The sequence below is a fragment of the Neovison vison genome, chromosome 3, assembly GCF_020171115.1.
Source record: "Neovison vison isolate M4711 chromosome 3, ASM_NN_V1, whole genome shotgun sequence".
Classification (NCBI taxonomy): Eukaryota; Metazoa; Chordata; class Mammalia; order Carnivora; family Mustelidae; genus Neogale; species Neogale vison.
The window spans coordinates 223,639,087-223,764,803 of record NC_058093.1 but is presented as its reverse complement, the minus strand read 5'-3'; the positions used below and the strand labels follow the sequence as shown (position 1 = coordinate 223,764,803).

General features: G+C 53.4%; 2 protein-coding genes across 3 annotated transcripts; one reads left to right on the top strand and one right to left on the bottom strand.

The window, feature by feature from the left end:
- Positions 1–28,238: 28,238 nt before the first annotated feature.
- Positions 28,239–81,405, top strand: FAM222A (family with sequence similarity 222 member A). The gene is made up of 3 exons (XM_044244082.1): positions 28,239–28,517; positions 57,543–57,670; positions 78,854–81,405. The coding sequence occupies exons 2-3, from the start codon at positions 57,589–57,591 to the stop codon at positions 80,131–80,133; spliced, it is 1,362 nt and encodes a 453-aa protein (XP_044100017.1). The 5' UTR covers positions 28,239–28,517; positions 57,543–57,588; the 3' UTR covers positions 80,134–81,405.
- Positions 81,406–89,651: 8,246 nt separating this feature from the next.
- TRPV4 (transient receptor potential cation channel subfamily V member 4) lies at positions 89,652–123,371 on the bottom strand. Of its 2 annotated transcripts, none has more exons than XM_044244081.1 (16): positions 123,333–123,371; positions 109,246–109,662; positions 106,552–106,724; positions 102,439–102,591; positions 101,607–101,747; positions 100,767–101,065; positions 99,204–99,383; positions 97,805–97,963; positions 97,457–97,549; positions 96,938–97,011; positions 96,048–96,213; positions 95,727–95,793; positions 93,354–93,670; positions 92,245–92,372; positions 90,852–90,973; positions 89,652–90,380 (listed from the first exon to the last, which is right to left on the bottom strand). In XM_044244081.1, the coding sequence occupies exons 2-16, from the start codon at positions 109,629–109,631 to the stop codon at positions 90,223–90,225; spliced, it is 2,616 nt and encodes an 871-aa protein (XP_044100016.1). In that variant the 5' UTR covers positions 109,632–109,662; positions 123,333–123,371; the 3' UTR covers positions 89,652–90,222. The 2 variants fall into 2 exon arrangements, with proteins under 2 accessions (XP_044100016.1, XP_044100015.1); XM_044244080.1 differs by lacking the exon at positions 123,333–123,371 and adding an exon at positions 122,709–122,780.
- Positions 123,372–125,717: the final 2,346 nt, after the last annotated feature.

Genomic DNA, 125,717 nt, shown 5'->3' with positions numbered 1-125,717 from the left:
CTTTGTGTTTAACTCGGGCGCCATCGCATCCCTGTCATTACTCCAGCCTGGTTGTCATGACGATTAATCATTCAATCCCTCATCAGCAACTTTTGCCAAATGTCACCCCGCTCTTGATCAAAATCCATCCTGCAGCCCAACACTGGGGGACTAATGACTTGGAAATAGGCTTCTCCATTCCTGAGAGCTTTTCCTCAAGACTCCTTCTCGGCTCCCTCCAGAAAGGAAGAGGAGGGTCGGTGGCCAGGCCAGGGGAGGGGACGTGATGGGAGCAGAAGAACTGGCGGGTGTTGGGTGCTTATTCTGCACTACGCACCTGAGGGGCACAGATGCATTTAGCCCTCATGATAAACCACTCCCTAGAAGGGAGAACGGAAGCTAGGGGAAGCTGGTCATTTGAGAGCAAGGAAGCATAGGAGAGACTCTAACTCAGATCTGTTTGACTCCAAAGCTGAGCTCTTTTTAACAAGCCTCAAGTGTTATACACATCACCTACTAGCAAGATCCTAGAATGTCGGTTTGGGCCACATTGTAGAAATTAGCTGGCCCATTAAATTCAAGGCAGAAGGCCTTAAGAGACAACTCTGAGTGTTTTATGATAAGGAACCCAATCTAGAGCAAGCAGCTGACTCTCATGAATACCTACGTCTCGAACAATACGCAGCAACATCCGGCAGATAGTGACCTCACAACCCAGAGAGAGAAATAGCCTGAAACACATCCGTAGTGGGTCCATGAGATGATTTAGGCCGAGAGTCTTGGCCTGGTGTCATGGGTGCCTTATAAGGGACTTCAGTGGCCCACGAGACTCCTGAAAATGCAGGATACTTTGGGATTGGATAGGAGTATGTGCATTTTTCTAGAGAGATGCTACCAAAAAAATGTTAAGAACTACTGCTCTGATACATTTCTCTTATCTCTCTCCACATCCTTATTTCAGGGAAGGTGATCCTGAGGCCCAGAGAGGAACCAAGACTTGCCCGAAGTTCCACAGCAGTTCAGGGTGGGAACCCCTGGTGTCAGTGTGAACTCTTTCTCAGGTGCCCAGGGCAGCCAAGTAGGTCTGTAAAAGGGGAGGAACTCCTCCCCCTTCAGAGTGACTTCCAACGCCCTAGCCCCCACCTCCTAAGAAAGCCTAACCCCCCATCCTGCTAAAGGAATCTTTCCTTTTCCTTTTCCTTTCCTTTTCCAAGGCCCCTCCCAGGGAATGTTCCTGCTGGCTGGGCCGCCAGCATGTGTGAGACATAATTACAGCACGTTGTAAATGGCATTAACAGACTGTCACAGCAGCCACATAGTATTAGCAAACGGCTCTGTCTTCATCATGCAGTCCCCGTAGCCTCTGGGCCGGAGCCACTTCCCAAGGGGTCTTCCAGGTCCAAGTTGCAGAAGTCTCCTGGCAGGGGACTGGGGGCAGGGGCAGCGATTTAACTCACAGAGGCCTGGAGAGTCCCCCAAGACTTTCTGAGGTCTCGGCAAAGAGCTGAGTAGAAAGTTAGGAAATCTGATTTGTAAACCTGGTTCAGCCTTGAAGAACTAGCCTTTATCAGGCAGCTGCTTATGAGTCAGGCACTGTGGAATGTAATCTCATTTATACCTCATAAACCGCAACCGAAAAGATAGTATTCTTCACTCTGCTCTCTAGATCAGTTAACTGAGGATCAGAAGGAAAGGTTACTGACTGGCCCGCATCCCTTCAGTTAATAAGCAGCAGCTGTAGGATTCAAACCGAGCTCTGATGTCTCTGGCCCTTCTGCTTTTCCCGACATCCTGTTGTTTCCTTAGAAAAGTCTCTGGGGACGCCTGGGTGGCTCAGTTGGTTAAGCAGCTGCCTACGGCTCAGGTCATGATCCCAGTGTCCTGGGATCGAGTCCCACATCGGGCTCCTTGCTCGAGGGGGGAGCCTGCTTCTCCCTCTGCCTCTGCCTGCCACTCTGTCTGCCTGTGCTCGCTCTCTCCCTCTCTCTCTCTCTCTGATAAATAAATAAAATCTTAAAAAAAAAAAAAAGTCTCTGATCAGTTTTCTGCCAACAGATACTATAGCCTTGAAGGTAATTTCCTAAAACTACCAGCCCACCAGAAACTTAGCTCCTGAGCTCTGCTCATGGGGGTTTCCACAACAGCAACATAGTAACAACACAGTAATAATCAAGATTATAACAAATTTTGTGAATTTCCATACAGTTTCTTCTCTTTTTTGTAGCAAATCCATGAGGGAAAGAGCCCTTCTTATTTGAGAGAGTTGAGAACTAAAGCCCAGAGGGGCAAAGTCACTTGCTCAAGGCTGCACAGCAAGTATGTAGTGGAGCTAGAATGAACTCCCCTTGTCTCCTGCTTTCTGGTCCTGGTTCTTTTCCAAGCCACTGAGAAAGTATTCATTGGGCTACGGCTGGCCGAGAACTGAGCAGGGGCATTTGCTCTTCCTGGTGCCTCCTGACCTCCCACCTGCCCTGTGGCCACCGATGATTTATGCTTTATCCAGGAGGCCTCCAGGCTGTAGGCAGCAGGATGGGCTGCCTCCCTACTGGTAAGCAAATCCCCCGCTGAGCAGGTCATATTTTATCCTGGCCGCCACCTGCCAGCTCATTTGCTTACAGATACAGGTGCTTCATCAGGGAGGAATTAGCGATTACTTAGCCCAGAGACCCTGGCAGACGGAAGGGCAAGCCAGGGCCATCGCTGGGGTTGGAAGCTGGGAGCCTGTCTGGGAGGTCTCTATCTCCCCCCTTAGACTGACTCTGGAACCAAGGGGTGAGAGTTAGGGACAGAAGAGAACACTTCTCTGCTTGGAGGGAAAATGACCTCCTACTGCCAACCCCATCCATATTTTACCTGTTCTTCAAGGGTGGGTGTCAGTATTCCCCATTTCCTGCAGCCTTCCCAGATCCTCCACTTACCTGCCCAAATGACACAATAGTAAATTTAACAGTCCCACAGTGTTTATTGGTGCCTGGTACTTTAGGGACATTGCCTCCTTTAATCCAAATCAACTAATAGTTGTCATTTTAAAATCACCATTTTACAGACGAAGAAACAAGCTCAGAAAGATAAGGTCGTTTGCTCAAGGTCACACAGTAGGTGAGCTACAGAACTCAGCCTTCTCTGATTTCAGACCTCCTCTCCTAACCAGTGTCTTCCTAGGCTGTTCCCCAAACCCTGTACTTGGCTTGTTAAATGTTATTTACTCGTTTCTCTATTATTTTTTAATTAATTTTTTAAAGATTTTACTTGTTTATTTTAGAGAGAGGGAGAGTGACAGAGGGGGAGGCAGAGGGGCAAGCAGACTCTGCACCCAGCGCCAAGCCTAACACAGGGCTCAGTCCCAGGACCCTGAGATCACGACCTGCATCAAAACCAAGTGTCAGGGGTGCCTGGGTGGCTCAGTGGGTTAAGCCTCTGCCTTCAGCTCAGGTCATGATCTCAGGGTCCTGGGATCAAGCCCCCCATCGGGCTCTCTGCTCAGTGCTAAACCTGCTTCCCTCTGCCCGCCCCCCCCCTCGCTTGCCTTTCTGCCTACTTGTGATCTCTCTCTGTCAAATAAATAAATAAAATCTTAAAAAACAAAACAAAACAAGTGTCAGCTGACCAACCACCTGAGCCACCCAGGCGCCCCCAAAATAATTTTTAATAATTTTTAATCTCGGAACAATTTGAGACTTACAGAAAAATTACACAGATAATACAGAGATTTCCCCATACCCCCCACCCAGTTTCCTTTATTAACATCCTACATTTGTCCCAATTAACGAATTAATATCGGTACATTATTATTACCTAAAGTCCATTCTTTATTCCGATTTCTTTGGTTTCTACCTAACGCCCTTTTTCTTTTCCAGAATCCCACCCAGGTTACCACAGTGCGTTCATTTGTCGTTTCTTCCCAGGGTCCTCTTGGCTGCGACAGTTTCTTGGATTTTCTTTGTTTTTGATGATTTTGACAATGTTGAGGAGTGCTGTTCAGGTCTTTTGTGCCACAACTGGGCTTTGTCTGACATTTTTCTCATAATTCGACTGAGGTTAATGTGTTTTAGCAAGACCACAGAGGTAAAGTGCCGCTCTCATCACGTCAGGGTACCAGGGACCTAGAGGGCCTGGTCTGGACTCTTGTCGCATGCTATCGAGTTCCAGACTCCAGGCCCTGTCCTCAGGCTGTTTACCAGCCTCCCCACTCTTGATCTTAATCCTGATCATGTGGCCAGAGTAGCATTTGTCTGTCTTCATGGAAAAGTGACTTTTCTCCTTCTATGCATACTGTTTTCTTTAGACTTAAGGACTGGGGAGCTATGCTCCCACTCCTGGACGACAGAGTATCTACATAAATTATTGGGAATTCTTGGGGGTGCCTGGGTGGCTCAGTGGGTTAAAGCCTCTGCCTTCAGCTCGGGTCATGGCCCCAGGGTCCTGGGATCGAGCCCCGCATCGGGCTTTCTGCTCTGTGGAGAGCCTGCTCTCTTTCTACCTGCCTCTCTGCCTGCTAGTGATCTCTGTCTGTCAAATAAATAAAAATCTTAAAAAAAAAAATTATTGGGAATTCTTCTGCACAGGGGATTTGTATATTCTCCCTTTTGTTTATTGATTTAGTCATTTATTTATATCAGTTTGGACTCATGGATATTTATTTTATACTTTGGGTTATAATCCAATACTACTCTGTGGTTTTTAAGTGACATTTGGTTCTTTCTTCCTTGGTTTATCAGCATTTCCCAAAATCTATTCTGAGACAATCTCATTCCATGGGATTTTTAACAGGCAATCCTCTTAAAATAGCTTCTAGAGACAAGTCATTTGGGGTAATAGTGGTTGAAAAGAGATCTTGACTGTAGGACTTGTCAGATCTTTTAATGTGCTAATAATGTGAGTAGTGAATCACCCAGAGGGGTATCTAATAGGCAACATTTCCCACATTTCTTTTCCTGACACCCTGGGGTAGGGTGGGGAAGACACATTTGAGAAAATAATCTAGTTATGTATCTCATCTTCCCCTGGAGACCAGAAGTTCTTAAAAGCAAAGATGATGCTTTCTTCTTGACTTTATCTCTAGAAATTTACACTGAGGAGGTGCTAAGGGAACATAGTTGGATAATGCAAGGATGGATGATGAACGGATGGATGGATGGACGGTTGGATGGTTGGATGGTTGAGATGGATACATGGATAGATGAAGAGACAAAGGATTCATAGTTGATGGATGGGCGAGCAGGTTGGTAGGTGGATTTGTAGTGGGTGGATGGATGGATAGATGGATGAGCAGGTTGGTGGATGGATGGATGGATGGATGGATGCAGAGGTGAGATGGATACGTAGATAGATGAACAGACAGAAGAAGCAGAAAAAACAAGCCTTTGACTCCCTCCTTTCTCCCTGCAAAGTCATAACCAGGTCATTTGACCAGCAGGAAAAAGCCTCCAACTTGACTAGATCATCTTTGTTACCAGACAACTAAGATGTGGGTCCTGGCCCCATCACCGGCTGTGTGAGCTTGGACAAGTCTCTTAGTTGCTGGGGCAGGCTCTTCATCTGTCCTAAGGGACTAGTTGCTATACCTTAGGGCTGCTGACAGCCTTCGATGACCTAATAAAACACGTAAAGTCAGCTCATCAGATGCCAATTTTCTTCCTTTCTTCTTCTCATCCGGCCCTGGGGAGAATCCACTGCCCTGATGGCCTCTCTGGGAACAGAACCTGCTTCTTGTAGGGTGGAAATTCTTTGGGGTCCATGGATAGGTTCATGAGCATGAGCCCCTAGAATAATATGAAAAACTGTGTGTGTGCAGTTGCCTTTTTCTGGGTAGAGAATCTATAGCTTCTATCAAATGCCCAAAGGGGTCCATGACCACCTTCCCAAAAAAGCCAGGGACCTAGAGGGCCTGGTCTGGACTCTTGTCGCATGCTATCGAGTTCCAGACTCCAGGCCCTGTCCTCAGGCTGTTTACCAGCCTCCCCAGTTATCAGACCCCAGCCCGGTTCTACACCTGCCACAGACAGAGAGAGAGAGACAGGCCGACCCTGTTCTCAGGGGCATGGGGTGGGGGTGCAGGCCAACATCTGGGCTGATGTCGGGCATTCAGGCCCAAAGATGTATGGAGCGCTCTCAATGGGTCCCACGCGTCATCTCCTTCAATCATCCTTAAGCCCTGGGATGGAAGAGCTGTGAGCATCCCATTTTAGAGATGAAGAAATCAAGGTCAGGGGAAAGGAGTGGGAGGGCACACAAAGCTAGAGGCAGTGCTGGACTCAGGTCTAGTGCTAATTGATTCTGGAGCCCATGCTCTCTCCGTGGTGTCAGAGGGGCCCAAGGCAATCCCTGGAGTTCCCTAAGGTGGGAACAGGGCTGCAAGATATACCTGTTCAGTTGTTCTGTACCTAGGAACTGACTGAGGCACTGGAATTGGAGGGGAAATGTATCTGAAATTCAGCTCTACATCCATGAGCTGAGGCTTGTAACAGGAACCTTCAGGAGCCTAGAGAAAATGCAGCCTTTTGGTAATTATTGTACCCAGAAGGGTGATTTTTCCTAATCGGTCTGCCTAGACAGGATGCTTTTTCCTAATGCTAGCAAAGCCCTCACACGGGCTCCCAGAACTGCTGGAAACACATCGGCAGGCGCTGAGAACCCTTGCCCAGCTTCTAAAGTGACAATTTTGAGTGGAGTCCCAGTGGGTCTCCATGTCAGGAACAGCCAGCCCAGCCTTAGCAGGTGGGAGACAGTTCCTGACATTCTCCCAGGGAAACTGGGGCCAACGAGGAGGGGGTATAGGACTTAGTTCACTCTGCTCAGCTGCCCTAGATCATTCCCTCCTATCCCACTTAGCCCCCTTCTTCCACCCTCCACCCTCCAGGCACGGAAGGCAGGACCCCATCTGCGGCCATTTCCTGAGCCACCTGTATCTAAAACTCAGTACCATCTTTCTAGGGAAGGGCAGGCAGGCCCTCCTGATTCCCCAGAATACCCCTCCTCCCACAGCATCTCCCAGAAGCTTCAGCTGCTTCCCACCAAGCAGGCCAGATCTAAGGAATGATCACTTGGGTCCTCCAGCACTCAGCACCCATGGCCCCCTTTCCTCTCACCTTCCCATGCCCCCCACCCCCTTCCCTGCCACCACCTCTGGCCTGATTAATTCTCCCAAATCCGTCATGCTGCAGGGACTAATCAGGCTCTTGCCCCACTAATAGGCATTCTGAGATCTGACAAATGGCTCTGTTTATGGGATTCCCAGGCTGGGCTGGATTAATTTTGCATACCCAGACCACTCCAGGTTTGCCCCTGAAATGTGAGCTGGAGCCCTGGGTGGGAAGGGAAGCAGAGGACTCAGGACCGAGGGAGGGGTCCCTGCTACTAACCCTTAACTCAGCTCTGCCACTTCCTGGCTGTGTGACTTCAATCTAGGTTGTCTCTCTCTCGGAGTCTGGTATTCAGGCTTCTGCACTGTCTGAACCGGACCTTACCCCTCCAGCCTCAGTTCTCAGGCATGCCATCCCTTCCACTCCAGCCAACCTGCTGGATCACAATGGCTTAATCCCAGCTCTCTGGGGAAAAATAGTATCTCTGTGATGCCTGTATGTGCATAAATATGACTTCTACTGATAATTGATATTGACATGTGTCACACAATCTTAAAATAATAGCAAAATATACAATTGTCTTTATTATAAATTCCTAGAACCAGCTGATTCTCCTAAAATGCTTTCATTGATTTTTGCCAAACTCTGATATCGATAGTCATCCTATGGTGGGAAGTGATGAAACAAATGTGGCTCAGACTTCAATTTGGGTTGATACTTTCATTTCATTGTTAATGGGCAGACTGTCAGTGGGACAGGGAAAGGTGGGCGTCAAAACTTCACTTGCTTGTCGGTGATGTGAGCAAGTCCTTTGCAGAACTGCAGAGTGATTTCTGAATAGTGGAAGAACATTTCATCAGTTTCCTGTGCTATCCCTAGGTAATGGCTAGAAACATAGCACATTTTCAGACTTCCTCCATGTTAAGAGTTTCTCCATTGTTAAGTGTAGACGATCAACGCGGAGTTAAGCCCAGATTCATAACACTTGCCAGTGACCAACGATCAATCATCAGATGCTCAGATTTCAAACTTAACAACAGGATGGTGAGCATGAGCCTGGGGAGAGATGCACGATCTCACCATGTAGTATTTCCACCATGGAGAGGCAATAGGTAAAACTAACTTCAAGGGCACAGATAGTAGCAAAATGGAATAAAACATTAAGAGATGATGAGTTTTGAGTATTTACTGTCTATAAAATAATTGAGTTAGCTGTAAGTTTGTGTAATTTAAACATCAGTAATTACTGTGTGTTGTGTATGAAGAGTGTGGCTGGCCTATGTCCCTGGTTCCCAGGAAGAAGACTTGATCCTCGGACTTTCTGAAGTGATAGGGCCATATGTAATTTGTAAGCCGCTTGGATCACCCCTGAGTTTATGCTAAGAGATGGAGTGACTCAGGATGGGACTAATCACCAGAAAGACTGACCATGTGATCAGGTTAGGGCTTTCAAGGAGAGGGGAGGCCTGGAGACTGAGTTCAAGCACGTGGCCAAGGATTCGATCAACCATGCCTAGGTAATGCAACCCCAATAAAAACTCCAAACCCCAAAGCTCAGTACTGCTTCCTGGAGGGTAAACACACGGCTGTGTCAGGAGGGTGAGACACTAAATTCCACCGAAAGAGGGCATGGAAGCTCTGAGTTTGGGACCTCCAAGTCCGCACACTTCGTTTGGCTGGTCCAAATTTCATCCTTTATAACAAAACTATAATCCTTTATAACAAAACTATAGTACATCTTAGTATAGCACTTCCCTGAGTTCTCTGATCTGTTCCAGCAACGTTTCAGATGTGAAGGGAATTCTGGGGTTCCCCTGAAATTACACCTATTTGGTCATGAAAGTAGCGATTGTTGAACTTGCCATCTTGTTGGGATACATGTTCACCGGTACAGTGGAGTCTGGGGCTAACTCCAGGTGGTTAAGCATCAGAACTGGATTGAATTATAATGTGGCAGAATTACCATGTGGCAGAATTACTGTGTTTCACAACGGGCTCACACAACTCCGAACAATGTAACAGTTGGTTCTCATTGGACTGATACAGGCGTCACTGTCCAGTTCCACTTCTGAGCCTTAGCTGATGCTATTCCTTCTGAATGAACTCATGTGTATTCTTGTGTGCATTCACTTACTGACCAAGTCTTTCTCGATTGCACGCTCTGTGCCAAGCACTATATGAGGTGCTTGGGATAGTGAAGAAAATAGATGTCACCTGCAGTGGGTATAATTAGTGCCCTGCTCAGGTCACCTAGGGTCCTTTTGGCCATTTCTGTGTGTGCCAGTGTCCAACCTAAGACCTGCTCTGTGAGACTCATAGTCTAGTGGGGAGACAGGTATTACTCAGAGTCTTAGAAAAACAAATTTCTGGGGTGCCTTGGTGGCTCAGTTGGTTAAGCATCTGACTTCTGCTCAGATCATGATCCCAGGATCCTGGGATCAAATCCCTCATGGGGCTCTGTGGGGAGCTTGCTTCTCCCCTCTGCTCGTGCTCTCTGCCCCCTGTTCTCTCTCTTAAGTAAATAAATAAAATCTTTAGATTTTAGGCCTGAATTGAAACCAATAGTCAGACATTTAACCAACTGAGCCACCCAGGTGCCCCCAAAACAAATTTCTTTATAATGAATATATATATACAATATATGTTACATATAATATATATAATATAAATGAATATATATCAGTGCTTTGAAAGGAAGCAACAGAGTCAGGAACAGAGTTTCTGAGAGCTATAATGGAGACATGTTCTGTCAGAGCAATGAGGGAAGGCTCCCTGGTGGAAGTAGTACTTCCTTCCTGTAGGAAGGTCAGGGGGATAAGAGGGAGGGAGCAAGTTTTACAGGCAGATGGCAGAGCAGGTGCAAAGACCCAGTGGTAGGAAAGAGAAATCAGCATGGCTGGAGCACAGAGAGAGATGAAGCTGAAGGAATTGATAGGGGCAGGACCCTGCAGCTTGCTGGCATGAGTGGGGATTTGGGTTCATTTTCTAAGGAGGTGGAAACATGCCTAAATGTCAAGTAGAGGGCTGGCTTGAGAGATTTAAATTTTGGATTTTTTCAAGATTTGAAATGTAAAAATTCTTTGACCTTCCCCCCAACCAGGAGTTTGCTCTGTGAATAAAGCCACCTTCTTGTACAAGGATGTCCACCACAGTGTTGTATATGAAACAGTGCTGAAACACAGAACCTATTGAATTGTCAAGAAAAAAACAGGTCTAGAGGCACCTGGCTGGCTCCGTCGGTAGAACATGCGACTCTTGATAGTGGGGTTGTGAGTTCGAGCCCCACACTGGATATAAAATAACTCAAAAATAAAATCTTTTTAAAAAGAGAACAGGTTTAATAAACCTGGTTCATACATTCAATGGACCCACACACAGCCTTGAAAAAGCATGAGGGAGATATGAATATGTTCATGCAGAACTAGATCTCTCTAGACTGGGCTGTTGGATGAACAAAATGTGGAAAATAGACTCTGGTCTGTTCACATTCACCTGAAAGCAAAGTTATATCCAGAAAGTGTTTCCAGAAAGTCACACACACACACACACACACACACACACACACCTACGGTTATTAAGAGTGATGACCACAGTGCTTAGCACGTAGTAGATAGATAGGCAATCAGAATTAGTTCGGTGGCTTAATGAATGAATGCATTGTTGCTTCTGGGGGGAAGAGTTGAAGGTGGGAGAGAGTTGTACTTGTTTACTTTTTCATCTTATAGTCTTCTGAGACAAGTAGTTTTCTTATTTGCTTGCAGGTTTTTCTACTTTAATCATTTAACTTCAGTGGACATGTAATTTACACACAACAAAATTTGCTGATGGTAAGCGAGCAACTGGATGAGTTTATAAATTTATATAAATGCATACAATTTGTACACAAATGAATACAGTCCTGTAAACAACACCATGATCAAGGTATAGGACATTTCCATCACTGCCAGAATTACCCTGTTGCCGGTTTGTGGTGTATTCTTACCCCTATGCTTTGCCGCTTATTCCCTTCTACCTCCAACATGGGTCACCCTCAATCTCCTTTCTGTCACTATTCTTTTGCCTTTTCAGGAATTCTGTACACATGGAATCATACAGTACCTGGGCTTTTGAGTCTGACTCTAAAGGTTGAGGGAGGAGTTTAGCCACGTAAAGGGGAAGAGGGTGGGGTGGTGGGTAAGGGAAGCAGCTCTGCAGCTGGCTGGCTTAGCAGGTGCAAATGTATGGTGGTTTGGGTTGGTTTGGTGTCTGAGATCAAGGTACGTTGCTGCTTACATCGGGAGTTCGTTCCTTTGCATCCCTGAGTCGTGCTCCGGGTATGAGTGGACCACAGTCTCTCTATTTGCTCACCAATTCATTCTCCTCACATACCTGTTCACTTCCCTGCCCACGTGGCCCCGCCTTCAGTGCTCTGGTTTCCCACAGCCCCTCTGCCAGCTCCCTCACCGTACGCACTTGACCCCCTGCCCTGCACTTACCCACAGCCACGGTGTTGCCTTTCCCTCACAGATGGAAGAACCATATTCCTCCTCTATGAGCTTTAAAAGCTATTAAGTCAAGGTGATGGCAGTGAGGCCAGCCCCATGGAGGGTCATGGCCAGCCACCTCCTCCACCAGCTGAGGCCGGACCTTGGGTCTGGGAGAAAGCTGTGCAGAGAGCCAGACAGAGGGCCTTCGCTGAGGATTCTCTTCATTGGGGCCCCAGCTTTGCCTTCTCTGAGTCTGGAGAAGGAAGCCAGGGCCGGTTCCTTCCAGGGCTACCAAGCATCCCCCATGCTCCTGCAAATGACCTTGTTTAATCCCCATACTCTCTTATCTGGTATGAGGCTCCCCACTTTGGAAATAGGGCAAGGGCAGCTCAGAGAGGACGAGGGCGTGGCTGAGATCACACAGCTCAGAGCAGGGACAGGCTGGGATTTCACCTCCTTGCCAGCTCACTACCAAGGTGCTTGGAGGTCCTAAAAGATCCAGAGAGAGAAGGAGAGAGAAATGTCCTAAACACACTCAGGCCACTGGGAATGTTTGAATGGACCCAGGCCAGGTCATCTGGTTCCTCCTTTTGGGAACCAGGCAGGGAGCAGGGAAAAACACTGCTTCTTCTCTAGACTGGCTACTTGGGTCCCTCTCTCCATCGCCCCCCTACCGTGAACTAGCCTAAACCATTCCAGCTGTCACCTGACTAAAGAGAAGGGAAGAAAGAAATGAGGGGCCCCTCTCGAGCAGGCGGGGAGAAGGTCCCACCCCAGGGCTAGGAGGCCTCATTGAGAGTTGTTCTTTCTACCCCACCTGCCTATTAACATTCCCTGTACCCCTCCCTCCTAATAAGCCAGTAGTAATAATCCATTTTTTTAACCCCCCACAGTCCCTACTTCTGGGCTCAAGAATGCAAGATAGCAGCCTCTGACTGTCCATAAACGTGAGAGACAGATGTTGCCAACATCTGGAGATCAGGAAGGCTCAGTCCTGACTGGAACTGGGAACAGTGCCCAGTTGGGTGGAGTGCTCTGGGGGGAGGGGACCTCCTACCTGTCAGTCATCCAGACATGGGGGCCACTTCCACCCCAAAGGAGGGCCCCCAGGCCCTGGCCAGGGCTCCCAGGCTGAGAGACCCTTTGGAGGGAAAGCTGGGCGGGTGCTGCCTGCAGGGAGGGGACTTCAAAGGCTCCCTAATCCCTGGTGACATTTGCAGACACAGGAGTTTGCTTTTTTTATGCTGCGGATCAAAGCCCAGAGCTTTATAAATAACCCTCATAAAAGCCAAGGAGCTTGTAAAGTTAAACAGTAAGTCACAAACAGTGTGAGCATTCAGGGGCAAGATGGAGGCTGCAGGAGTTGGGCCCCTACCCTTGCCTTGCCACCGGCTGGCCACCCACCTCTGCCCTGTAGGAGGCAAGGCCCCACTCAAGGTCAGGAGGGGCTTGGGTTGGATTTGGAGTTTCTGCCCCAGCCTCTGCCAGTGCCCCCAGTTGGCATCCTAGAGCTGGCCAGTCAGTCATTAAATCATTCCTTCCTTCAGTCCATCAGTCAGTCAATCAACAAATGTTTCCTGATCATTTCCAGACAAGGCTCCTGGCCAAGCTTGGACATTCCTGGGATTCTAATCATGGCACTGTTACTTCCAAGCTGGGTGCCTTCCCAAAACACCACCTCGACTTCTTGAGCCTCACTTTCCCTATCTATAAAATGGAGGTACATTTTGAACCCATCCTAAGAGTTGGGAGGCCTTGATGGGCTCAAAACCTCTCCTGGGCGATTATTATTGTTAATCAGACTGCAATAATCCTAGTCAGTGGTCTCTACAAGGAGCTGCTTTGCTTTGTCTGGTTCCCACTCCCCCCAAATTAACCCCCCTTCTGCTCTCTTACCCCAGTTGGGATGGGGGTTTTGATATATGTTTTCTCTGATATCAGAGGGGCCACAGAACCATCACTCAAAGCAAGGCTGTTTCCAGAGGTGGGGTGGGGTGTAAGTTCAAGTCCAGGGTCCAGTACTTCTCAGCTGTATGTTTGGGGGCCTCTGTTCTCCCTCCCTGAGTCTCCATTTCCTGATTTGTCAAACAGGGTGGGGTGGGGCAGTGGGAAGGATCCCATGAGGGCAGGAAGAGCCAGTGCCCGGCACATAGTAGGTGTTCAGGAAATGAACGTGGATAGTTGCAGCTCTTCTCCCAGTGGCAATTTCCATGTGGAGAGCAGAGCCTCCGTGTGGAAGAGGAAGGAGGGATGGGATTGGCAAATGGTCAGGGTCCTTTGAGCTGATGCCTGGGCGCTCCCTCGGGTGAGGAGGTACAGCTGTGGAACAGAATATGCCTGCAGGCATCCCCCTGCCCGATCCCAGTGTCGTCTCTAAGTATGAACCGCAGCTTCAGGATGCCAAGTCCATTTCCTAGATGAGGACCTTTTGGCCCCGGGAGGTGAAAGCATTTGCCTGGGGTCCCCAGCTCAGTTGTGCCAAGACTGGAATTTGAACCCAGACCCTGCATGATTCCAGTCTTGTCTTTGCTCCCATAGGTACCCAAGCGGAACAGCCCAAAGCTGGCTTCCCTCTAGCAGCATCTAGCCAGCCCGGCCATTCTGGAGAAAACCAGTGAACTCCCAGAGCAGAAAACCTGGCTTTACACCCATGTGGCCTCTGAGACAGGGATCCACACTAAACTGTGGCCACCCCAGCTGCCGGCTTCCTGATTCGCTGCGAAGAGGAATGAAGGTTGACCCAGAAGAGGTGGGCATGTGTTTTACTCTGTTCAGGCTTCTGTTAGCCAAATACCCAGAGTTTCAGGGGCTTATAAACGACAGAAACTTGTTTCTCACAGTTTTGGAGTCTTGATGTCCCACATCAGGGAACCAGCACAGTTGGGCAACAGCCCTCTTTCAGGTTGCAGACTTCCTCGTTATGTCCTCCTGTGGCTAAAGGGATTAGGGGAGCTCTTGGGCCTTTTTTCTAAGGGCACAGATCTCATTCCTGAGAGCTCTCTCCTCAGGACTTTGTCACCTCCCAAAGGCCCCACCTCCCATTACTACCATGACCTTGGGCAGCAGGTTTTCAATGTATGAATTTTAGGGGGACACATTCAAGACCACAGAGGCATACCAGTGAATCCTATTAATTGGTTCCATCATTCACTCATTTAGAGAGTGAGTCAGTCGCTAAACAAATGTTTACTGGCACCCAGCGGGTGCCAGGACCCATGCTGGGCACCAGGGCTGCAGTGTAAACCAGATAATCGGGGTCCCTGCCTTCACCCCAGAACCGACTGCAAGGAAGCAGGTGACACAGTTTGATGTGATCAAGGGGAGACCAGGGAATACAGACGTGAAACTCATCCCTTATGTGGAGGAAGAGCAGTAAGAGAGATTCCTGGTGGAGGTGACAGTTGGGCTGGGATGCCAAACAATGAAAAGTTAGAGAAGAGCATTTTAAGAACAGCCTGAAAAAAAGTAAGAAGGAATAGGGTATAGACACAGAAGTGACCACCCCCCAAAACTCCTTTGTTCTGTTTCAAGATCAGAATCCTTGGAGCAGCAGGGTGCTGCTCACACCCATCATGCCCCCATGCCGCTCCCCAGGTAGGTAGTATTCCTTTTATGGTGCCTGAGGCCAGGGAGGCTCAGAGATGTTGAGTAACTTGCCCAAGGCCACACAGCAAAGATGCTTTGGCTCTGGAGCAAAATGGATGGATGTGGCCATCAGGGAACCTTGTATCAGGAGCCCTCCCACAGCCTTCGGGGTTTACAGCCTGTGCCCCACCCAGCAAGTCACCAGTCTGCTGAGTCTTAATTTCCTCATCTACAAAACAAGACCCAGGTGCACGCTCCCCTCCCCCCACACCTGTACAGCCACATCTCTCACTGACCTCGTTAAGGCAGTTGGCCTGAAAGCAGCTGTCCCTGGCGGAAGCTCGGCCACAAAACCCGTCCCAACTAGGCCAGTCACAACGGGATCCCCCTGTGGGCATTTGGCCTAATTGGCATCGCCCCCCCCACCCCACCCCCGGGAGGTGTGCCAGCTTCGCTGTGATCATTTTACACACCCAGGAAACACTTGCCTGGAGCACTTCTGAGCCAGCCCCAGGACTCAGCTCATCTGTGGCTGGAATACGAGCTACACACCCCCGACAAGGCTTCTCTCCTTGCCAGGCCCACACTGGGTGCCCCCCGCAGATGCCTTCACTTGATTCCCAAAACACCCAGCAAGGTCAGTACCTCTGTCCCCACCTTCTGGAAGAGTCCAGGGCAAAGCAGGGGTGGGGACCATCCACAGAGCCCTCACCATCCTGGATGCAGACCTTGGGGGGTCCCTGGTGTTCCAGACCCTGCCCACCCCCAACCCTGCTGAAAAATGAGGATGACGAGAGCCATCTCGTGGGTCAGGCACTGGCTACTGGCCTCGGTTTTCTCATCTGTAAAATGGTGTGAACCTGGCTTGTCAGGTTAGTGTAATAATTAATCACCAGGTAATAACAAGAGTGAACAATAACTGAGCACATACTGTGTGTTGGATACTTCTTAAGGGCTTTGAGTGTATTAACTCTTAACCTTCACAGCAATCACAGGAAGTAGCTCCAACTGTTATCCCCATTTTATGGTTGAGCAAACACAGGCATCAAGAGGTTAAGAAACTCACCCAAACACACATAAAGACCTTAACACAGGAGGCCAAATCAATAAAGGCAAGCTTTTATTTCTGTTCCACTCCCTTGAGCACCCAAAGAACCCCTGCCCACACTCCCTATCCTTTCTCTATCTTCTGCCTCCTTCTAGATAGCAACAGAGGGGGGCATTTATGAGATCATCTAGGGGACCAAGTTGCAGATTCTTTTACCTTGACTCAAGTTAGACAGCAGAAGGAATTTCTGAGTCCTGGGGGCTGCAAGGAGAAGAGTGTGTTCCTCTGTCAAGGCCAAGAGATGCCAAGGTAAAAATGGGAACCAAGACAACAATAGGGACAGGTGGCTCTTCCAATTTCCTTCCAGCCCTGGGACCCCAGAAGCAGGACAGTGGTGGGGCATGCATGGTGTTGTCTCTCTTGGCTGTTTCTTTCTGAGGATGGGGATGCCAGGTTATTGTCTGGCACTGGGGGTGGAGAAGGTCCTCGGTGACAGGATCCTGGGACTGGTGAGAACACCCCTTCCTCCCCGACGCACGCCACCCCCCAGAGCAGCTGGGCAACATTGTGGCTGTCTGTGGGCTCATTTATCATTTCGAGGGGGGCATTGCTGCCGTGAGGTCCCCCAGGACCGCTCTGCCATGGCCCCATCTGATTGAAATCCAGGCCCAGTGCACACTGGGACCAGGGAAGTGGCTGCCTAGAAGCTGAAATAAATAATACCACAGGCAGGAGGCACAAATCTGCCGCTAATTACGGCATATCCTGATTAAATGGGGTGCATGAATAAATATTCCAGCTTGAAAGATGAATCAGCCAGGATGACCGCCATACCAGCCCTATTCTGAGCCTCTCTTGTTCTGCTGATTACCCACAGGGGCAGATGAAGACGGAGTCTTGGCCGCACTTGCCATGTGGCTCAGGATCCATTACCACCTGCCCCCAACTTGGCCTCGATTTCCTTATCCATCCAGTGGCGTGTCAATGATCACCCCTCAACCAAGCCCATGGGTCTGGAGGGAGAATCTGAAAGGGCATTTAGGGTGACTGAGTTTCGACAGAGCCAAGGAGTCAGTGATTAGAGAGAGGAGAGAACAAAGAATTCGGGGCTAGGCAGTCTTCGGTTTGAATCCCAGTTCTGGGACCATCCCGGTGCCTCCATTCCCCCGTCTGTAAATTAGGCAGATGTGACCAGCCACGTACTCTGAGCCACACCTAGCACAAAGCATAAGCAGGAGCTGGTTGAGGAAAAAGAACACCACATACTCGGGTCCTGGCAGTTACTGTCATTAACTCTGGAGGTCCCCAGAAGACCCAGCTTCAGGCAAGGTCCACACTCTTCACACCCACTTAGAGGCCCTGCCTAGAGACTTTTGTGCCTGTCCTCACAGATGCCACCTACTCATTTCCGAGAGGCAGAGCGGTAATAGAATTGGGGGCCCAGGGGAGGGGTGGAGGAGGGAGAATCATCCTGGAAAAGTTTAAATCAATTAACTCCCTTCCAGAAAACAGGCTGAGAAATGTAATGGAGAAATAATGACTTTTCTCCACAGGATTAAATGACATAGACCAGGGCCCAGTGAGGAATCAGGAAGGCGGGCACAGGAACCATGTCTGTGATTGTTTGTGTGGCCCCGAGCAAGTTTTATTTTCTTCTCTGAGTCTTAGTTTCCCCATCTGTACAAGGGGAGGGCTTGGGAATGGCTAATAGAAGGCATGCCTCTCATCAGTCTCCCCATCCTTGCCCATGGCAGGCATTGCTAATCTATTGTGGTACTGTTCTCACTGATCCTGGAGAGGCTAGTAAAGCCAGTCCAAACCAGAGTTCTAGGCATTCCCCCAGATGGGTCAGAGTAGGCATTTGGACACCAGGCTAGGTTTAGACTGTCAGCAAGGTCTCCCCTAGCACTAGGCTGATATTCACCAATAGTCCAATAGTGTTATTATTGCTGTAATAGACCAGAGTCTCTCTCTTCTTTCTCTCTCTGTATATATATATATGTTTATATGTATATAACATATATTACATATATTATATAAAATATAAATTTATATAAATATATAATAAATACAAATATATTTTATATAAATATATCTTACATTTTATATATATAAAGAGCGTGGTTGAACTCACGACCACAGGATCAAGAGGCGCACATTCTGCTGACTGAGCCAGCCAGGTGACCCTATGCTTTCATATGCTAACTCACTGAAACCTCACAACCATCAGGTAAAGAAGTTACTGTTAGTACTATGCTTCTTTTACACAGGAGAAAACCAAGGTCCAGAGAAGGGAAGCGATTTGGCCCAAGGTCACACAGCTACTATGTGGAGTTAAGTTTTGAATCCATGGGCACCTGGGTGGCTCAGTGGGTTAAAGCCTCTGCCTTCAGCTCAGGTCATGATCCCAGGGTCTTGGGATCGAGCCCTGCATTGGGCTCTCTGCTCCTCAAGAGCCTGCTTCCTCCTCTCTCTCTGCCTGCCTCTCTGCCTACTTGTAATTTCTGTCTGTCAAATAAATAAATAAAATCTTAAAAAAAAAAAAGATTTGAATCCATGCCCATGATTCCTGGAAATAGTCCATATGGGCAAGGTTGACACTTCTCTTCTGATCGGCAGCCTGGGGAGGAGGGTCACCATTTCTCTGCACCGAGCTCTGTACCCCCTGCATCACAGGCTCTCTGTTTGGACTTACAACTATCCTCGTTCTCTAGAGGGGGAACTGATGCTCTGAGGGCTGATGGGACCTGCCCCGGGACATGTGACTGATCATTCGCTAGGGCAGGGTGAGGTTGTACTGTTCATTGCCTTGCTGCCCTTCTCCCTGCAGGAATGGTGCCCAAATTTTCCTGGAATTCCAGTGCCCCGCCTAAGCCTGGCATGCTGTAATAGTAGAATGAATGAATGAATGAATGAATGAATGAATGAATGAATGAATACGACAGCTGGTACTAGAAGAGTTCCGGGATTAGGGTATACCCCACTCCTTCCATTATTAGCCCTCAAACCCCCAAGCTGACTCCCTGGCCCTCACTGACCCACCTGCCCCTGGCTGGCTGAACTCTCACCTCTGCCCATGGCCCCAGATGACCCTGGGAGCTTCTGGTCAGGGCCCAAATCCATCATTCCTGAGTGGTCTGTCCCAGCCCTGACTCTCCCCATCCATCTCACCACAGCTAGAGAGAAGGGGGTGGTGCAGGGATCGAAGGGGAGGATTCCAATCCAGGAAACTCTTGGCCCCACTGAAGTCTTCTTCAGTGTCCCCCTCCATTACCTCCCAAGCGGTCACTCCCCACCTGCAGAACACTTAGGTCAAATACCTAGGACCCCAACATAGAACATAGCCAAAGGCAGAGGGCTCTAGTGGGAGGGTACAGGATATGAAGGAGTCCTGTCCAGAGTGCCACACCTGCCCTCTTTGCCTCCAAGCAGTCCCCAGGGTTGGAACCCCCATAGAACCTCCAGAAAGCCTTGGAGAATGATGTCCTGGGGACCAGAAGACCTGGGTGTGAATTTCTACACAGCCACTGGCTAACTGTGCAATCTGGTGTAAGTCTCTTCCCGCTCTGAACCTGATTTCCCCATCAATCACCCCAGAGGATTGAACTCAGTGGCTTTCAGGCTTCTATTGTCGGAACAGTGGAAACCTTTCCTTGAATGAAAATCACATGCAGAACTCCAATATGAAAAAGAGAAGAAATGGACCGAGCTCTAGTTGAAGTGAGTGAGGCAGAGGATGATAGACCCTGGGGCTCTCCCTTTTCCAGCTTCCTCTGCCCTCCCCCACCATAACCAGTGGTCCCTGACACGTCTTCCTAAAGCCCTAAGGTTCCCAGGAAAATTTTGAAACTATCGGAATAGATATTTTTTCAATCATTTTATGATGAAACATTTCAAACATACAGCAAAGTTGAAAGACGTTTACCACAAACACTTCAATATCCACTACCTGGATTCTTCCATTCATGCACTTGCTTTATTAAATAAGGGTCCCCCTCTCAGCTCTGTAACATTTCATGGCTTGGAGAGGACTGTGCTGGTGTGTGTGTGTTGGGGGCGGCAGGGAGAGGGGGGCAGTGTTCCTAGTCCCTTTTGGGAAGTCCTGTGAGTTTGTAACAGCAACACTACCGCTGTAACAAACAAGCCCCTGACATCTTACTGGTATAAATGAACAGATGTTTGTGCTATACCCAGTGTGGCAAGAAGCACTCCAAACCCATCCTAAACCATCCTAGCCATCCTGCTGTCTCTATGCTATCCCATGCCAGATAGAGAAGGCCTAGTCAGCTCTTGGGACAAGCTTAACTTTGTTCAACAAACATGCACAGATATCTTACTATAGACCTGGGCTTTGCACCGAGCACTGACCATGGAAAGATGAACAAGGATTGGCTCCTGCCCTTAAGAACATTCCAGTAAATGGGATAGATAACTCTTTCCTCTGGAACCCTCCCATTCCTGAGAGAAATTTCCATGAGAGCTTCCATTCTCTAAGGGTGGGTAGATCTGACACTGGAATACTGGAGGAAGGACCTGATTTGATGACGCTTTACTGGTCACCTCTGCCTGCCCAGAACAGTGAGCTTATTTTGTTCTTCACTCTTGCAAAGGCACCTTTGCCATACTACATAAGGGAATGAATGTCCAGGCTCAGAGTGTTCAAGTGACTTGCCTAAGGTCACACAGCTAGCAGAGGAGCTGGGATTGGAGCTCAAATATTACTTCCTAGTTCCCTGTTTCTTTCTACCCTATTTAGGTACCTGCTGGAATGCATAGTAGAAGAGAGACACAGCGGGTTAGCTTCCTGACACGGGCCCTAAGCGAGGGGCTTCACACGTGTCCCCTCATTTCTTCCTCCCTACCCCCATGAAGTTGGTGCTGTTACTCTTAGAAAACAGGAAGCCAAGGCTCAGAGAGGTCAAGTGACTTATCCCAGGTCACCCAGCCAGTTTGGTTTCATATCCTGATCTATTTGACCTGATTGGGGCACATCTTGACATGTGGCTGGTTTTTTACGGCTAAACACAGGGACAATGGGGTTGTCCTTTGTCTCAAGGAGGGCTCAAAAGGCAGAGATGCTTTTCCTATTAACAATGGGGTGAACTTATTTTAAGGCAACGGAATGGCATCTTTGAGCCATAGAATAGTTTATGAAACAGCTGCAGACAGCTTAACAGATCCCCTCCCTGCTGGATCCCAGCCAGAAAGGGGCTCTGGGGCCAGGGCGGAGGCACCTTTCTGGAGCTCTCTGGTCCTGAGCCAGGGGCTGGGGCCTCAGGAGAGAGCCCAAAGCGACTGGGCAGGAAGCAGAGACCTGGCGCATCGACAGCGACAGCGTAGGGCCCAATCAATGCTATCTCCCCAGGCCATGCCTGGCCAGACATTGATTTCTGCGGCTGTTGTTAACTCCCTGTTTATGTAACGCCTGAACTTTGCACAACTGAACCGTTTCATGTGCAGAAGAGAGCCTGTTGCCATGAAAACCAGGCCGCGCGTGACAGCCGGGATGCGGCCGTATCCCTGTTTTATTGGCCTGCGCTGAATGTATTTTAACCTTGATAAGTCAATAACTTTTTGTACAAAAGGAGAGCTGCTGGGCAGGCTTGGGAGGGCCTATTGGCCTTTCCAGGCTGAGGTGGGGTGGGGAGGCAGGATAGGCTGGGTTTAATCCTCTGGAAATCTCCCTGCCACTTAGAGCCTGGGAGAACCCAGCCCAGCGGGGCCATAAGAGCAGAGATCGACCTTGTGGGGGGATGTGGGGACCACCCCCACCTCCCGTCACTGTTTCTTGCGTGTGAAGGCCTCCAACTAAGTCAGAAAGCTATCTCAAAGACCATCAGGGTTCAGATCCTGGTGCCGCCCACCCAGGAGCTCCATGCCACCTTGAGCAAGGCCACTGATGCCAGCCTCAAGGTCCACATCTGTAACATGGGCCAGTGGTTCACCTTCATGGGCTTGCTACAAGGTTTACAGATCCCAGATGAGAAGCACCTGGGGTGGTGCCTGGTCCGTAGCGGGGCCTCACTAGATGCATATCCCTGTTACTGTGGCCTCTTTTTTTTTTACACTAATCATCACTAATGACCTTTTGCAGACCTCATACGATGCTTCTGGTCCTTCCTTGAAATAAGCAGGGTTAAGTAGTCCCAACTTTCAGTTGAGAAAACTGAGGCCCAGGGAAGCTGCCTGGCTTGTCCAGAGGGGTCCCATGACAAGCTGGTGGTGCTGATTGAAGGAAAGAAATCCTGGACTCCCAGTCCAGTGCTCTTTCCAACCCCCCCGACAGCCAACCCCAGACTCCGCTGACATCACTAACTGATGGCAGCACAGCACTCATTCCCTTCTGGGCCTGGTAAGGCCTCAGAATTCCCTTCGACTTGAGACTCAGATGAAACTGGATGCCCCAAGAGGACTCTGGGCTCCAGGCCCACCTCTGGTCCAAACTTACCGCATGATTTTGTGCAACTTCCTTCCCCTCTCTGGGCTTCCTGATCCCCAGGGGTGAAATAAGAGGGATTTAACAATTCCTAGATTCTCTTGGGTTTTCCTAGTGGAAGGGACCCCACCACCTTCTGGTGGCTATCCCAACTCCCCAGGCATCTTGAACCTTCTCCAATTCCATCCACAAATATCGACCCAGAACCTAGTGTGTGCAAGGTAGTGGCAGTATAGCACCAAAGATGACGCCCAGCAGTCCTCCCCACCCCCTGCAGAGCTGACCATGGAGACCAGGAGACAGAAAATAAACAAGTCAACCCACAAGTGCCCAGGGAGTTGCCAACAATAATAAACACTGCAGAGGGAAAGCAAAGGAAGGGACTCTGGGGAGAATAACTGTAGATGGGGTGGTCAGGAAGGGCTTCTCAGAGGAGGTGACATTTGACCTGAGACTAGGGTCGTGCAAAGAGCAGAAGGAAGAGTATTCCTGGTAGAGTTTAGGCAAAGGCCTCAGGGAAAGAGTTTGGCACCTGCCAGCGATCAAGAGGGGGTCAAATTGGCTAGAGGTAAGTGTGGCAGGGGCTGGTCCCTGAGGCTCTGTGGGCCTCCTCATCCCCCATCTCCTGGGCTTCTGGCACCATCTCCCTGGGCCTGCCCTAGGGAGAGGTTCCAGGTACTGGGGGGCAGGGCTGGGTGAATAACAAGGTTACACGTGCTTCTTTCCCCTTTTCTCCAGAAGGAGCATAAAACGCTCTTTCTTTTCTGCTTATTAATAGCTCTGATTAAATTATCTCTGAAAAACCTACGTGGTATGCACCAATGGGGGCTCGGCTCCCTCCAGGATCTGGCCTAGATAATGGCAACAAGGGCAGGTGAGGCAGGTGGGGGCTGGAGAGGGAGGCTAGGGCAGTCCTGCTCCCCCAACCAGGACAAAAATCAGTCTCTGCCTCCCCACCTTCCTCCCCAGGCCAGCTCAGACTCTGACCATCTCCACTCTTGGGGCATTCATATCCCCCTCACTTGGGACACTAGGCCTTTGCGTTGGTGATTCTCTCTGCCAGGACCACTCTTCCCCTCATCCTTCCCCTTGGCTACCTTCTATTCATTTCTCACAGGGCTACTGATCAGCGTTTCCACCATCCCCAACCCACCAGCTGGGGCAGGTGGCTGCTCCAGGCTTTTCCCCCTCCTGTTACCTGAGATGATAACTGCTAGTTGTCTTATCTGTCCCCCCATGAAACTTGAGTCCCACAAGGTCAAGGACTGTGTTTGGATCACTGCTGAATCCCTAGTGGCTAGCATGGAGCAGGCACTTAGGAAATGCTGAAAGAATGAATGAATGAATGAATGAGCAGAGTTAAAGAGGGAATGGGCATGACTAACCTTACGTACATGGGAGGGTGGGAGCAAAAGTTTCAGGTTCCAGACCCCTTGAGGGTCTTGCCTATGTGACAATTAACCCCATTTCACAGATGGGGAAAATCAAGGCACAGAACAAATGAGTCACATGGCTGGAGTCAGGATTCAAACCCAGTTGGTCTGATTCCACCCCCTCCTCCTCTCCCTGCTTCTCCACTACAAAGAAAACCTGAACCATATTTATTCACTGATTCAGAGATTAATTCAACAAAACTTAATATCGAGTGCTGACTGTATACCAGGCTTGTGGTAGGGCTAACACAGTTCAAATGCAGCCCCTGCCCTCTCAGAGTCCTCAGATTGGTGAGGAAGACTGTCCAATAAGTGGACCCTTATATGAAGGGGGAAGTGCCCCGGTCTGGAGGGCAGTAGTCAGGGAAAGCTTCTCGGAGGAAGTGGCACCCTAGCTAAAATCTGGAGGAGGAGCAAGAGTTGACTACCTGGGGGGAGTCAACTAGTTGAAATGGACAGAATGGGTAAAGGACTGGAAGTCAGAGAGACACCTGGGAAGATGTGCAGGCATTTCAGCAAGACGGGAACATAGGAGGTATACAGGGACAGTGAGGACTGAGGTGCTCTCTGTCATCCAACCCCCTCAGGGCCTCTTGAACCCCTGGCCGGAGCCAACATTCAAGCGCTGGCCCGCCTAGTGGTTCCGTGGACCGTGGCAAATCTATCTTGACACTGTCTCCATTCACATAATGCAGAATTATTGCACATGACCACAGCAAGGGGAGGCTGGATCAAGGCTGGGAACTGGGTGGCCAGGGGGCATGGACAGGAAGGCCTGAACTCAGGGAGATGGGCACTGTATGAGTGTGGGATGCTATATGTGAAGGCCTGCAGCTGAGCATCTCTGAGACCCTTCACCTGCCTGGACGGGTGTGAGAGGCACCTGTAAGATGGAGCTGTCCACCTGCGGAGCTACGTTCCAGCCTGCTCCTGCCTGAAATCCCACCACTAGCTCATCATGGCCTCCCAGACCTTTGGAGGTGGAGGGGCCTTTGAGATCTTCTAAACCCCTGGCTGGACATTGGAACCACAGTTGAATCTTTGGAAGCCACTAAGTCAGGGAGGGGTGCCAGCTCACAACAGCCTGATTGGTAGGGCTGGGTCGTAAGTCCCACACTCCATTTTACAACAGAGGAAACTGAGGTCCAAAGAGGAGAGGAATCCTGCCTTCAAGGCCACACCCTGTCAATTAGTGGCTGGCACAGGGTGCAATAAATCAAGATCAGGGGCTCAGGCATTTGGGACCTGGTTCTGTCATTGTGTGACCTTGTGCAAGTCACATGACCTTCCTTGGCTGTAAGATGTGGACAGTAATTGAATAGACCTTCCAGGGGTGCTGTGAAGGTAAAAGGAGGTAGAAATACGTGATATAAACAGCACTGAGCATGTGCCCTGCACATAGTAGGTGTCCAAGCCAACTTATGATGGAAAAAAGCCCAAACTTAGGAAAATAGGTGGTTTGGCCCCACAGTCTTCTTCTCCACTTCCCGCCCTTTCTTCACAGGGTTTTGGTTGTTAACCGTGTTGTCCCTGGCTTGAGTCCTGCCCCATATTCTCTCCACCAGTCCACACCCTGGGTCCACCCAGTGTGTTGCCCTGGCAACTTGCCCTGACGTCACTAACAGGTCTGGTGGCTGGCCCCTGGAGTGGTGAGAGAGGAAGCAGCCGGGGACGGGATCAAGTTCACAGGTAAATCCCCATCCCAACCCCAACTCCAAGAGAGTTGGGTGGGACAGCCCAGGAGAACTAGAGCAGGACCCTAAAGCCAGGAGCTGCTGGGAATGGCACTTGTGGCAGCCGCTCGAGGGCCTGAAACAGGGTCAGCTCCTGCCCTAGATAAGACAGGGGGTGGCCTACTTGGTCAGCCCTGGAGCTCCCCAACGGGCGCCTCTTAGGCTGTGGATAGGGGCAGGTTGGCTGGCCTAAAAGTAGGCTAGCCAACCCGCGTCCCCCGCCCCCTCCCCACCAGCCCGTATAAGCAGCCCATCTCACTGGGTACACTCACAAGGGTCTTCAAAGCCTTCCAGGTCTAGATGACTACAGTTGGCATTTACTGTGCACTTACTGTGTTCTGAATCCTTTCCAGCAATAACTTTTTGTCCACACAACAACCCCCTCCGATAGGCATTATGATACACAGACACGAGACGAGGCACAAAGCCATGAAGGTACATGTCCAAAGCCAATAGCCAGCAAGGACAAGGATGGAATCCCACCCAAGTTCCATGGGATTTCATGGGGTCACATGGACATAGCTTGACCGTGCTCAGAGGAATTCTGGCTGTGGCTTTGCATTACTGTAGGGATCCTGAAGTCTCTCCTGGAAAGCTGGCTCCCCAACTTGCTGTGGAATGGACACATGGCAACTGAGAGAACTATCCCTCCCAGGGTTCAGTTTCTCCAGCTATAAAATGGGACTGCTAAGCAAGCCACCCATTGGCTGTCAGACAGACCTGTTGAGAACCTATGAAACTGCTTAGAAAGTAAAAGGCAAAAAAGAAAAAAAGAAGAAAGAAAGAAAGAAAGAAAAAGGCCAGGTGCAGTACAGTTTGATGGAGTCAAAATTTGGGTACCAGGTGATACTGTGCCTCAGTTTCCCTGTTTGTTAAGTGGAGGAGAATACCAGGACCTGCCGTCCATATCTGTGGCGTGGATACCATGCGGTGGACTTTGTGAAGAGCTCAGCACAGCGCCGGGGTATATAGTTCGTGGTCCATGATCTCAACTGTGATGCCAAAAATCGTTCAATGCCAAAAATATGCCTTGGGGCAAAGCGCTCCGGACAGAGTGTCACTTCATATATCTTAGCCTCAATTTCCTCTATAAGCTGGGAGAATAGTACCTACCATATCGGTTTTCTCATCTGTAAAATAGGGGTGATAATACCTATCTTACCAGCTTGTTGTGAACATTAGAGTACTTTGTTACATAAGTTCTAGTTTATTATCTTTAACAAATTCCTCATAGGATTTTTTCAAAATTAAAAGAAACAATGCAAATAATGCTCTTAGCAGAGTGTCTTGCCTCAAATATGTGCACAATAAAAAATACCGGTTTTTCCAACTCGGGGTCCCGACAAAGGGAATACAAATACCAGCATGCTCTGCGCCCCAAGTCGGGGCCCCTCCGCCCGGCGTCTGTGCGCCGCATGCCGGGAGTTGCAGTCCTCGAGAGGCAGGTCCCGCCTCGCCCCAGCCTGGGGAAGGAGGTTGGAGAGCCGCCCTGCCGGCCTTTGAATTTTGCCGCGAAAAGCGCGCGTGGCGGCCCCCGGCCCCGCCCCCCGCAGGACGCGGCGCCGCGTCACCCTGGTAACCGCCTCTCGGCCGCCGCTGATTGGGCCGGACCTCAGGGGGCGGGCGGGGGGCGAGTCGCTGCGGCCGCTGCCGGCGCTCGCGCCTGTCAGTCGGGCCGGAGCGGAGCAACGGGCAGCACTGCTGAGCCGGCGGCTCTGCGGAGAGGCTGCGTGCTCTAGCCGAGGGAGGTGAAGAGCCGAGCCCGCTACCTGCGGTCCGGCGTGCGGCACCTGGGCCTGAGGCGAGGCGAGGCAAGGCAAGGCGAGGCTAGGCGAAGCGAAGCGCCGGCGCGCGTCAGGCGGCGCGAGGCTGAGCCCCGGGAGCCCCTGCGCGCCGCCAGGGGCCATGGGCGCGTGAGAGCCCGGCGCGCGCCGCCCCTGCTGCAGCTCGCGAGCTCGCACGCCCGGTGTACCGTGCTCTGGGCCGTTCCTACGACCGCCCTGCGCCACCCGGACCGGTTATTTCGCGGCGCCGAGGCCCCCTGGGCTGCCATCCGAGCCTCCGCCGCCCGCTGCCGCCGCCGCCACTCTCCAGCTTCCCCTCCCCCCACACCCAGGGCTCGGAGTAGGAGGAGGAGGGGCCAGTACGTTCTCGTCGCCGCTCTTTGCAACCTGCGGGGGTCGGTGCATTGCCCGGCGAGGAACCGGGGCCGCTGCAGGTGCGTGCAACCCCGGAGGAGACGACCCCCCTCACACCCCCCAGGCGGACCGGGGCACTGCGAGCCTCTGGCGGGCGGTCGAGCGAGAGGAAGCAACAAAGACAGGCTGCAGCTGGGGCCGGCGAGAGGGGCCGTGGCCGCCGGGCTCCTGGCGCGAGCAGAGAGGGCGCCCCGGGGAGCGGCGCGGGCAGAGCTGCAGCCCTGAGCGGGACCCCGAGGGGAGGCGCAGCGCCGCCCGCCGGACGTGGTGAGCACAGGCCCCGGCGAGGATGCGCCACCTGAGCGTCCGAACGGCCCAGGTCCTGGGCGGGTACGACCCACGCTGAGCGGAGAGACCGGCCACCCCTGACTTCGGACGGCGCGAGTCGGTGCCTGGATCACCCTCACGGACAGCGTCCCTTTGCTCCCGGAGAAAGGTATCGGCCCCCAAGGGGGTCTCCCTCAGGCAGTCTCTGCCGCCTCTGCATGGCTGCGACCCGGCGAGCGAAGAGTCGTCGCCGCTGAGACCTGGTGCCCTTCAACGGCCTGGCTGATCTGGTGAGTTCCGCGGGGCGGGGTTCCGGGCTGGAGCCGGGGGCACTCCCTGGCGTCGGGGCGGCCGGATCAGAAATAAAGGGGCCCTGAGCTGTTGGTAATCCTGAAGCAGCGATGCTCCTTCTCTCCCCCCCGCCCTTTCCCGCTCACACACAACTTGTCTAGACCGGCCAAGCGGCCGGCATGGAGCTTGGGAGCCTGTTGGGGGACTCCACGGAGCCTCGGGTGAGGCGTATGCCAGAGAGGAAAGGTCACCCCACCCCTAAAGCCAACAGACAAAGGTAGTAGCTCCATCTTGCGAAAATTCCCAGGGAACTCCCGCGTCTTGGAGGGCCAAGGAGGAGGGTATCCAGGATGGAACCCTTGGGGTGCTCCCGAGCAGCCTCTTAGGTCCTCAGGGGACATCCGCTTAGCGGTGGTTGTGGAGTCCCAGCCATGCAGGTGGTTGCGTTTGAGGATTGTGCCCTCCAATGCTAGATCATAGCAGGGTCTCCCGTACAGCCCTCATTCCTCCAAAAATCTCACAGGGATGGTGGGTTTCCCAGTGGGGCCACAGCCTGACGTCACTGCCAGGCATCTGACGTCACTGGGGTTGCCGTGGCGACAAGACTTGCATTGACCCAGGGTCGGAGGGGCGGGGTCATGGTAACCAGGGGCAGACTGGATGCCTTTGGCTAATGGGGGGTGAAGGCAGATCCTACCCCAGCCCCCAGCCTCAACTGCGGTCCTCTGACCTAAATCCCCAGCTCTTCATGAGGTGGGGGAGGGAAGCAGTGCCAGCTGTCCCTGCTGATGCTCCTCCCCCCAAGGACAGGTGTTCAGTTTTGCCCATATAGCCTGGCACTGCCTGGGGGCTCAGGACTGCCAAATAGAGCAACTTTGTGCTTTCAAAAGGGATGCTACAGAGAAGACTTCCTCGAACCCCATTATAAACCCAGCCAGCAGGTTGAAGTTCCCAGGGTCCCTAGAGAGACGTGCCCCCCCCCAAAGAGGCCACTTCCGCTCAGGAAAAAGGTGCAGGGAAGGTGCAGAGGAGCTGCTGCCTGCTACCCCTCCAGTCCAGGGGTTCCCCCTGCTGCACAACACCAAGGTGAAGGGCCTTGGCCAAGCCTGGACTCCTGTCTTCCCCGCTCTCCTTTTGCTGTTTAAGATGATTCTGACAAGCACAGTATGGTGCTCATTAAATGAATGGAGGGCAAGTCAGTCCCGTCAATGCCAAGGTCTGAAAAAAGTGTGTCCCTGCCAGGGGCTAGCTTTGATGGGAGTCAGGCACTGGCCCTCTCTGCCGCACACTCCCCCGCTCTCACAATGCCCTAGCCCTGGCCCTGTGCCTTGTGAAGGCCCAGAGAACCCCCAGCCAGTATCCTGCTGCTGGGTTCTTGGATTCGTCTTGAGTTCCTTCCAGCAATTGCTATTATTGTCGGATGTGGGTGAAAGTGGTGTGATCGCATTTGGAGGTAAAGGTTAGAGAACCGTGGTACTGCTTCGTTGTGGGGCGGGGTGAGAGCAGAGGGAAGTGTGTGTGGGGTCATTATGAGAGCCAGGCCCCAGTCTGGATGCAGGTAGCATTTTTTCTCTTCTACTCCCAGGCTCTCTAGCTAGATTAACAGGTCAATAAATATCAGTGGAGCTGCTTTGAGGGGCTTGGCAGGGAGATGATATTTCCAGCTGAAATGGTGTCGTTAAACACACAGGCTTCCAAGGACAGAGCAACAGCAGATGGGGGCGGGGGGAGAAGTGGGAGAGGTGGGCAGAAGGGCTGTTTGCGCTGCCTCTCGAAGCTTCCCAGTTTAGAAACAAACCCGGAGTGTGCGCCAGAGCTCCACAAACACAGGCGGTTGGAGGTCCTCCTCGGAGTATTTACACTTCCGCAGCCAAAGCGGAGGGAAAGGCTGTCAGAATTGGGCAATTCCTTCTGTTCCCTTCCCTGGGCTTGGCAGTAGTACCCGGCGACGAGCAGGAGGGGATGCCAGCTTATCCGGCGTCTCCCTGCTTGCCAGGCACTGCATAGGGGGAGCTCAGTTACCGCTCAGAGTGGCTCACACGTGGTGGCCCATTTTACAGATGAGGAAAACAGTCTCAGGTGCACAGCCCCGCAGTTCTGAAGTGCCTCGGCACCAGCACCAAAGTCCCCAGGTCTTCCCACCCTTCCCCGTGGGGAGAGGAAGCCTTACACCACTTGTTGGACAGGGTCCCCACAAGAGTGGTGAGCTATCAGCTATAGAGGGAGTCTGGCCACGAAGAGGCCTTCCCACACTGAAACCTGAGTTTGAATCCTTGCTTACAGGATACTCTCGAGCTGAGTAGTAACTTGTGTGCTGGCCTTGCGGACAGCCTGCTCTCCTCACCCCTGGCACCCCCTTTCTCCTGCACTGGGGGAAGTAAGGTGGGCCATGAAACCTGCCCATGGTTTCATGGGGAGGCATTGAGAGAGATGCCCCTTCTAGCTCCCCACCAGGAGGGTTGAGACTGCACTCTGTCACCTCAGGGACCCTCCAGGTACACACTCCCCTGTTAGAGAAGTCAAGGATGTCGATGGGTCAACAGCAACATTGGTAGATGTGGCTCCTGACCAGTCTGAAGGTTGGCAAGGGCCCTCTGGGAGGGGTGCACTGGGACTCTTGGGACCAAACAGAATCCACCAGACAGAGTGCAGAGCATGTACTGGGCATTGGGTGTGGTGGTCTATGAGTGCTGGGGTGTGCTGGATGAGGGGAAGCAGGGACCCTGGAGACTTAGGTGGGATGGGAGAGATTGAAGCAGGGGACAGGATCCAGTTAGGGCTCTTTAACAGGGATGGTAACCCTGACCAGTCTCCTCTTTCAAGGTTAGCTCCCACTCACCCCAGTAATCCTTATCTCACTTGTCTAATTCCGCCTAAGCTCGTAAGCTCCCCCATCCCTTGTCTCTTCTGAGCCTCACAGTTGTTCTGGCCAGGGCCTGGGCTGGGTTGCTTAAACCCCATTGGTGGGCAGTGGCTCATGGTTAAGAGCCACGCGATGGAATGGGTCCACCCTTGTTGGCTGTGTGACCTTGGGTGAGCAGCTTTGCCTCTCTGAGCCTCATCCTCAGAACAATGCCTCGAATGACTTAGCCCAGTCCCTCCGGAGCCAAAGATCAAAGATTGCAGGGTAGGCAGAGACCCTTACAGCCACCCTCCACTTGGTCTCCCACCCACCTACCCAGGGCACCCCACGTGGTGAGCACACGTGGCTCCCTCCTACCTGAGTTCCTACAGGGCTGGGCCCTGGCCAGCGCCCTCCTGCCGCCCCCCAAAACCTCTCCCGTCCCCCTCCACCTTCTAGTCCTTCACAAACCGGAGGAAGCAATAGGAGCAGCTCATATTCATGAACCGTAATTCAATCAGGCGGCGATTCCTCTGGGCTCGGGGCGGGGGTGAGAACGAGGAGGCGCGCACAAAAGGGCCGCTTTATTACCTCCCGCGGGCCGGGAATTGCTGCTCTCCCCCAGCAGCGGCCGGAGCCGCCTTTATTGTGTTAACCCATTTGCGTGTCAAGAGCTATTGTGCGCTTTCTCCTCCTGCGCCCGGCGAACTGCGGGCGGAGGGCTGCGCGCCGGCCGGTCACCTCCGCGGGCGCCGCCCACCGCCCTGATTGGTTGCTAAGTGATTTGCATCCAAGGTAATCACTTTTATCTCAGAAGGATGTCGACTATAATTATAAGCTACTGACATCTTTTGAAATCTGCCTAATGACTATTTTAGTCTGCACGGGCTGGGGGTGGGGAAGGGAATTCTGGAGGCTAGGGTGGGCGGGGAGGAGGCTGGTAGGGGGATGGATTCCTTACACCTGGACCACTGATTCGTTACTTGAGAAATACCGGAGTGCCTCCTGCGTGCCTCGAACAAAAGAGAGGTTCCGATCGGGCTTGCGGTTGCTCGTGTGGGCGGAGTTAGTACCATTTCAGAGATGGGGAAATAGAGGCCTGAAGGAATGAGCCACCAGCTCAGAGTCATATATGCAATAAGTGGTTGGAACTGCAGGTCTCTCTGCCCCCCAAATTCATGTGCTGGTCCCCGGATGAGGTGTAGACAGAAATAATAGCGGTGAGCCTTCCTGGGTTGGAGGTCACCTGTCTGGTACCTCCTGGGATGTATGTCATCGCCTTAAGGAATGCAGGCGCTGTTACTACATTTTACTGGGAAGGAAACAAGCACAGGGAGGTTAACTTCCTTGCCCAAGGTCACAGAGCCAGGAAGGAGCACAAGCAAGAAACCCGTTGGTGGCCAGAAGTGGGAGTGCGGAAGGCAACATGGCCAGTGAGAAGCTGATGAAAGAGTGAGCCTGGGGCCCCAGCTACCCCCCCCCCCACACACACACTCCTGGGTCCGCTTGGGATCAGGCATTGCGCTGGGCAAGGGCACCCTGCTGGCCACTGTCTGTGTGGCAGAGCTCTAAGCCATCAGATGGCCCACAGCCTCCATGGGGAGGAAGAGGAGCCTGCAGCTAACTCGAATTCTGGTCAGAGCCAGAGGAAGGGTTGGTGGAGGGAAAAACTGCAGCTGGTCATGGAGGGCTTCCTTACAGAGGGGGCTTTTGCTCTTGGGCTTGAGGACTGGGTGGATCTGCCCCATGTGGAGTAAATGATGATGATGTTGGCAGAGGGACTTTGAGATTCCAGGACATGACCAGGAAGGGCAGGGGGAGCTTATAATAGGGAAGAGGTAAAGGGAGAAAAACTAAAAGAGTGTGCTGGGCCTCAAGTGCTGAGCTAAGTACTTGATGTGTCTAGGGAAGAGCAACCTGAAGCCAGCAAATCTGGGTGCAGAGAGGTCAGTCTGGCAACCTTTGCAGGGCCTTAGGAGTTGCGCCTGAGCCCTGGGCTCCTGCACTCTCACGGCTCTGTGCCTTCAGACAAGTCACTTTGCCTCTCTGGGCCTCACTTTTCTCATTCGTTCAAGGAAGTACTGGCAGTTTGCCCCCAGGCTTGTGGGTGGGATGCGTCGGAGCCCTTCAAAAGTGGGTGGGATGCGTCGGAGCCCTTCAAAAGTGGGTGGGCTCAGGCACAGGCCCCAACCAGTCATCCCAGCCCCACAGCAAACCAGCATCCCAGCCACAGCAGCTGTCTGGGGCCCTGGGAAGCCCCTGCCATTGTGCAGAGGGCACAGGGGACAAAGGCCGGGAGGTCAGGGAGTAAGGCCGAGGCTGGCTTTGAACAGGCTCCTGGGGATGGGGACTTAATGATGCAGAACTTAATGACCCGGAGTCTGTGGGGAGGAGGGGCCTCCCTTAGAGGAAGAGGAGGAGGAGGGCAGTCCAGCAGCCAGCTGTCTGCTCCAGGATCCCTTGCCAAGGCAGGGGCAGCTTCCCCACAGGGGCCAGGTCTGAGCTTGGCATTGCGAGAGGTGGAGGGGCATAGCCTTCCAGCCTGCAGTCCCTGGGCCCTGAACTGGGACCCTGGCCCTGTCCCTCAGCGTCGGTGTGACCTCCCTCTCCTCATCTGTCACATGGGCCAGGGGTCCCTGTCGGAGGGCAGCTGTGAGGCTTGGCAGGAGCCCATAGCAAGCGGGCAGTAAACAGGACCTGCTATTTTTACTCTCTATTCACCCGTTCATTCAGAGAGCTCACTGCTCTGTGCCAGGCTCTCTGCCAGGTGCTGGGGACGCAGAAGTGAGCATGCCCAGTTGCCTTAAAAGGTGGTGAGGCCTCAGACCCCCCATCACAGTGCAGCGGGTCGGTCACCACAGTACAAGAATTCACAGTCTGCAGGCACCATGCCAGGGGTAGGGGGACTGCAGTGGACAGGCTTCATATGGCCCCTGCCCTTTGGGACTCCAGTTTCTCAAAGCAGGCTAGGAAATCAGAGGCAGAAGCCATTACTACCAGCTGGGAGAACCAGGGAGGGCTCCCTGGAGGAGGAGAAGGAGGAAGAGGAGGGATTTTCAATGGCCAGCCTTGGAGATTTCTGTCTAAACCCTTTTTGCCTATTATGGGGCTCACAGGACACTGCCAGCCTCTGCTGTGCCCCAGACTAAGTTTCCTGCTTTGACACTTTGTTCTCTCATTTAATCCTCCTATGATTGTGGGAAGGGTATTTTTATCCCTGTTGTGTAAATGAAGAAACTGAGGCTTAGCAAGGTAAAATGACAGCCCGGGGCACCCTGGCAGATCAGCAGAATCCCCTTGGCTATCCGTGCTAGCTTCTGCCTGTCTTCCTCCTGGGAAGGAAGGCAGGCGGAGAGAGTCCTAGGATCCTAGGGCAGGGGCCTAGGGGACTGAGTTCTAGGCCAGCTGTTTTCCTTATGAGATGCATGACCTTGAGCTCAAGTTACCTCCCACCCCAGCCCAGCCTCAGCTGTGTCCTCTGTAAAATGTCAAGGATGGCAAATCTGTGGCAGGCCTGGCTTGCCTTCCACCGCTGTGCCCTTGGCAGACATCGCCAATCAATTGCTGCCCTCTTCCCCTGCTGAGTTCTTCCCCTGACCTTGGGTTCTTTCCAGGGCTCTGGGCAGGCAGCTCCAATCAATCAGTGGGGCCTGTGAGCTGAAGCCTGCTTGCCTGCCTGGCCTTGATGAGCTCAGAGGTCTCTCCCGGCCCATTTCCATATGGTAGCAGAATGAGGGACACTGGGGGGTCTTCTCCGTGGATGTAGGTGGTTCTGCGGTCGAAGAAGCTGTTGAAGTGTAAGAGTCCCTTTACCTTCCTCCAGCTCCTGGAGAGACCTGTGTCTAAGTGGCCCAGTGCATGCTCGTTTCAAGTGCTCTGGGTGGATTCCAAAAGCATTCCGCCTGCATAATAATAACAGCCTTTACTGAGCTCTTCCTGGGAGCTTGGTCCTTCACCGATACTCTCTGATTCATCATTCTGCAGAGCACTGCCTTGTGCCTCTTGGCTCCTCTAGGAAGACATCTTAACCCATTTTAGAGATGAGGAAATTGAGGCTCAGAGCCATTAAACAGAATAGGGTAATGTACTTTGATGAGCAGCTATGCTGACATTCACACTCAGATCTCAAGGTCCACAGCCTAAAGCTGGCTCAAGTGTGGCAGGCAGCCAAGGCAGGCTTCCTGGAGGAGGTGTCGTTAAAGCACTGGTGGGCTTCTGACAGGCAGAGTTGGTCCTTTTAAGAAAGAGGTGGGGCCCCTTCTGGGTGAAGCGAACAGCGTGAGAAGCAGCTCAGAGACAGGCAGGCAGGAGTGACCTAGTGTGGGTTGAGGGTCCTATAATGTGGCTGGACATGGCTGGAATATGGAGACATGGGGGCTATGACAGGAGCCAGGGCTGGTCTTGGCTTCTGGACTACATGGTAGGGAACTGTGGCAGCTCTTTTTTTTTTTTAAAGATTTTATTTATTTATTTGACAGAGCGAGATCACAAGTAGGCAGAGAGGCAGGCAGAGAGAGAGAGAGGAGGAAGCAGGCTCCCTGCAGAGCAGAGAGTCTGATGTGGGGCTCGATCCCAGGACCCTGGGATCATGACCTGAGCCGAAGGCAGAGGCCTTAACCCACTGAGCCACCCAGGTGCCCCCTGTGGCAGCTCTTTAAGCAGAGGAACGCTCGATGGTATATTCATTCATTGTTTCCTCAAACCCAGGACGCGTTAGCTGGTGTTTGGGGCTACCTCTGGTCTACCGGAAGCTTTAGCCCGAAGCAGTGTTGAATGAATAAGCGAATGGATGCTCCCTGGGCTGACATGCTCCCGACTTCCCAGGAGGTGCAGCTGCGTGGAGGAGAGAGACCAGAGGCCTGGGGTGGTGGCGGAGTGAGGCAGCCAGCCAGGCCGATACCGGGGCCCTGGCTTCGCTGTCGACACTCCACACCTTGCCACCCATCCCCACAGCCCCACCTCAGCCTTCCCCCCACCCCCGGGCTGTCCACGCCTGGCGGGCAGCCTGGACCCGGTGCTTGGGGGGATAAAAGATGAGGGTTCGTGACCATTTTTTAACTCCGTAAAGGGAGAGACGAGCAGCGGGCTGCAGGCCGGAGATATAATTAGTGCGCAGCGGTGGCGCTTTCTTGATTTAGCTTCTGAGAGAACAAGACAAGGATGTTATACCCAATTAGCAGTAACATCCAGTCGGAGCCTCAATAGGTGAGATAACAAGCTATTTTTATGACTTTTCTTTCCCAGCTTGGAAGGGGCGGGGGGAAGGGGGTATCGGGGCCTTATTGCTTTTCATCGGGGAACAATTATTAGCGATCTCAGGATTTCCCAAAGCCAAATGATTCATTTTTGAACCCAAACAAGCAAGCATCCCTGGGCGGCAGCTGGGGGGGTAGGAAGGGGCAGGGTAGGCTGGCATTTTGAGGCCAAGAGTAGTAGAAGGGGTGCATGCCCCTTGCCCCCATTCTAGAAGCTTTCCGAAAAAGCTCCCAAAAGCAGAGCCTATTGGTTCAGCAAGGGCAGCCTGGGCCCCTGAGATATTCTCAGTGTCTCCCTTGATTTCCCTGCCTGCTTCCCAGAGGCCTAGGGAGACTGGACCAGTTCCCCTGGGGACGAGGAAGGAGCCAGTTCTGCTGGCTCCTGGCAGTTCTTCCTGGCACCATCCTAGACATTTCTGCCAACTGGGCCAGTGGTTCTGGCTTCTCAGCCTCAAACCTGCCATTGTACTCTGCTTGCTGGACGCCCCCGTGATGGCTCATATTGCCCCGACCACCCTCCTGCCTGTCCTCGTCCCAGACCCATGCTCTGGCAGGGCTGAGGGGTGATTAGCTCCTCTCTCTCCCCCTTCATTACCCCCACAGCCGGGGCACCCAGTACCGGCCAAGTCTCCACCGGGCTGGGAAACCCTGCCAAGCCCCACCCCAGATGCCTGGCCACACTCCGAGTCCTGGCGAGGGCTGGGGGATGCCCAGAGAGGGAGCTGGCGGGGCTGTCATGATACCCCATCAGCTTGGGCCCCACGCCCAGAGCAGGTTCCTGGGCCTCCGCCCATCCTGCAGAATCCAGCCCCACCCTGCCCTGAATCCCATCTCCCCGTCTGTGTGGAACCCCACACTCGAGGTTCAAACAACTGACAAATCCAGCCATGCAAAGTGGGAGTTTAATTGCAAACAGTTTTTATGGATCATGGGCCCATCTGTGCCACCATATGCAAAAGGGAAAAAAAAAATTCCCATTAAAAAAAAAAATTCTCCCTGCTCCACACCCCAAACTGACTCCAAATGGAGTGGTTGCCAAGGTTTTGGTGGCTGGAGCCAAGCACAGATCAGGGACGCATCCGGGGGGCTTCCTGCTGAGTGGGCCTGGCAAAGTCAGGGGGCTGGTGGGGGGACAAGGGGGACTGCTGATCATCACTCAGTTTGCCTCTGCAAACTGCCAGCGTTTTGAACCCCCAGGAGTCTTCCACAGCTCTGGGCCTTTGCACATGCCTTGTAGCTATCCAAGGACCTGCTGTCTTTTCACAGCCACCTCATTGATGTTCTTTGGCTGGTCTCTACAGCAGGACTTGTCATAGGGTGCGGCTCTGCCCCACATTGATGGAGATGTGGGAAAGAATGGTGTTGTGGGGCCCACAGATGAGGGATACCCCCTTCTATTTCCAGCCCATCAGGATGGGGCTGTCCAGGCCCTACAGATTCCCTTCCTCTGGGTGGTCTGGGCCTCCTGCCAGCCTGGCTGGGACTTGAGCCCCCCACTTGTGGGGTCAGCCCTACTCTGGCCCTCAGAAGGGGGGTGCTTCCACACAGGGCCCAAGTGGGCTGGTCATCAGGCAGGTCTGAGAGGACTCACCTCTGAGGCAGCTTGCCAGGGTTCGATGGCTGGGCCACCTCATCCCATCTGGGAGACTTCATTTCTCCCTCACTGTGCCTCAGTTGCTCCCTCTGTAGAATGGGGAGAAGTCAGTAGGATAATGCATCCCAAGTGCATCCAAAACTGTCATAACTTGTCCTCAGGGTAGGGTCTTTGCATTTATTAGTGATGTCCTCCCAGGTTCTCTCTCTCTCTCTCTTTTTTTTTAAGATTTTATTTATTTGTCAGAGAGGGAATGAGCACGGGGGTAGGAGTGGGCAGAGGGAGAAGCAGGCTCCCCGCTGAGCAAGGATCCCAATGTGGGACTCAATTTCAGGACCCTGGGATCATGACCTGAGCCGAAGGTAGAGACGCTAAACTGACTGAACCACCCAGGTGACTTTTTCTTTTATTTTCTTAAGATTTTATTCATTTGTGTAGAGAGAGAGAGCGCACATGTGCTTGAGTTGGGGGAGAGGCAGAGGGAGCGGGAGCGGGGAAATAGAGAATCTTGAACAGACTTTGCGCTGAGCACAGAGCCCGTTGTAGGGCTCGATCTCACAATCCTGAGATCATGACGTGAGTGGAAATCGTGAGTCAGTTGATCAACCAACAGAGCTACCCAGGCGCCCCTCCTCCCAGGTTCCTAAGCAGGACACTTGAGGTCTACTGAGTGGACATGTGAGCGGATGAGGTATTGGGAGGACTCTCCAGGAGGAAATGGGCCACAGGCTCTTGGCTGGCCAGAGATTCAGGGTTTTTGCACCCTTTCTGCTAGAGTCCAGGAACCAGTCTGTAGCCTGTGGGCATTCTGAACTCTGTTCTGCAGTTGAGGAAAATGGGCTCAGACCAAGGGGCTCCCCCAAGTTTATGGAGCTGGGACCAGAACATGGAGGTGTGACTGGCTGACCAAGTCCCTGATGGTCATGTCGTAGGTGAAGGAGGATAGGCCTGGAGTGGGGGTGGGATTGGGCCAAGGTCATGTGGCAAAGACATAGCTGCCAGTGTCTGTGGGGTCCTTCCTACCCCATGTCATGAGATGAGGCACCTGAGGCCCCCCAGCCTCAGAGCCAGGTCAGCCAAATCCCATGGCTCTTCCTCCTTCCCCTGCCCTCCCTCTGCCTCGGGTCTGTACCCAGGATCACCATGCCTGGGGGTTCCCCCATCAGCTTCTGAGCTGGGGGCTCAGGGTGTGCCTGCACCCAGGCCCCACACAGGGGACCTGGTGCCCCAGGCCTGGTACTTGGCACAGCCCTCCCACAACAGGTAGCAGGGGAAAGTGGGACCCCTGGGCCCTGGGCAAGTACAGCCTGGTGAGACCTCTGGCAGGAGCCCAGGCCAGGCACCAGGCAGCCCATTCCCCGCCCGGCAGTGATCACCAGCTCCCGTTGTAATCATTAAAACTATTAGAAGGAAATGTTCGCTTGAAGCAAATGTCAGGCGCCGAGTTGTGCTTTGTAAACGCTCACAATTAATGCCAATCAGGCCCGGAAAAAAGCCGGCCCGGAATCCTGTCTGTTTCGTCTCATTTGTCAGCTGGTGCCGCTCCATGTTGCACATTTTCATACAATTGCTATAAACATAAAAGGGAAACTCCACAGTGTTCCTGGGCGCCCGGATGGTGTACGCTGACTTAATTACTTGGTATTCCGCTGCTCACTTGGCCGCCCCGCACGGGTCGGGGAAAGAAAAGGGGGACTTGGTGAGGCAGGGTGAGGGCTCCTGGGGGTCAGCCAGGGGGATGGGTCAGGCTCTAGGCTCTGCGCTCCTGTCCCACCCTCCACTGGTCTTGCAGCCCACCGGCCCACTGAGCCGAGGACGGCTATAAGATGGGGCAAAACTGCCAAAATGTGTTTGCAGCATTCTCTAGCAGAAAAGGGGAAGTCAGAGTCCAGCAGCCTTAGCCTTGCACCCTGAGTCCTGCTCCTGGAATGATCCGTTGGGGTTATTGCCTCCTGCGCACCAGGCATGTTTGGCTCTCCAGCTGGGCCTCAGTTTCCCCATCTGTGAATTAGGACTTATAGCTTGGTGATGAGGAATTCAGGCTTGCTGGGACTGTGCCCCAGGCTGAGGATGCTGGGCATTCCACTGGGTTGTTGCTTGGGCCCTGCCCTTGTCCCCAGCGGGGCCAGAGGAGTCTCACCGCCAGAAGTGGTGTGGGGATTTGGACCGGGCTCTCTGGCTCCAGAGCCTGTCGCCATTATGCCACCTGGCTGCACCCTGTCATCATGCCAGTAGGGTTGAAAGGAGGTGATGGATCTGAAAGTCCTAGTACACAACCGGTGTTTTCATCAGGAGTAACTGTTGTCATCCACCCCCTGCAGCGGGGCTCAGGCAGGCAGGGGTGCACCCGGCCTGAGAGTCAGCACCAAAATATGTGGGTCTTGAGGATGGAGGGGCCTACCACGGGTGCTGTGCCCCCTCCCACCCTGGGGGTTGGGCCCACCAGGCTCCCCACCTCCTCCTGTTGCCTCTAATCTGGCCCTGAGGTGCTGACTGTGTTAGGCCGTATATCACCTAACTGAGCCCTCAGTAGCCCTGAAAGTTGGTCATTGTCTCCATTGTACAGATGAGAAAATCAAGGTCCAGACCAATCTGAGATTACACAGCTATAGGCAGCTGGAGCCACGTTCAGGTTCTTCTCTCCAAAATCTTTTTCCCCTGCCTTCCTAGCTGCCTCCCCATCGTGGCCTGGATGTGAGGCCTTGCCACACACTAGGCACCCGCCCCAGGACCATTTTGAGCTCTCTCACTCCCTGCAGACGAGGTCTTCTAAGGCCAGGCTGGCTTGGCGGGGACACACCGGCCTTTGTATAGGCCCGGGTAGGCCGGGGCCAGGCAGGGCTGCCAGCAGAGTGGGGAGAGGGCGGTGCGGCCCAGCCGGCCAAGGATAAATGCTCAGAGCAGGGGAATAGAGGCCCCTTTGTGTGGTGCTCAGTGGGGGAGGGGATGCTGCCAGCTGCCACCCTGTGTGACCGGGGAGGCCTGAGCCCTCTACAGAGGTCTGCCGCCACCCCCAAGGGACTGGCCAGGGATCCTGTCATCTCCCCAGCTGCCACCTTCCCCCATAATTTGCCTGCTCTTGTGTTCTAGAACCTCTGGCTGCCAGAGGAGCCAAGGGCAGTTGTTAACCTGGTTGCTGTAGGCCTACTGTGTGCACTCCAGCAACCCTGTGGGTAAAGGGCAGTAGTCCCATCACAGATGAAGACAGAGACTCAGAGAGGACAGGGGACTCACCATAGTCCCAGCTGCTCTCAGGGCCAGTATTTGGCCCATTTTAATGCCTTTTCTTTCTGTGGAGTTGCCCTTTGTGCCCCACTGGTCTTGGGTCCCGGACCTAGGGCTTTGACTTGAGGTGCCCGTCTCTGTTGCCTAGGTGGCTTTAGGAAGGCTGCCGGGTGCCTTTGTTCCCTGGGCAGGCACCAGGGCATCCATTCTGTCCCTCCGTCCTGGCCAGGCTCCACGCTAACAGCTGTCATATTAGTGGGATCGATGACAGGACCTTTTTTGAGGGCTGCCCTACCTGTTAAATTTTCTCTGAGTCTCAGTGTCCTTAGCTTAAAAAATGGGAATGGAATAGAACCCCTGCGGAGGGCACTGGGAGACGTGCCAGGACACGGGTGAAGGGTTGAGCTCAGAGCCTGTACCTGCTCAGGCTGCACGACCATGGCCTGGGCCCTCTGTCACCCCTGCCCCCTCCTGGGAGAGACAAGAGGAGAGGCTGAGGCAGTGTGCAGGGGCAGGCAGGTGGCGTAAGTCTTAGGAACATAAACACACTGCAGGGACTGTCTCATGGCGGGGAGGAGGTCCCTGCTGCAGTCCCATTTACAGAAAAGCAGACTGAGGCTTGGATAACTGAAGCGATTTGTCAAGGGTCCTGGGAACACAGGGAGGGTAGTTTCCCAGAAGGCCTAGCTCTTCGTCTCTTCTTGACCTCCACCCAGCCCACTGGGTAGCTATCCGCTATAGACACTGACCAAGTCCCCTCCGTGCTGTGGGAGGCCCAGAGCACTGACAGGCAGCCCCAAAGGCCATGTGGCTTCCCACGGCTTATCACAGCAACCTGGGACCTTTCGCACCCACCAGGCCATTCCCTCTTCTGTGCCTTTGTCAGCCCAAAGCTTCCACGGAGACTGCCTTCATTGTTCCCCATCCCAGCACACACACACACACACACACACCCCAACCCCCATCCCCCCTCAAGAAACATCAAACATGCCTCCCTTCTCTGTAGAACAAGTCCAGCTCTGCTCTCCCCTAGTAGTCTTCCATCCCGGTGGGGCTTGGAGTCCCTGCACCCTGGGTCCCACACCCTGCCTCCTGCCACTGGCTCCCACGCCTTTTCATCTCTCCCAGCTCTTCTGCCATAGTGTGGCACATAGTAGGCTGTCAGTGAAGTCCAAGATAGAGACACAGCCCTGGCCTCAGACCCCTGGTCCCCGCCCAGTGGAAGAAAGGGATACGAAACAGACCAGAGACCAGGCTGCGTGTCCCGGGGTGGGATCAAGTACAAGATACCCAGGGAGCAAGAAGCTCCCACCCCAGCCAACCCATCTCTCCAGAAGGGAGCCAACCAACCCTTCCACACCCTGACTCTGCTCCTGAAATCCCCGCAATCTTATCTCAGTCCTCCCAAGGCCAAGGCCAGGCAGGGGTTTCTCGGATGGAAAAGGAGCCTCGGGAAGGCAGATACTGGCTGAGACCACATAGCTCCTGAGGGCAGAGCCTTGGTCTCAGCGTCAGACAATGCGACCCCAAAGCCTGTGCCCTTCTCCAGGGTGGAACACTCAGGAGCCCACAAGGGCTGGCCAGGTGACGTGAAGAACAAAGCAGCTGCTGCAGGGCCTTATGGGAGTGTGGGCTCGGAGGCCCCAGAGCTGCCAGTTTTAGTTTATTTGTTTTCAAGACCTGCCAGACAATGAGAATTTGGGGTGAAATTTTTGTTTTTCTTTCCTTTTTAATATTGGCAACTATGTCATAATTTTTTTTTTTTTTAACGACAGCAAACAGGGCAAAGAAAAGATTTGTGGGTGGGATTTTGCACCCTTTGGGGATATGGTATTTTCTGGGCAGGGAGCATGCAGCGGGCCCCAGGATGTCATGCCTTCTCCATCCCCAGCTAGCTAGAGCCCCCAGAACCCAGCCACAGCCCCATGCACCCCTCCAGACACCCCCAGATACCGCCTTCACTGCCAGAGGCAGGAGGCAGGGCCTAGAGCCCCGCGAGGGCACCACCCAAATAGCTATAATCAGCAGCCTCGCCAAGACTTCAAACTCACCCAATTATCCTGCGAGGGAAAAAAAACACAAAATGAAAACAAATTAACATGTTTGCATAGAAGCTGCTGCGGCAACAGACACAGCCGTGTGCGTGCACACGCCGGCGCGTGTCCCAGCAAGGCCCTGAGCTGCTGCCGCCCCCTCCCCTGGGCCAGCACCCCTGCTCAAGCTGGGCCGGGCTGGGCCGGGTCAGTCTGTGGCCACTGCCCTGAGCCAAAATATGCCCTAGGCCCAGCAACCAGATTGTCCCCAAACCTGATGAGGCACTGTCTCGGTCCGCCAGCCTTCAGGTTTTTTTCTTTTTCTTTCTTTTTTGTCCTCCCAATTTAATAAACACGTGAAATTCACTGTGTGCCCAAATTCAACCTCATTGTCCTGTGCCCTTTCCTTCAAATGGGGAAATAAGCCCAGAGAGGTTAGTTGACCTGCCCGAGGATGCATAGTCACTTGAGTGGAAGAGCTGGGGTTTGAATCCAAACAGGCCACCTCCAGAGTCCTCACCATAATCACCACACCTCCTCTGTAGCTCCCTGTGGTCTGCGGGTGATGAGCTGAGCCCTCAGCCTGGCTGTCAAGACCACCACCCCTGCCCCGTGTTCTCTTAGATGGAGGGGCCATGGGTGGGGTGGTCATGATTGTGGAGCCAGATGGGTATGGGTTCCGATCCCTGTTCACCAGTCCTTTATTGGATGGCTTTGGGCAAGTGACTCCACCTTGCTCTCTGCCTCAGTTTACCCTCCCAGAAGATGGGAAAATAAGAGTCTCTACCTCAGGGGGTTTAGGAAGATTCACTGGGTGAACAACTATCTCTGGCATCTGCCTGCAGGGTGGGGATCCCCCACCGGCTCATCTGGCTCTCTAAGCCCATTGGGTGCCTCTGTGCTCTATGTGGCTCCCGAAGGTGGGGCTCGGGCAAGGTTTTATTTTTTTATTTTTTAAAGTATTTTATTTATTTATTTGACAGACAGAGATCACAAGTAGGCAGAGAAGCAGGCAGAGAGAGAGAGAGGAGGAAGCATGCTCCCTGCTGAGCAGAGAGCCCGATGTGGGGCTCCATCCCAAGACCCTGGGATCATGACCTCAGCCGAAGGCAGAGGCTTGAGCTCACTGGGCGCATGTGGGGCTTGTCCCTGGAAGTTGAGGATAAATTGTGCTGGAGTTGGGGTTTAGGTCTTGGAGGCCAAGGGTCCCCAGGCCAAGGCCACACGTACCTCCGTGGTCCTGTCGCCCTGCTCTGTATGGCCATGGACAAATCCCTTCACCTCTTTGAAGCCACTTGCTGTCATTTCTGGCCCTTGACGGTGAAAGCTGAGGGCGGACGTTGCCAGCGCCATGGGCTGCCGAGGAGTGCGGGATTTCAAGGAGCTAGGAGGGCACCACGGAGGAAGTGACCACACTGAATGCAGACGTCATCCAGCTTAGTCCTCACCATGGCCAGGTGACAGAGCTGCTATTTCTAGCCCTGTTTTTCACATGGCGAAACTGAGGCCCTCAGGGGACCTGGCCACTTCCTCCAGCAGGGCCTGCTGGAAGTGCCAGAGTCCGGGTTCTGGGTTTGTGCCTTGACCTTCCCGGATACTGCTGATAAGGGGCTAAAGCAGGCAGCACCTTCCAGCCTGGAGGAAGAGGCCCAGTAGGATGCCATCGTGGTGGTGGTGGTGGAAGGTACTCAGGGCGGCCCCTTTGGAATCAGCCTCTCAACCTGCAGTCATGCCCACTACTCAGGCCCAGGGTGGCGGCCAGGGGAGGTGACGCAGAGCCCCTTGCAGAAGTGGCCCATGGGACACTGGGTGCCCACTTAGAATCCCAGCCTTCTCTTGGCATGGCTCTGCCACAGGCTTCAGGGTACAGCAGATGTGCCTTCACGTCCACATCTGACTGGTTGGCATGGGCCTCTCTGAGCCTCTACTTGCCTCTGGAGAATGGGAGGCATGGCTCTGCCTATACTTCAGGATGGGCTCCAGGCTGGGTGAAGCAGCCCCCTGCCCAGACCTCATGAGGAAGGAGGCCTTCCCCACCCCCTTTCCAGAAACTTCCCAGCCCTGGAACCTTCTTGACATCCCCAAGGGCGGAGCTCCTGTTGCCATAGCCCACATCCCACTCACCCACCTGCATTGTCAAACACCCACACTTGGTTCTCCAGGGTCCCCTGTGTTCCAGATGTGCGGAGGGGTTGATAGGACTGAAGAGGTTAGGTATGCTGTGCGGTGAAATGAGGGAAAAGTGCCAGGGGCCAGGGCAGGTGACTGGAGGGGGAGCTGTGAGAGCATGTGAGCCCTGGGCCACACAGTGGTCGAGGAGGAGAGGCCCAATGCGTCCCTCGTTCAAAGGGATGTACTGAGCATCTCCTGTGTTCCTGGCTTTGGTGTAACAAGAGCCTAGAGATGGGTTCCCGAGGCCCCAGGCTCCACCGTTTCCCAGCTGTGCATCTCTGGGCAAGCCACGGTCTCTCCCAGGACTCAGTCTTCTTGACAGGGCAGCGTAGAGTGTCACCGAAGTTGACATTCAGTACTACTAAGTGGTTGAGAGCCTAGGGGCTCTCGCGCACGGGGGGTTCATCCCCCCCAACTCTTGTGGGGAGGGTAAGAACTGGTTCCTGTGGCTGTCGGGGACCTATGTATGGCTGGGGGCTAGGGGGGTATAAGAAGGAGGAAGAAGGTGAAAGGCATCTTTTGGTATCTGGAAACAAGTCCAATGAAGAAAAATTCAGCCAGCATCCAGCTGCCCAGAGCTCAACACTTGGTCTCATGCTGAGGACTTTGTTCCCAGGTGTTGGGTATTTGGGCAATGTCTGATTTCGCCTTGTAGAAGTGATCGTCCTGTCAGGTGGGACCTGTGTGAGTACCTAGGTGGACAAGGACAAGGCCAGGCCTGGCCCAGAGGAGAGGCCCACTCTGTGCTAAGCCTGTCATGGGCCCCACACCAATGGGCACATTCCAGCCTCAGCTTCTGGGAGCCACCTGTCCGCCTGCCTGCCTGCCCGGCAGCCCGTTGTCTGGCATGTAGGGGCTTGGAGCAGCCGTTGTTCCGCACACATCTGATCCTGTCTTCTCCACATCAGATCATTTGTAACCGTCACCAGGCAATCGGGGCCGTTGCTGATTCAATCTCGGCTTTGTGCTGTCACAGCTGTTTTTCCGCGCCAGGCTGATTTTGAAAGGAGGCCCATCTTCTAGGCCTGCTCTTTAGAAGCAGGAGGAGGGGGTGGTGGTCTTTATGTGTGTGTCTGTGGGTGTGTGTGTGTTTGTGCATATCCGCCCCCCTCCCAGCACCCCCCCACACACACATGCAGGCCTCTGCCTTTCCTCACTGAGAGTAGAATTTGGAATGAGGTGCACAGACAAGGGCCCTGGGGCCCCACCCCCAACCCCTACCACCTGTGCGCCCCAGTGGGCACACACAGCAGAGTCTGTGTTCTGGTAGAGGAGACAGATGCTAAACTATTCATCAATAAGATCATTTTGGAGTGGTAGTGACAAGGAAGGAACTACAGCCCGTGATGGGATAGTGGCTGGAGCAGTCAAGGAGGACCTCTTGGAGGAGGTGATGTTTGAGTTGAAGTGTGAATGAGGAGTTAGAGCTGGCATGGAGAGTGCCACCCCTTCTGAACTAAGATGTCCTGGAAGAGCAAAATCTACCCCAGCTTTCAAAGACTTAGTGTGGAAAAAAAAATATCTCACGAGTCACTTTTAAATATTGACAATATGCTGAAGTGATACTATTTTGGATATATTAGACTACATAAGATATGTCAGTAGACGTGATTTCCCAAGGTGCCTGGTTGGCTTAGTCAGGAGAGCCTTTGTCTCTTGACCTCGGTGCTATGAGTTCAAGCCCCAGGTTGGGCTTTAAAAAAAACAAACAGAAGAGTAATTTCTCTTGTGGATACTAGAAAACTCATAATTCATTATATTTCTACCTGAGAGCCCTGGGGCAGAATATTTAGGTGCAAAGGTCCTGAGATGAGACCAAGGTTGATCTGCTGGAAGGTCAGGGTAAGCAAAGGCAGAGGGACAGTGTGGGCACCAAGTGGAGAGGGGGTTCACACACAGCCATAGAGGATATTGTTAGAAATATCCTCTGTGGGAGCCAGTGGGGGAGTTTTGAGTGGAGAAGGAAGTGAGTTCCATTTCCTTCCACAGGCTGGGTGGAAGCCCAGCCTGGCCCCTGCAGGGTAGAGAATAGCATGAAGTGGCCCCAGGACCTTGGGATGTGATGAGGCACGTGATCAGAGCAGCAGTCTGTTTTGGAAGAGTTGCAGGAAGGACCTGCTGGAGGCTGCCTGGACCACACTTGCTTTCTTTGCTGCTAGATTTCAAAGCTTCTGGGCTTTCTCCTGTCCCTGCCTCTCCCTCTACCTATCCCCACCTTCCCGGGCCACTGTCTCTTCACTGTCTCTTCCTGCTCCCTGTCATAGCCAAGAATTTAGAGTATGTCCAGCTCCTTGCCTCCAGGAGACCTGTGGTTGAAATCCCTTTCCAAAAAGTTACCTAAACACACACACACACAGAAGGGATGCACGATTACTGTAGAAAAACTAGAATTACGGGCGCCTGGATGGCTTAGTGGGTTAAAGCCTCTGCCTTCGGCTCAGGTCATGATCTCAGGGTCTTGGGATTGAGCCCCGCATCGGGTTCTCTGCTCATCAGGGAGCCTGCTTCCTCTCTCTCTCTCTCTCTCTGTCTGCCTCTCTGCCTACTTGTGATCTCTGTCTGTCAAATAAATAAATAAAATCTTTTAAAAAGAAAAGAAAAATTAGAAGTAGAAACACAAAGAAGAGTCAGTCTCCCTAGAGATAAACACAGCCCCGCTGCCAACCTGGGGCAGAGCTGGGATTTGAATCCAGGTGGTCTGACCCCAGCATCCCACTGCTAGGATCATGGTACTCTGCGGAGAGATGATGGGGGCTTAGAGACGCTCTGCCACCACCCCCAGCCCAGCTCACAGGAAAGGACACCTGGCCCACAAACAAGCAGGGCTTGGCTTTGGGGAGTTAACATGTATATAAATACGTTCATAGTATTGTTCCCTGTCCTGTTTTCCCACCCTGTCCCAAAGGCTCTACTCCTTTCTCTTCTAGCCTGATCCTCTGAAGCATCTGTTGATCCTTGGCTCCTGGCTCAGACCAGTCCTCCCCTCAGCCCATCCCCCAACCTGGGCTTCTCTCTCCTGGTGTCTTAAGCCTGCCTTCCTGCCCTGGGCCCAGTTTTCTTCCATTCCTCTCTGCCCTTGGGGTCTAAGTCTGGCCCAGGCTCACCTCTTCTGCTGGGCTTCCCTGCCGCCTCCACCAACTACCTGCCTGTCCTGCGGCCCTGGACAGCCCCCGTCCCCGGCCACTGTTTCCTCATGGGTGCACAGGCCAGTGATCCTCTCTTTCTCTGTGTTGTGGGGTGGGTTAAATGAGGTGATGTCTGGAAAGTGCTGAACTCATGGGAACACTAAAAATAAAAACCAGCTCCTATTACTGCTCTGATTATTAGATTTTCTCATTCCCTGTTGCTGGGTTAACCCTGAACTGTAGGGTGTAAGGACCTGGGGGGTGCAGCGGGGGGATAGGTGGAGAGGATGGGTGGGAGCACCCAGTATCATTTTGGTCTCCACTTGTATGTTTCTCCTCCACAAAGGTTCTATGACCTCCAGCAAAAAAACTGGGTTGGGACATTTCTGCTGATCATCAGTATATTGATGCCCAGCTTCACCCCTTGGCTGGAAGGTGACAAGGGAGATCTGGCTGTCACTTAAACCCAGGCCAGAACTAGGGGAAGAATGAATGACTTATACAATCGAACCATTCCGCCCACACTTCCTGTTTTGGGATCTGGCTCTCACGGAGGGGAAGCTGGATGGGAGTGTCTGAGATTGGACTGCTGGGCTTCCCAAAGGCTTGCTTTCTTGAGCACGAGCCCTACCCCTAGTGCTCACCCCTCTCACTCCCTAGGTGCTTCTGGGTGGCCCTTAGTTCTGGGAGAGGGCTCACCAGGTCTGATGCCAGTGGCAGCTGCCACCTCACCCCATCGTGAGAGAGAGCAGTTTTCAACCTTCCTATGAGCCCTCCATCCACCTAGCACCTTCTCTCATCTCTTCCCTGCCTTGAGCCAGCACTTGTCCTTAGCAGGTGGATCTTGCCGCCCTGAACTTGGGCTCTCTGCCCCAATTCCCTCTGCCCTGGTGACCCTGCTTGGCCTTAACCCTGCTCTTGGTAATTCATCAATAGGGCTTCTTCTCCCTCCTGGAGCTGCTTTAAGTTCTTCACACTCCCTGATTTTTTTCCACATCTTCGTAGACTTGAGTGTGCCATCCTGTGCTTCAGACCCCTTCTCCCCCCAACTTTACCTGGCTGTTTACCACCTACCTGCTCGTGGTAATCGTAAACTGTACTAATAACAGCTACCAATTGGGCAGGTACTTCGATGACCCTGGCACTTTATTAGTACAATTCGTGGTACAACCCCTTGTACAGTCTGTGGAATTAACCCCCTCTTTTTGAAGAGGAAACTGAGTCTCAGAGCGACGTGCCCTGCGCATCACAGTTAAGAGATAAAAAAAGCTCAGACATGGGATCCAAAGACTGGAAGCTATTGTTAATCCTCATTATGAGGGCAGGGGTCTGTCCCTTGACCGTGACACCCCTAGGCTAGGTAGGCTGGCCCCACCTTGGCTATGACTTGTCTTTTTGTCTTGTAATCGCCCCTGATGCCCCCTCCCTGCTGTCAGGGTCTGTCACTGTCTCAGCCTCTCACACACAGTAGGTGCTTAATTTATCACATCTCCAGAGGCTGGAGTGCTGCTCAGGTAAGGTCCCCTAGCCACTGACGTCACTAGGCTCCCAAGTTCCGCCCCGCCCCTTTTTCAGGGCACGTGCACAGGGAGCTGGCCATGGTGCTGAAGTGCTCTGGTGAACTGCCCGCTGGGAACCTGTCTGTCACTGAGCCCTGCCTTGTGCTTCTGGCCCCTTCTTCCTCCAGGAGATGGTTTTCTGGGGGCCCATTGTGCATAGTCACTGGTCACAGCACTGTGAACCCAGAGAGGAAAAATCAGAGAGAGCCACTAACTCCATTAGTTCGATTACTGATCAGACATTTATCAAGCACCATGTGTGTCTCTGAGAAGCCCTTGAGGGACCGAGCTTCAATTGAAAGTCAAGGAGAATTTCATGGGGCAGGTAGAGATTCAGGAAGGGCTTGCCGGCAGGCAGAAGGGATTCCACAGGCAAAGGCCTGCAAGGATTGTGTAAGAAGCTCATGCCCCCTTACCCAAGAGTCCCAGCTGTGGCTACCTGCTCTCTGGCTTTCGTGATTATTGGTTCACTTTTTGGTCTCTCCTGCTGGCCCAGAACTACCCGCATGTCTGGCTCCAGTGTCCTGGCCAGAGCTGGGCCCAGAATGAATGGAGAGTTTGCTCCCAGGCCCAGGGTTGCATCTATCTCTGTGTGGTGAACAGAGGGAGCCAGGTATGCCTTGTAGCCAGATTTGCATTTTAGAGAGACCTCTGGCCCCCTGGGGGGTAAGTATGGATATGGCAGTAGATGAGGCCTCCTGCTGAAGGGGGCAATGCCCCTCCATCCCAAGCTTTAAAAAAAGAGAGAGAGAGAGAGAGAGAAAATCCCATTCTGGTGCTGAGGCCAAAATGGCAGTGGGGAAATAATCACTTTTCACAGACCCCTTATCCACAGCTCAGCCCTGCACCAGTTTAATCAGGAGTGGCGGTGTGACTTGAAGATTCTTGGGCTTGAGAGATCAGGAGAGGGGTTAAAGAAAATTACCCTCGCCTCCTCCATGCTAATGTAATCTCTAACCAGATCTGCCTAGCCGCAGCTCAAATTGCTTTTTAGATTAACATTTAATTATTAACAGGGTCCCCTGGAAGGCCTCAGGCTCAGAACAGGGATGGGGGAGGGGGCTGCAGGAGGAGGATGGGGGTGGGCTTCTACTCTGGCTGCTTTGAAAGACAGGGTGGGTTGGGGGGTGGCCAGAGGGAGGGAATCGGAAGGAACAGGGGAGAGTGGGGTCAGGAAGGGAACAAGAAGAAGGGACAGCAGGAAAAAAGAAGGAAGGCAGCAGGACAGGGAGGCAGATGGAGTAAGGGAGAGGGAGAGAGGGGAAGAGGAAGAAAGAGACAGTGGAGCCTCCTGTTGTGGGGGAGGGGCTGTGCACCCAGACTCCCTATGGTACAGCAGTCCTGGCCAGGTGCGGGTGATTTCCTGTCCCTCACTGTTTAGAAAGGAGGACTGCTCTCCCTGAGGCTTTGTGCTGGCCTGGCTTGTGGTGCTGGGGACTATCACAGAAAAGTGTCTCAGGGCCACAGAGCAGGATCTGACTCCAGCTCTCCCAGGCTCCCAGTTCAGTGCTCATCCTCTGTCCCAGCCACTGGGCCTCTCATCACCACTTCACATTGTTCCCCGCACTTGGAGGTCAGGTCAGACTCTGTGGCCAGGGCAGGGGGAAAAACAAGTCTTCCTGTCCCTCCCAGAGGGATCAGGGTGAGAACTGTGTGTAGCTCCTCCCCCTTCCCCTGTGAAGGTTGTGGGGCCTTGAGGAATAGCATGGTCTTAGCCATCGACCCCAGTGCTTTATGTGAACTGCTGTATTTTTCCAGCTCCCTAACTCATCCCAACTCAAGCTTCTAAATTCCTCAAGCACAGGCTGCACCCATAACTCCCTCTGTGTGTCAACAGAGGCCCTAGCCTGCTGCCTTGCACATGGATTGTTTGAAAACCAAATCGTGAAACATCCCCTCATGTCCAAGCTGGAAGTGCCTCTCAGAAAATCCTCTGGGCTGTTCCCCATCAAGATTCAGTGAGGGAAACAGAGTCAGGGAGGGACTGAGACTTTCCCCAGGTCACTGAGCCAGTCAGAGCCCTGGTGTGGGCAGGTGCCACCCAGAGGCATCCAGGGCTGGCTCTCCCCAGTGAAATCATACTCCTACTAGACCTTGGGAAGGGCCTGGCATGACCTTCTGCTGCAAGCCACAGCCAGTCTTTGGCCTTGGGTAGAGCTAGCGAGGCCAGAGTCGGCAGCTCCAAGCGTGTGGAAGGACAGGCTCTGGAGGTGTAGCCCTGGCTTTCATGAGGTCACAGCCCCACCCTGCTGTGGAGCCCAAGCCCATCTTCATACTCTGTGGCGCTCTAGGGCCAGCACGGCCTGGCAAGGGGCAGACCGTGGACCTGCAGGATGCATGAGAGAGCGTTCTGCCCACCTGCCACTTTTGGGAAATAGCAGCTGGAGGGAGAAGCTAGGAAAGTCCTTTTCTTTTCTTTTCTTTTCTTTTAAGACTTTGTTTTTTGAGAGAGAGTGAGTCCAGGAGTAGGGGGAGGGGTAGAAGAAGAAGCAGACTCCCCACTGAGCAGGGAGCTGACAGGAGGCTCAATCCCTGGACCCCGGGACCCCAGGACCCCAGGATCATGACCTGAGCCCAAGGCAGACACTTAACTGACTGTGCCACCCACATGCCCAGGAAAGTTCATTTTCAGTAGGTTGGATTTGGGAGTGGACAGTCAGTTCTTACTGGATGTTCTCTTTGGCAGGACATGCTTTTTTTTTTTTCTTTAAAGATTTTATTTATTAGTTGACCGCATAAACAAGAGGAGTGGCAGGCAGAGGGAGAGGGAGAAGCAGGCCCCAGGGATTGGCAAGACATTCTTAGCGATTTTTGTACAGGGCCCATGGCACAGGGATGGCTCTCAAAGGATTCTCAGGGAGTGTTTGCTGCCTGAATGAATGAGTGAGTGAGTGAATGGGTGGGTAAATGACAGCCACCTCAGAATGGTTCTCCCAGAAGCAGGGTCTGCGATTTATTCCTCTTGGTATTGTTCTGCCCAACATAGGCCTCACACACTGTGCTCCGTGAATGTTTATGGGATGAGTAAGCGGCCTCCTGGGAGCCCCTCCTTCTCCTTCCCCTCATCACCTCCCTCCCTGTGATCCTAGCCCCTGCTGGAGCAAAATCAAAGTGGATTTGGGCACTGGGAAGAAGCAGGCCTTAGCCTCCGCTCCTTCCTGTCCAGCTGCCGAGGAGCTGGGGCCTTGGGGCACCGCCCCCATCACAATGGAGCCAAATGTCGGGGCTGCATGTGTGTGAGGCTTAGGGTGCGGTCTCTGTTTGGGGTGACACCTAAAAGCTGTGTGACCTCGCGCATATTACTTCCCTTCTCTGTGACATTTCCTAATCTGTGAAATGGGGCTAACAACAGAACCCACAGAGGCTGCTAGGAAGTGGCAGTGAGGGGTAACGGACAGGAGGCACGTGGGAGGTGGCCCAGAGGGAACGTTTGGTAAATGGGCAGGGCTCTTATTAGTGCTAATGTGTATGGTTATTGGTGAGCTCCCCCTCCTGCTGGCTGGGGGCTTCCTGAGGTCCTCTGCAGCCAGACAGGCAGGGAGAGATGACAAAAGGCAGGGAGGGCCAAAGGCCCCAATTCCCTGTTCTTTTAATAAAAATAAAGACAGCCTTTAGACACCCTCTGTGTATTGTTCTGCCGAGGCAAGTCACACAGACTCCATTCCTCCTCGGACTGGGAAAGTTCCTTCCTTTCTTTCCCCTCCCCTGTCACATTTCCTTTATCTAAATCCTCAGCCATGAAAGGGCATATCGACAGCTGGGGGCGTTATCTGGTGGAGGGGACCTTTTCCTAGAGGTGCCTCTGAGATAAGACGTCTTATCAGCCCCCACGTCAGGAATGATGCCAAAGCATTCTAATCATTGAGGCTTGCGACATTTTCTCCCTCCCTACCCTCCAGCCCCCCTTTTTTTATTAAAGTCACAAAAGACCTTGGGCTTATAAACAGCCTGATTTGCAGATAGGGTTTCAAAATGAGCAGTGTTCCCAGGACGGTCCCTGGCCAGGGGGTGGGGAGGTGGGGGGTGGGGGAGGTGGGGGGTGGGGGGTGGCGCGGGGGTGAGGGTGCTGGTCATGAGGCAGGGTGGGGCCTCAGAGGAGCTGGTTTTCTGCAGATGGGATGATGCCAAGCAGGGAGGGGCGCAGGGTGGGTTCGAGGGAAGAACCGGAGTGTTTTAGGCGCCTGCCTCATTCCTGTACCCAGCTTGCTGTGTGGCCTTGTGCAGGATGCTTGGCTTCTCTGGGCCTTGGTCACTTCATCTGACAATAACTGATTCATTGATTCAGCCAGTCATTCAACACCTATTTATTAAATGATTACTCTTTGCCAGGCACCGGGAGAAAGAGACAAATAAGACATGGTCCTTGCCCCTGAGAAACTCACAGTCCAGTGGAGAGAGACAGACTTGAAAATTGGCAATTACAACTTGGTGTGATTAGGACTGTGGAGGGGGGGATGCCCAGGGGAGGGACAGCTGAACCAGAGTCTGAGTTAAAATGGACTGGGGTCGTGGTGCTCTGGGCAGAGGACCAGCACAGGCAAAGGTTTGGAGGTGTGGGGCAGCCAGTTGGAGGGAGGGCTAAGAGAGCTGGCCAGGGCGGGTGGTGTGGGGGCATAGGCAAAGAATGTTGGGCCTGACTCTCCTGTTTTAGCTGGTTGGGGTGCTGTGGGAACTGGTGGTAACCTGCTCATCACCATGCTGGGCTGGTTCCTATCCCCTCCCACGGTGACCCCCGACCTGCCCCAGCAGCAAGGCACAAGGTTCCTGGGAAAATGAGCAGTGAACTGGGATTAGAGGCACAGAGAGAAAAGAAAAACTCCTCGCCTTCCAGTAGAGATGGTCTCTCTGGCTGCGGGGCCTCCAGAAGCAAGGCTGAGGTGATCCAGGCTGTTTGTACTGAGCTGAGTGGATGCTGTCCCTTCCAGGGGATCCTCTATCGCCCCCTGACCTGGTGATCTCTCGGCTTCCTGAACTGCTTAGGCATCCATCATCAGAGCATTCTGAAAACCAGAGCCCCACAGAGAGGGCAACTGATGGGGTCCAGAGAGGCCCCAGATTAGGCAGCCTGCCCCTTATCCCCAACAACAACAGCCCCAAGCCTGCCCTGTTCAGCTGCAAAGTGTGTGTGACCCATGGGGTTGCAGGGGTGGACCTGGACAGGGGCTGGGCTTCTTGGGCCCCTGGCACACAGTGAAAGGATCTGCAGGGGGAGGGGGGCCTGCTGGGCATGGTGAGGATGCTGGTGGGTAATGACCTGGGAGGGATAAGGGAGCCTCTCCTTACAAGAGGAGGGTAGTAGCTCCCCTGGGGTCCCATGGCTGGCCCTGGCAGGGGTCTGTAGGTCCCAGGTTTCTAGCCCAGCCGGGGTGGGGGGTGCTGCCCACTGATAAGGGAGCAGGCTCATCTAGCCACTGCCTGCTGGGTGGCCCTGGGCGGGTTTCTGCCTCTCAGGCTTGGGTTTCCCCATCTGTGGATGGAGAGGACTTTCACATTCAGGAGGATGGCAGTGGGCGCCCACCTTGGGAGACGAATGGAATGCACATGAACGGCATCCTGCCGGCACCTCCCTGGCTGTCCTAGTGGGGTGGTGTGAGTGTGCCGCTCTGTCCTAGAGGGCCCGGGTCCCCTGTCCCCCAGGAGCGGTGCCTCCTTCCCGCTGTCAAGGGCTTTCATCCCTGCAATAAACCCCACTTCATTTCCTTTTTAAACTGTATAATTTCTGCCTGATTGTAATGGCATATTTTAAAATTACCAGAAATCAAAGCCGGGAAGTGGATACTGCAGCTCTGCCTGCCTTAAGGCTGGCGACTGGGGGGTAGGGAGGGGGATGCAAACCGCCTCCCCTCCCCCACCCACCCCCTACTTTTTTTCTTTTTCTTTCTTTCTTTCTTTTCTTTTTTTTTTTTTTTTTGAGACAGTAATAGGAGAAAATTGGTTTTGAAACTGAATAAAAGTCCCTTTCAGAGTAAATCATTTCTTTCAGGGTACCTTTGCTGAAAGTAAAATAGAGCATAATGAAAGGTGGTTACGTGATTGTCTTTCATTTACCGAGAGGCCAGGACAGACAGGAGGCTGCAACCGTCTCGGGGAAATTCAAGATTGGAATAATTGCTCCGTAACAAGGAGCTTGTTGTGAAATTAGTATCTTAAGAAAGTAGTGAAAAAAGGCTTTTCCTCATGAATACTTCATTATTAGAAGAAAGCAGCAGAATTTAAGGGCTCCAGACACCTGTTTAGTATTAAATAACTCCCTTTCTTCCCCTTAAACACCGCCCCCCCACCCCTGTCTTTCTTCCTTTTTTTAAGAACTGGCAGGAGGATTCAGCTGGCCCAGCTTGGCTGCTCAGGACACCAGTGGGGGTGGGGTGAGGTCAGGAGGTGGGGGGGGGCCAGGGTCAGCTCGGTGAATGTCAGGGGTGTCGGGCTGCTGGCTCCTAACTGAGACAAGAAGAAGGGAGGGGTCTTGCAGAGAAACCCACCCCTCCCTCTCCGTGGCCTCCAGGGCAGGCCCCACCTGGCCTGTGTTCACCCTGCCCATCAGGGCCTCTGCGTTCTGGGAACCCTGGTGGCCCCAGAGGACCTGGGCTCAGGCTCAGCACCCGTCAGGGTTGGAGACCACACGTTCTCCCGGGAATGCTGTCCTGGACGTTTCCCCTGGGGGTGCTGTGAGAATGCCCCAGGACTCTTCAGTACACTGGAACACCCAGGCGCCCACTGGCAATTCCCGGGCGACACCCCACCCTGGGCCCCCGTGTCATTTCCAGAGGTAACCATGTGCGGTCTTTGCTTTCCATGAGCTCAAAACTGAAAAGCAGGGACAGACTCACTCCCAGGTGCGGACAAGAGGGCCACAGGCCACCCCTGGCTGGAAGGGCAACCTGCTGAGGAAACAGGGAGGGGATGAGGATCTGGCGGCATCAGGGAAGCCCCTTGGAGGAGGTGACCCACCGGTCTGTTCTATAGGACCCCCCGCACTGCCCCCTGCGACATGATGGAAATCCACCACCCAAGATGTGGGTTCTTTTCCTTTCTTTCCTTTGATGCCTCCAGGCCTCAGTGTCCTCCTCTGTCAGATAAAGGAAAAGGGGCATCTGCTTTGAAAGTCTCAGATGTTCTGCCAGGTAGTGGGGAGGCTGCTGGAAGCAACTGCCAGCAGGGGCACATGGGAGGCGGGCACGGAGCAGCCCGAGTGACAAGCATCCCATCTCCCTCCTCACAGGGACCCTGCTGCACAGTGTGCCCCACCGCGGGCCCCCAGCTCAGCCATGCTGGCCTGTCTCCAGAGGACCCAGAACCCACCGGGCCAGCACCTGGCCTGCCCGAGCAAGAGCCTGGATCTGCGCAAGTGTGAGTGCACAGCCTCCCCAGCCCCTGTCTCTGTCCCCTTCTTCTGCCTTGAGTCCACGGTCGGAGGTGGGGGGAGAGTGCTCTTTCCCGGATGCACCCAGCTCTTCCCACCTCAGGGCTCTGTGGGGCAGATCCCAGCAGGACTCGTCCACCCACCGCCACCCTGTCCAGAGCTCTCTGTGTTCTAGGCCTTTGCCTGTGCTGCACCCCCTCCCCAACAATGGCACCCAACCTTTGGCTGGGTGGGTGACTCCTGCACGGTGTGACCTCCTCCACAGGAGCCCCCTGCCTGGGACCCCACAATGCCCTGTGTCTGTCTCACTCACCATGATTTTCTGGTGCTGTTGGGAGAGAGGAGGACGATGCAGAAGCCCATAGTCCTGAGTGGGATCCCAGTGCAGGGCCTGATTTGCTGTGTGATCTTGGGCACATCTTTCCCCGCTCTGGGTCTTGTGTTTTCAGTGTGTCAAATTACGGAGCTGGACAAGGTGATCTCCAAGGGGCTGTCTTCCTTGACCCTCTAGGACAGGAAGACCAAACTCTCTGATCCAATTTTTTTTTAGCCCTCATAGGGTCTTTTTTTTTTTTTTTTTTTTTTTAATTTGAAGTCCTTGGGATCATTTGAAAACAGGGAGATTTGCGTAATAACCTGGATTTCTGATGTCTCTTGGGAAAAAAAAAAAAAAATCAAAGGATCTGGTAACATAGGCCCGGGTTCCTGAACTACAGCTCTCAGTTAGAAATGAACAATTATTGTCTCTTCAAAGGGGACAGCTCTGGGGACAGGTAGGTGGTCAGTTAAGCGTCCGACTCTTGAATTCAGCTCAGGTCATGATCTCAGGGTTGTGAGACTAAGCCCCATGTCCAGCTCCACACTGGGCGTGTTGGAGTCTGCTTAAGATTCATTCCCCACCCCCCCCCTCCCCGCTCATGGGCATGTGCTGTCACTCTCTTTTTAAATGTAGGGGGACAGCTGTCTCCCTGTTGGCTCCGTCTTGTAGCCCAGGATTGATTGCCATTCATCATTGTGCTTACGCTGTGCTTCTTTTTCCTTTCCTAATAGGTGTTTATCTTTTTTTTTTTTTTTTTTTTTTTTTTAGATTTTACTTGAGTATTTTTACTTATTTTAGTATTTTACTTAAGTATTTTCTTATTTGAGTATTTTAATTTTTTAAGTGGTGTTTTTTTTTTAGATTTTACTTATTTGAGAGAGAGTACAAACAGGTGGAGGGGCAAAGGGAGAAACAGACTCACTGCTGAGCAGGGAGCCCGACCTGGGGCTCAATCCCAGGACCCTGGGATTGTGACCTGAGCCAAAGACAGCCACTTAACGACTGAGCCACCCCCATGCGGCACCGCCTGCCTTTGTAATTTTGGTAGATGTCGTCTGACTGACATCTGACAAGATGACTCTGGGTGAGATAGCCTGTTTGCCCACCCCCTCAACATCACAGCATGGTATCACACTTCTAGGCTTGGTCACCTCATCAGTGAAAGTAGGATCACAGTGCAGTTTTAAATTAAGTTTAACATGAGTGAGGATGAGTATCTTTTCATGTTGGAGCCATTTGTTTTATCTTTGAACTTACTCATCTCCTTAGTCCATTTTTTCAATTGGGTAGTTTTTGTCTTCATTGAATTACAGGAGCTCTTCGTATATGATGGAATTAGACCTCTGTCTGTCATCTGAATTACATATGGTTTCCCAACTCACCCTTTGTCTTTGATTCTGCCATTTGTCTTTGTGAAGTGAAATCTGTATTTCCTTTTAGGGCCTGTGGATTTTGGGTCATGGATTTTAGAATGTCTCCTTCCTCATGCTGAGATTTTTTTTTTTGGTTCCCCAGGGTTTCTTCTAGTTTTTTTAAAATACAGAGTAAAAGGGTGCTGGGTGGCTCAGTTGTTGGATGTCTGCCTTCGGCTCAGGTCATGACCCTGGGGTCCTGGGATCAAGCTCTGCACCAGGCTCCCTGCTTGTTAGGAAGCCTGCTTCTCCCTCGCCCACTCCCCCTGCTTCTGTTCCCTCTCTTGCTGTGTCTCTCTCTGTCAAATAAATAAAAATTTTAAAAAATAAAAATAAATAAATACATGGTATAAAATGTAAGGTATAGATCCAAGCATACTCAAGTCATTAGGGCCATGGTGTTTTAATTGTTACAGAGTTGTTACAGAGAATTTTAACAACTTTACTGAAATAGAATTCACATGCCATAAAACCCACCCATGTGATTTATACAATTTATGGTTTTAAGTATATTTACAGAATTTTGCAACCATCACCCCAGTCAGTTTTGGAAAATTCTTATCACCTGAGGAAGAAGCTCTTATCCACCAGCAGTCACTCCCCGATCCCTCATTCCCCTTCTTCTTTCCTAAGAAGGGAACCCTATAGCATGTGGTCTTTTGCAACTGACTTCTTTTACTTAGCGGTGTGTTTTCAAGGTTCGTTTGCATTGTAGCATGTACACAACACCTTTTACTATGTGGTCCTTGTTGTTCCTTGTTGGTTCCCTACCCTAAATTTCTAGAAGTGGAAATTGGCTATTTATTTTTCTGACTGAACTATAGAATCAGCTCATCTGGGTAAGAACAAAAGTCCTATTTTATTATTTTTTTTTCTGGGATCACATGGAAATTTATAATTCAGGAAGAAATTTTTTTTTTTATGTCAGTGCCTTCCAGGGCCATGAGAAACCCTCGGTTTGTTCCAACTTTTTTGTGTCCCTGGGAATATTTTAATACTTGCTTCACCTAGATCCGTGCACATTTTAAAAGTTTTAATTCTGGATAGTTACCCCTTTTTTTGGCTAGTCTTTTCTTCCTGAAATGGAGGTTATTTACATAAAGGCTATTAACTCCTGCCCCTTTACTGAATTCTTTTATTGTTTGTAATGGTTTTTCCATTTGGTTTCTTAGATTCTCCAGTAACTCTGTTTTATCGTGTGCATGTAATTCGGAGGTTTTAGATCTTAATTTCTTTGTCTTAATAGTGTTGACTGTGATCCTTGCAACAGTGAAAAATAATGGTGCTGATAATGGACATGCTTGCTTCATTCCTGACTTTAATGAGCAGCTTTTAGGATGGTCCCTATCATGCAAAATGCTGATTTCAGGGACAGATGTTTTATCAGGTTAAATAAGTGTCCTTGTATTCCTGTTTTATTAAGAATTTTTAAAAAATTAAGAACGGAAACTGCATCTTACCAAATCCCTTTTCAGTGTCTGTGAAGACTATTGTAGGTTTTTTTCCTTTAATCTTTTAATAGGAATAGTAACAGCAATCCCTTAACATCAAACTATCCTTGCATTCCTGGTCAAATCCCACTCGGTCATGGTGAATATTTCAGTATATTGCTGGATTGGCTTGGCTGCCGAGGGGTTTTGCTAGAAAATTTCATCTGTGAAGTTAGTCTTCAGTTTTTTGGAACACATTTTTGTTGGGTTTCGCAATCACTGTTAGGCTGGCCTTGTAAAGAAAATGGAGGCTTCCCTCCTTTCTCTATGCAGTTGTGACAGTTTAAGTAGAAGTGGATTATTTGTTCTTTAAAGATTAGTTGATCCTCCATGAAACAGGCTGGGCCAGTGCCTTTCTTTGGGGTGGGAGAATAGCTCTTTGATTCTTCTGTAAGGATTGATCTTCTGTAATAATTGATCTGTTATCATTGTTCTACTGCTTCTTGAATGAATTTCGTAAATTATGTCTGTCTAGAAAAGTATTCATTTTATCCAGCTGTTAAATTTACTTTCATGAGGTTGAACAAATTAATTTACTGTTCTTTTAAATGATGATTTCATCCTTTTTCTTGAGTATTTTGTGCTTTCCTCCCCCACCCCATCCCCATTTTTCTTGATTAGGTTAGCTAAGAGGTCACCAACCTCCCCTCCCCAAAGATCTATCTTTAGGATTTATTTATTAGTAATTACCCTTTTCTGGCTTCTAATTCACTAATTTATGTTTTTATTAAGGTCTTCTTTGTACTTTTCTTCTTAAAAAATGAGTTAGAAGCTTAATTCTTGCTACTGATAAATAAGAAAAAAGGAATTATTAAGACTGTGAATTCTCTGAGCACTACTTTAGTTGTACCCTACAGGTCCTAATAAAAGGTTTGTTTGTTTGTTTAAGACTTATTTATTTATTTATTTGACAGAGAGAGAGAGAAATCACAAGTAGGCAGAGAGGCAGACAGAGACGGGGATGCAAGCTCCCTGCTGGGCAGAAAGCCTGATGCGGGACTCGATCTCAGGACCCTGAGATCATGACCTGAACCAAAGGCAGAGGCTTAACCCACTGAGCCACCCAGGTGCCCTAATAGAAGGCATTTTTATCATTATTTTTTAAATCTCTTATAATTTGGTTTTAATTTATTCTTTGATCTAAGGCTCATTTGAATTCTACCTGTCCATTCTGGTAGTAGGTGCTTTTGTAATTAATTATTTCTAGTTATAATGCATTATGATCAGAGAATGTTGTCCATGATTTCCACTTTTTTGGACTTAAATTTTTCTTTGTGATGTAATCAATTTTTGTGAGTTTTATGACTTATCAAATGGGGCTTTAAAAGAAGTGTGGCTATTTTGGGGATTCAGAGCTTGGTGTATATCAATTATGTCTCCCCCATTAATTATGTTGGTTATGTCTTCTGTATTGTTGCTTACCTGTTATGGATGGAGAAATGAATTAGAAATGAATAAATGAATTACTCAATGTGTTCCCAGTCTGTTTCTTCTTGCAGCATGTACAGGTGTAGCATTCTGCATGGGGATGCAATATCCTTTAAAACACACAGATAGTAATCTTGTAACTCTTTGTAGTGAACTGCATCTTTCTTTGCCATATTTAATACAATGGTAACTTCTGCTTTTTTAATTCACATTTTCCTTGAAACTTTACCAGTCCTTTCCTTTCAGCCTTTCTGAATTACTTGGTTTAGACGTGACTCATATACCGTAGAGTTGGATTAAGCTTTGTGAGACAATCTGAACGGCTTTTTTAAATTTTTTGAATGTTTTAAGCCCTTTACATTTATTGATATGACAGGTGTCTGATCTATTTTGTGCTTTATTTTAATTGCTTTGAAAAGTCTTATCTCGGGGTCCCTGGGTGGCTCCCTTGGTTAAACACCTGCCTTCAGCTCAGGTCATGATCTGAGATTGAGCCCTATGTCAGGCTCCCTGCTCACTGGGGAGTCTGTTTCTCTTGCTCAGTCTCTCTCTCTCAAATAAAATCTTTTAAAAAAAAAGTCTTTCTCTGTGTGATCTGTGCTTTTTGTGTACCTACGGATCATACAGAAGGTTGTCCTTGTTCTAGTGCTGTAACTTCAAATAATACCCTGATATCTATTTCTTCGGAACAGTATCTATTACTGTTCCTAAAATGAACAAAATTATGAAATCGATATATTTCTTTTTTTTCTCAACATTTTCTTAGAGCTCACTTCTTCATATTAAGCCTCCATTACCTGACATCAGTTTCTTTTTTTTTTTTTTAAAGATTTTATTTATTTATTTGACAGAGAGAGATCACAAGTAGGCAGAGAGGCAGGCAGAGAGAGAGAGGAGGAAGCAGGCTCCCTGCTGAGCAGAGAGCCCAATGCGGGACTCAATCCCAGGACCCTGAGATCATGACCCAAGCCGAAGGCAGCGGCTCAACCCACTGAGCCACCCAGGCGCCCCTGACATCAGTTTCTTTTTTAAGATTGACTTATTCATTTTAGAGAGCAAGCACAAGCAGGAGGGGCAGAGGGAGCAGAAAAGAGAATCTCAAGTAGATTCTACACGGAGCCCAACACAGGGCTCAACACACAGCACGATCTCATGACCCTGAGTTCACGACCTGAGCCGAAACCAAGAGTTGGACACTTGACCAAGCCTGCACCACCCAGGTGCCCTTACCTGACATCAGTTTGAAATACTGTTTGGGGCATTTGGCTGGCTCAGTTGTTAGAGCATATGATTCTTGATCTCAGTGTTGTGCTTTCGAGCCCCACGTTGGGTGTAGAAATTACTGGAAAAAAAAATCTTAAAAATATATATCTTTTGATCCCAACTGTTAAATATGAGGATATCTATGTGCTTCTGCCATTGCTCTCTTTCCCCTTCCCAACCTTCTGTTATTAGTGATACCATTACACTGTTCGCAGGATTTGTAATGTCGGTCACAGTCCCACAGTTAATTTCAGTCTGTCTCCTAGAGAAATAGGATCACAGCTCACCACCAGTTCTTGTGCCTTAGTTTCCCATCACCCAAAGCTAGTCTGTGGGTATATGGCTTGCCTCAAGTGAACAGCACTCCAGGAGTTCCTGCAAGTTCAGAAAGGTATATCTTGTCAACCTTCTGCTTGAATGAGTGAAAAATTCTCCCTGGGTCACTTGTTTCCTTGAGGATCTTTGCAGACCATACCGTGTTCTCCTCTACTGTCGGATGTTGCCATGGGGAAGTTGAAGCCTGATTTTTCCTTCTTACATTTCACTTAGATCTTTCCATGTCTTTCATGTTATTACTTTCACTAGCATGTGCCTTGGGGTTGACTGTTGAGAGTCTTTTTTCCCTAGAACACAGTACCATGCCCTTTTGACAGGGATCTCCCAGGCTTGTATTATTTTGGTTTCCTTTTTTGGAAACCTCACTTTTTTTTTTTTTTTTTGAACTTTTTGTTTTCCTTATACTTTCCATGTTCCCCTTTTGCTTTTACAAGTTTTTCCCTCTACTCTTGTATATCTGCCTTGTGTTTTTGTTTTATAGAAACAATTGTTTACAAAGGTTTTTTTCCCCTCACAGTGAAATATTGGGCTATAATCTTCGTCTCATTTGCGGCTACATTTTCTGATGGGAAGTGGGATTTATTTTATTTTTTTTGCCAGCTGTTACATAGGCTTTGCCTGTCTCATTTTCCTTTCGATTAAGTATCGTCCTGGTTCAGTTTTATTACTTGCCTCTGGAGTTTTTCTCAGCCCAGCTATTTCCCTCCAGTGGCCTCAGAGACAAACCAGTTCCTACAAGTACGGCTTACTAGTGGGATTTCTTATTTAGCCCTACCTTCTTTGCTTTTCAGAACCACATGGGCCTAGGGAAGGTTGATAACCAGCCGCTGCATTCCTAGTTTCACTGCAAAAAAGAGGGTTTAGATTTTGTTTAGACTCATACAGGATGTATTTGTCACAGTTGGGAAGTATATGCTGCCGGTTCTTTCTGAAATGCACAGCTATGGCACTCTTTCTGCTTCCTCCCTCAACTCCCCACTGGATCGCTGTTGCTTTCGGGCAGCCTCTCCGTTGTTGTTTAGGGGTTTAGTGGTCTCCTAATTTTGCCAAAAAATGGAACTTGTGTTTTGTTCCATGTTGCTTTGGGGGTATTTGTAGGAAGAGAAGGTATTATATCAACATTTCTCAAAATTGAGCTCACTCTTCTGCTGGTGTTCTTCCAGAGAGAGGGGTATAGAGAAATATTTGTCTGCCTTATCAAAAACAGAACAAGGACAGATAATTTGGGGGGGGGGCTTTGGTTTCAGGGAATATGTTTTTCATGCACAGTCCCCTTCATTCCTTTATATGACCTTCAGAGAGAACATATTCTCTTTTATTAAATTAAGTACTTCACTGAATAGATTGTCCATGGTGCCCAATTCAGAAAGCAGAAGAATTTAAAATGAAAAATAACTCACCTCAGAGGAAACCAATGTTGGCAGTTTCTTAAATACCCTCCTGAAAAATACACATTCAGGAAGAACAATAAATACCTTTTGTATAAACATTCGTATCTGTCCCCCCTTCTCAATTCCTTGCCTTTCTTCATGACCCGTATGTCCTGGCAGTTATTCACCACGTGATAGAAAGAATATCCTCTTTCTTTTTAACAGCTGCATTGTATTCCATTACTTGGATAAAGAATAACATTTTAAACCATCCCTCTGTTGATGGGCATTTAGGTGGTTTCCAGTCTCTTGCTATTCAGAACAGGGTTGTAATGGATCTTTGTACATGTATGTGTATTTGTTTAAAAATAAAAAGGTCTTCCCCAGGTGGACTTACTGGCTCAGAGGATCTGTGTGTTTTAACCTTTGATTGCTCTTGTGCATCTGGCTGGAGGCAGGGGCTGGGCGGGATGACCCAGGCTGGGCTTGATGACCTGGACTTGTCCTTCCTTCCTGCTCCAAGGCTTGAATGAAATAGTGTGGGGCCACCAAGGACGTCCTGCTTCTCCAGCTTGCTCAGACCCTTTGACATCTTTGCACTGATTGGAAAAGACAGTGACTCTGCCTGTAATTGAAGAGCACAGGAAAGGGGGAGGCAGGAAGGGAGATAAGCAAATTGCATTGGGTGCCCTGCTGCCGGTCAGGGCCTAGACACTTGGCAGAGTGAGGCTCCTGCCCTTTCCTCCTGGGCATAACTGTGGGGCAGTTGTGCCTGTGGCCTTGGGGCAGAGCTGAGATGGGAAGGGCTCTCTCTGAGCTTTGTGACTGGACCATAGGCTTGGCTGCATTTCTTACCACAGGAGAAAGATCTCAACTGGGCAATGGGTATTGTCCTTGGCCAAGTTGATCAGCTTCTTAGGGCCAGTGTTCTCCCTTTTGTAAAGAAGGGGTCAAGTCAGGTGGACCTAAGAAGCCATCCAGTTCTGCCCACCTGTGACAATAATGTCAAAAGCCTGGTCAAGGGAGGACATGGCCCAGTCTGAGATGCCCTCCCTCCATTCTTTATAAAATGGGATCAGAGCAGCCTGCACAAGGCTGCACAAGGCATGGCAAACACATATGCCCAGAATGTGCCAGCAAACCAGAAATGGCCGCAATTTCCCTCTCTGGGGCTTGAGGTCAGGCAAATAGAGGAGACAGGCATGGGGGTGGCCCTGTGTCCAGGAGCCTGGGCAGCTGGAACAGGTGACTAGAGAAAGTGACCTGGAGAGAAAAAAGAAGGAAAAAAAGGTGTATGTGTGTGTGTGTACAGTGGGCAGGGGAGTCCATTTCCCCTCCCCTACTTCAGGCCTGAGTTCTTGGCTACTCCCAACTGGCCAGAGTCCCTGGGTCCCCAATAGGACCTGCCCACACCTGGGACAGAAGCATGTTTTTCTCAGCTGCTCGGGACCTTCCCTGATAATAAATATTTGACTTTTTCATCATGGTGTTGATCCATAAACTTGGAGTGCGCACTGTTCTAAATACGGACTGAGGAGAGAGCCCCAGAGAGGCACCATGGGAGCATGGGGGTGACATTCCAGGACCTGCCACCCAGGAAGGGAAGAGCTGAGGCAGCTACCCCAGGACACTGACGTGAGCCGCCATCCTTGCTCTGCCAGGCCTCGGGTGAGAGGCACAGCCTCTCTGTGCCTCATACTGCCCTCCTGAGCATGAGCCTCCAGGGCAAAGGTGTGGAGACAGAGCTGGTCTGGGGGGTCAGATCCTAGCTGTGCTCTGAGTGGGGTATGTGTGTGAGGTCTTGGACAAGTGAGTGAGTGGCCGTCTTGGGGCCTATTAACTTGGTTGTGATGTGAGGATTAAAAACATCAGAGAACCCCTAGGGCCTGGTGGCAGACTCAAACACTTCACCTGTCCCACCTTCCCGCAGTGAGTGGGAGCGCCCCTCCTGGCGCTCACAAAAGGACAAAAGGCTTCCAGCCCACTCTCTCATCTTCATGGGAGGAAGGGCTAGCTAACCCAGGAGGATCAGGGAGAGGCACTTCTCCCCCACTCCCACCCCTCACCCATCAACCTTGACCCCGGAAGGCTGGACCCACGGCCCTACGAGCATTCCTGCAGGTGCAGCTGCTTCCACTGACACTAATAAAATACGGAAGAAACAAAGCAATTTAAAATTCCAATAAAATTAAAGACAAACCTCTGGTAGCAGATTCAATTACGTAGCTGTCGCTGAGTGCAGCCTCGGGACAGAAGGAAGGGCCAGTGCCACCCCCGCCACAGGAACCATGCCTAGGAGAGGACAGAAGCTCAGAGATGAAGGGCTGCGAGAGGGCCAGACGCAATCAGCCCCCTTTGTATGATTTAACAAAAATTAGCTCTAACTCTAGGAAGGAAGGCAGCTTCCTTTACTACAGAGCATCCAAGCACAACCCACCGCAAGCCGAGCTGAGGGTTGGTGAAATCAGAGCAAGACAAAGATCCAAATCCCTGCCTGTCCACATGGCGCAGAGGTCCTGGCCGGCTCTGTGAGACAGGGAAAATAAGAAACAAGCTACGAGGGTTAGAAAGAAGTAAAACTAGCTGCATAGAAACCCCGGAAGAATTCAGCAAGACCGCAGCTATGAGGCCAACATCCAAATGCCATCATGTTCCCCTACACACAGGAGCTGGCGAACATTTCCTGTAACTTTTCTGATATTTTCATCCCTCCAGGCCATACGGTCTCTATGGCAACTTACTCCGCTCGGCCACGTGGTAGCGCGGAAACTGCCGCAGATGCTCGGAAATGAATGGCATGGCTGTGTTCCAATAAAACTTTATTTACAATGGCAGGCAGCAGGCCAGGCTCTTCCAGCTAAAGAGCTGGAAATTACATTAAAAAAAAGATACTATCACTTTTTTTTTTTTTTTTTTGGAAACAGCTTTCTGTGTATGGTAACATACACCACACGCTCTGTGCCTTCCAAGCATACTGGTGAATACCCTGTAGTGCGAATTCACAGCGCTGCGCTGCCATCACCACCATGAAGTTTCAGAACATTGCCTCATCGCCCCAAACAGAAACCCCACACCCATGAACCATCAGTCTGGACCACGCAACTCGCTAACCCTCTGTCTCCGCATGTGCCTGTCTCAGACCTTTCCGATAAACGCAGTCGTACAATGCGTGGCCCTTTGTGTTTGGCTGTTTTCACCTTCTATGTTTTCGAGGTTCAGCCCCCAGTAGCTCATACCCATATGTCATTCCTCATCATTACTGAGTAATCTTCCCTGGCGTGGCTACAGCATGTTTTCCTTACGTGTCTATAGACGGATGTGCAGGTTGCTCCACTTTTTGGGGCGATCGTGAGTATGCTGCCATGAATGTTCACGCACAAGTCTTTGTGGGGACGTAGGTTTCCATGGGTCTTGCGGGTGAAACTGAGGAGAGTTGCGTCACTTGGGCACATGGCTGTTCTCTGTTGAACTCTTGAGGAACTGCCAGAAAGGTTTCCAGAGCAGCTGTGTTGTCGTGCGTGCCCACTGGCCACAGCTGAGGTGCCAGTTCTCCCCATCTTCACTGAAACTTACCCCCTGGCTTTCTGATCCCAGCCATACCCTCTGAATGTGACATGGGATCTTGCTGTGGTGGTGACTTCAGTGGGGTGGGGGGGTTCTGATGACTAATTCCGGTGCTTTATTGGCGATAGGTCTGTTCAGATTTTCTGTTTCTTCATAAGTCAGTCAGGTAGTTTGTATCTTTCTAGGAACCATCCATTTTAGCCATGTTATGGTATCATTAAAAAACTAAAATACGTTGGTGGAAGAGATAAATGATCTTTGTGGAGAAAAAGCATATTCAGTGATGTTTTTTAAAGACCTAAATAAACGTAGATGTACATCCTGCATGTGGACAGAGATTTCAGTAGAGGAAAAGATCAGTCCGATCCTTACATCCTGACCATTTGCGCGTGTGTATGTGGAACTTGAAAAGCTGACTTGGAAATTGATAGGAACAAAAGGCCAAAAATGGGCAACACACGCCTGACAAAGAAATAGAAGGGTAGAGGACCAGGGTCGTACTGCTCTGGCTTAAGGCTGAGGTGGTGGGATCAGCACTCAGACAGAGGGAGCCAGGGCATGGAGCAGAACATCTAGATGTGGACCAATGTGCATGTGAGCTCAGTCAGGGACAAAGCAGGCCCTGCAGATCCTGGGGATAGACATGCAGAGCTGGGACCCCTGCTTATCCATGTGGAATGAATGGCATTGGAGCCCAACCTCACACCACACACAATGAAGACATCCAGATAGACTAAAAATCTGGTACCAAACAACGCAAAACCGTATCAGTCTTTAAAGCAAATGACAGGGAACATTCACCAGGAAGGACTTGCAAAAGGGAAGAGGGGATACAAGCATGAATAAAGCAAACAGGTTGGAACACATTAAAATAAAAAACTGCTGCTTGGCAAAATGCACCATAAAAAAGTCATCAAGATAGCCAAAGACAGGGAGGGCGTCTGCCACACTTACAATGGACTGATATCCAGAACAGACAGGAGGGATGTGACTGCAGAGAAAGCAGTGCCAAGGAGGATTGGGAGGGGGCCGGGCACTTGGGGAGCAAAGGGTGGATATGGATGGAGATGTGGGGGGGGGGGAATGTGTGTGGCCACAAGGAGGGGAGATGAGGCTGCAGTTCCAGAGGGCACCGTGCAGGCAGCGGTTAGCAGGCTGAGCACAGGGGGACAGTGAGAAATAGGCTCTCAGAGGCCAGGCAGGGAGCAGGGAAGGGAGACTGAGACACAGGTCAGTGGCAGGAAGGTCAGGCTGGGAAGGATTAAAGTCCCCCCAGCCCCGCCCACAGGGCCCCCCAGGCACTCCAGGGCATGGAAGCCATGGGTAGATACACATGTGAGCTTGTGAGCATCTCCTGGTCTCTGTGTACAGGCCGGCCCTCAATATCTGGGCACCTGTGACTCCACACGTGTCCCTGAGCATCTGGGTGTATGTACATGTGAGCCTGTGTGCACGTGCACACACGTGGTTAGAGCACGAGAGTTCTCGCAGCGCCCAGTGATCACCGCCACCCTGCACTGCCTAGTCTGGTCCAGAAAGAGCTGGAAGGCAGGCAGCCAGCTTTTTCTGAGCACCCATGATGTACCAAGATTTCAGACACGCATTCTCTTGTGGAATCCCCCCCGACCCGTCCTCTTAGGGCGGATGGAGGCCAGGAAGCTGCGGTCACCTCCCTGAGGTCAACCTGCTGGGAACTGGAGCATCTGGATTCAACCCCGGGTCAGCAGGCTAGGGGCAGGTCAGGGTTGTTGGTGGTCTTCCTCTTCCCTCCCCCAGCCCTCACAGTGTGGGCCAGAGGACAGCTGCATCAGCCCCGGCCCAGCCGCCTTCCCCACCCACCCCCCTTCCTGGGCGGCCTCATTAGGATTCTGCTGGTGCCACCAGCTAATTAGTGTCACGTTAATTGAGCATTCAGGAGGCTGCCACCTCCAAGGGCACAGTGTCGGCAGCAAAGGGGAATGCAGATGCGGACTACTCCTCCCTGTGGGCTTGGGCCAGGCCCTGTGCTCAGGGACCCCTTGTGCCCTAAGGCGCCTGGGGACACCCCTCCCCCATCTCAGCAAGGTAGTGCGTGCCCTGGCTTAAGGGAAGAGGCAACAGGCAAAGAGAAACGAGAAAGAAATGACAATTCGCTGAGTACCTACCGTGTGCTTGGCAGGCCTGTAGTCCTCCCACTCCTCCCAGGGGAAAGCTACAGAACTCCACCTTACAGTCAAAAACACCCAAGGTCCCCCAAGGGAACCAGCGTCTGTGGGAGTGTGTCCATGGCCCTGCAGGAGCCTGCCTTCAGCTGGGCAGTACCTGGAGGCACTGGCATGGCCGTGGGAGGTACTTGGGGTCCCACTGAGACCCCTGGAGCCTGGGAGCTGGCATCTCCCCCCACTCCCCCGCTGCCCTGGACAACCCAACCCCCAAAACCACCAACATGCCTTCCTCCACTGCCCCTTGAGGAGCAGGCACCACGGGCCTTACAGGGCAGAGGAGCCCATGGACTTCAGCCCACTGTGATTTGTCCATCCTTCTCCCCCTAAAGATGAGAAACCAAGTGTCCCACAGCAAGTGATCACACCGCGGCCCGACCCCAGCCAGGGTCTGAGCTTCGCACCCGTGCCTTCACTCCTGCGGAGTCCCCGCCTGGCCACCCATGCTTCTCCCCTCCTCCAGGGGCTGCCGAGTCCCGCTCTCCCGTCTCCCTGTAGCAACATTAAATCCCACTCAAAGGGCTGCTTTTAATTGGCTTAATATACTCGTTAATAACCGCATCTCTTTAAGGCACCTGTAAAAGGCCCATAACATTAACGTAATGGCAGTGACGGCCCATCCGCACTGGCAGCCAGCCTCTTAAATTTCCTGACAGGACTTTAATGGGGGGCCGTGGGGCAGGGAGGGCCCAACTCACAGGGTGGGGGCCATGGTTTCTGCACACGGAGTCTCAGTTCTGTCTGGCTCCTGCCCCTGCCACCTCCCACGGGCCTCAGAACAGGGTGGGGGTGGGGGGAGTCCAAGGACTCTGCAGACACCTGCTGGGACCCCACACATCTTCCCAGGGGTCAGGGTGGGGAGAAAGGGCCACGCTTGCCCTCAGTATTTTTCCCTGAAGACAACAGACAGTTACAGCATGGGTGCCCTGGGGGCGGGGAGGGGTGTGTGGAGCCCATCCCCACGGAGGCCAAAGCCAGCCACCCCAGCCGGGTATAAGCCCCACTCCTTCCTCCGTCCTCCCAGGGCCGAGTTCAGGCGCCTTCTGTGCACCAGGCAGCACATGGACAGTTCCATCCAACCCCAGATTCGCTTGGCTCTGCAGGAACGGTTGGGGGGGTGTGGAGGAGGGGAGGCGGACATGGAGGGTTTCCTACCAGGGTGTGGGACGTAGACCAGGTGAGGTGGGTGTCCAAGGACATGAGCACAGGGGGGCATCATCCTAGCTAGGCTCTAAAGGACCCGGGAGAATTGGGTTACTGCGGAGAAGCCTGTGGGGGGAGACACCCGTCCCGAGCCACGGTGTCGGTGACGCCTGGCGACAGAGAGCATGGTCCCAGGGGACAGATGACAGAGCTCAGAACCTGGCTCACAGATCCTTTCTGTGCCACCCAAGCTCTCAAACTGGTGCTCCTTGGGCTACCTCCCAGCCAGCAGGGGTACAGGTTGGGCCTACATGGTGTCCGAACACAGTCTTGGGTGCGCGCACGCCTCTGGACCGGGCACAGCCTCCACGCCCGCCCCAGTCCCCGCCCCTCAGCCCGGGCCTCCTGGCTCCTGGCCTCTGGCCCCTGACCCATCCCTAGCCCCTCTGTCCTCCAGTAGTCAGCAATAACATGCGGCAGGAGGGGGCACTCATCTGCAGTCCACACTTGACACTCTGTTCCCTCAGTGTCTCCCCTCCACCTTTGAAACCCAGGGCCACCTCCCAGGCTGTCGTGAGGATGTCCAAAGGGCAGGGCTGTAAGGAGCTGGCACTGTGCCTGGCCCAGGGCAACGCTCCACCGAGGATGGCTGTCAGTACGTGAGAGGGAGCCCAGGGACACCGTGGGTATGTCCAGGGCCCTGTGGGAAAAGAGGGCTGCAGAGAGAGGTTAGGGTCCCATGGCCAGGGCCTTGGATGCCAGCCTGAGCAGCTCAGACTTCACATACACACACACACACACGCACACACACACACGGAGGCTCAATGGAGGGAGTTGTACAGAGATGCATCGGGGGGCCTGGAGGCTGTGGAAGGGACTTTAGTGAAGCCATCACCACCAGCAACCATAGCCTTCCCTGAGGATGCTCATAAAAACTCTCCCAAGATCAGCAGTAGTGTTCCATTTTACACAAGAGAAAACTGAGACCCAGAGAGGGGTAGCAGCCTGACTCAGCCCACCTTTGCCTCCCCAGCCCCCTGCTCTAGGATGCCTTCTCAAAAGGCTCCCAGCTGCCCTTGGTGCTCCGCTCCCCTCGGTGGCAGGGGCCCAGGCGGGGAGCCAGGGAGGGCCTTGGGCAGCTCAAGGCCAAGAGTCGAGGAGGTGGCTTTGAAGCAGGCTGCTGTGACGCAGGCGACAAGGGCAGGGCCCTGGGAGAAAGGAGAGCTGCGCGCCTGTCCCCTACCCTCACACAACACCAGGGCCAGCCCCTGGGGACTACAGAAAAGCACAGAGAACTAAAATGCCCCCCTCCCAGGCAAGACCATGCCAGCCTCTAGGGCTTTTGTCTTTAAGTCTTGGTTTGGCGAGAGGGAAGGAGAGAGGCCAAGGGCTCACAGGTACAGCCCCTCTGTTACCTCCTGTCTCCACAGACCTGTACTGTTGGTACACCTTTGCCCATTTCGTCAGAACCTTCTAGAACCCAAGTTTCAATGCCCAGCAAAGCACATTTCTACTGAGGACCTGCTGGGCACTCTGTCTCGTGGGGACAGTCAAGTTGCTCCCAGGACTTCTTTGTGAGGCCCCCTTTCCCTGCCCGATTTTCCACCCAGTATAGCTGGAGGGGTCCCATCAAAACTCAAGGAAGGTCCTGTCCCTCCTCTGGTCCCTGCCCTCCAACGCGGAGCAGGAGCCCAGGTTCTCACAGTGCCTGACCCCATCCACCTTCTATGATCCTCCCCTGCTGACGCTGCTTCCCCCGGCACGCCTGGCCCATTCCCCTTGGCCTTGGCACTTGCTGTCCCCCTGCGAAGACGGCTTTTCTGTCAGAGTGCCATGTAGCTCACTCCCTCCCCCTGCAGCCTTCCCTCAAAGACCACTTTATCAGCCTTCGCTGATCACAGCATCCACACTAGGCACCCCTCTGTGGGGTCACTTTGCCCCCCAGGCCCCACTGTTTTGCTTACTGTGCTTGCATACCTACCTACCCCCCGATTCAGTGACCTCTGACAGCCATCTGGTGCGCTTGGGAGAACGGACAGGGCACAGTGGGGAGGGTGTGTCTGCTCTGTGCTGCTGCTGGGAGCAGGGTGAGGGAGACCTGGGCTGGGTGCTGGAAGCTTCCGAAGGCTTGCTTCCTCCCACGTCAGATGGTGGATGCCAGTGGTCCACTCAAACACCCACACGTGGCCCGCCGTGGGGCCGGGGCTTCCCGGAGCACAGTGGCTGGGTTCCAGGGACAGACACCCCAACAGACTGGCACAGAGCCACCTTGGTGTCTGTGTGAAGCCATGCTGCCTGTTACCACAGGGCACCCCACCCGCCACGATCCCCACCCACCCGGCTGGCACCCACTCTACCCACTCAGTGCAGAATCCAGTAGCTGAGTTCCTTCACATTCCAGGGAAGGAAGATGGGCCTCCACTACTTGTGGGAGGAGTGCCAAGGGATTCATGGACAGGTTTTCAAGCTACTGCGCCTGCTTTGTCCCTGTCCCTGGGGCCTGGGGCTGCCTGACTCAGGCAGGAACTGCCTGGGTCTCAGGATTGTCGCCCCTGCGAGACTGTCAGCTCCGTGAGGGCGGGAACCTTGGTTTGCTCTGGCTGCTGCTGCTTCTCCAAGGCCCTGTGTGCTGCCTGCATAGACAAGGGCCCAGGAAGTGTCTGGACATGGGGCTGGAAAGGGGCTTTGGAGAGGCAGCTTGCCATGGGTTGTCTCCTTAGCTTAGTCCCTCCTGGGACTTGTTCTTCCAAGTGTTGTGACTGGCAGCACAGAGGCCCCCAGGCTGGATGGGTCCATCTGGGCACAGCCTATTCATCCAGTAAGACATTGCTGGAGACCTACTATGTATCCTATAGATGCTGGGGGACACGGCGGCAGACAGGCCAGCTAGGTCTAGGGAGCCCGAGTCTTGGGGGGCAGGACAAGCCCAGGGCCACCGGGATCTGCTGCGGTGTCTATGGTGACCACACCCAGGCACTAGTGGGACCTCCAGGCTGCGGGTGTAGGGGTCCCCTAGTCCAGCTAGAGGTACCAGGGAAGGCAGGGAGGGAGCAGCACGAAGACAGGCCCTGGGGTCCCCCAGCAGGTCCCCTGCCTGCCACACATAAACCTATGAGTCCCTGACCCCATGGGGCTGTGCTGTGGTGCTGAACTTGTCACTGCCCATTCCCCCCCTTCCGGCTCTCAGAGTGCTCAGGGGCTCCAGACAAGAGACGTCAAGAAAAGCTGTGGGCCCAGAGCCCAGCCTGTACTCAGTGCAGCCAAAGGGCACCTCCCACCCCCGTTGGCTCCTGCAAATACTGGAGGCCCCAACCTGCCCTGGGGGAGCCTGCTGACCGGCGGGGCCCAGATGGGCCCCTCCTCTCAGCGAATGGGAACCAGTCACAGGCTGAACCCTTTTTACAAACCCCCTCTTCTTCTTCATCTTCTTCTTCTTAAAGGTTTTAAACACCTAATTTATTCCATCCATTAGATAGATTTTGTAGATTTAATCATTTTCACAGTTGGTGGCTCATTGGATACTCAAGATAAACTCCAAATGAAAGTATAATGGTGAGGACAAATGAGTTTTCACACCACAATGGCAGAAACCTGCTTGGGAAGGGGCTTGAAGAGGAACAAAAATACATACAGATATAATTTTTTTCCCCAGCAGCCGCTTTTGCTGACTCTGGTAGGTTACCACAGTTAATTTCACCAGTTTTGTTCATCTGTAAAATTGCATAAAAGTGACATTTTTGTGCTCATTATAGCAACTGCTGATTTATGGCTGGTAAATGAAGAGCTGGTCCCTTTTTTGCGGGACTCTCCAAGCGGCGCTAAGTGCCCATGAAATTGCTTGTATAATGTAGTTTAAATCCAATCTCGGAGAAAGATTCCCCCGTTGGCCAAAGTGACATTTCCATTCTCCACACGGAGTTTATTTTAGGCCACTTAGGAGGGGGCTGCCCCAGGCAGGGTCAAGGATGGAAGCCAGTGGCTTGCCAGGGGTCAGCTCCACCTGCTGGCCCAGATTAGGACCAAGGGATAGAGGGGCACTGGCCCGGGCTCCTTGGAACGCTGAGGGCTGCCTGCCTCTTCCCTCCCTGCTGCCCTGCCTAGGTCAGACCGCATTCCTGCACCTCAGGGCAGAGGGGAATGACCTCTCTAACATGCATGCTTGGGCCTCCCTCTCCCATGTCAAACCTCGCCTGGCTGCCAATGGCCTGGGACAGGGTTTCTCCGATACTCTCTGTGCACAGAGGTAGTTCTGTGCACTGTAGGCTGACCCATGGCATCCCAGGCCACTACCCACTGGACCCCCGTAGCTGGGGTGGCGGCTCCCCCAACCCAAGTGTGAGGACCAAGTACATCCCCAGACTGGCTAATGTGCCCTCAGGGTAGGGTGGGGGAAGCCACTGCCCTACCCCATGCCCTCCCAGGCCACCTCTCTCTCCTGACTGTCGACTGTCACCCTTGGCTTCTGCTTTCATTCTGAATTACAGTTCCCACTTGGGATAGGCTTCCTCGCCCCTGGACCTTTGCCTGTGCTGTTTTCTTTTGCCTGATATGTGTTTCTCTGCTCTCTCTTCACCCCTTTCAACATTGCCTTAACTGGGATGCTCTTTCTTCTAGAAAGCCATCCTCCTTTCCGAAGCCTGCCTGAGTGAGCCACCCCCGCACCCCAAAATGCCTGTGCCTTCCCATCGCAGCACATACCTTACTGAGATTGGCTGTGAGCCCAACAAGGGGACCAGGGCTGAGGCTCTGGAAGGATGGGATGTGGGGTGAGGCCTTCCAACCGAGGGGGAGGAGGGCAGGTGATGGGGTCAGCACTCCACCCAGCCACCATGCCAGGCCCACCTGTGGTCAGAAAGGGCAGCCTGAGTCACTGCCCCTTCTTCCCCAGGAAGGCCCTTGTCCCAGGCAGATGGGAGGGTATGACCACTTCCACCTAGAGAGCACCTGCTTCTGCTGATGCACCCCACCACGCACAACTCATTGGACCTTGCAGCCACCTGGGAGGCAGTGTCCCCAGGAACATCATGCCCATTTTACAGATGAGGAAACAGAGCCACAGTGTGGGGAAGCCTCATTCTCAAGTCCCCAGGGGGTTCCAGGGGTGATCATGGGGCAGGAGGAAGGCAATGTGCTGTGGAGACCTTGAGGGGTCCCCTCGCCCAAGGGCCCAGAGAGGCCGCCCCCTTCTCAGCACCGACTGTAAGCCTCACACCCTCTGCTCAGCCCCTTCCCCCAAGCCGCCCTGCAAGACTCGCATAATTATGCCTAATGCCTATTCCACAGGTGGGGAAACTGAGGCTCAGCCAGACCATTTGCCCAGAGCCACAAAGCCCCACAACCAGACAGGATTCTACCCATTGCGCCGGTTCTAAAGCCCAGGGTCTTCCCAACTATTTCTTGGGAGGCCCCTGCTCCTTTCCCCACCCACGGAGGGTCCTGGGCAATGCTGAGGAATATCTCAGGCCCAGGGAGGGGCTTTGGATGAGAGAAGGGGGTCTGCCCACCAGCAACCCACCTGCCCCATAGAAGGCGCCAGCTGTGCCATCAAGACTCCACCAGCAACCCACCTGCCCCATAGAAGGCGCCAGCTGTGCCATCAAGACTAGGACAGTCAGCCTGTTACACAAAGTGCACCCTTCAGCCCCATGCTGACTGCATGCAGAAAAGGCAGGGGTTACCCCACTGGCCTTGCAGTTGACAGGGAGAGGTTGGGCAGCCCCTCTCACCTGCCTGCTAATGGAGCAAAGGCTGGAAGCTGACGCAGCAGCTGCTGCCTGCACCATGTCCCCTCGTTCTAGGCCTTGTGCTCCGCTCCTGGAGCAGCACGCTTAACCCTCCCACAGAGGGTGGCAGGTCATCTTCACCCCATTTAACAGATGAGGAAAGGGAGGCACAGAGAGGATAATGAAGCAATAGGAGTAATAGCCTCCCGGCGGTGTGGTATTAAGACAGGTGACACGGAGCATCACTGAGGCTGCAGAGCCCCCTGGAACGTCTGTGCTCTACGGGGGATCAGAGCCTGGGACAGTCTTCTGGGAAGACTGTGGGTATCTTCTCCTAGAGCTGCAGAGTCATCTGCCCCAAATCCCCCTGTTGGGCATAGTCCCAACAGAAGTCACAGGATAATGTGTACATGAGGGCATATGGTGCTAAGTGTGTTGCCCCCAATGCCATCAACAGGAGCAAGGACGAGTACATTGTGATGTACGCATGGACCATGCCACCTGGGCATATCCCACAAGCCACCCTAAGTGGCAGAGGCCTGTATGGGTGGGGACGCATAGCAGGATTCCATCCCGCCTGACATTGCCATCAGAAGTCAGGACAGCTGTTCGCTTGGGCAGGGGTGCAGGGGGCTCTGGGGGACTGGCCGTGTGCCATCGCTCGGCCGCAGGGGTGTTGCAGGAGTGCATTCGGTCTGTGCGAGTTCAGCTGACGACGTGCACTTTCCTTGCCATACTTGACACTAGATGTGCCGCGTTGGAGTGTAGATGCAACAAGCTGGAGGAGCGAGGGGACGGGACGGATGGGGAACCGACGGAGGGAGGGGCAGAGTGAGCCCCACTGCAGGTGGCGGGCCTTGGGCTCCCTGGGTCACAGAGGCGGCTCTCACCTGTGCTTTCCTCTCCCGCTTGTCCCCGCAGGCGAGACGGCGGCCAGCTCCATGCATTCGTCCCGCTACCCGAGCCCCGCCGAGCTGGACGCCTATGCGGAGAAGGTGGCCAACAGCCCGCTGTCCATCAAGATCTTCCCCACCAACATCCGGGTGCCCCAGCACAAGCACCTCGGCCGCACCGTCAACGGCTATGACACCAGCGGCCAGCGCTACAGCCCCTACCCACAGCACACTGCTGGCTACCAGGGCCTGCTGGCCATTGTCAAGGCTGCTGTGTCCTCCTCTGGCGCCGCTGCGCCCGCCGGGCCCGCCAAGAGCGTGCTCAAGAGTGCCGAGGGCAAGCGGACCAAGCTGTCGCCGGCCGCCGTGCAGGTGGGCATCGCGCCCTACCCAGCGCCCAGCACGCTAGGGCCCCTGGCCTACCCCAAGCCCCCCGAAACGCCTGCCCCGCCGCCCGGCCTGCCCGCGGCTGCTGCCACTGCCGCCTCCGTCATCCCCCTGCCTGGCCGCGGCCTGCCCTTGCCGCCTTCCAACCTGCCCTCCATCCACAGTATCCTGTACCAGCTCAACCAGCAGTGCCAGGCCCCGGGTGCCGCGCCCGCCGCCTGCCAGGCCGTGGCCGGTCCCCACCCCAGCCCGGCCAAGCACGGCCCCGTGCCCAGCTTCCCCGGCATGGCCTATGCGGCCGCTGCCGGCCTGCCTGACTGCCGGAAGGGCACCGAGCTGGGCCAGGGAAGCGCAGCGGCCTTGACGTTGGCTGGGGCCACCAAGCCTGCAGGGTACGCAGATGGGGGCCTGGATTACCTGCTGTGGCCGCAGAAGCCGCCCCCGCCACCGCCCCAGCCACTGCGGGCCTACAGTGGCGGCACGGTGGCCAGCAAGTCCCCGGAGGCCTGCGGGGGGCGGGTTTACGAGAGGGCCGGCGGGTCGCCCCTCAACTGCAGCCTGGGGCTGCCCACTGGCTTCACAGTGGGTCAGTACTTCGCTGCTCCCTGGAACAGCGTGCTGGTGACCCCCACCAGCGACTGCTACAACCCGGCGGCGGCTGTGGCGGTCACCGAGCTGGGGCCGGGGGCGGCCCGGGAGCTGGCAGGGCCCCCCGCAGAGGCACTCTCGGGCCTGCCCAGCAAGAGCGTGTGCAACACGGCAGTGCTGAGCAGCAGCCTGCAGTCGCTGGAGTATCTCATCAATGACATCCGGCCACCCTGCATCAAGGAGCAGATGCTGGGCAAGGGCTACGAGACCGTGGCTGTGCCCCGGCTGCTCGACCACCAGCATGCCCACATCCGCCTGCCAGTCTACAGATAAGGCGCGCCCGGCAGCCACACGGACAGACGGACAGGGCGCCAAGCGGGGAGGCAGGCTGCGGAACAGGGTGGGTGGTGCACAGGGGCTCCCGGCCTCACCCTGGGCCCGAGTGCCCATGGATGCCCACAGGGAAGCCAGGCAGGCTGCTGCCATGCACCGCCTGATGGGGAGGAGCATGGTCGCCAGACTCCCCAAGGCCCCTCCCTGCCACTGGCTGCCCTAGGACACGGGGAGGGCCCAGGGCAGCCGCTGACGTCCACCACTGCCTCCATCCAAGCCAGCAGAGGCAGGGAGACAGAAACCACTTCAAGACAGGAATGGTTCTTTCTGGCTTTCCCAGGAGAGGAGCTCAGGCCAGGGTGGGATACAGGAAGAAATGTGACAGTCTAGAGTCAGGGTGGGGTCAGAGCAGCCCCCCGGGGGTCAGACATCTTCCACCATGAGCTCCCCAGTCTCCTGGAAATGGAGCAAAGGAGGGGGTATAGAAAGTCACAGGGCCTACAGTGTCCCCCACTGGCTAATCCAGGTGAAGACCACTCTAATATAGGCTCCAAGGACTATCAGTCCCCCCTGCTCCTCCTCCTCCGGGTTCTCCTTCTCCTGCCATTCCTTCCCAACACAGAATTGTACCCCATTCCCACTCTCTCCAAGCCCTGTACTACCGCCTTCCCCCTTCTCTCCACATCTTACAGGGCTGCTGGGCACAGCTGTACAGGCTGTGCACTGCACAAGGGCACCTCATCCAAGGAGACACCATTTGCATCCTAGACTTGTATATTTATTATGGCAATTTTCTGAATCTTGAGGAAGGGGCGCCATTTTCCCTATTCGCACAAAGGCACCACAGGGGCTAACAGTGGGCCTGCCATCTTAGACACCAGTCAGACGGAACCTACCCTGCCTTCTGGGGTTTTCCTAGGAGCCAGCCAGGCGGCGACCTACTGGTTTTAGTTGGGAGACCCAATCCAACTCCCTTCCAGCAAGCTGCCCTCCAAAGCCTGCTGGGCACCATCACGGGTTGGGGAGGGAGGCAGGCAGGGATCCCTCTCTACCCATCCCCCCACCCCTGGTTATATCCCCAAGGCCCGAATTCCCTGAGCCTTGGCCCCTCTGGCACTCCGGAAGCGGTACTGTATCTCTCCAAGGCCTGTTCAAGCACTAAGTGCATTTACAAATCTCTGAGAATGTTTTTTTTTTATACTAAAATTGACCATTATATTCTACTGTGAGAAGTGCAGTCTGCACTATATTGTTTTAAAAACGAAGAGAAAGAAAAAAGAAGGAAAACACAAATGGTGTCTCAGCTGTGGAATTGTTCTGTAGCTCCTGTTTTGTTCTTTCTGCCTTCCCTCCCTTAGGAGTAGAACGGGGCCATCTCCTCCCCAGCCGACCCAGCACAGAACCCCAAGGAAGCGGGCCAGGGGTGCCCACCGCACCAGGCATTCCATAGTCATTTACTTTTCCAGCTCTTGAGAGGGGGACGCTGTCATGTACCCTGTTCACATGCCAGCACTCAGGCTAAAGGCCACTGGGCCAAGGCCAGCGATCAGTCTGTAGCATGGCTGAGGCAGGACCAAGCCCGGGCCCGGTGGCTCATTCCCAGAATGGTCTGGGGATGGTGTCCCCCATATCACACTACATTCCTTCCCAACTTCTCCTCTGTCCCCAACACTCTCCAAGCTTCCTTGGGGGGCCGTGCGACTGCGAGCAGGCCCCAGCACACACCCGCCCGGGCCCATGTGCTGGGTCGGGGGCAGGGGATCTGCAGGAGACCACCCAAAGTACTTGATGTTTATCAGCAGTCCATTTGTGCCGGGCCTTTTCATACACACTGTATCTCCCTGGAGCCTCACCACATCCTTGCAATGTAGTAGGTGTTTGAAGGAAGAAACCGAGGCTCAGATGTGAAGTGACCTGCCTAAGGTCACACAGCAAGTGTGGGCTTTGAACCCCGTGGTTTGGACTCTTCTTTGCATCCTGTCTCTGCCTTAATTGCCCAGGCATGGGGGAGCCTGCCGTCTGGCCTGGGGCGGGAACTGGAGAGCCCCTAGTTTGATGCAGGCCTTCCCTGCTATGCACACAGCCCTCCATGGGTGCCAGGACGGCACCAAGCCCTTCGGAACTGGGTCAGTGAACCAAGCGTAGCGCCCCGCACACCCCGGGGGTGCAGTCCAGGGGTCGTGCTGGGTGACCAGCTACACAGAAGGCCTCTAGGAGTGACCATAAGTGGTATGGCCATAAGTGACCATAAGCGGCAGCTGACTGAGCGCTTCACTGATCTCCCAAAACTCACAACAGCACCATCAGGTATGTGACAAAATCATCCCCGTTTTACAGATGAGAACACAGAACATGAGAACAGCTGCAAGGATGGTAAAAAGAAGCCCGGTTCCGGCATCAGGTCCCACACCCTGGCTTAGGCCGCCTCCAGGCACCCCAGACACTGCAGCAGCCTCTCCCCTCACATGGAGCCGAAGCCCACCTGCGGCCTCACAGCACCCCGGGGGAACCCAGGAGGCAGGCAGCCTGGGAGGCCCAGCCTCTGGCCTGAACTAGAAGCAGGTTGGAATCCTGGCTTTGCTACTTGGAGTGACCATAACCCAGACAGGGAATTCAAGGGCACAAAAGCACAGGGCAAGAACTTGGGGTCTAGAGCCAGGTTTAGGGCTGGATGGTGGCCTGTGGCTTGGCTGTTCCCAGGGGCCCACCCACACTGGGGCATCAGTGGAGAGCAAGGAGGCAAGACTGGAGCCACCCCTCTAATAGGCCAGGTCCCCCATCTGGAGATGTGGGCTGAGGACAGACCTGCCTCCGATCTGGGAAAACCTCGCCCTCAATGGGCAGGATCTGTGGGTCTACACGCAGCGCAGTGGGAGAGCATGGCACAGACAGTCTGGCTGGGATTCTAGCCCTGTCCTAGCACCACTGGCTCCCAGGTACCTTGGCCGGGCTCCTTCCTGGGAGCAGGGCTGGCTTATCTCAATGGACCCTCCAGCGTGCAGCACCCCTGCACTCCATTCACATAATCACCTTGGACTACCTGCCACATTGGAGGGGCAAGGCAGGTGATGATGACATCACCATCAATGCTACAATGCCCATGGTCACTGCCAGCAGACGGGTCCCCAGACTTGGTGCTAAATGGTATCTAGTCCCCTATAGATCATGCAACATGACACAGGTGCATGTCTCCATGGCAGAGGTGGGGTGAGTGAGGCCCCTGGAAGGCCAGTCACTTTGCCCAAGGTCAGCCGAGGGTGCAGAATGGAGAAGCAGCTGGGACAGAACCCAGGCCTATCTGATTCCAAGCCTGCCCTCAGAGAGGGCTGCACTTTGCAGAGAACATAGAACTACCACCACGCCCCAAATATGGCCAATTGGCTCCAGCGCCTCAGTCCAGCCTTGGGTCCTGCACTCCCGAGGGCAGGACTTCACGCTGGGTGAAGGCTCAGAGTGGGTGAATCTGCCATCTGTCTGCCCCCCACCTCAGGCAGAGCTGCAAGCCTTCCTCTAGGTCTTCTGGGGCGACACTGGGCTCCTCTCCCTTTAGCGGTCTTGCACTCACACCCTTTAGTGTCCAAGGTGGTCGCCACATATGGCTGGCACATAACCACCACTATGTGACGCCTAATGTCATTAACAACTGCTAGGAGAGCATCACCCCATCTCACACTGACATCAGAGCAGCCCCAGAGGGGCATGAAAGCTTGAGCAAGTACAGGAGCGGAGCCGCCGCAAGGAACACTCACCTTTCCAGGGTAGCTCTGTGCTTTCCCGACTGATATAGGCCGGCCTTCCGTGCACCTCCCCACTCCTGGACAGGGGAAGCAGACAAGATCAACCCCTGACCTTGCCTGGCAACAGCCAGAGACTTCAGCTTGGAACCTACACTGGGGCTTCCAGAGGGGTGCCGCCAGCGTGGGTTTCACATGCACGCTTCCCACTGCCTCACCCACTGTGCAATCCAGGTGGCCTTCAAGGGCCCTCGAGGACCCCACCTGCCCCTGCTCGGGCCTGGAAGGTGTGGCCCAGCTAGGGGGACCTATGGTCAAGAGGATTTCTTTTTTCTTTCTTTTTTAAGATTTTATCATTTGAGAGAGCGTCTGGGAGGGGTTGGGGGGGTTGAGGGAGGGTCAGAGAGGAAAGCAGACTCCCCGCTGAGCAGGGAGCCCAACATGGGGCTCTATCCCAGGACCCGGGGATCATGACCCAAGCTGAAGGCAGATGCTTAACCAAATGAGCCACCCAGGTGCCACATGGATTTATATTTAAATCACCACCAGGGGCCAGCTCCCTAAGAGAGTGGTAGCGGGAGGGGAGGGGGCAGGAAAAGTGGCCCTCCTTGACGCCGTATGTGACTCTGGGTGGACTTGTGTGGCCTGAGCCTCGATTCCAAATCTATCAGAGGAGGTGGTGGCCTCTGAAGACCTGGGATGTCCACAGGTGACATGTGATCAGGATGACAGGGCAAATGAGTCCCGAGGCAGTCCCAGGGCAGTGGGGCCTAGGGGCTGAGGATCAGACAGACCTGGTTCCCTCATGAGCACCCAGTCTTTGGCAAGTGACCACCCCTCTTTGAGCTGCCTCTTTTTCCACTGCAAAGAGCAAGCACATTACAACCACCAGGGATTGAATGTTGGAAACAGGTGGTCAGGTTCCCTAGGGGACAGAGCCTCCTTGGGAGAAGATGCCCCCAAATTTAGGCGTGTTACTTCTGTCATCACCTGGTCCAGCTGCTTTCACCTTGGAAAATGGGTTTCTAGGTTAAAAGAATTAAAGAAACGAAGCATCCCCCTTCCCCCACCTTAGAGCTGCACAAATATTAGCATATTAAAGGCTCTGAAAAGTCCTTCAGGCAAGGTACCCTTTTAGCTTTAACCCAGCATTTCCCTAATATTTTTGATCACCTAAGTTTTTGTTTCTATCCATTAACATCCCAAGGAACAATACTTCAGGAAATATAGAGTCCTACCTCTTGTGTTGCAGTTAGGGAAACTGAGTAAGCTCCTTCTCTCTGGTGATGTGTGGCCCTCAGTTTCCCCAGTTGGTGGAGCAAGGACTGGACTCCAACCCTGACCTGGAGTCATTGGGCCTCAGTTCTGGGGCCACCACATCCTAACTGGTCTTTGTTCACCGTGTTGTGCTAGGCCCAAAGGAGAGAAGAGACCCGCAAGGAAAGAGAAGGAATCCCTCCTTTGACAAGTGGGGGTGTACCCCAATTTTGAAAATGAGGTTCAAAGAGGGAAGGCAACTTGCCTGAGGGCACACAGCAACTAGGTTCTAGACTGTCCAGGGGCAGATCTGGGCTACCTTCTCTCCTTGTTGGGAGGTGAGGGAATTCCTGAACTCAGAGCCTCAGGGTGCTCCTAATGGACAGCTCAGTGAGGGGCTCTTCCTGAGCAAGTTGGCTGGTTCTAGGTTCCCTTGGGCCTCTGCTGAGCAGGCCACTGGGTATGACTACAGCAGCCCCTGGTGGCCAAACTCGAGGATCAGCCGTCCCTCCCTGCACAGGCCAAAGGCTGATGGATGGGATTCGGTGGCTGCATCCCAAAAGGAGGCGGGGGTAGAGGGTAAGAACAAGCGAGACTCTCTGATGTCACAGAGCACCTGGAGATGCTGAGAAGGCTGTCTGCTGGAATCTGGGTACCTGGGGTCCATTCCCAGCTCCATCCAACCTCCCCTGTCCTCACCTGTTGGAACCCATTACAGGCTGTTACAGTGGAGAAATGATGACCACATGCTTTAGAAAGGCCAAAACACCACGTAAAGACAATCCTACAAATCCCTAGAAGGGTTCTCCTCCGAAGATGGGGCAAATCCTGACTCCACCACATCTAGGCTGTGTATATGACACACTTAGGCAAGTGTGTTTACTTCATTGGGGCTCACTTTCCTCATCTGTAAAATAGGAATCAAAACATATTCTTGTATCTGCAGGAATTGGGCAAGGTATCAGGAAACCCTGACTTGCTGGTTTAAATGAGAAAGAAAAATTATCTCCAACAATCATAAGAAGCCCTAAGGTAGGGAGATAGGATGGCCCCAGTGTTGGTTAATTCAGCAGCTCAATGTATCATCAAAGATCTCTTTCCACCTTCTATTCTACCCAACCCTTTCATGGTCACAAAATGGCTGCTGCAGTTCTAGGCATCACATCAGAAACCCGACTGCCCAGCAAAGACAGCATCTTCCTAGATTTATCTTATTTTCCCAGGATCCCCCTCCTTCGGCAGACTTGTGCTTTTGTCTCATAGGTCAGAAGTCATAGGTTCACGGGGCAATTCCCCAACCAATCCCTAGTAAGGGAAATAGAGTCACAGTGGTTGGCCTAGGGAAGCTCCTGACTGTGGAGCAGAGTGGAGAACTCTGAACAAAACAAGTGCTGCAAAGAAGGAAGGGGGACATGGTTTCTGGAGGGACATCCAACACCTGTCCTCCTGTTCCCACACATGGCTCCTGAGACGTGAACACCAAACACTGAGTACAGTGCCTACCAGCACATGATCACCTGCTTCCTCCCCCTATGGTTCCCTCCAAGAAGAGAAGATGCCCAGCTCGCCTGCCTTCTCTGGGCTTGGGTCTCTGCAGCCAGTGCCCTTTCCATCCTGTCCTCTGCCTCGACCATCATCTCTCCTTTTGCTTTATCTCATGACCCTGAGGTGAACGAAGATCTCCCCCATTGTCCCAATGGCTTTGTGCTCCTAAAAATGAAAAGGTAAGGGGTGCTTGATTCTCACACCAATGCTTTTGCCAGGGAGTTAACAATTAATAACAGTATGAAGAGAGGCCCGGAGTCTTTAACAGCTTCGTCCAAACAACTGAAATGATGATCAGAACACAAGTCTTCCAGGCGAGGTGTGGAGACTGCCGGCTACAACGTTATTATATTCGGAAATGTCAGGAGTGTGCGTTCCGGGGAGATGAACAGTGTGGTTGAAAATGGCTTTTGATTTTTTAAAAATCCCCAGCATTCATCTAAAACAATAATAACAGCTAATAATAACAGGGCATGTAATAATGAAGTATTCATAGGCATAAGCGGTAATTGTTCAATTAAGATCTGAGAGTTTCTGAGACTGTCTTTTCTGATGGGGTCCCATTGTTTTTGACTCTAGTAGCACTAATTATTTCCCAGTAGTGCTTTAAAGTTGAGATGAAAAAAGCCCTCCTGTCAAATATGACATATAAGTGCTTTATCATTATTAAATACACATACACGCACATAATAAGAAATCTGGGTTGGAATAAAGTTAGGGGTATGTTCAAAGAGAGAGGGTTCTAAACAGGAGCTGACAGTCTCAGGGGCTGAGCAAAAGTGGCAGGCAACAGCCAGGGGCTTCAGAGCAAAGGAGGGATCTGGCCTTGTCACCGGTCACCTGTCCGGGGTCAGAGTGCATTCTCTCCAGGATGGGCTCTGAGGGCAGAATGTGGGCGTTCAACTTCCCAGCCAGGTGCCCTGGGCAAAAGTCTTCACTTCTCTGAGCCCTGGCTTCCTCATCCGAAACATGGGGGGCAGTGGACATTCTGCAATCATTAGCTGTTGCTGCAAAAGTGATGCCTGCCCTTAAAAAAAAAAAAAAGTAACTACCACAAAAACTCATTGGCATGGGAGAACATTTCCTTCTCATGCATCTTTGGGGTTCCTCTGTGGTCACCTGGGCTTGCTGCACTCCACGGATCTCGTAGCCTCCTTTCAGGGAGCCTAGACCAGGCATGTCCGCTGATTAAAACAAAACTCACAGTCAAGCCAGGGATGCAAAATTCTGCTTTGTGCACAGTGGGAGAACACCATAAGGCTATCTTGCAAATGCAAGGGCAGAGGGAGGAGCGGGGAAGGGGGGGCACTGACCCAGTCTGGCACAGGTAACCATGTTGCAGCTTTCCTTGGGAAGTGCCCCCATTCCAGGCCCTGTGGTCTGGGGGAAGCCCATGCCATCCCCGGCTCCAGCTCGGCCTCTCAGGGGTCCTGAGAGATTAGCAGGTATTGGAGAGCCGTTGGGGCGGAGGGTGGGCATCGGGGAAAAGGCTTGCAGCCACTGCTAGCGGGCCCAGTCAGTATGGAGTCCTGGCAGGAGAAACTACCTTTCTCCATGTGCCTGCGGGCTTTAGGACTTTGTGGCTTCCTGCCTGCTGATTGGCTGAAGCAGGAGACACGTGACACTATTCTGGCCAATAACACAAGAGGGGAGGTCGTTCCGGGACAGGTTTCTGCCCTCCTAAAAAGAGACACAAGGAGAACCACCACCCTTACTGTCCTCACACCAACGTTACCCTTCCAGCCAATATTACTCTGCCCATGTGCATTACTCTCCTCCCACCAACATTATCCTTCCCCACCAATATTACTCTTTTCACCAATATTCCTCTCTTCCCACTGTGAATCCACACACAAGCTTTACTCTCCCCACCAATATTAATCTGCACCAGCATTACTTTCCTGCCATCAACATTATTCTTCCCACCTGCAGGGGAATAATAATACTCTCCCCCGAATAATACCCTTCCCCCCAGTAATACCCTTTCCATCAATATTACTCTCCCCAACATTACTCATGCTCACCAATATTACTCTTCCCACTGACATGAAGCCACACCAGCATTACTTTCTTCCTACCAACTTTACTTTCCCTCACCATTACTCTTCCCACCCGCGTTGCTCTCCCCCCAACACCACTCTCCCCCAAGAATATGCTTTCCATCAATATTACTCTCCCCAACATTACTCATTCTCACCAATACTACTCTTTCCTATCCACATTACTCTTCCCACCAACATTGCTCTTCCACACCAGTATTACTCTCCCCCAAATCTGTCCTCACACCAACATTACTCTTCCCACCAATATTACTCTTTAGATCAAAACTACCCTTCCCACCGATATTACTCTCCTCCCACCATTACTCCACCCACCAGCATTACTCTCCCCCTACCAACATTAACCTGCACCAGCATTACTCTCACCCATCAACATTACTCTCCCCCACCACTATGCCCATCCCCCACTATTCTTTCCCACTAACATTCCTCTTCTCTCCAACACTACTCTCCCAAGCCAACGTTACTCTTCCCCATTAACATTACTCCTCTTCTTCATTACTCTCTCCTCACCAATATTACTGGTGCACCAACATTACTCTCCTCCCCCAGTACTACTCTTTCCCACAAACATTACTCTCTCCTACCAACGTTACTATTTCCTGCCAACATGACTCCCCCTACACCTGTGTTCTCTCCCTGCCAGTAACATTTCTCTGCCCCTCAGCACTACTCCCTCACCCAGCCAACCTTACTCTTTCCCCATTCCCTTCAACTCCATCTTCTCCCTCCCTTCCAATCTCACCCGTGTCTCCTAGGCTCACACCACCAGATGCCGCTGAGTCCAGCCTCTGGCCATCACCACCACCGCTCCTCATTCTCATCCCTGCCCCCCACCAGCATTTCTGAGCTCCCCCGTCTCGCAGCTCTCCTCCCCGTGCCATTACCACTCCTCTCATCGGGATTCCTACCAGCCTCAGCATCAGTGAATGAACATTTATTGGGCACCGACAAACCCCAGCCCTTTTACAGAACACACTGAAGGCACGGCCCCACTGCAAGGGCCCCAGCCCCATCACAAAGCCACAGGGTGCTTTGTGCCACCCGGGGCCCCAGGCTGGGGCTGGGGGTTGGCTGGCAATGACCTGGAATGGGGTCCTGAGGCTTCAGCCAGGTTCCCTTTGGGGACGAAGGTCACACCACTTTCCTGAGAGCAGAGCAAATAAATAATGGAGAGGCAGGGGACCGAGCCCCCGTGGGCAGAGAGGCCCTGGCCTTGGCTTACGTGACTCCATGGGAGTGAGACCAGCAGTCAGGAGCCACATGCCCTGGGACGGCGGGGGGGGGGAGGCGGAGCTCGGGGGGCAGGAGCTGGGGACCAGAGGGTCCTGGGGCCTCCCCTTCATCTCTGCCCAGCCCTCGCCTCTGGAGGTTAAAGGAGCACGTGGGGGATGCCCTGCGGAGGCATCGCTGAAATGCAGGTGGAATAGAAAGAGGCGGGTGGAGGGACAGGCTTGGGCTGCAGGCCAGAGACCCTAACCCGCCCACAGCCCCTAGAGGGGCGCGTCATCAGTCCTCCACTTGGGGGGATAGCTCTGCTGGGGGCCGTCGCAGCTGGGGTTCCCCATGTTGTCCAGAGGCACCACCACCTCATCTGGGTTTGAGTTCTTGTTCAGCTCCACCACGCGCGGCACCACCGAGGACCAGCGATCTGTCGTGAGCACAGCGGAGGGAGGAATGAGGGCGGCGGGGAGAAGGCACACATAGGCGCTGAGCACCTTCTGTGTCCCCGGCACTCTACGGTGATCTAAAGGGGGAGGATTATCATCCCCATTTTACAGAGGCCAAAACCGGGGCTCCGTGAGGTCAAGCCTCCAAACCCAGGAGCACACAGGGGCAAGTGGGAGAGCCAGAATTCAAGCCCGGGTCGGAATGGCTGAGGGCCTGCATCCCCACGTCTCATGCACCCAGTGCCGGGGAAGGGAGGTGCCCCAGATGTTCATGAGTGGCAAAGGCAACAACTCAGCGGCCGGCCCCTTGGGCTCTCCCATTCTACAGATGTGAACAGGGAGTCTGCGAAAGAGGACAGGACTGCCCAAAGCAAATCGGGTATGAGGACGACCCAGTTCCCCCTCTGCACCTCTGGATCTCCCCCACCCAACCCCCAGCCCCCTGCACTCACCCCTCCGGAGGCGGCCCACAGTGTGCGAGAAGCCGTAGTACTGGTAGTTCTCACTCTTGCCTGGGTCCTCATTAATGATGCCCAAGTTCTGGTTCCAATGAGACCAGTTCACCTCGTCCACCCTGGTGGGCCACAGCAGGCAGATAGGTCAGGGGGGTCCCCTACACCGACTGAAGCCCTTCCCTGCCCCCAGGCAGCCTCCCTTCTCCAGCTCCCCAACCCATCAACCCATCCTCCTACTTTCCCTAAAAATTCTGGTAAAATACACGTGACATACAATTTGCCATTTTCACCATTTTTAAGTATACAATTCAGGGGATTAAATAGATTCCCCCTATGTTGGGTCACCATCCCCACTACTTCTAATATTTCCTATCACCCCAAGCAGAAATTCTGGACCCATTAAGCCGTAAGTCCCACTACCCCACCTCCCCATAAGCTGTGCTCTACTTTCTGCCTCTATAGATTTGCTGATTCTGGACATTTTGTATAAATGGAATCCTACACTGCGTGGCCTTATGTGTGTGTGGCTGTTTTTCACACAGCATCACATCTTCGAGGTCCATCATTCTGGAGTGTGCATCAGGACTGTACTCCATTTTACTGCTGAATCATATTTCCTAAGGATGCTTCGCATTTTGCTTATCCATTCATCTGCAATGGACACCCTGCTTCTCAACATTCTCTCCCTCCTCTTTATGGGACACCCTGGAAAAGGCAGGGAGCCCCTTGGGCTCCAACAGTCTCCATCTAATTTCCCTCTTGGAAAATTATTTTTTGTCATTTTCATTCAACTGCCCTATTTGGAGCCATTTCTACAGGTTAGTATCCAGTGAGGAAGATCCGTTCACTGTTCCCCTTTAGACAGATAAGGAATCTTGGGCTTGTTACACAGTTCATACAAGGTCACGAAGCTGACCGATCAGAGGGTCAGGATTGGAACTTCGGGTTCCAACTGAACAGGACTGTTTGGCTGTCCTAGGAGGTGGGTGCCAGTATTGTCCCTGCTTCACAGACCAGGAAACTGGCCCTGCCTGACTCAAGAAGTGACGGTCGCACTCTATGCCAGCAATCGCTTTACGAAGAATGAGTCATGTTGAAAGAAAGGATTCACCCAGAGGTTCCCCTAAGAACGGGGCACTCCCTATGCATCTGGGTAACAGCCCAACTCTATTGATTCCATGCAGCTAACCCCGGGGGGTGGTGTCGTCATCTGTGGAAAAAACCCAGGCTGGGAAGAAAACCTTCTTGCCCGAGATCACCCAGTAGAACTGAACTGCAGTTGGGCCCATCAGGCCTCAGTGGCTCAGGAAGTTGCCATGGGTAGAAAAGGTAAGGAGGCCTGACCAATGCAAGAAGGTTCAGCTCCGCTCTCCTGCCTGCCCCGGCTCACCTGAAGCACCACCTGCGGTCTGGGGTGCCATCTGAGCTCTTGCCCACAGTCACCATCTCGCCAGAGCGGAAGGCCTTCCTCAGGAACACAGGGAATGAGCGCTCGATGTCCAGGATGGTGGTGGCCCACTGCACGGGGGAGAGGGGCACGCTGTTGGTGAGCCTCCCCCCACCAGCGCCTACTGCCCTTGTGGCAGAAATTACGCTCATCCCTACTGCCCTGGAAGCAAGGTCATACATTCAGATGCCCACAGGGCCTGCCAGAAGCACAAATGGGCAAAGCAGCATCAGAGGCAGGAAGGCTGCTGCCCAAGCCCCAAGACACATGCACGATGTCACCACTTGGTGCTGGGAACCACCAAGGAAGGGTGGGGACTGGGGCAAACCAGGGAGTGCAAGCCCTCTGTAGAAGAAGGCAGCTGCCTCTCATCCCTGAATGCACTGCCGGAAGGGAATGTGGGCCTGCCCTGCCAGGCTTCCAGCTTTCCAGAAAGGCCAGAAGTCTGGATTTTTATGAGAAATCTCTTCATTTTAAAATTTTGCATTAGTTTTTTGAAAAATCTGGCAATGCAGAAAACATAAATCTTTAAAGGTCAAGCCCACGGGTTGCCACTTTACCTCTTCTGAATTATACCCTGTGGAGAAACTGAGGCCTAGGAAAGAAAGCTAGCGGTATGCATAAAGATTAAGAGCAGCCAGACGTTCCCCAAGACCCAGAACAGGGAGGATGACCTTGGAGCTTTTTTTTTTTTTTCCTTCTCACTGAATCATTTCCTTGAAATGCACCATAAAGGGGCTGCAGCATTCCTGGGTCTTGTGCTAGTGCTGTTTATTGTGAACCTCCCATTTGTGAGCCATATGTGGCCTAAGAAGGGTGTGACCTCCAGAGGCCATTGCTTTCTAGAATTGCATAGAGCACTTGGGGAAAGCAAAGGCAGCAGCTCCCCTGTGCCAACAAGCCCCACGTCCACATGTCCATTTTACAGACAGAGAAGTCGAGGCAGAAGGAGACAACGGAGCTGGCCCTAAGTGGAAAGAAGGCCAAGAAGGGGCCTGCCATGGATCAGGCCTCCCCTGTTCAGGAAGGGTGCGGGGCTCCTGAGGTGTCACCTGCAGCTTCCAGATATGCTTGCTCTCCTTGGAGACCTGGCCCACCGTCTCGCCCATGAGGGCAATCAGCATGTTGAGCAGCAGTACAAAGGTAAGGATGATGTAAGTGACCAGCAGGATGATGAAGACCACTGGGTATTTGGTGCTGCTCAGCATCTCCAGGTCGCCCATGCCGATGGTGAGCTTGAAGAGGTCCAGCAGGAAGGTGCTGAACGTCTCACTGTCACGGCACGAGGGGTATGTGGGCACCGTGCAGTTGGTGTGGTCCTCGCTGCACACCTTCATGTTGGCACATGGGTTCAGAAGGGATACCAGGGCTGTGGGAGGGGCGGAATGACATTCGCTGAGTGAAGACACACGCTGATGGGTGGACAGCGGCGTGCCCCTTCGACAGAGGGGACAGCTGAGACTTGGTGAGGGGAGCGCACTGGCCCGGGGTCCCCCAGCATAAGGGTCCAAAGCCTTGACTCATTCCACAGACTCTTGCTAACAAGGAAGAGAGTCCTGGGATCTAGTCTACAAGTTCTCAGCCAGGAGCCGCATTTCCCCTTGGGGACGTCTGGCAATGTTTGGCTGTCATAAGCAGAGAGAGCACAACCAGCGCTACTAGTACCTGGTGGAGAGAGGCCCCAGGGGATGGTGCTAGACATCCCGCCATGCACAGGAGGGTCCCTATGGAGCATCATCTGGCCCTAAGGGGCAACAGGGATAAGGGTGGGTAACCCTAATCTAGCCTGTTGCTGGTAGAGGTCTTAGGAGTCTAGAAGGCCAGCATTCCTGGGGGCACACCCTCTGCCACGCTCCTGTTTCCCAGTCCACACCAGCTCACAGAGGAGAAGGGCAAGCTGAAAGCTGGTACCGGGCCCTACTGTTCTAGAGGCTGTGACTGCTAAGGTCGTTGCCCCTACTCCAGACATCTCAAACCGATCCTGGTGCACATTCCTTCCTGCTGAGCCCAGATGAAGCTGCAGGATTCTTCTCAACACAGTTCAGCAGCAACAAGGGTCCCCACACCATCCCAGGCGGGTAGCACAAGGAGGCTGAGCTCCTTGGTCAGTGGGGCATACAAGCCCCTAGGACCTTCATCCTGGGATTACGGTGAACACATTTCAACCCATATACTTTCACTGTTAAGTTGTGTAGTGGCTGCTGATGCATGTGTTGAGAAGGATTCTAAGACCTTATCTGGACCTATCAGAAAGAAAAAATAAATCACTCTATGATCCATTAGCAATGTCTGCCATGGACACAAAAGGCCCATGTGTCATGTTTGTGATAGGTCAGCCTCAGAGGAGGGATCTAGTGTCCCCTCTTGGGAGAAGCCCTGCAACCAAGCTGACCACTCATTTGCTAATTTAACCCTTGTCTTGGTTTCCATAATTAGGACCGCCGTAGGGCTAGACCCTTGACCTTACAGATCCCCTGGCACTCTGTCTAGTTCTTCCCAGTCCTAACCCTGGGAAGGGGCAGTGTGTAGTCTCTCGCTATCTCCTCAGCCCAAAGGCTCAGTCAGTGTCCCCATCCCTGACCTTTCCCCTGCGGCTTGTGCCACTGAGGTTCCCTGGCATCCTGGCATCATGACATCATGGAGAAGGCATAGTGGAGACAGCCAGAATTGACCTGCACTGGTAGATTGCATATTCAAATTCACCCTTCCTTCTACCCATGCCCCTTCAATGTGACTTTGCGGGTCTTTCCATCAAGAGGTAGAATCTATTTCCCCACCCTTCAATCAAGGCTGGCCTGTCCCTGGCATTGGCCAGCAGAGTAAAGCAGAAGGGATGCCAGGCAGTGACCTTGAACACTTTCACATACATTCTCAGAACGCTCAGACCTGCATGTGAATGCTCCTGAGCCAGCTGGAGGACAGGTGGCCACAGGGAAGAGAGCGAGGTCACCCCCACCGAGGCCATTCTTGCTAGACTGGCCAGCCAGCAGCTAAACCACAGCCGGCCACGGACACAGGAGCTTGTGGAGATGGGCCAAACCTGGCCCAGGTCAGCACCACTGCCCAGCTGACCCAAAGATTTGTGAGCAATAGTAAACAGTGGCTGTCGTAAGCCCCTAAGTTCACGTGACTCCTTTCACAATAATCACTACTATGCCATCTCTACCATTTTCTAGCTTTGGAACTTGGGCAAGTTTTTTAACCTTTCTAAGCCTCAGTTTTCTCACCTGTAAAGGGGACAATAAAAGCACTGACCTCACAGACCCATCAGGGGGACTAACGAGGCGGGGGCGTAAGAGGACTCAGCCCAGTGCCTGGCACACAGAGAGAAACTCGCATGCGCTAATTATTGTCCTCCACGCACCAGGCTGCCCTTCTGGTCCTGGTGACACCCCCACCACATCACCTGGCTCCCCAGAGCTCACCTGAAGCATAGCCAATCATGAAGAGCAAGTAGACCAGCAGGAAGCGGAAAAGGTCTTTGAAGAGGATCTAAAGACCCCAGTGGGAATATGGAGACAAACATGAGACATGTGGTTTCTCATTTTTCTGACTTCTCCATCCCAAGTGTTCCCACCTCCACCATTGTCCCTTCCCACCTCCACCAATGTCCAGACCCTCCCTGCAGCCCCCAAAGAGCCCCATGTCCTCAGGGCCAAGGGCACTATCTACACACATAAACTGCACACTTCATGAGCATGGCTCCCACCAGGGACACACAATCCATGAGGTTCCACGGCCCCTACCTTCTGGATCATGATGCTATAGGTTCCCGTCAGCTTCAGCCCGCGGGTAAAGTAGAGGGCATTCATCCAGCCCAAGACCAAGGCAAAGACCATGACAGCCAGGTAGGCTTCAATTCCCGCCAGGTAGAGGGCCGCAGAGACAATCACTAGCACGGAGTAGATGAAGCTACAGGCAGCAGAGACCATGAGAGGGCCCAGAGGGGAGAGGGGACAATGAGGCATCAGAAGGGGAGACATGCCCCCAAGCCCTCCAGGGAGCCAGGCCATCCCGATGCCTTCTGGATCCCCCAGAAGAGAAACAAAGTAGATTCACTGGGTTCTTCAGGATTCTATTGACCAGAATGCTCAATTAGCTGGCAAGTAATATGTGTGCAATGGGCCTCAGACCCTACAGGATCCCAAAGTAATGCCCTTTGAAATTGCCAGAAAAAGTGGTGTTGAGAGGAGATTTTGTGGATAAGTGAATTTCATTGCTCCCTAAGAAAAAGGGGAAAGATGTAGTACCCAGGCAGCAACTAATCCCATGCCCCAGGCAGACATCATTAATCAAGTGCTGTACTCTTTCCCACCAAACACAAAGGTGCCTCAGGATTCTTCACACGGTACTCCTAGCAGACATTAGCAATCAATCACCAGCCTAAGAGGTTACATTACTTCTATCTAACGTGTATGTGGTGATAGCTCTGTAGCAACCAGAGCTGCTTTAATCAGAAGAGTCTATTGCTTGGCATTGGTCTTGTCCTAACTTTGGGCTAAACTGCCTGGGCTGGGTGAATACACTCCTAATAGAGTCACCTCTCCCCTGCCCCTGTCCCCAAATCTGGATGAAGTCCCAACCCCAATCCCACCTTCCTCACCCAGAATCTGACAGCCTGGGGACCTCGACTCACTAGAGTAGCTGGAAGGAGCCATCAATGAAGAGAGAATTCACTCCTGGGCATTTCTTCATGAACAAGTCTTTGATCTGGAAGAGGGGAGGAGGCAGGTGAGAGGGGTGGAGCTGGCAGGAATGCAGAGGGGAGGGGAGGAGAGAGAGGGAGGCAGAATGTGGTACAGAGGCAAGATAATGGACTCTTTTTTTTTTTTTTTGTAAGATTTTATTTATTTGAGAAAGAATGTGAGGGGTGGGGGAGGGGCCGAGGGAGAGGCAGACTCTCTGCTGAGCAGGGAGCCTGATGCAGGCCCGATCCCAGGACCCCAAGAACATGACATGAGCCAAAGGCAGACACTTAATTGACTGAGCCACCTAGATGCCCCAAGCTGATGGGCTCTTTTCTGTTGGGGAAAAAGGAATAAGCAGAGAAGGAGGGTATAGGCCTGGAGGAGAAGACAGAAGAAGGGCATGGAAGGGGAGAAATGAAAGGAGGAAGGATGGGCAGGGCAGGTGCTGCAAGGGGCCAGGCACTCACGTTGGTGAAGAAGAACAGCACCCCGGTGAAGAGTGTGACAATCTCGCCAGCCAGCCTCAGGTAGTCCAAAGTGGTGCGGTACGGGTAGGGGGGCTGCGGGGCAGATGGCACACAATTCCTCACCCAGCCCCTCCGACATTGGCCCCAGATCCAGATGTTCCCCCAAGGCCCCCCAAACCCCTGGATCCTGTGGATCCTCTTCCCTCACTCTCTTCCCCCACCCAGGTACAGGGGGAGGGGGCACTTCCATCTTGGGCTCTCTCCAGTTTCTCCCACAGGGACCCCCAAAGGAGGACCCAGCCATGCCCCAGCTGCGCCCCAGCTCCTGCTGGGCTCCCGGCCACTCACGGTGCCTTCCAGTGGCTGGTAGTAGGCGGTGAGGGTAAAGATCACCATGGCGCAGAGATAGGAGACCACGTTGATGTAGAAGGACACAGCGCCAAACTTACGCCACTTGTCCCGCAGCAGCTCGTTGATGGGTTCCACGGCCAGCATCTCGTGGCGGTTCTGTGGGAGACAGGGCAAGCGGGGGCCACATGGGGTCCAGGCAGGCCGACTCTAACACTCCCGTCCCCACCCTCGGCCCCGAGAGCACTCTCTCCTCCCTAAGCCACTCTTCCGTGACACTCAAGGATTCACGGGGAACTGGGTGGGGATTCCAAATCAACCCCACAGGGCTCTGCCCAGTTCTGCCAGAGCTGACCTTTCCAGGCTATTCTGGACTCAGAGCTATTCTCAGAGAATAGCTGGAAAGCTATTCTCATGGTCCCCAAACTCCAACCTGAGCATGGCAGGTCCCCGACTCCTGGTGGCAAAATCACTTAGTTAGGCTTGTCAAAATATATAAATCTCTGGGCTGCAATCTCAGAAGGTCTGAGTCAGGAAACAGGATGGGGAAATTTAGCCCCAGGATGATAGACACTTAACTCATGGGTGACTTTTCTCCATAGGGTGGGTGGGGGGAAGGCATCAATAATTGAGGCCTGCACAATAGTTCTCCATACCGGTCCCCAGACAGACAGTACCAATCCATCAAAGCTTGCACCAAGATGCTAAACTTCCCACCACCCCTAACCTCAATCAGATTCATCCCTAAGTTCAAAGATGGGGGAAGTGAGCTCCAGCAGCGGAAGGTATCTGTCCAAGCTCATGGAGCCGGGGAGGGAAGGGGAGACCTATACCCCGTCCCCAGCAGTTTCTGTCCCATTTGTATAGTGTCCTGTCCCATTAATGACATGAGTTCCCTCATCACCATGGATCTGTGCAACAATGCAGCCACAGAGATGCCATTGCAGTGTTATTTCTGGTAGTTAAAGGCAGAAACAAACCTAAATGACCAAGAATAGAGGAATGGTTAATTAGAATGTGGTACATTTACTTGCAGCAATGATATTGCAGAAGAATATTTAATGGTGCAGAACGATGTTCGCGAAATACTGCCAAGTGAAAAAAAGGAGCTTTCAAACCTTCGCCTAACAACTACTGATGATAATAGCTGACATATAATGTTTATTTGGTGCCAGACTCTTCTCAAAGGAACTCAGTTGGTCCTCCCAGCAACCCTAAGGGACACAAACTATCCTTATAGATAGATAAAGATAGAGGAAACTGGGACTCAGAGAAGCTGGGTCACTTGTCCTGAGTCACACAGCAAATAAGTTACAGACCACTCCCGGTGCCAGGGTCCTTTCCCTGCTCTCGGCCACCCCACCCTTCCCAAGGCTCTGTCTCCTGCCCCAGCGCTCACCTCGATCTTGCTGTTATACACCAGGATTTCCAGCACAGAGGCCTCTTCCCCACACGTGTCCAGGGAGGAGAGGTCATACAGTGAGGAATACACCGGCCCATATGCCCAGTCCTTGAACTTGCGAGACAGGTGTCTCGTATCCTCGTCTGTTACCTCCCGGCGGATGATATGCTGAAAGACCTACACGGGGTGGGGGTGGGGGGGAAGGGTGGGTCAGGAGGCCCCGGGGAGGGACACCCATACTCAGCCCCTCACATCCCAGGGACCTGGGGACCCATCACAGCCCGTCTTGTGGCGCCTCCCCAGAGAGCAGGATGCAGAGGAGAGGAAATATTTATGGGGCATGCCTCTTGTCCTTACTCTTATGGTCTTGGCTCCCAGATGACCAAACAGAGGCTCAGGGAAAAGAAGGGTGCTCCCTGAGGCCACACAAACATTCAGCTGACACCAGACTAAACCGGGCCAGCCTTAAAAATCGGAATCGGAATGAATGTCTTGTTTATGTAATTAAAACAACAGTGAATCCATCTTATTGACATGTTAAATGATGCCACTATCTGTAGCTTACATGCAGGGGATACTGAGGAACAGAGAGGGGGGTGGGCATTGCCCAGAACCATGCAGGTTAATGGTGCAAAAAGCCAAAATTTAAACTCGGGCTTTCTCCAGTACCTCAAGCCTCTTACATGAACTGCAGTTTTTGTAGTCTTCACCATGTTTTTAATAGAACAAGAATAATTCCTGCCACTTACTAAGCACCCATTCCAGGGTCTTCATTAAAGACCTTCCATGGATCACCCTCTCTAGTTGTCGTGGGACATTCGTCCCCATTTTACAGCCGAGGACACTGAAGCACAGAGCGGGGAGGGGAGATGCCCGCAGTCACACACTGGTCACACACCAAAGCTGAGCCAGGCTTTGGACCCAAGTGCTCCTGACTCCAGAGCACTGCAGGCTTGGTTCTTAATCAGGGCAACGGTGCCTCCCAGGGGACAAGCTGGCACCGTCTAGAGTCTTCTGGGGTTGTCACAGTGGTGGGGAGTGCCACTGGTACCTGGTGGTTCAAGGTCAAGGATATAGCTAATCACCTTACTCTGCACCAGACATATTGCACACCCCAGAACCAGCCTCCGATGTCATCAGTGCCCTGTGCTGTGAGGCCAGAGATGGAAAAAAACTGTGCAGGGATGCTCAACAGGTTAGGGGTTAAGCTAGGATCCCGATAGTGGATTATAGGGGAGTATCCAGGGGTGGAGCCCTGGGACTTCGATTTCTATCAGTGGCTTGTCCTGGCTGGTGGGAGTGGGGCCTGATCATCCAGTGGCATGTGTTGAGTACAGAGGCTGTGGGATGAAGCTGAGTAGTGTGGCTGGACAATAGGGAGCCACAGCAGGTTCTTGGGTGAGGACAAGGTGTTGGCATAATAGGAGGTGGGTGTGCACATTAATAATAATGAATACTACCTATCGCTCCTCCAGTGTGAGTGTGTGTGTGTGTGTGTGTGTGTGTGTGTGTGTAGAGGGACAAGAGTGGCTGGTTGTGCCTCCCACTCCCTGCACTCACCCCAATCTTGCCCGTCTTGGCTGCCATCATGAGGGGTGAGAGCCCATCGTTGTTGAGCACGGCCTCCAGGTTGCTGTCAGGGAAGAGGCGGGCACACTTGAGCAGCAACAGGTCATACATCTTGGTGACGAACTTGGTGTTCTCGCGGGTGTTGTCCGCGATGGCGACCAGCGCGTGCAGCACGGTGTTGCCGCGGGAGTCCTGCCGCCGCATGTCGGCCTTCTTGTGTGGGTTTTCCGTCAGGTAGTTGACGATGTGGGGCTGGTTGGTGCAGGCTGCCAGCGACAGGGGCAGCTCACCTACAGGCCGGGGGGGAGGTGGGGAAGGTCAGTGAAAGGGGGGCCCAGGTGGGGGAGCTCTGCCCATGGATCCTCAGGGAACAGAGCCGGGGACGCTGGACACGGTCCTGACAGTCAGTAGCAAGGCGTTAGGCAGGTGCACATTTCTGTGGGTAACCTGTTGGAGATGGGGTGTGGCTCTGTGATGTGGAGGGACTTTGGCCCTGAACTTCTAATAGCGTGTGCCTTAAGCAGGGGTGATGTGGTAGTGATGGGGGGTATGGGATCTGTAGTTGGGATCCTGGTCCCAGCTTTGGGGACTAAAGGACGAGCATGATGCGGTGCTGTGTGTTGGGGCTGACCACCCATCACAGCCCTGGGGGCGCTCATGGTCCCCACAGTATAGATGGGGAAGCTGAGGCTCCAGGAGCCAGTGATGCTCTACTCCTCATAGTAAGACCCTGGGGACCAACACGACATGCGAGCAGGGTTTGGGGTGTCTGGGGAGGAGCCAGGGCTGTGGACACCCCATGTCCCCCAGCCCTCACCGGCCCCTCCTCACCAAAGTAGAAGTAGCCTCCCTCGTCCTTGGGCTGGAAGAAGCGGCCCCGGGCCTGGGCATGGACGTCGGCGCCTTGGGCCACCAGGAGCTCCACATAGTGTTTGCAGCGCCGCTCGATGGCGATGTGCAGAGCGGTCTGACCTGGGGGGGAGGGGTGAAGGGCTGTCACCAGCTGGGGGCAAAGACCAGACCAGACTTGACGGCGGGGGTGGGGGGCTGCGGAGTGTGGGCTGCAGCCCCAGGCCTCGGCCGGCTCCTCCCAAGGGCAGCAACGGACCTCTAGACGCTGCCTGGATGTGGGATCTGCCGTGTGAAGGCCTAACATGTGTTGGGCAAGAGGAACGTAGACTCAGAGGAGAGCCCACGTGTCAGATCCCAAGTGTGGGGACTTGTCAAGACTCACCGGGGGCTTTACCCCAGGAGACCAAGGCATTGTGGTCCCACAGAATTCTGGACTGAATTTATAATATTCATAGGCTTTGAATCTCCACATCTGGGAATCGGAAAAATCAAGTCTGATTCATGGAATCTCAAAACTTTGACCCTGGGGATCAGGGACTGGTGATCCCCTTGGCCCTTAGTGCTGCTGGCCCATAGGACTACTATCGTGGAGACTTAAATCACCCAGAGCCATGGCACCTCAGGTCCCAAAGCCAAGTTCACAGACTATTAGAACCAACGGAAGGGGGAGTCATTCAGTGATCAGTTTCTGGACGTGTGATGGCACCCCGGGTGTAGACGAAAGCTCTTGGGGTGGCGTGGGTCAGAGGAGCAAGGACAGCACCCCCCCTCCACCACTCTGCATCACCCCTGCCCCAGTGCAGGACCCCACCTCGGTAGTAGATGTCCCGGAATGGCGAGTTGATGAACTCTCGCATGTTGCCCGTCCGCTCGGCGATGTCCAGGAGCACAGGGATGGTGTCATTGCGGCCGTTGCTCAGATTCAGCAGGGCCTTGGGCAGGCAGGTCTTCCCCGTGGATGGCTCTGGGGGGACATACATATGGGATGAGGGACATTCAGTCCAGGGAACTAGTGGGCAGCAGGGGACAGGGCACTGGGGCCATGTCACACCTCCCCTCTGAGCCCATTCCCTACTGCCCCCATGGTGCTGAGAGGGGTCCAATAAACCTGGAGGGGCCGTTCTGCAAAATGTGGGAAGCCACAGCCTGTTGAGATTGGGATATACAGAACCATAATTTGGAGGGAATTTTAAAAATCCAATAAATGGTGGGGAATCCTGGGTTAAAGAAAGCCAACCAATATTTACTTGTTACAGGACTTGTCAGAGCCTTTGATATGCCAATGACAAATGTGAAGCTCTAAAGCCAGACATAGCAGGAAGCATCTGCCACCTACTTGAACAGAGGATCTTCTTCCCATGAAGTATTTACATCAATGCCACTAGAAGGGGGAAGATGGGGTACAGCAGTCCCCAAAGTGCAGACTGCCCGCCATAGTGGACATGAAATTATCTCAGGAGGGGCGAGAAAGGGCTTTGGCCTCCCACCGATGACACTGAAGTCCTGCTATGAGCTTGTTGTCAAACCTCTCTCATGAAGCCAGTGTCTGCATGATAGAAACTGGGCCTTAACACTGTCCACTGACACTGGTAATTTTCTTTCCCTTGGGTTGACTTTTATGGATATACGAGTTGACTTATATCTTAAAAGAATGAGCTAATGCAGGGCAGCTGGGTGGCTCAGTCGGTTGAGTGTCTGACACTTGGTTTGGGCTCAGGTCGTGATGTCAGGGTCCTGAGATCGAGCCCTTGCTCAGCAGGGAGTCTCCTTAAGATTCTCTCCCAACCATCTGCCCCTCCACCCGTCCCCTCCCACTCTAATAAATAAATACATCTTAAAAAGAAAGCAAGCAAGCAAACAAGCAATCAAGCGTCAACGGGAAGAGAACTCCCCTAAGAATGCTAGGGCCTCAGGAACCACCGAAGCAGAAACGGGATCAAGAATAGGAGATGCAGGTGTGAGCTGAGACCTGAGGGAGCCATGCACCTTGGGGTTCAACTCCTGGCTTTATTCCCCATTCCTTTGTGACTCTTCTTCTGCCTCAGTTTCCCCTCTGGCTAAACAGGTCACAGAGGACATCGAAGAGCTACCAGATGTCGGTTGATGAGCCCAGCGCCGGGCAGGTAAAAGTCCTCAGTCAATACTCCATTAAATGGTGGCATAGGAATTTCTCCCTAGATGCCAGAAGTCAGCGGGAAGAACAAGAAAGACTCACAGAGACCTGAGTTCCAGGCCCGGTGCCCCCAGGACTGAGGTCCCGTGGACAAGCCTCATTCCTGACAAGGTGCTTCCTGCTGGATCCCTGGTACCCAGCCCAGAGTCACCAGGAGCTCTACCTTGAATTGAAGGAAAAGCGGACTCCAGTTCCTCATCTGCATAAGTGTGGGGTGGGGGTGCCCCAAATGCTGGTCAAGGGCCCTGGCAAGTCTCTCTGGACACACTCACACTCAGCTGTAGCCTCGAGGAGTTGTCAGTCCATTTCCTAATTCAGGCAGCTTGCAACTCTGTGTGCTCCCTCCCAAAGCCAACTCCCAGCCCACCTATGTCCCCTCCTCAGAGGATGGGGTCTCCCTCCAGCCACAAACCTTTGTGTCACCCTTGTCCTTGTCTTCTTTTCTCCCTCACATCCCCCTCAGCATGTCCTATTCAATCCCTCCACCACTCCCCATCTCTACTGCCACCACCTTGGCCCAAGACACCTGCCAGGTTTCCACTAGCCTCTCTGGCTTTCCTTCAATCCTCAGAGCAGCTAGAGTGGTCACAGAAGAATATGCTATTGCAGTGAGTCACAGGGCCTTTGCACATGCTGTGCTGCACCCCCTCCGTGGTCCTTCCTCCTTTTCTTTAACTAGTTAACTGCAACTCATTCTGATTCAGCTTAAGTGTCACCTCTTCCAAGAAGCTCTCTCAGATTTTCCTGACTAGATCAAGCTTCCAAGACAGCTGCTTGTTGGCACACATTACAGTTTATAACTGTTTTTATTTCCTTGACTGCTTGATGAATGTTGATCTGCCCCAGGAAACTGCAAGCAACTTGAGGACAGGGTTGTGTTCTGCCTCATTCACCATTGTTCGCCCTATGCCTGGCACAGCACCTCATGAGCTGGTCACCACAGGTAACTCCAAACGACAGAAAACCCAAAATGGCTTGTGTGGGGTATGGAATGAGACCTTGAATTTGGGCTCCAACACCTCCCAGACCCAGGCTATAGCGGGGTGGGGGGCTGCCAGCCTGAATCTTGGGATGAAATGCCAAGAGTGGCGTCTCCCCAGAACCAAGGAGGGACACGCAGTTCTGGGACTCAGCCACCAGGTGGCAAAGCGGCTGCTAGGGTAGAGGGGCCCTTAAGGAATCCCAGATGGGAGGGTGTCAAACTTGGAAGGGTGGTGGTCAGACTCCCCTGAGAATCAGATGAGCTCATGAGCCTCTGGCTAGAACAATACGCAGGGGTGGATCCGGGTTTTTCGGGGGCCTCAGACTTGCATGATTTTAGGGTACTGTTTATGAAATCAAATATGCAATTATGAATTCAAAATTAGTTGTAGGGCCTTGGAAGGGGCAAGAGCAAACGAGCCACCCTATAGCTTACTTAGCCTCATATGCCTCATGGTTAATCCCCCAATAACATGCACTGTTCTCTGCAGTTTTGGGGGACCCCCCCACCTCTGCTCATGCACACAGATACACTCGCCTGGGGGCTCCTGGCCTAGGCGACAAGCCCCTGACTTGGTCGTAAACCCGGGAGCAGCTGGAGCCTTGGGAGCCCAGCCCAGAGCTGTACGGTCTTGCTGGAGACACAGGAGTTTGCGTTCCCCCCGCCTATCCCTTCTTGTGCAGACTGCTCTAGGGGGATCTGCAGGGGCCGTTTGGCCAAGGACTTAAACATAGTCACTGAGACCATCCAAGGACAGGGAGGAGCCCCAACGGGCCACAACTCTAAGCTCATGCCTCCAAGAAGCCCCACCATCCGGCTGCACACCATGAAGGACTATTTTTGATAAATCTAGGAATTCTCTTCTGACAGTCGAGATACTGCACCGTATCGCGTTGGTGTTCAAAGGATCTGGCTGGGAAAGATACACGCAAAAAATACACACTGGCTAGGTATCCCCTGCTCTGGCACTGAATTTAACTGAAATACTTGAAGTCTCAGAAAACAGCCCCTCTGACCTTCCGGAAGTTTCGCCAGCCCCCAGTGGCAGACAGCCGCCAGCCTTCTAGAGATAGGCTCTCCTCTGTAACAGGTGCCACGGTTCTCAACATCTTATGTTGATTTGTGGGGTTGTTTGGCCAGTTAATTATGGCTTCTAAACCTGGCACCCAGCACACAGCAGGTGACTAAGTCAGGTCTGGGGGCTCAGAGGGCAACTTTGCCAATTTGCAGGGAAGGCCAGGGTTGCAGGGGGAGCTGATCCCTGGAGGTGCAGGTTGGAGCCCAGACAAGGCTCAGGGGTGAGCTCTCTAGGTTGGGAGAAGTTGCGGGCAGTGGTGACCTGGGCTTCAGCCTAGGAAGGGGAGCCCCGAGAGTTGGTTGGGGTAGGGCAGAGCCCACGAGCAGAAGCCGGAATACTCTGCCAGGGCTAGGCTATTATTATTCCTCAGTTGACAGATGGGGAAATTGGGGCTCAGGGAGGCCATACATCCCTGAAATGATGGAGGTGGGATTTGAACCTGTGTGAGTAAAACACTGACCTTGCCATAAATTAAGGCTGAAAGAATGAATGAATGAATAATGGTAGCAAAAGCCCAAAACGGTTAAATAATATGGCAAAGGACACACAAGACTAGACTCCCTCTCCAGTGCTCTTCATGCCAATGCAGGCCAGCAACACAGGAGAAGATGCTGAGAGGAAAGGGGCCCCCATGCCAGGCTTCCCTCATCCCCTGGCTGGCCCACCCACGACCCCCACCTTGGTGGCTCACCCCGGAACTCCTCGTCAGTCAGCCGCTTCTTGTGGGTCAGCAAGAAGGGAAGCAGCCCATCCAGGTCAGAAGTGGAACCCCGGGACACGATGTCAAAGAGGATTGGTCGGTTGAAGACTTTAAGGATGGGGGGTGGCTGTGGCGCAGGAGCTTTGGGACTCTGCGGCTGCTTCCTGGAGATGGGGGAAGGCAGGGTGATGGAAGGGCTCATCCCCCTCCCACTCCACCATCTCTGGCCTGAGGGGCCCAGGGGTTGTGGTGGAGAGGTGTAGGGAGCTGGAGCCCTAAGAAGGGACTAGAATAGAGGGGAGGGACAGCTGGGGGGGAAACAAAGGAATATCTTATCCCAACAAACTCTACCTAGTACCTACTGTGTGTTGGGTAGAAACAGACAAAAAGAAACATAAGCCTGCCTACGCATCCATCCACCCACTCACCTATCCATCCACCCACCTACCAGCTGCACATCTGCCACTGGCCCATCCACCCATCCTCGCATCCATCTGTCTGTCCATCTACCCACCCACCCACCCGTCCATCCATCTGTCCGTCCATCCACCCAACTGTCCATCCATCCATCTGTCCACCTACACATCCATTCACCCACCCATCCACCCATCTATCTACCATCCATCCAGCCAGCCAGCCAGCCAGCCACCTGTCCATCTGTCCATTCATCCACCATTCCACCCCACCCACCCACCCTTCCACTCTTCTATCGGTCAGTTACTGAATACTTAGTAAGCCAGAGACCAAAAAAGAGAAACCAGTAAGAAAAGAAAGGAGGAACTCTGGACTAAAAGATAAAGCAACTCATTCATTGATTCCGCCATTCACTCACTGGTTTATTCACTCAACAAACATTTGAGACGAATGAGGCCGTGCACACAGGTCCCGGGTTCAAGGCCCCCTGCACAGCAGGACACGGCACACGTTAGCGGACACTGAGGCTATTATCTGGCACCCACTGTGTGCCCCAGAGCCTGTGGGGGAGGGAGGAGGTTGGGGAGTAATGCCAAGCTACAGAGTCAGGTGGAGACAGGGCACAACCCGCAGGGTCTGGGACTGGCCAGTGGAGAGACAAAGTAGATGACCAGAGATATTCCCCTGCTCATTGGACAAACACCACTTGGACTCCTACTGCAAGAGACAAAAGCTGGGAGCAGCACTAGCCCGGGGGCCCAGGAAGAGCAAGAATCCTCTCTGTTGTGTCCCCACCCACCCAGCGCTGGCACATGTGGGGCACAGGAAGAACCTGTCCAAACGATCGAACAGAGGGTAGAGCAGAGAAAGACAGAAACAGAGACAGTGGGGGAGAGAGAAGAACTGAGGGGGAACAGCGACAGCGGCAGGTCGGCGGGGGGGAGACTGAGTCAGGAGGGGCTATAGGGGCAGAGAGAACCGGCAGCAGGCCAGGGGACGTGGACAGTTGCTCTCCTTCCTTCCTGGGCACCAGGCTGCACACCCCACTAGGGGCAGGGCCCCACACAGAGGAAGAAGTGCCCTCCTGAGATCGGGGCATCGACTGGGAGAGCACCTGGACAGCCCCCATTTTATCTGCTCCTGAGCTTGGAACCAAAAAATGAAATGAAAAGAACGCCCTCACTCCCACACCTCATTAGGTGGCATTCGGGGTCTCTGAAGACCTCAGTGCCTGCACAGCCCTCCTATGAGCTATTGGCCCTGACTGTCTGAGGTAGGGGTTCAGTGAGGGCTTGAAGAAGGGGTTCCAAGGATGAGGAAAGGGATGGAGCCTACCAGCTTCCAACAGGGCCTGAAAGGGATGGGGACCCTGGGGTGCTCTGCTGTCCTCTGAGCAGAGGTGAAACACACTGTCTGGTAGCATGTAGATGACCACAAGGCCTCATTCCTTGGGCACACCTACGCCCTCCAGCCTCTGGTCCTGGTACATGCATGTCGCTCCACTGGAACACCTTCTTCACCCCGTATGGCCACTCCTTCTCATCCCTTAGTATTGGGTTAAAATACTGACTCCTCCAAGAAGCCCTCCTGGACTACCTTTCCTGTATCAGTTCCTCTCTCTGCCTCAGCACCTCTCCCAACCCAAACTGTATGTTCATGTGCCTATTTACTTGCTTATTACCTGGCTCGCCCTCCAAAATGAAGGTGCCAGTGAAGGCTGCTCAGGGTCTAATCTCAGTTGGAGCAGGATCGGGTGTGGCTCGCCCCTAGAGCCACAGGGCCAACCGCACTGCCTGGCAAGTGGGCTGGGGGGGGGTGCTTGAGACACATGCACTACATGAATCACTGACTCAGTGAATAAAGAAAGGGGACAGCTCCTTACTGAGCAAGGGCTTCATCCAAGGGCATAAATGAGTCTGTGACCGGCAAGGAGGACTGGGGGGATCGGGCAACAACGGGCCATCTCCCGACTTCAAGACTGTCCTCTAGATACACAAAGAGGCCTGAGGGGGTTTGTTATGGGTTCCGGTGGGTGGGTGGCTGGAGCGATCGAGGGTAGAGGGGTATGGAAGGATGGACGGGCTGAGTGGATGAGCAGGTGGAAAGACGAGTAACTGGAGAAATGAATGGGTGGATGGTTGGATGATGGCTGAACAGACAAGTATACGGAAAAGTGGACAGTTGAGTGAACAGGTAGGAGAACGGAGGGATGGATGGGTGGTTGGACTTGACACAGAGGAAACCCTTGGCCAGGCGGCCCGTGATACTCACTCGACGACCTTCCTCCTCCACCGCTTGTTGTCACTGGGGTGGTGACGATAGGTGCCATAGTCAAAGAGCGAGTCCATGGGCGCCTTCTTGGGTCCCGGCACCACCGAGGACTCATACAGGGTGGACTCCAGGAGGTCGATGGGGTTGGGCACCCCCTTGCGGAAGGCACCCTGAAACTTCATGCGTAAGTTCGGCCGTGCATCCCCGGGGGCGGCGGGGCGGCCGGGGTCAGCCGGGGAAGGGGAAGGGGAGCCATCCTCGCCCTCAAACAGGTTGGCCAGAGAAGACAGGGGGAAGGCCTCACCGCCAGGGGTGCCGCTCTCATCTGTGGGGCTCTCGGCCACCTCCCCAGGCCCGGTGTGGGGGCCTTCGCTGGGATCTGCCATGCCGACCCACAACCCGTCTGCGCTGCTCTGCCTGCAAGGCAACAGGAGGAGAGTCAGGCGGAGCCCGGCCAGTGGTGGGGGCTCCAGGAAGCCCCCTCCCATGTGGGCAAACAGCACTGCTGCCAGCTGCTTCAAAGCCACCGTTGTAATGATAGGGGTGCGGGGTGACCACTCCCAGATGTGGTTGGCTGCCGGCCCCAGGCAAGGGCTGCAACAGGAGTCTCTTTTAGGGATCTAGAAATGCAAATGTGCCTCAGGTCCAACTACCCTGGGCATTAGGGGGAGGAAGAAGGGCCTCAGAGTCACCCCTGGGACCCCAAGCCTGGGGCCTGGGGCTTTACTCCCGCCCAACCTGGCCAGATTCAGAGCCCCACAGAGCAGGTAAAAAATCTGGGCACCACACTCAGCAACTGCGTGGCATTGGGCAAGTTGATTTCATGGCCTCAGTTTTCTCACCTGTAAAATGGGGGCGTCCAAGCAGAGAGCATGCCTTCCCATGGTCAGGCACTAACTAGAACATAACGATTAAATGCATGCTCCAGGCCCAGCAGGTGCTCAGAAAACAGAGGTGTGAACCCACTGCATAAGCCAGGGTTCCTCTGTCTCTCCTAGCGCCCATCCTCATGACTCCCCTTTTGCAGACCAGGAAACTGAGTTTCCTAGACTATAGCTAACTTACTATAGTGCAAAACCCTGGCTCTCCTGGGCCAAATGCCCGTCCCTTCCCTCCCCTGTTGTTTTGGCTAACTCCTACCCACCTGTGATCCCAGCTCAATTGTCCCTTCCTCTGGGAAGCCCTCCCTGACCATCTGTCCATGGGACTAGTTCATTCCCGGGCCATGAGCACCAGGAGGCAGGGAATGCTTCTGTCTTGTTCACTCCTGCGTCCCTAACACCTAGAAAGGTGCCACGTGGACAGAGGTGTGATGTGTTCCCATTTCTCAAATGGAGAAACTGGAGCTTTAAGAGGGGCCGTCACCCAGCTTTTAGGGAGAAGAGTTGGACTTGCACCCAGGTCTCCCTAGCACTGGGCCCGACAGTGAAGCAGGAGCAAGGGCGGGGAGGAGTAAGGCCCCTCAGGCTGGCTGGCAAGCCCCTGCCCTCTGCAGCGCACTGCTGGGCGGGCGGTGCTGAGCGCTGAGGGCTAGTTTCCTGGAACTTGCGCCATCCCACCCCGGCTGCAGGGAGATGTCTGAAAAGCTCTCTTTTCTATGTCTTCCTCTCCCTGCCCGACACATGAGCAGGGAAGCAAATAAACACTGCTTCCCGCCTTGTTTGTTTTGTGACTGCTTGAGGGGAGGCTAAGGCCGGAGAGGCAGGGGCACCACCAGAGGCCTCTGTTGGTGGGTACAGAGGAACTTACAGAGGGTCCCCTCTCCTGCTGGGGACTGGCCCTTTTCTGGGCACCAGTAGGAGGGAAAGCCTATACTCTAGAGTCACTCGGGCCTAGGTTCTAGGCTCAGCTGCTATTAACAAGCAGTGTGACCTTGGGAAAGTCACGTCAGCTCCCTGAACCTCAGTTTCCTCCCCTTTAAAATGGGTGCAAGGGGGCACCTGGGTGGCTCAGTGGGTTAAGCCGCTGCCTTCGGCTCAGGTCATGATCTCAGGGTCCTGGGATCGAGCCCCACATCGGGCTCTCTGCTCAGCAGGGAGCCTGCTTCCTCCTCTCTCTCTGCCTGCCTCTCTGCCTACTGTGATCTCTGTCTGTCAAATAAATAAATAAAATCTTAAAAAAATATATTTAAAAAAAAAAATTAAATGGGTGCAGGGGCGCCTGGGTGGCTCAGGATGTGATCTCAGGGTTATGAGATCAAGCCTTGTGTTGAGCTCTATGCTCAGAGGGCAGTCTGCTTGTCCCTCTCCCTTCCCCTTCTGCCCCTCCCCTCACTCTCTGTCTCGCTCTAAAAACAAATAAATAAAATCTTTAAATAAAATGAGATAAAATAAAATGGGAGTAAAGGCAGGAGCTTTTCATAGCCTTGTGGGAAGAATTCAGTGAGGTCAGGCATTTTCTGTGCCAACCCTGGGAATAAATCAGGGGCTTTCGATGAGTCTAATCAAAGGAGGAAGGAAGGGTTAGGAGCACAGGTGCTGAAATCAGACACACAGGGTTCCTGTCTTGGCCCTGGACTCCAGCCACTGTGTGATCTTGGACAAATCACTTCCTGTGTCTGGGTCTCCATTTCTCTCCGTGTAAAACCGGGGTGACCCCACATCTTCCTAGAGATCTTGGGAGGTGTCAGATGGCTTTGTTCCACAAGAATGAGAAGCATGTTAGGCAGGGACAGGAATCTACTGGGTGCAGGCATGGGGGGGTAGGTTGTACTTCTAGGGGCAATAGCTCTGCCCACCTCTCTGGGGACCTCCAGGGAGGGGAGGGAAGGCACTGAGGCACGTTCCTCTGTTGTCAACACCCTCCCAATTACCATACCCCTTTCCCCACTGGAGTCAGTGGGGAAATCTCCTGCTTCAGAGCGCTCCCAACCCCCAATCATGCCTGCACCCTGTCTACTAAGGAACCCCAACCCAGCCGGTATCCACTGTTTTGGAGGGCTCCACGATGAGGGGTCTAAATTCAGCCAAACCCAGGTTCAAATCTCCTCTCGGCCACTCTCTCCTTGCTCATAGTCTTAGGAAAGGCACGTGGGATCATTATTAGGGTTTAATTATGATAAAATCATAATTATGACAATGTACAGGGGAAACCCCGCTGCCCGGACAGATCTAGCCCAAGACATCAGCAGTGCTGAGGTAGGGGAACCTTGCCCTGAGGGATGTATGGCTCTCATTCCCATTTTACAGATGAGGATGCTGAGGGTCTGCGAGACTGAGTGACTTGCCCAGGGCCACAGCAGGCTAGTGGCAGAGCCTGGATCCAAATCTGAGCATTTGGCTGCCAAGCTTGGGCTACCCTAAGCCCTGGGTTGACTGGGTCCTGCATGGCCACCAGGCACCATGTCAACCACTGATGGTATCTTGTTCAAGCTGCACAAATGCTGGGAGCTAAGGATGATCTCCACCAGCCCATGCCAGTCTCTCTGAGCCTCAGTTTCCCTACCTGTCAAATGAGGGTAGTGGCGACAGCCTCCATCCCTCAGGGCTGCCATGACATAAGGCCCATCACAGGCCTCTTGGGCTCCTAATGAAGCACTGGCGAATGCTTCCATTGCCATCATCACCATTGTGTGTGATATACGGCATGTTAACTTGCCCTCCTCACTCCCCTCCCCACGCACAGGCACATGCAGAACTGCAGCCTGCAACCCCCTGCCCCCATGCCGGCCCATGAAAGCCTGGCCAACAAAGCTGGGCCCCAGCTCCCATTTCACAGCTAAGGGCACTGAGGCCCCCAGAGGCCACCCAGGAGCAAATGGCCATGAAGAAGGCTTCTCGATCCTAAGCCTGGGCTCCTTCCACACAGCCCATGCCGGTGTACACGCCAGGGAGCATGTGTACATGCACACGTGTGTGCGCACACACACACACACACACACGCACGCACGCACAGCCCACTCTGCTGCTCTCTCACCATTCTATACCCAAACACTACCCTGTCCTTTGCGGTCAGGAAAAGAGTTCCCTCCCTGTTCTAATTTGCCCTGTAGGCTGCTATTACACGTTCCAAACCCATGCCAGGCTTGGGACGGAAGGGGGTGCGGGCAGGGAAGAAAGGCAGAGAGTCCCCGTGGGCCTCATCAGGGCGGGAACGTCATGTCTACTTCTCTGTGTCTTTCCCTGCGCGATGTGCACACACGTGTGCATGTGCCCGTGGTGAGCCCCTGGGGGCTGCCCCACCTAGAAGGCCTGCACAGCAGGCAGCTCCCAGCTGGCACCAGGCCCACTAGAGGCTCAGCGGAGGGTGGGTATGCCTGAGTAGGAACCTCCCCACTCGCTGAGCGTCACTGAAACCAGTCAATTTCACGTGTTGTTTTAAGCATTGAGCTTCGCTTCCAAACATAAAAACCAGATTGTGGTCCATGCAGAGGGAGGCCAGACAGGACGAATGGAGGGGGATCGGAATCTCAGGGCCCAAGGAAAAGGATTAGAAACCACTCCTCTATTCATTTACTCGCCAAATGATTCCTGGAACCTACGGAGTGCCAGGTACAGAGGACACAGAGAAAAACCTGGCCCATCTGGGGCTGATCTTCTGATGGGGGGACAGATTAAACAGCCAGACAAAGCAAGGAGCAGTCATGTCCAGTGGTGTCAGAGTGGTATAGACCAGAGGGGCTCAGGAGTGACGGGGTTAAGGTCCCGAGCAGGGTGAGGAGACACAGTACTGACCCAGGGTCCCCAAGCCCCCCTCTCTGCCCCAACAGAGGCTCCGGGCTTTCCAGGAAAATAGCCAAAAGCCACACATTGTGCTCTGACGGACCTGGGGACTCAGTTGGGGCAACCAAACCCACTCTCTCCCCTAGAGGTCCCCTGGGATGGAACTAGTGGGGAGTGGAAAGAGTTTTGATCAGACAGATCAGGGGGTCGGCTCCCCCACCCACCACTCTTGAGCTGCGTGACCTTGAGCAAGTGACTTAGCCTCTCTGTGCCTTGCCTTCCTCCCCTGTCAATGGGGACCTTAACTGGGTCATTGTGCGAACTGCACAAGTCAAGTCAAGCCCCTGGCACAGAGGAAGCCCTCAGTAAACAGCGAACCACAAGCCTAAGTGAAAGGCAGGTCCCTTCTCTCTGAGAATCTCAGGTCCAATAGGGGGTTAAGGTCTCCTGAGCCTTTCACCTGCCCCCTCCTCATGCAGTGGGTGGAAGAAAGGGCCCATCCTCACCATTGCCTGTAGCTTTGCCTGATCTCATGGAAACTCTGGCACGTATTTGTCAAATCCCATCCTCCTGATTCCATGACCTAGGAAAGCTGCTTAAATCTGGTGGCAAGTTTGGGCGTGCAAAACTGCTCTACCCCAGGGGGAAGAATTCCAGGGAGCTAGTTCCTCTCTGATCTCTCCCTTCTGGGATCAATTCACCCCAATGGGCATCTATTGAGTGCCACCTGTTTGCAAAGCATTCAGGGAAGCATAAAAGCATGGAACCTCACTAAAGAGTCTGGAAGAACATGGATTTTCCCCCTCCAGATCTTTGCCAGGGCTGCCCCCACTTCCTCCCCCTGGCTGGGGCTCCTTGCTCGGGTCCCCTCTTCATAGACCTCTCCTGTGAAAAGCCTCTCTGACCTCCAGTCTCAACCAGCTCCCTTGTTCATTCATAGAGCACTCAATACGTGCCTCCCTTTATAGCTCCTGTGTGATTCAACTTGTACATTGACTTGTATTATTCCTTTAGTCACCTTCTCTCTTCTCTGGAGTGTCAGCTCCACAGGGAAGGACTCCTGTGTATCTGTTGTCTCCCCAGCTCCCAGCACCATGCTGGGGGCAGAATGGGGAGTCTGTAAATATTTGTCACCTTGAACTGTAAGGCAGGAGCCCTCTGAAGTCCCCAGAGGATACAGGCATGGGGAAGCAGCATTAACTCCTCCGATGGGGACACAGACAGGGACATGGATGGGCTGCAAGGAGGGGTGGCCAGGACTGGGCCAGCTTGAATGCGGGCAGCAGGGTCTAATGAGAAAGTGCAGGCGGCACTAGGGAACAGCCTGGGCTGAGACACTGGGACAAAGAAGGCAGAGGAAGAAAAGACAGGTGAGTGGGTGTGGGATGCGTAGGTGGGTGGGAAGCAGGTAGACCTCGGGAGAGGTATGGGGCTCCTACATGGACCCAGGGCACTTCCTCCTCCCTCCAATTTGGGGCTCTGTGCCCAACCTGTGGGGCCCCTGCTTCCTGCGGTCCCCTGGAATAAACAAGACTGCAAGCACCTGTCATTCCCGGTCAGTCTTGGAGGGGCGGTGTGGGTGAGGAAGGGGTTAGGAAAACGGGGATCCCACAGAGACAACACCAGCTCTGTCCAACTGCCCCCCCACCTTCCCAGTAAGGAAACTGAGGCTCAGAGAGGCAGGGTCACTTCAACAGTGTTGGCCAGCTCCTGAGGGGGAAGACCAGGAGTCACACCAATGTGGTCCCCAGGATCTGTGCCTCCAATGGACACTTGACAAGGACTGGGAACGCCAGAAGGGAAGGGTGAAGCAGGAGTTGGAGGAAGGGGTGCTAGATGGCTGGTGGGGACCACAGGCCCCCAAGGCAGATGGCCGGCTCACCAGCTGTGTGGCCCTGGGCAAGTACCCTTGGTCTTCCTGTGCCTTGGTTTCCCCACCCCTACGAGGCGATGGTCAGAGCACCTACTCCAGGGACTGCTGTGGGCTTAAATGAGATAAATGTATAAAATACTCAGCGCAGGACCTGGGGGAGAATGCACGCTCCGTAAAGACTGGCTGTTTTAACATCGTTGGTACCACTGTATTATTATTATTATTATTACTATTACTACCATTATTATTTTTTATTAATTGTTGTCAGAGGGCAGAGGAACAAAGAGACAGAGGACCAAGGAAGGTATGCCTGCCCGGGAGGGCAGAGTGGCCAGGCCCAGAGCCTGGGACCACAGCCACCTCAGAGCAGCCACGGCTGGGAGCAGCAGGCTGGGAGCTCAGCCCCTTGGCCAGGCGATGCCCGTTGCCTGCCAGGCTGCTTGAGGCTCCCTGGCTCCCTGCGGGCGGCAGCAGCAGGGGGCATCCCGCCATGCCAGGCACCTTCCCCAGCCAGCCTGTGTTTACCTAGCAGGTCTCGGCCCAGCCCGCTTCCTGTTTGCTGCACAGTGGCTGCCTGTCCGGGGCAGACAGAGCCCCAGTGTCCTGTCATCCCCCTCACACCCAGGAGAGTGTCCCCCTCAAGCTCACACCACCCAGGCGGGGCACTCACCCAGGGTGAGTCACCAGGCCCCACAGAGGGCAAGGCTGGTGTGGCCACTGCAGGCCCTCATTGGGACATCATGCAGGTCCTTGGCTGGAGGGGCTCTGACCATGTGCGCAGACACCACTGTGAGCTTTCTCGGGTGGCCATTCACTTCCGAGGGCCCCGCGCCCTGGGTAGGAGACCCCAGGAGGTAGTGCGGCTCAGTGCTTTCAAGAGCATGTACCGTGCAACCCAGAAGGCCACACGGTGTGGGATTCCATTTACAAGAAATGTCCAGAATGGGCAAATGCATGGAAACAGACAGCTGATTCGTAGTTCCAAGGGCTGGGAGGGAGCATGGGGATGGTGACTGCTATGGGTCTGGAGTTCCTTTTTGGGGGTATGAAAATGCACTGGAACAGAGAGTGGGAATGTCTGTCCAACTCTGAACACAGTAAAAAACAAAACAAACAAAACCCGACAAAACAAACAAAAAAACTACTGAATTGTACACTTTGAAAGGTTGAATGGTATGGTACGTGAATTACATCTTGATATCCCTGCCTGGCTCGGTGACCTTGGGCAAGTGGCTTCCTTGCCCTGAGCCTCAGTTTCCTCGGTACAACATGGGAATGTCCTGAGTACTGTAAAGGGTCCAGGACGGGGTCTAACCCAAAGCAGAGGCTCTCCCTGTCCCAGGAGGCTCTGCCTCCTTCCATGTCCTCACCCGCTTCCATCAGAGCACAGTTACAGGATTCCACCCAATGTTCAGCACGGGAGGTGGGAGCCTTCAAGAGCTCAGGACTCCCTTCTCTCTGACCCAGCCCCCCTCCCAGAGGACAGTCAAGCACCAGAAACTCCCAGAGGGGATTTTCTAGCCTCAGGAATGGCTTGACCCATGTTCTATTTCCCACCTGCCACTCTCAGGCTGGGTGGCCTTGAGCAAGTACCTTCTCTCTGGGCCTCAGTTTACTCATCTATAAAATGGGGGGAATATACACCTCTACCCATATTTGCTTTAGAATTTCTTGTTGTACCATACAGTCAAGCTTTAAATTAAAGAATAAAAGGACAGCTCCTGCCCCAAAGGGCTGGTATAGGGATTGAATGAGATTATTCAAGAGTGTGGGACCGTTCCTGGTGTCTAATAAGTGCTCAACAAGTAGTATTTGTTTTGGGGGGGATTGTGAACATGCCCTCTGTTCACAGCTGGAGAGATGAGGCCCAGAGAGGGCATGGCGGATTGGGCTCTGAGACCCAGACTTCCTGGCTCCAAGGCCAGGGCCGGTGATGATGTTCGGAGACCTTACCTTCCAAAAGAGTTTTCTCGCCCCAGATGTCCCTCTCTTACCATCTCGGGGAGGCTATCAGGACGGGCATGGCCCCATTTCCCAGCTGGGAGGCTGAGTCCCAGAGGGGACAGGACCCCACCCACCCTCACGGGCATCCCTCACCTCATTCCCATGTGCAACCGGCCCGAGGCTAACAAGTCAAAGGAGTGAGCAGATCCCCAGAGAGCGAATGGGTCCACCAGGAGCCCAGAAAGGAAGCCAAAGCCACAGAAAGAACGGTTTGAGATCCTCTCTCTGCCCCGGCCTACCCCTCCACCAGCCTATGCCAACAGCAGGCCGAGTCTCTGGGTAACTGCTTAAAATTGTGGCTGAGGATCATGCCTGAAATCCCACCATAAGCAGGGTCTGCCCTCATCGGAACATTCCACACATCCCCTTCTCCCTGTCCTAAACCAAGTAATGAATCCAGAAGTCAGGTATTATCGTCTCCATTCTCAGATGGATAAACTAAGTCCTGGGGGAACAGAGGCGGGCTTCTAGCCACCCAACACCTCCCCCTCACTGAGCACCTTTGCATTCGCCCCTCATCTGAGATAGGCATTGTCACCGTCCTCATGTCACGTGGGCGCCAACTGAGGCTTGGAGAGACGAGAGACTCAGCCGAGGTCACAACGCAACGAGAAGGGAATGTGGCTAGGGTACCAACCATCTGCTTAGAAACCCGTGTCAGCTCATCACTTCGGGGTCCCCGAAGTCCTCTCTCCAGGGTCACCCTCTTCTAAACGTCACCACTCCTGGAGCTCGGCAGGCAGCTGGGGCAGTGGAAAGGAGCTGGAGCACTTCAGACAGACACACTTGGAGTTTGAATCTCAGCTCTGCTGCCTTGTAGCTGTGGGATCCCCAACAGGTCACATCACCTCTCTGAGCCTCCGTTTCCTCTTCTCTAATAGGGAGCTAAGCACAGCACCCACCCCTGGGTCACCTGGTCATTGTGGGCATCAGAGCATCATACAGTGCAGCCGTGAGGACTGTGTGGGGCACGATGGCAGCTCTTCTGTTCCTGTCCCCGCTGAGTGCCCAGAGCCTAGAACACACCCTGGCACTTAGTAGCTGCTCAAGATAGACTTGCTGAATGAATGAATGAACTCACAGACACAAATGAACCTTTTTGCCCAATGAACCAGCTCGCTGGCTAACTTCCTTCCTCTCTCCCAACCTTCAACAGCTCATTTATTGTGCAACTACTGTGTGCTGGGCTCTCTGACCTGTGAGACCACATCCCGCCAGGAGGGCGACAGTGAGCATGAACCCATTTTGCAGAAGAAGAAATTAAGGCTCAAGGAGACCAGGACACTCGCCCAAGCCCACTTGGTCTCCAAGCCAAGTAGGGGCTTTCTGCTGATGCCCCTGCCTTATTGAGATATGTCTGTTCAATCATTCCTTCCTTCGTTCACTCTGTCTACTGGTATTCCCAAGCTCCTTATCTTTGCAAGGGTCCAGTGTATCCCCCTGGACTGAAGTCAACTGGCCCCTTGCCCAGTGGGGTCTCCCCTGAGCCTGTGGGGCCCACTCGGGGCATGCGGTGGAAGTCTGCTCCCCCATCATACACACACATGAGGAGCTGTCCCAGAGGTGGTCAGGCCTCCCGGTCATCTGGGTGGAACCCAGGCCACTCCACCCTCAGGGAAAAACAGGCACCCGGGAGACTGAGGAGCCCTTTGTGTCAGGGGGAGTCAGGGAGGGCGGCAGGCAGGGCGGGCGGCCGTTACTCACCACCCAAAGAAAAATAAGAGTATGCCCATTTGGTCAATGGCTTGCCTGTCTGCCCCACCAGTTACACCCTCCTCCTTCTGTCGTCTTTCTTATCCTCTGATCTCATCAGGAGCAGACCCCAGATCCATTTATGGAGAGCTTCCTATGGCCCTGGTGTGGTGTCTGGCCCTCCATCACCAATGAAGAAACTTGCTCAGAGAGGCGGGGTGACCTACTTGGGATCACACAGCCAGCTGCGGCCAGGGGCTAGGGACCGAAAGAGGAAGCAAATGATCAGGAAGGGGCTCCGCAGCAGGAAGGAAGTTGGAGTCATAGTGAAAGTAGGGGGCTGGCCTCTCTTCCTCATTCCTGTTCAGCCAGAGTGTCAGGACCCAAGGGAAACCCAGGCAAAGGGAATCCAGGCTGGGACAAGAACAGCGGCCAGAATTACCCAAATCCCCCTCCAGCAGACAGAGCTCAGACCTCCAGCAAATCCCAGGCTGCAACCCCAGGAAGAGAGAGGTCAAGCTACCTTCCAAGGTCACACAGCAGCAAGCGGCAGAACTGGACCAAGGTGGGTCAGACTCCAAGGTAGAAGTTCTTCAGGGACCCAAAGGGAACAGAGTCACTAAGATCTGGCTTCCAGATCCAGCTCTGCCTGGAGCCCTGAGTAAATTGCTTCGCCCTTGGAGACTCAGTTTCCCCAGCCATAAAATGAGATCCAGCCTTCCTGCCTCTGCCCACCAGCAGTGGGGGCCAGGCTGTGACATCACCAAGATGAGCATCATGTGACAGACACTGTCTATCCACTAAACGATTAGCTAAGTATGAAACGTTGACTGCTCCTGGCACTCAGTCAAGGCCTGTAAATATCTCACGGCTGAAAAGGCATCGTCCTTTGTCCAAATGCAAGTCTAGCTTTGCCTCTGCTCCCTTCCGCCTGCCTGCCTGGCACAGAGGGGCTCTCAGAGGCTGCCACTGGGATGAGCTGGAGGAAAGCATGTCCAGGAAAAGGCCAGGGAAACAGAATGAGGAAGAGGATAGTGCTTTGGAGCCCCACCTGTGTGCCTCGGATTGCCTTGGCAAAGTGGGAACCGGAAGCCCTGTTTGACAGACAAGGAAACTGAGGCTCAGAGAGGCCTGGTGACTTGCCTGAGCTTCCCTGGAGAAGAAGCAGCTGACGTAGGACTTAAGGCGGGGCCTGCCTGAGCCACCAGGGTTCTCTCTCTCTCTACACTGCAGTCTCTTACCCCATGACCCCGGGTCAGGACAAATGGGGACAGGCCACCTTGGAAGTTAAGGGTGTGGATTTTGGAATCAGGTGAACAGAGTGCAGATTCCAGCTCTGCCCCTCCCCAACTAAAAGACCCCACAGCAAGCAACTGCACTACCCAGACCTCAGCTCCTCCCTCGCAAAAATGGGTACAATTATAGTTTTGTCTCCAAATGTACTAAGAGTGTTTGGGCCAGGGCCTGGCATACAGAAGTGTTCACTAAATGCTCACGACCATCATAAGGACCACGAAAGCAGCCCAGGCTTGGCTAAAGTGAGGCGGAATATTGTACCCGGTGCTCCAAGCACTAGCTGCGGGATCTCAAGAGATCGGAATTAATCTTTAACAGGTGAATTCCGCTCTAAATGGGTAAGCATTCCAGAAGGCCTGCTGGCATGCAGTGTTCTCTTGGCTCCCCCAGATCTGGTGTGTGACAAGAAGTGGAGCCAGGGATTTGGGGAGGGGCCTGGGGTATCTTTCCCAGGGGGGAAACTGAGGCAGAGAGCAGGTCAGGGGCCTGTGAGGGGTCAAGATGGCCACTCACACAAACTCCCCCTCCATCCAAGGAACAGATGATGAAGCTCAAAGGACTCGGGCCCTCTCAACAACGTGTCCAGTCCCTCCACTGGGCAGTAGACATTACGGCGCACCTGCCCTGTGCCAGGCCCCATGAAACCAGCTCTCAAGTGGGTCTCTCCCTCCTAGGTCTTCTGCCGGCCACGCCTCTCCAGTCGCCAACCTGGGCCTCCCGTCTCCTGCCTGAATGACTTCCCCAGCCTGGGGACCTGCCTCCTTGCCTGGCTCCCACTACCCTTGGCCAGAGGGACCCTTCCAGACCACACACCCAGCATGTCCCTCCCAGCCTGGTCTTCAGGGCTTCTGGGTCTGATCTAGCCCTGCCTGCCCGATCCCTTGCCCTTCCTGTCCACATCACGCATTCCAGGCCAAAAGAACCATGTCTTGGCTCTACAAAGTCTAGTTTTACCTACCTGGCAACAGGTAGTGCCCTTCCTTTGCTAGTACCCTTCTCTTGATCTGAATGCCTTTCCCCCAGTCTGCATTTACTCTTGGAGGTGTGGCTCAACCCCCCACCTGGATCAAGCCCTCCCTGATCCCTTCCCAGACTGCTGTCTCACCCCACAGCCTTCTCTCCTGGCTCCCATTCATTCAACAGCACACATTTGCAAAGCATTTACCACACCTGCTCACCTTGCCAGGTGCCCACAGGTGGAAGCAGCCGAGGCCCCGCTCCCACCAGGTGAGGCAGCAGGCGCCCAGTGACCCCCTCCCCAGCAGTAAGGCTCCAGATTTCTCCAAGGGAGCCCCAGGCACCTTTTCAGAAGCTCTCACCCTCATGCCCTTGCCCTCAGGTGCCATTCCCTACACCTGGGAGCACTCCATGCCAAAGGACCCCACCTCCACCTTACACCCCTGACCCTGACCGGTCCAGGAGAGCCATCTGCCATTTGTTTTGGGAGCCCCTCCCCCTGCGATTTACCAACAAAGTTTGGAAAGAGGGGTTCCCCGCTGTTATTCAAACAGAGTGAACTAGGAAAATGAGGGAATGACCAATTAGCATTAAGAAGCCCAGGCTGGCGCTGAGCGAGGCCATCTGTCCTCACCATATCCCTAGGGTGGCCCTAAGTCCATCCCCATTTCAGAGACTGACCCAAAGTCACTCAGTAGCAGGGGTGGGAGGAACGGGGGCCACACAGGCCCCACTTCTAACCCTGCAGGTGACCCGGACCTGACCCTTCTCCTTGACTTCTCTAAAGAGACCTCCTTTTCACCTTCCTCCCTGGTAGTCAAGGAGTCACCCCCCGCCCCCGTTCTTGGCCCCCAGATAAAGTGGCAAAGCTTAAATCCTCCAGTGGTTCTTAGCGTCCCCAGAAGGAAGTCACACATGACATCACACGTCCCCAGCCCCAGCAGAGCCCCCAAAGGCACAACCCCTCCCCTATAACTCACAGGGCACCCCAGGGCACCAGGCAGAGAGCTCCAGGGGCATGTGGTTGGTATCTCCAGGCAAGTGGGGTGTGAGAAGTCTCCTTCTGCCCTCCCGGACCTCCCCAGAGTCTAGAGGCAGAGGTGGAGGTTAAAGATTGTCCTGCCTCTTGGGGGGAAGAGCCATCTCTGGGCCTAACGAAGGCTAACTAAGAAGTGGGCTTTGGAAGTTCCAGACTTCCAATTCCCTCCTGCTTGCTTCCCAGTAAAGGGGAAACCTCAGCCCCCCACCTTCCACCCGCCCCCAAAATGGGGGTGCTCCCAAGGTGGGCTGCAGGGCCTCCTAACTTTGGGTTCCTGGGCTTGGATCTCGAGGACTCCGGGACCTCCCTCCTGCAAACTCGCGACCCCAAGGACCACGACGGCGCCCATTTCACAAGTGATAAAACTAAAGCCCAGAGTAGGTGGGGGTTTGGCCGGCCCAAGGGCACCGGGCAGGGTGGCAGCAGCTGGCGGGACCCCGCGCCTCGCTCCTGAGCCCTGGGCCCGGAGTTTGGAACCTTGGAGAAGTCCCCAGGGGAGCGAGAGGACCTCGGCTGAGCATGCCCTCCCGGGATCCCTCGCCCCGAGGGCCCAAGCCCCGCTCACCTCCAGGACGGCGCGGCGCTTCCTGAATCCCGGCCGCCCGGCGCCCGCCCGCCCGGCGCGACTCTCCTCCCCCGGCTCAGGTTCCAGCGCCGCGCGCCGCCCCCGGCTGCCCCCGCCCCGCCGATCGCTGAGTCTGCCGGGGCGGGGGCGAGGGCGGGCCCCCCTCCTGGGAAGCGGGGCGTCACGATAATAGCGGCCCGAGGGCCCTGGCGCTTCCCTGGGTGGGCTCCGCTTGGGACCCTGAGTTCCCTCCGGGGCTCTTGATCCCGCCACCCGGGGGCTGCCTCCCCTCTGGTAACGGGCGAGGCGGTCCTCGGTGCATTGGCTCATTCATTCAGCAGACAGTTCACTGGGACGCGGGCCCCCGGGCCCGTGCCCTTAGGTCGCTCCCAGTCCCGCAGGCGAGGTGCAGGAGTGGCACAGGGAGTAGATAGAGAGTCTGCTGTCTGGGGCTAAATAAATGTGAGCTCCCTTTCTTCACCTCTTTACCAGCACGTGGCATGCAGCCCGGCACCTAGGAGGTGCTCAGGTGTGTTTTTTTATTGGGTGGTGAAGGTGAGCCCCTACCTGCAGTCTGGCTTTTTACTCCAGCCACTTGAATGCCTCCACGGGACGGGCAGCTCACTTCTACTGGGGTTGGTTGGAAGCCTAGTGGGCCTGAGCTCCAGGTCCAGGCTCCCTGAGCCCACACTCTGGCTCTGGACTCATCCCCTGAGCAGCCAATCGTTCCACCTCAGAGCCTCAGTGTCCCCACTGTAGAGTGGGGAATAGCTATGTTGTTCCCCACCTCCCACAGTCCTGGGTTAGATGCTGGGAGCTCCCGGTATGTTCAGGGCACTAGGAATGTTTTTAGCCCTTTTATCATTATTTTTTTTTATTAAATTGAGCCAACTCCCCAAAGACAGCGGGGTAGGTCCTTCCCTCCTTGGCCTGCAAACAGAAATAGCTCCCATACGGTGTGGTTCGGCAGCTAGGAAGTGGAATTTTGAAATTGTTGGAAAGAAAGAGAGAGAGAATCCAAACAGAAGCCACGTGTTCATACTACAAGTGCAAGACATTTACAAAAAGAAAGAAAGGAAGGAAGGAAGAAATAAAGAAAGGAAAAGAAAAGAAAGAAAGAAACTTTAATGATTAACTCAGTAAGCACAAGTGGAAATTCCTTTTGAGGGAGGGGTTGCTGTGCCCACTTTACAGATGGGAATCTTGGAGAGGACTTTGGCGTCTCAGAAAGCTGCTGCCTCCATAACGGAGAACATTTTCCTGCTGGGTCTCCAGGATCTTAGCCCAAACAAGCAGCTATCTGGCTTGGGGTGAGGAATGTAAACAGAGGAGGGTCTGGGCATGCCTTCCCGACAGAAAGCCTCTCTCTGGCTGGGGCTGGACCCAGCTGGGAAGCGGAGGGGGTGGCAGGAAGACTAATCCAGAGTTCATTCCTGTAGGGAGCCCCCCACCCCCCACCATGAAAAGAAAAGGATAAGGATGATCCTGGCTACCAGGAGGCTGATGGAGACAACTGTAGGAGAAGGGGCCAGGGCTGGTATCCACTCTTCCCTGAAGTCAGGGGGAAGTGGCATGAGCCCTCAGTCCTGGTGTCTCTAGCCCAGCTCCCTCCTGACCCTCACTTCATGGACTGGACAACTGAGGCCCCGTGCAAGGAAGGAACTCATCTTGGGCCAGGAGGCTGGATCTTGGCCTCTGGCTGATTCACTGGGAGGCTGTGAGCAAGAGCCTCCCTGCCCCCGGTGCCTGTGCCCTCATCTCGAAAGCAGTACTGGTTTCCATGAAGCAAGGGACCATGTCCATCTTGCTGACAGTCGCGGGTCCCATTCTGGGCACTCAGTAGCCTCTTTAAAAGCACTGGTGGAGGAGTGTCTAGGTGGATCTGTTGTTAAGCGTCTGCCTTCAGCTCAGGTCATGATCCCCAGGGTCCTGGGATCAAGCTCCACATCAGGCTCCTTGCTCAGTGGCTCAGGGGGAAACCTGATTCTCCTTCTCCCACTCTCCCTGCTTCTGTGCCCTCTCTTGCTGTGCCTCTCTCTGTCCAATAAATAAGTAAAAAACTTAAAAAAAAAAAAAAAAGTACCAGTAGAACCGGAGGTAGGGGTGGGGATGGGGAGTCTGCGTGTGCTGGAGACAGAGCTTCAGTTTTAGGAGATGAAAACTCTTCCAGAGGTGGATGGTGGCGACGTTTGCACGACAGCCAGAATGTACTTCACGCCACTGACTGCACTTCAAAATGGCTTCATGTGGTGAATTCTGTTATGGGCATTTTACCACCGTAAAAAAGCAATGGTGGGGGGTGGGAGGGAGGGGTGGGGGAGAGAACTACTGGTTGATTGAGAGCATGAAGGTCTGCCTTGCCGGGAAGGGGTGAGTAGGAAGAGC

Bases quoted from the DNA above. Each gene is read 5' to 3' on its own strand.
- FAM222A (XM_044244082.1), top strand. From the start codon at position 57,589: ATGCTGGCCTGTCTCCAGAGGACCCAGAACCCACCGGGCCAGCACCTG. The intron at 57,671-78,853 runs GTGAGTGCACAG...TTGTCCCCGCAG, and splicing joins GAGCCTGGATCTGCGCAAGT to GCGAGACGGCGGCCAGCTCC.
- TRPV4 (XM_044244081.1), bottom strand. From the start codon at position 109,631: ATGGCAGATCCCAGCGAAGGCCCCCACACCGGGCCTGGGGAGGTGGCC. The intron at 96,214-96,937 runs GTGAGTCGAGGT...TGCTGCCTGTAG, and splicing joins GGCTCCTTCCAGCTACTCTA to CTTCATCTACTCCGTGCTAG. The intron at 90,381-90,851 runs GTGAGTGCAGGG...TGCTCACGACAG, and splicing joins TGTGGGCCGCCTCCGGAGGG to ATCGCTGGTCCTCGGTGGTG.